This window comes from Macrotis lagotis, chromosome 3, assembly GCF_037893015.1.
Source record: "Macrotis lagotis isolate mMagLag1 chromosome 3, bilby.v1.9.chrom.fasta, whole genome shotgun sequence".
NCBI lineage: Eukaryota > Metazoa > Chordata > Mammalia > Peramelemorphia > Peramelidae > Macrotis > Macrotis lagotis.
In genome coordinates, this window is record NC_133660.1 from 268,454,377 (window position 1) to 268,577,954 (window position 123,578).

A 123,578-nucleotide genomic window follows, 5' to 3' on the forward strand; every position below is an offset into this window, starting at 1 on the left:
AAGCAGGGTTGAAATCAGTGATATTTCATTTTTGCTCATTTGTGCCTGGCGTCCTATCTGACTTTTCCTGAAAAACAGATCTTTTCACGGACTATTATGTACTATTAGGATAATGTTATAATGTCTATTTTTGGATTAAAAAGCAGAGTAAAAAAGAAATTCACCTACTTGGCTAGCTACATGCATAAAATTAAGGAAAGATTCATTATCATGACTTTCATTTGTTATGAGGAAATACTTTTATTGGAGGTATTATAGCAGTGAAAAAAGAAGAAAGAAAAGAGTGTCAATGAAATATGAAGCAAAATACACAGATGAGAGCAGAAAGAAAATTTGGGAGGGGGCAAAGACAAGCAAGGCAGTTTTATTTTAACCAGTTTAATATGTTTAAAAAGCTCACACAATGGAAGTTGTTTTTCGTTTATAATCTTGTCTGTTCTTTGTATATTAAATTAGTGTTAGTGAATATTTAAGTTTTTTTGATAAAGTGTTTTTTAAAATAAGAGATGAGATCTAAATTAGAAAACTACTACAAATATAGGTTGGATATTGAGTCTTCTTTAATGAATATTTAATTTTTTAGATCTGACCTTGATTAACATCAATAGGGTTTTTCCCCCTAATGGAACCTAAAGGAAGTGAAGCATTTCTTTTGCTATCTTTGGGACAAATTTCTTAACTTTACATTTCCTGTGACAGGGTGCTAGGTCATATTGCAGCATTCCATCTCCCTTTGGAAAATTTTGAAATTTTGTAGTTCTGGAACAATTTTAGGTCTTGGTAGATCAATAAATCAAAACCCATCATTCTCTTATTGAAGGCAAGATTTTCAGGTCCATTTGATGTAATCAATAAAAAATCAATTTAAAAAATGGGTGAAAGGGAGGAGGTGGATGTTTGGTGGCCTGATTAAGATGGCCAGAACCTAGAATTACTTCTGTACTTTTTTATGACAATAGAGTTCATATAACTATGAATGAAAAATTAATTTTATAAAAATAATTTACTTTTGCTCAAACTTCAGTACTCCAGGCTTTATATTGTCTTGCCTATTGCACATGTTTTTAATTCATAGCAACTACTGAAAATCTCTGGAGTATTTTTTTTCTGATATCCTCAATGTTCTTCTTCCTTTAAGAAACTGAAGTTGTCCTGTAGAGAGAGAGAGGAATCAATAACTACTTCTGCAGCTACCTATAGGTTTGAATATGTTTTGGAGAATTCATTAGATTATTTCACAACACTTTGCCAGTTCTTGGTATTATTTTTTCTTGCTTTTTTCTTAATAATATTTTATTTATTTTCCAATAATATATAAAGATAATTTTAAACTTTCATTTTTGTAAGATTTTGAGCTCCACATTTTTTCTCCCTTCCTTCCCTCCCCCTTCCCCAAGACAGTAAGCAATCTAATATATTATACATGTACATCATGTTAAACATATTTCCATATTAATCATGTTGTAAAAAACAATCAGAACAAAAGGGAAAAAAACACAAAAAAGTAAAGAAATAAAAAAAATTGAGAATAATGTGCTTTGATTTCATTTTTAGACTCCATAGTTCTCTCTGGATATGATTAGCATTTTTCATCCTGAGTCTTTTGGAATAGTCTTGGATCATTGTATTACTGAGAAAGCTAAGTGTATCATAACTGATCACACAGTGTTGCTGTTATTATGTACAGTGTTCTCCTGGTTCCTGCTTACTTCACTCATTATCAGTTCAATGTAAGTCTTTCCAGGTTGTTCTGAAATCCACGTGCACATCATTTCTTATAGATCAGTAATATTCCATTACATTCATGTATCACAACTTGTTCTGGCATTCTTCAATTGATGGATATTCTTTCAATTTCCAACCATCTGCCACCACAAAAGAGCTACTATTAATATTTTTGTATATATGGGTCCTTTTCCCTTTTTATGATTTCTTTGGGATATAGACCCAATAGTGGTATTGCTCAATCAAAGGGTATGCACAGTTTTATAGCCCTTTGGGCATAGTTCCGATTTGCTTCCCAGAATGGTTGCATCAGTTGATAACTCTATCAGCAATGCATTAGTGTTCCAATTTTTCCATATCTTCTCCACCATTTATCATTTTTCTTTTTAATCATATTAGCCCATCTGATAGGTATGAGTGAGTGTTTAAATTTCTACTTCTTTAATCAATAGTCATTTTTTTCATATAACTATAGATAGCTTTAGTTATCTGAAAACTACTTGTTATATCCTTTGACCATTCATCAAATGGGGAACTTATATGCTTATGGATTTGATTCAATTCCCTATATATTTTAGGATTTTATTAGAAATACTAACTGTTGGGGCAGCTAGGTGGCATAGTGGATAAAGCACTGGCCTTGGAGTCAGGAGTACCTGGGTTCAAATCCAGTCTCAGACGCTTAATAATTACCTACCTGTGTGGCCTTGGGCAAGCCACTCAACCCCATTTGCCTTGCAAAACAAAAAAACAAAAACAAAAAAACAAAAGAAATACTAACTGTAAAAATTGTTTACCAGTTTCTGCTTTCCTTGGTGGCATTGATTTTGTTTATGCAAAACTTTTTTAATTTAATCAAAATTATCCAGTTTGTGTTTTGTAATGTTCTCTATTTCTTGTTTGGTCATAAATTCTTCCCTTCTCCATAGATCCAGGTAAACTATTTCTTCCTCTCCTAATTGGCTTATGCTATCACCTTTTATGTCTAAATCGCATATTCATTTTGACCTTATCTTAGTATAGGGTTTGAGATGTGGGTCTATAATAGTATTATTACCATTCTGTTTTCCAGTTTCCTCAGCACTTTTTGTCAGAAAATGATTCTTATCTCAGAAGTTGGAGCCTTGGGTTTATCAAACAGTAGATTATACCAAAGTTTAATGTCTTTAATCCTATATTTCTGATCAAAATTGGTTTCTCAGTCTCCAACTAATAGTTACAAATCTGAATGTTGCCTCGCTGTGTAAAAATGTCAATCTGCCATTTCAAGGCCTGTCTCCTACATCTAAATGTTGACTTGGCCTGTGTCAATGCTACCTGCTCAGCTTTGGAATAACATCAATAAATTCCTTCACCTGGGTAAACAAATCACAGGATCAAAGACATCTTGGATGAAGAGAGCAATCCTATGGTTATTTGTAAATATTCCCTTTCTGGCCTAAGGATTCTGATTAATAGGCATTTAAAACAAATATTATGACATGAGAGGATTATAATGTAGAACTATGTCATCTATATCAAATCTCATTGGTTGTCTGACCCAGTTTTATGAATCTTTCTTTGTCCTTTCTATATAAAATGCCCCCCCCCCCAAATTTTGTATATAGCTTGGTCTCTGTAATGAGATTATCCCCCCCGCCCCAATGGGTTTGGTAAGATCCTAGAGAATAAAACTTCATGGATAAAACTAACTCTCTGTTATTTCATTTTTAGCCTAAGAAATTGTAGTTTAATAACAATAATGCTACCTTAGCAAACTCAGATCTAGGTTTGCTTTTGAGAGAATAAACTTTCCCTCCTGGCAAACGCACAAGAAAGGATCCCTAGAAAAACCAGGACAGATTTTGAGCCTGCAACAATAGAGCGGCTTGTCTGAAGGTGAACTTGTTACTTTTCAAGTCATTTGCTCTAATTTTGAACTGCTGCTTTTCTTTGATGGTGATGTTTGGCTGGAAATTTACCAGTTTGGGCATTTTCCCAGGTTGGTGAGAATTGCCTGGTTTTAAAGCAGTCAAGTGGGTTCTGAGGACTCATTTCTAGATCTAAGTGTGGCATTTCTTTGGTGAAGTGGCCTAGGGATTTAGATCTCTGACACTTTTGATTGGAGTACAATTTGTCTGACATATCTGTTATATGTCCAGTGTCTGTTAAATGTTTTTCTGTGATTGCCTTTGCCAATGTTGTGTTTTGAGGATCCTCTAGTGGGAGAACAATGTGGGTATTTCCTGGAGTTCGGGGGGCCTCTCTGGTCTGAAGTGTCTGACTCAGTTTATGTGTTTTTCAGTTATTTGTTTTAAATTGTGTATCCTATGTGGTACAGCTGGAATAGAACTCTCAGCCTGTGTTCTTATTGCTCAACTTTTCAATGTTCAATCTCCCTTTCAAATTGGATCTTTTCCTTTTTTTCAAAAACTTATGATTTGGTGATAGAGGATAGATTTTCCCATTAATCATATTGTTTTTGGAGGAGAAAAGGATTATATGTTTTCTCTTAAGTTCTGATCTGACTGACTTTCTCTCTCTCTCTCTCTCTCTCTCTCTCTCTCTCTCTCTCTCTCTCTCTCTCTCTCTCTCTCTCCTCTCCTCTCCCCCCACCCCAATTCTCTTTCTCAAAGCTGCTGGTGAACAGTGAGTGAAAAGTTGAAGTCCCTTTCTCCTTTGTGGCTGGGAGAACTGAGTTCCCTAACTCTCTCTCTCTGAAAATGAGAGTGGTGTTTTCTCCTTCTATGATTTTTTTCCCCTCTTTAGCTGTAAAATGGGGAGGGGGGAATTAGATTTCTCTGGTAGAATAAGACAAGACAGTCTTTTTTCCCCTAATAACTGGCCCATTCAACTCTTAAACCTTGCTGCATAGTCTTTCCCTCTTATCTCTCTTCTTATCTCATTCACCTTGAAAGTTTTCTTTTCAGCATTTCTTAATTCTTAATTTAAATCAAAAGGAGATAGGACAGGTTAACTGCTAATCTGAACTGAAAGTTTAAAAAATAGAGGAATATTTAGTATTAATTGGATATGTTAAATGTTACAATGATGGATTATATTATGTAAAATACTCTGTTGATTTGAAAGGTATATTGTGGACATTGAGAATTTAGATACATGGGGTGGCTATGTGGCACAGTGGATAGAACCCCAGAGTACCTGAGTTCAAATCTGGCCTCAGACACTTAATAATTACCTAGCCGTGTGGCCTTGGGCAAGCCACTTAACCCTATTGCCTTGAAAAATCTAAAAAAACCAAGAATTTAGATACAAATTATATGAAACTCAAATACATTTTTAAATCTGTGTTATAAGTTTCGAAATAAATGTATTATTCCTCTCATAAATTGATAACATAACTTGAAAATATTTTGTTACCAGATAGCGAGTAGTTTAAAGAGTTTTAAAAAAGGAGGATATCTGAGTTATAAGAAAGAAAAATTAAATGTGATAGATAAGTTTAAATATGTAATTACTGATTTGGCTAATTAAAATCTTAATATTAATACAAGGTAAGAGAAAATAAAATTGATCCTATAATTATTTTCTGACCCATCTGAATTTGCATGTTTTTAAAAAATGTGAAAATAATAATAACAATAACAATAATTTAAATTAGAGAGGTCTTTGTATGTATGTTGCTTCCCTGAGCAACTCTTTCCATTCTCTACTGACCTGCAGAAGTTAGAAAGGGTCACTGGGCTTTTCTTGAGGTTGGAAGTCTAGGCCAGAGCCCCTAAAATTTCATAACACAAGATGCCATTGTATAATTTTTGTTCTACTAAAAATTATCTCTCTAAATAGTTTTGGTTTGGTGAATTTTCATGAGATATTCAAGTATTGGTTTTGGAATAAAGAATGGAAGTTGAAAATCTTATTCTGATTGTTTTCCAGGCAGGGATTGCAGAAAGAAAAGTTTTTGTTTTGTTGTATATATATGTGTATGTGTCAGGAGTTAAGGATATATAAATCTAGGGTTGGTTTGACTTAGTCCAAAATTTAGTTTTGAAGGGAAAGGTAGTCAAACTATACAAATTAAGAAAAGTATTAAAACTATAGAATCACCTTTTTATTTATATCACCAAATATGGGTTGATTTTCTGTATATTATTAATATATAAATGAAATTTTTTAAAGTTGAAAAATGAATAATTTGGATTATAATATTGTGATGTTCATGAATGTTCTAATATTCAGAAATATTGATAAATAACTGGGATTTTTAAATTGTGTTGTTAACAGTGAATGAATCAAGCAAAACTAAATCTCATGTATGCTTAGTGTGACCAAAAATGCTTTTTGGGTTCTGACATGAATTTCATAAGATTGTTAAGTACAAAGAAAATCTTGTATTTATAAAATATAAGGGATTTTTATAAATATTAGGTCATAAATCTTTTGTGTGTGTGTGTGTGTTTAGATTTTTGCAAGGCAAAAGGGGTTAAGTGGCTTGCCCAAGACAAGGTAATTATTAAGTGTCTGAGGCCAGATTTGAACTCAGGTATTCCCGACTCCAGGGCCGGTGCTCTATCCACTACGCCACCTAGCCACCCCTGTGTGCCACCTAGCCGCCCCCATAAATCGTTATCAAGAATTTCTATAAGGAAGTCTGATAGGCATTTAACAATTTTAGCCAACTGATTTTGGAAATTTTTCCTTAATTGCCAATAAATGGATTAATCGTGTTATCTCACTCTTTAATGCCAATATATAAAAGAAATTTGACTTGGTTGTTTGTAAGAGTAATTTAATTAGTTATATTTTCCCCTGTCTTAAAGCAACAGAACCCCTTCCTTTTCTAAACTCAGTTGAGTTCAGGGAAGGTGGTCCTTAGAAGTTCAATGGTATTTGGGATTTATTTCATGTGAAGAGTTTTACAGATTTATTTTTACTGTAAAATTGAATAACTAGGAAATCCATTCCTTACCACTATTCCCAACCACTGTAATGTTTAATATTTAGTATTTTAGTATTTAGTAATTTAGTATTCATTGAATATTTTAAATGTTACAAATGATGGATTATATTATTTAAAATACTCTGTTGATTTGAAAGGTATATTGTGGACATTTAGAATTTTTAATATCAGAAATATGTTATTTTTATATCAGGAATATGTTATTTTTAAGAAAGAGAAACAATCTCAGAAGAGAAATGTTTTATGAATGTATTTATGTAGTAGGGTCTGCTAATTCATTACTATAATGGTGATGGTATTGCTTATAGCAATACTGAATCAATTAAACAGTGGGTTAATATTAAATCATTTAAAGTTATTATAATAAGTGGAAATAGAATGAATTTTGCTGTTTTGATCTAAACTTGTTGCCATTCTTTGGCATAAATAAGAGTTACATTAGTGTTTCAAAATTGTCAAATGTATATGATTAAATTCTTGAAGAATCTCCTTTTCTTTTGAAAATAAGAGTGTTTTGGGGATGGAGGTAAATATGCTTATAAAACAAAAATGTAAAATCCATTAAGATAAGTTTAATGTTAAGAAAACTTTTAGTTGCTTTATTTTAAAGGAATAAGATTTTAGCATGGAAACTTGATGTTTAGTGAAGGTTAGTAATTCTTGTATAATCTTATCTGGATTCTAATGTATCTTAGGTGTGTTACATCTGGAATTTAAGGTCACCTGTATAACTATATACAAACTATTTGAGAGTCATCTAAAGATGTTCTAATTGTTTCAAAGAATTCTGTAAGCAATGGTGTTGATTGTTTTTGTTGGACATATATAATAAATGAACATCTTAATAGAGGAATTTGTTCTATAGAATCTGTTTTTATATGTAAATTGGAATTATTGTAGTTAAACATCTCAAATATTTTGTTGTTTGTTTTGGAGTAAGAAAAACCCTATGCTACATGGATAAAGTAATTTGAGATTTTTATGTGATAACCTCTTGCTATTTCTAATGTGAGATTACAATTGGTATTTAATCCTTGTGAACTGAACTCACTTGATGGCCTAATTATTTGGAGTTTTGCTACTTAAGATCTTATGGAACTATTGAATTGGCATTATTCTGTGTCTGACTCCAAGTATGATCAGCAAAGGAGATGCTGTTGGCTAATGTTCTTTTGAAGCCATAAATCCCAATGTGGAGTTAAACACTACAGGTCACAGGCTCATTGAGATAAAAGTTGAAAGGGCAGCTTTTTATTGTGATCTCATGTTGGACTCTTTCTGACTCAGCTTCCCAAATACAACATTTGGAAAATGTCTTACCAGATAGATTTAAAGTCTGGCCCAAGACATTTGTCTATCCACATGACTTCTGTCTGGAAACTGACATTTAAAATTTACACACACACACACACATACACACACACACACACACACACACATGTATGTATGCATTCATGTATCTATATCATTATGGATATGGGTATAGATATGGATATAGATCTCTATATGTATATGTGCATATACATATACATACATACATATATACATACATATATATATATATATATATATGAATTTTCCTTTAATGTCCTAAATCATTATATTAAACTGCTAAATCAAGTCAGGTGATTAATATCAAAATCAGTTATAGAAATTTTAGGTCATTTGACCTACAGTTATTTGTATTCTAATAGCCAGATAGGCTTAGGCTAGTGCTGTAAAGCCTTGACATCTGTTGATTGTTTGTTCCATGAGAATTCCTTTTAATGCTAAGGGGACATGTAAGTAAAACAATAAGTAATTTTTGAGCTATTTTAAGGAAAGGAATGTGATTCAACTGAGTATATCAGTGGAAGGATAACATGATATATTTCAGAATATTTTGAGGAGAAAAATTCACTTTTTAGATAGGGATGTTTGAGTCATTATTTTAATGATAGCAAAAGGTTAAAATGGTTTTATTTATCAAACACTTACTGGACACCCTTTGTTCTGGAATAATTATCAAATGTATATGTTACAAACTCAAGTTACTCTAACAATTTTCAGGAAATTCGCCTTTGCAGGGAAATCTTCTTTGCTATGAAAGTTTATTTTGTTAAGTCAAATAGCTTCCTCCAAATGAGAAAATAATAAAAATAATAATACCAATCAATCTCTATTTTTAACTGAATTTTTGGTGAATGTCAACAAAGTAATTAGCAAATCAAATTATAAATCATGATGATCTAAGGGATTCCAGAATTTCATTTTCTATGCTAAGTTCTTTCATTAGAAAGGAAAATTTCTACAAGTAACCTGAATTGGGGAAAAAATCTCAGAAATAACATCCTAAGCCATAGAACTGCATCAGATGGCTCCAGAAGAAATAGACTTGAATTTCTACCTTTGCTGTTTTGTATTTTCTTTGAACATTTATTTGTTTTCCAATTATATACAATAGTAATATGTACCCATCATTTTTTGCAAGGCTCTGAATTCTACAGTTTTTCCCTCCTCCTCCCTTCCCTCCCCCCTCCACCCAAGACTGTCTCCTTACATTGTTTCCATGCCATTGTATTTTCTTTTAATCTGTTTGTTCTATATAATCAAAAGGGGATTGCCCACATTGGATCTATGTAATTTTTTGACATTGCAATTGTATTATGCACTTACATGTATGATTATGGATCATACGTAGCTGGCTAAAATCTCTTAACAAAACCTAGGTCCCAAATATATGTCATTCTCCCTTGAATATACCCATCATCTCCACAAATCTTTATTTGATTGATCTGCAGATGACACTAGAGGGTATCTTTTGATCAAAATGGGGGGAACTGCCAAAGTTCAATGTCTTTAATCCTATATTTCTGATCAAAATTGGTTTTTCAGCCTCTAATAGTTATAAATCTAATTGTTGTTTCTCTGTGTAAATGTCAATCTGCCATGTCAAGGCCTGTTTCCTACTTCTCAATATTGACTTGATCTATGTCAATATTACCTGCTCAGTTTTGGAACAGCATCAATAAATTCCTTCACCTGAGTCAACAAATCACGAGATAAGAGACATCTTGGATGACAAGAGAGCAATTTGGTTTTTTGTCAACATTTCCTCTCTAGCCTAAGTAGGATTCTTGTCAATAGGAATTTGAAGCAAATATTATAACTTATGAGATCATAATGTCATCCATATCAAATAGAATTATGTCATCTATATCAAATCTCATTGGTTGCCTGACTCAGTTTTATGAGTCCTTTTTGGATTTGTCTTTTTTTTGTGTGTAAAATGCCCCCCAATTTTTTTTTTATCAAGATTGGACTCTATAATGAAATCATCCACCCATGGGTTTGGTAAGATCCTAGAGAATAAAACTTCATAGAAGGGTGAAGGATTAAATTGAGATCTTCCCTTTCAGCCCTCATGATCCAAGGAGAAGGAACTTCCCAAGCACACTGAACAAGACATGGGGCAGGGAGTGCTGAGGAAATTCCTAATAAACACGTTTTGGGGCCCACACATGGGAACTTGGCCCCATAAGACACCTGGAGAAAGTGATTGTACTTAGGTTTTGAGAGTGTTTTGGCTAAAACTCGTGGATCATTGAGTTTAGTCTTGTAAATCCTTGGATCTGTGCCACTTTTGTGTGAGCACTATAAAGGTCTTGGGAAAGTGGACTTTGGAAGTCCATCCCTTTGGAGAGGATGCTCTGCTGAGGGGACTTTCCCAATCTAGATCCTGGAGGCTGTATTGTGACATCTCAGGACTTCCCCAGCCATATTTCCAGGTTTTTCAGAGCATCCTCAGTTGGGTAACTATTCTTTCTTTTATCTTTTATCTCTCCTTTTTCTATGCTGATGTATATAAATATATATATATATATATATATATATGTATGTATGTGTGTGTGTGTGTGTGTATAATCTTGGATTATAAATATATTGATCATTAAAATTCTGATTTAAAGACTTAAAAGAGAAAGAGTGTGTCATTGTTGGACATATTTGAATCGATTAAATTAAAAGTCTATAGAGCGCATAGCCCTTTCTGTTACAATGGATAAAACTAACTTTTTGTTATTCATTTTAAGTCTAAGAAATTATGGTTTAGCAATTACTATAATCATTCACTGCTGTTTCTTTTGTATCTATTGTACCTTTTGTATCTAGTTTGCTGATTCATCACCCTATTTCTTAGCTAGGACCAAATAGTTTTGATGATTCTGGGCATTTTTTTTTTCGTTTTTGACTACACTTTGCCTTTTGGTGCAATTGATCCTATTTCAATGTGGGTTTGAATTTGTCCTTGTGTAATGGGGGACTGGCCAATAAGCCTAGTTCTTATGAGTATGTATAGTCTATACAACTGATACAATCCCCATGTGAATTTTGTAGCTTAGCATAACTATTTTATAACTGTTATGGTCTTCTATCAATGTGCTGAATTACTGATTGGTAGCTAAACTAAAACTGAGATGCTTTCAAAAAGACATTATTTAGAATCAAGATGGTGGAATAAGTAGTAAATTGCTGCAAATTTCTCATATTTACCTCAAACAACCATAAAATTGAGCCTCAGGGCAAAACCTGGAACAACAGAATCAGCAAGGGGACGGAGTGAAATAATTTTTTAGCCCAGAAAACTTGGAAAGGTCTATCTCACTCTGGTGTGATGGAAGCAAGGGAGCACAGTCTAGGTCAGGAAGAACCCCAACAAGTCATTAGCAAGTGCCACTTCTGTCACCCAGGGGAGATCCTGAGCCCCACTATGTTGGGCAAACAAATGCCAACACCAGAACCCCCTTTGTGCCTTAGCATAGTCCGAGGAACCTTAGCTTGAGCAAAGTGTATGTAATCAATCTAGTTCCAAAGAACCAAGGGCTGGGAAAGTAAGTTCAGAGTCTCAACCCACTTAAATTAAGTGACTTATCCTCACTACCAGCCTCTGCACCATTTCTAACAGTCATCAGAGCTATGAGTATTATACACTTCCTTGGAATACTATATTCTTAAAAGCCACAGTTAGTCAGTAAACATCTATTAAGAACCTACTAGGTTTCTAGGATTGTGCTAAGGAGAATATAAATAAGGAAAGGAATTTTCAAAATGAGAGAACAAGGAACATTGTACATGGAACAATGGTGATTCAATTGACAGAGAATTAGCTGAAGGAAGCCAGTCCTTTCAGTTTCTTATGACAGGTCAGACCAGTGTCACAAAATGAAACTGTTGCTGGCTGAAAAGCTTCAGGGGTTCAAGTGATTGTGAATGAATTCCCTTAAAAGACCAACTCTTGATCCAGAAAAATTTAGGGACAAAAACATTTGTGGAAATTAAAATAACAAGGAAATCGAACAATTGCATGGGCTAGATTTCTTAGGACAATCATTAGTTCCTTATGAAAGTAGTAAAGCTAAAAAAAAATTGCAACCAGGCTGAAGATAACAGCTGCCAGCAGGGTAAATGGGCTGATTTAGCAGGTTTCTATAGAGTTAGTAATGGGAAAGGGGTAAGGGTGGAGTTAGGGCAATGCTAGGGAGGGAATAAGGAGAGGGTAACACTTTGAGTACACATGTCCTGTGTAGGCCATGGGATGGGAGTAGGTCCCTTAGCTCAAAGATTCAGTCCTTTTAGGCTAAGGAAGCAATTCATTGTTTTGTTGATAGGTGTTAATCTTATCAAAATCAGGAAGGGCTTTACCAAGTCCTTGCCATAAACTTCACTGAAGTTCATTGACTCAGCAAGGTTCTTCACTGAAATTCATTGACATTAAAATCATATCAAAATTATTATTTGCACCACATAATTTATATATATTATACAACATTTTAAATGCATGTTTATTGATTGATATCTGACTTTATGACAGACTTTAGCTACTAATCCATTTTTCTATCATCTTGCTCAAAGGAAGAATTTAATAAGTGTTTGTTGGATTGAATTTGAGAACTTAACATTTCTAGGAGGATGCTTCTTGTTGCTGTTTGTGCTTCATTTTTGAAGAAATCCATGACATCAGGGAAGTGACAACCATATGACAACCATATGAATTGGATTTGATTGAGGGGGGCTAGGCCTCACTTTATCCTCTGGAGCTATCTGTGTCTAGTGGACAGGTATGGATCAGGAAGACTAGAGATGGCTCTTGAATACGAGGAAATCAAGGTTAAGTGACTTGCTCAGGGTCACACAGCTTTAAAGTATCAAGTCTCTAAGGCTGGATTCAAACTCCTATCCTCTTGACACCAAAGTTAATGCTCTAATCACTGCACACTAGGAGGTTGCTTAAGAAAGAGTTGTAGCATATAGCCTATAATTGTAATATATTGTTAGTTGACTTATATAAGTTTATGGATTATTTGTATTAGGTGATGAGAAATGTGGTATACATACAAATCTTTAGCCATCAGAAGGCCAAAACTACCTTAAAAATTGCAAGTTTTTGTAGTGAATGGTGAGTGATGGGAGGAAGCAGCTTTCCCTCCTTAAATCATTGTCAACCTAAGGCTAAGGAAGGCTCTGTTGTCAGTTCTTCAGACTATAAATCTCCAACCTACAGACCTGGAAAGAACACTGCATCCCTAAAACAAACTAACCTGGAAAGATTTATTTTAACTCCCTCCCTAGGGTTGGGCTGGTTTTGAGGAGTTATGAGGACTGATGAAACTTGTTATGGATTTGATTTATTCATTTCCCTGGCAACTCTAAGTCATGAACTTATGAGAGAGAGAGGGAGGAGTTTTAAACTATAAAAGGGGAATATCTCAAGATATTTTGTCTCCTCTCCTCACCTGGACCCTATACCTCCAGAGACTGCTGATGGTGGTAAGGCTTCTCCTTTTCCCCCAACGTAATGAACACAGAAATAATCAGAGGATAAGATAAACTATCTTATTTAACAGAGCCTGTTGACATCCCCTTTCCAAGTCTAAATCATAAACTTGGACTTCAACTCTTCGGGGAAAAGCTTGATTTGATAAGAACATATAGAACACAAAGCTGAAATGTTGGAAAACATTGGAGTTTAGGCAAAGAGGATCAGGGGAGAGTAAAAGACTCCTGAGACTTTGGAGGAGTGATGGGATCAGAGCTTTACTTTTTTTTTTTTTTAGGTTTTTGCAAGGCAAATGGGGTTAAGTGGCTTGCTCACAGCTACACAGCTAGGTAATTATTAAGTGTCTGAGACCAGATTTGAACCCAGGTACTACTGACTCCAGGGCTGGTGCTTTATCCACTGCACCACCTAGCTGCCCCAGAGCTTTACTTTCAAAAGGCCAAAAGAACATGTTCCCTTTGAGTGTTTACTCATCAATGCAGTAGAGATAGCATGGTGAATGTGGTAAGGAAGATGAAAGGATCACCAATTATTTTAATTGGAGATACTACCTGAGAGTTCCATGAGAAGGAAACAAAATGATTTGGAAGGTTAAAAGAGGGGTTAGGGGATTCTAGAGGACTCTTTAGAGGAAGAAGCCAAGACTGGGCTTAGCCATTTCTAGGTGTTGGAAAGTGTATGTATTCAGGTACAGTGATAGATGGTTGGGTTGCTTTTGGAAAATGATAAGTGGTTTGACTGGAGTTGCTGGGGAGAAATAAGGCTTGAAAGAGTTGGAAAAGAGTTCAAATTCTGTCTCTGATGTTTACTATTTCTGTGATCTTGGTCTAGTCACAATAGGTCTCCTTTTGACTCAGTTTCCTTATCTGAAAATTGAGAAAATAGACTAGTCTCTGAGGTACCTTTAAGATCTAGGACTATGATTTTATTATGCTAGGATAATGATCTGAAATGCTGTCAGCAAAATAGGATTTGAGAGCTCAAGTATCCTTGAGGGAGGGAATGTTTCAGTTTTTGTACTTGTTTCTCTAGAAGGGAGGTATCAGTTGGAAAAGGACCGTGCCAACCATCCTGGTGACTGATGGCATGACCAGTCCAACCATGTTTATTAGAGTGAGGGGTATATTGTGCAAGGCATCCTTCTCACTTGCCTTTACCAAAATTATTTTAACCCATGGCCTGATTGATAGGAAACAGGACTATTGGCGATGGTCTGGCTGTTGTGTAAGTCTCTTGGCCTTGGATTGGTTTCTCTTCTCCCCCATCAGCAAAGCACACCATCAATGCTGTGCAAACACCAGTATGTGACATTTTATGATTAATAATTGGAGGACTCCCAAAGAGTAATGAATTTGGAGTTAGAGAACCTCCGAGTCTGTATGTTATGGTGACCCAAGAACTAGACCTCAAATCCCAACTCTATTTAATAAATGTCTGCTCTACTGCAGATATTTGAGTCCTTATTGTGACAAATGATCTCTTTTTAAAATAAGTTTTTATTGATATTTTAGATTTTTTTATATCATCATAATTTCCCCAGGATCTCTCTCCCTCTTTCCTTAGAGAACCATTCCATTTAACAAATCATATCTTGAAGAGGGACATGGACAGACAGATATAGAGACAGAGAACAGGAAAAAATCAGCATAACTGATCAATAGCTTGAATAAGTCCGAAACTATAATTTACAATGCCTGTGTTCCTCCCACTTCTGTTTTGTCCAGTGAGGAGGTGGTGATGTTTTACCACATGTCTTTTTTTTTAAGCCATGATTGTTCTTTATAATTTTGCAACATTTACTTTTGCCGGTGTGTGTAGATGTGGGTGTTTTTTCATTGACACAGTAATAGGTGTTATGTATGTTATTTTCTTGGCTCTACATACTTCGTTATAAATCAGTTCATGTCCATTCTTCTCTATTTATCAGAAAAGTGATATTCTTTATCATATTCATTATTTCTTATGGCACAGTAATACTTCATTATTCATCTACTCTAAATTGTTGAGCCATACTCTAATTGACAGATATCAGTTTGGTTTTCAATTCTTTTCTATCACAAATAAGCTGGTGTATCTGGAGACATCAATAGTCTCTTTGAAGTATAAGTTGAATATTAGAATCTTGAGGGCAAAACATGTGGACATTTTAGCAATTTTATTTGAATAATTCCAAATTGCTTTCCAAACTGGTTGGATGGATTCACAGCTCTACCAATAACATGCCACTATGACGTATCTTCCCCCAACTTCTGCAATTTTTATTCTTTCCATCTTTTATTATATCTATTGATGGGTAGAAGGTATTGCATTTCTCTTATTATTAGTCATTGGAGCATTCCTTCAGATGCTTGTTAAAAGTTTACAATTTTTTTTTAAAACTTTATCAGGGAATGGCTTCTGGAATCATATATTTCTAGGATACAGCTTAGAAAAAATTGTAATATAATTTGTTAGTTAATTTATATAAATGTAAGGATTATTGGTATGAATGATGAGTATTCTGTTTGTTATGATTTCCAGTTCTTTCTAATCCCTGACAAGAAAGACCTTGTTGTTGCTGTTCATCCTGCTTCTCAAAGAGGACCAATGACATCATCAATGATGTTTTGATTTGCAAATGAATTGAAGTGAAACTGAGCTGCACAAAGTCATCAGCCTGACTCCCTGAATTATCAAAGTAAAGATGGCCCCGAGTCAGGATTTTAACTGAGATTTGAAAGAAACCAGAGAAACCAGGAGGTAGAGTTGAGTAGGGAGAGCATTTCAGGTGCGGGAGGCAGCCAGCAAAAATGTTCAGAGTTAGGAGATGGAGTAATCTTGCTTAAGAGACAACAAAGGGTATAAAGTATAAGAAGCTGGAAAGGCAGAGTGTGAACAGGCTTTGAATGTCAAACACAATTCTCTAATCTTGGGGGATGATATGGAGTCATTGCAGTTTAGTTTGGGTGAGGGTTAAGAGAAGGTAATACTGGTCCTTTAGGAAGGTCACTGACAGCTCAATGGAGGATGGATGGGAATGAACAAGAGAGACCATACAACAATTCAGGAGTGAGGTGATTAGGGCCTGTCTATCCTAGGCTGGTGGCAAAGTCACAGGAGAAAAATTAAGAGCTATTGCAAAGGGGAAATCATCAGACTTTGCCAATAGATGCTTGAGAGAGAGGAGTGGAGGTTGACATGTAGTCTGAGAGCCTGGGGAACTGAGAGGATGGTGTTGATCTGGACAATGGGTAACAGGGAAGTCTAGAAGTGGTTGGGAAAGGGCTTGGGGGGAAGGATGAGTTGGGTTTTAGACATACTGAGTTTAAGATGTTTATAGGTCAACCCATTCAAGATGTCTAATAAGCAGCTGGAGATGGGAGATCAGCAGAGAGGTTAGGGCTGGATAAGTGAATTTAAAAATTTATCAGCATAGAATTGAATCAGTAGAAGCTGATGAAATTATCAAGTGAAATGGTACAGAGGGAGTCAGAGTGAAGAAAAATGAGCCAGAAGAACAAAAAACACAATAAAAACAACATCGAGGAGCAGTAAAAGTCAGGTCAAATACAAGAAATAGCAATGGTATGAATTATTCAAATGAAAGCATACAGTCTTCCTTTTTTGCTAACAAACAATAAAATGCAGAAAAGCAAAGCAGCCACATATCCTCAGTTGCAGTCACTTTTAAAGGAAGTTTTACTTAACCATTTGGGGATAATATTGTTGGAGAGGACTGTGACAATTTTTTAAAACTATGATGCTTTAGAGATATAATGGGAGAGGGGGGCAGAGACAAGATTGAGTAAAGAGGAAGCAGTACTGTCTATTTCTGCAACACAATTCCACAAAAATCTAGAAAAATGCACCAGACAGAATTTTGAGTGGAAAAGCCAAGAAAAAGTCGGGAGTCATTTTTCCACCCCTGAGCAGCTTAAGGAGTCAAAAAGATGTCTTCAGATACTGGGAATGAGATGGATAGGAGCATACAAAACAGGAAACAGGGACCGAAGGAAGGTGGAGACTGGGTCAGGAAGTATGAGAGCAGGAAGAGATTCCAGGTAGGTGTAGGAACCAGGGACACAGAATGGCTCTGTCACATACTACCTAGGTCCAGGTAGCAATTAGAGGGCGAAGAGAAGGGGTCATATGCCTGGGACCTAATTATATTCTGAGTTGAACTATGTTCTAGAAGCAAACCAAAGCTTTGATCCCAGAAGCTGAACAAGGACTGAGTTCTTAGATTCAGTTCTAAGGTAGAAGCTTGCAGTGGGATAAGCAGAGCAAGAGTCCCCCACTTAAGAAGTTCTGGCAGTTCAGTTTCTCTGAACCAGCAGAGCCTCCCAGCAGACTAACAGAGACTGTGCAGTCTACTGACCCTCCAAGCAGGGACAAGCCCATAGGTGGAAACTTGGATCAGCTACTTGAAGAGCTCAGACCAGGAGAAGATCACTTCACTGAAAGTTTGTGGGTTCTCAGACTGGCCGGTGAACACAAGAGGAGGGAAGCTATAAAAGGCAGAAGCTCATGATAGACATCACCTTCTCCAGAAGTTTACAGAACCCAGAACTAACAAAGTCCAAAGAGCAAGAGATTGGTCAGAAGCAAAACAAACTCTTAAAAAAAAAGGAGAGGAGGGAAAGGATTGAATCACCTCTGAGGTCACTTCCCCATCATAGGATCCCAAAATCATCATTTTAACAGTAGGAAAACTGAGGTCTGGGAAGAAGTGGTAATCCTGCCATGGCTTGAACATTTCTGACCCTATTTCCCGAAATGTGGAACATAGAAGTTGCATAGGAAAACTAGTATAGCTTTGGAGTTACACCTTGCTTTGTATTTCCAGAAGTGTCTTCTCATTAAATTGTCTCTAAGCTTTTCCCTCCCCATCCCAATCTCTATTTCTTATTCATCTGATTTCTGGCTTCAATTTCTTGTCATCAATCTCTGGGCTGCTTCCTTGACTTATCTTCATGGGGAATTTTTCTACTAGAGCTCAGAAACCTCATCACCCAAGAAGCTGGTTCTATCCCTGGGCTGCTGCTCACGCTGGAAGTCTTCTACCCTCTAGGCTTCTCCATCTGACTTGCTGGTCTCTCCCAGATCTCCATTTTTAAGAAACTCAAGTCACCTAGGTCTTTATTTCTCTTTGGGAAGTCCCTCCTGATTCTTTCTCTACTGTGCCCCCATTCAGAATATCTTCATTCTCACCTTAACCCTCCCTTTTCCCTTTATCTTCCCTCATTAGAATGTAAGCTACTTGAAGGCTCCTATATGCTTTCTTTGTACTTTGCACGTAGTAAGCAACTTAATAAATTCTTGTTGACTTGATTTGAGGAGGTACCTTCTCTCCACTGAGTATATCTCTGACCTTTGAATAGCACCTAGTTAGGTGTGATTAAAGTTGTTTAGGTATTTGATGGTATGGTGGATAGATAAAGTGTAAATAGATTAGATGCTGGCCTTGGAATTAGAAAGACTCATCTTCCCAAGTTCAAATCCCAGCTTCAGACACTTACTAGTTTTATGGCTCTGGGCAAGTTACTGAACCCCATTTTGCCTCAGTTTCCTCATCTATAAAATGAGCTAGAGAAGGAAATTGCAAACACTCCAGTATCTTTCCCAAGAAATCTCCAAATGGAGTTATGAAGTATCAGACAGAACTGAAAAAATATTGAATAAAGTGGTTAGGATAAATTAACCCCTTCTGCCATGCCCCAAATATTCTTTGAGTCAGTTACTCCAGTCTGCTTGCTATTGTTTTTACTTGGCATTCATCTCCAGTCACCAGGTGTTTGCACTGGTTGTCCCCTATGTCAAGAATATCTTCCCATTCCACACCTTTGTTTTCCTGGCTTCTTTCAAGACTCAGCTCAAATCCTACCTTCTGCCCAAAGTCAAATTCTTCTCTCTTCTCCCCTTTCCCCTTTATGCATTGCTTTCTATCTACTCTGAATAGATCTGGTCCGTATTGAGTTATTTTCATGCTTGTCTCCCCTATTAGGATATAAGTTCCTTGAGACCCAGGGGCTCATTTTTACTTTTCTTTAGTAGTTAAGTGATCTAGTGCTAGTCTTAGAGTTAGGAGGACTCGAGTTCAAATCCTATCTCAGACACTTACTAGCTGTGTGTAACCCAGTATAAATTGCTTGCCTTCTCTCAGCTTCAGTTGCTTCATAAAATGTGTCATAATGTTACCTATCTCATAGTACTATTGTGAAGAACTAATAAGAAAATTCATGTCAAGCAGTTTACAAACTTTGAAGCACTAGTATAAGCCTTAGCTGCTAATATTAGGTATTATTGCATCCCCAGTACTCAGAGATTGGCACTTAATAAATGATTGTTGACTGATTGATTAGCCAAAACCCCTGTAAAAAATTGATTGATACCTAAAAAATCCCAATTCATCCCTTATAAATGCCCTGTCCTTCCATTGGAACTCATCCTTTTAACAAAGAACTATAATTAATTATTTCCTTTTTTACCTGTAACCTTCACCATTAGGTCTCGGAAACCAAGAGGGGCCATTTGAATTCCAGTGTCTTTTTCTTTTACACTATTTTGGTCCTTTTAAAACTTATTCTCCTGTTTTTGCTTCCATTACTCTGCATCAGCTCATAAAAGTCTTCCAAGATTCCTCTGAATCCCTCTATGAAATGATACAAATAAGAAAACTACTCTGTGCTCTCAAGGAGCTTACAATCTAATGGGGGAAGACAATTCACAAAAGGAAGTGAAAAAGAGGTGGAAGAAAGAAAACCAAATCCTTGCCTGTTGTGGAGGCATAATGTCCAAGTCAAATAGAGCTGTGATAACAGGAGAGAATTATCTGGAAAGTTCAGAAAGTTTGGAAAGTTCTGAGACTAATGTAAAGTAAAACTTTGGGAGGAGGTAAGTGCTCTACCCTCCAGTCCTCTAATCAGAGTAGTTGCTTAATAATCCAATATCAGGAGAAATTTCTTAGAAATGTATTGTTGCTGTTTAGTTACTTTCAGTCCTGTCAAAATCTTCATGACCCAATATGGGGTTTTCTTGACAGAGATACTAGAATGGTTGACTATTTGCTTCTCCAGCTCATTTTACAAATGAGGAAACTGAGGCAGAGCTAAGTGATTTACTCAGTGACTCAGACAGTGATTTGAACTCAGATCTTCCTACTTCAGGACCCTTTCCACTTCACCATCTTGCTGCCCTTCTTACAAATTAGAAGCATCCAAAAATTGAAGTGGGATGCTAAAGGAGACTGTTATATCTCTTGAGATCTTTGAGCAGAGATTGGATGACCACTGGCCAGGTATGTTGTGCTGGGAATTCCTTTGGAGTAGAGGTTCATCTTGATGGCCCCTGAGGTCAAATAGTTCAATCCTACCAGATGGGGAAACTGAGACTCAGAGAGGTTAAAGGTCTTATAGAAAGTTACACAAACAAGATTTAAATTTATTTATTTAGGGCAAAGGGGGTATGTAACTTGCCCAAGGTCACACAGCTAGCAATTATTAAGTATCTGAGGCCAGATTTGAACTCAGGTTCTTCTGACTTCAGGGCCAGTGCTCTAAACACTGTGCTGCCCCCATACAAGCAAGATTGATGCTTGCTCTCAACTCTATCTTTTGCCAGTTCTCTACTGCAGCAAACCCAACATTTGAGTTAGTGGAATCAAAACAGTTGTGTCACTTTGTATATATCTGAAGAATTTATTATGAAGAATAATATTTAATAAGTTCCAGTTGATTGGTCATGCCTGTGGCATGCCTTGCCTTCTCTGCTATTCTGGCACTCCCAGAATATTTCAAGTCCTACTGTATATCATAGTGCAGCTTTCCAAACCAGAGGTCAGGTCCTATCCCTTTCCAGGACCAGACTTTTCCACTGAGAGGAAAGTCCCTCTAATGTTTGGGGATCATGATGTCCCAGTCCTGGGAGGGGAAGGTGCCTGTCTAACCGGAAGAGACCAAGACAGCAGTCTTCATTTCTGGAAAACAAACTGTGTAGACATGGGGCCAGCCACAGAGGGGTCCTTGACTTGGCCAGTAACAACAGAACAAAAATCCAGTCCCTGGAGGTCAGATAATCCTGAGGGTTTATTACTATCTTTCACAAGTCCCCATAGGGTATGTCACCTCCCACTATCAAAAGGCTGGTTCACATCAAAATTAGCTTTTATCAAGGGCTATTTACTGAGGGTAGCGAGAATAGCTTTTTTTAAAATAAAGATTTTATTTATTTTGAGTTTTATAATTTCCCCCCAATCTTGCTTCCCTCCCCCCCCACCCCCTACAGAAGGGAGTCTGTTAGTCTTTACATTGTTTTCATGGTACACATTGATCCAAATTGAATGTGATGAGAGAGAAATCATATCCTTAAGGAAGAAACATAAGGTATAAGAGACAGCAAGATCAGACAATAAGGTATCAGGTTTTTTCCTAAATTAAAGGTAATAGTCCTTGGTCTTTGTTCAAACTCCACAATTCTTTCCCTGGATACAGATGGTATTCTCCATCGAAGAGAGCCCCAAATTGTCCCTGATTGTTGCACTGATGGAATGAGCAAATCCATCAAGGTTGATCATCATCCCCATGTTGCTGTTAGGGTGTACAATGTTCTTCTGGTTCTGCTCATCTCATTCAGCATCAGTTTATGCAAATCCCGCTAGGCTTCCCTGAATTCCCATCCCTCCTGGTTTCTTATAGAACAATAGTGTTCCATCACATACATATACCACAGTTTACTAAACTGTTCCCCAATTTAAGGACATTTACTTGATTTCCAATTCTTTGCCACCACAAACAGGGCTGTTATGAATATTTTGTATAAGTGATGATTTTACCCTTTTTCATAATCTCTTCAGGGTATAGACCCAGTAATGGTATTGCTGGATCAAAGGGTATGCACATTTTTGTTGCCCTTTGGTTGTAGTTCCAAATAGCTCTCTAGAAAGGTTGGATGAGTTTACAGCTCCACCAACAATGTATTAGTGTCCCAGATTTCCACAACCCTTCCAGCAATTATCATTGTCTTTTCTGATCATATTGACCAGTCTGAGATATGTGAAATGGTACCTCAGAGAAGCTTTAATTTGGATTTCTCTAATAAGTAATCATTTAGAGCAATTTTTCAAATGACTATGGATTACTTTGATCTCCTCATCTGTAAATTGCCTTTGCATATCCTTTGACCATTTGTCAATTGGGGAATGGCTTGTTTAAAATTGACTTCTCTGTATATTTTAGAAATGAGTCCTTTGTCAGAAATACTAGTTGTAAAGATTGTTTCCCAGTTTACTATATTTCTTTTGATCTTGGTTACAGTGGTTTTGTCTGTGCAAAAGCTTTTTAATTTAATGTAATCAAAATCATCTAGCTTGTTTTTAGTGATGTTCTCCATCTCTTCCTTGGTCATAAACTGCTTCCCTTTCCATAGATCTGACAGGTAAACTACCCCTTGATCTTCTAATTTGCTTATAATATTGGGTTTTTTTTGTCTAAATACTGTATCTATTTTGATCTCATCTTGGTATAGGGTGTGAGGTGTTGATCTAATCTAAGTTTCTTCCATACTAACTTCTAATTTTCCCAGCAGTTTTTATCAACAAGAGAGTTTTCATCCCAATAGCTGGACTCTTTGGATTTATCAAACAGCAGATTACTATAATTGTTTCCTGCTATTGCACCTGGTCTACTCCACTGGTCCACCACTCTATTTCTTAGCCAATACCAGACAGTTTTTATGACTGCTGCTTTATAATATAAAGCACTTTTTTCTGATTGAACCCCTGGAAATTCTTGACTTTTTATTTCTCCATATGAATTTACTTACAACTTTTTCTAACTCATTAAAGTAATTTTTTTGGAATTTTGATTGGTAGGGCACTAAACAGGTAGTTTAGTTTTGGTAGAATTGTCATTTTTTATATTAGCTCAACCTATCCATGAGCAGTTGATGCTTGCCCTGTTATTTAAATCTGATTTTATTCGTGTGAGAAGTGTTTTGTAATTGTTTTCAAAAGTTTTGGCAAATAGACTCCCAGGTATTTAATATTGTCTGAGGTTACTTTGAATGGGATTTCTTTTTCTAGCTCTTGCTGCTTTATCTTGCTAGTCATATATTAGAAAAGTTGAGGCTTTATGTTATTTTATATCCTGCAACTTTGCTAAAGTTACTAATTGTTTCCAGGAGTTTTTTGGATGATTTCTTGCAATTCTCTAGGTAGACCATCATGTCAGCAAGAATAGGTCTTACAAAACAATTTTCCCAAATCAGATAGTACATCCTTCTCTCTTCAGATACATAGTCCATAAGGAGACTAAAACTGAGTCTGGTTGCTGAGAGGCATTCTGATGGATTTTCTTGCCTTTTAAAGAACATGAAGCTTACCAGGTTGTAATATGGTCACCTAGGATTAGGAAAGAACATAGACAAAAAAAGGTGATTGAGGAGACATGGTGGTGGTGGGACAAGTGGATGTCTGAGGATAAGGCAGCCACTGCCTCACTGCACACCTAGCAGGCCATGGCAGTTTTTGCTTCCTCAACAGTCAAGAAAGAAAAAACAAAAATGGGGCAGAGGGAAGGATATATTCATTATTTTGCATTCCAACTCAGTTCTAGATCTGTGCCTTCTGATTCATCAGTCCTTCTAGACAACCAAAAGACTCTTCTGTCACCAAACAATACCAACCCCCAAGTCACTTATTGATGAACATAGGTCACTAATGCTTCATGTATTGGCTTGGAATTAGGCAAAGGATATTGTGTTAGCCCCCAGGAAAGCCAAATCTACTGAAAGACCAAGGCTTACTTGGCCAGTCCTACCATTGTATGTATACATGGTGTCCATGTTTTCTTCCCATGTCAAATGTAAGCTCCTTGTGGTCAGGGACTGTGGATCTCCAGGGCCTATTAATAAGCACTTGTCTGATTGGTGGTCAAGATTATAGATGCCTATTTACTTGGAGCAGGGTCCCCGAATTCCATAGTTTGAGGGCAGGGTTCATTGTGCCCTTGAGATTGTTTTAAACATTGAGGACAAGGCACTTCCAAGAATTCTCCTTTTTCAGAAGCTCATGAATGAACAGGTCCTGTCTGATGCATCGAGAAAAATACTGGATCCTGACTCAGTAGCCTTAGTTTTGAACTTGCTTATATTCTTTACTGTGTGACATTGGGAACAATTGTTTCCCCTGCAGGTCCTCCTCCCCTTCCTAAAGGAGAATGATTGGATAAGTTATATATAGTATAAAAGTTAGGGATTGGAGTATGGAGGGACACTGGAGACAAGGAGACCAATGAAGAGGTCATGATCCTGGCATTCCTGGTACAGGATTAGTGTCTGAACTAGAGCAATGATAGCCAGGGGGAGGGGGAACCTCAAGAAGAACAATGTCCTAATCTACCCTCTACTATTCATTAGTTTTGTGACCAGAGGAAAGTTGCCTAATTTCTCTTAATCTCAATTCCCTTCTCTATCAAATGCAAATAATATTGGTACAGGATTGTTAGCAGACCCAAATGTGTGTAAAGTGTTTTGCAAATTTATAATCTCTCTACAAACATGCCAATTATTATTGCTAGAGTGCTGATAAGGAGAAGATAGTAGATCAAGGGTTCCCAACCTTTTGGGGTACTCCTGCCCTTTGGCTCCCCATTCAATATGAAATGAAATTTACCATGCCTGTGCAGATAAGAAAGAAAATAAAGAAAATTTTTGATTGAGTATATGAAAAATGTTATCACTTCATTGGTTAGAAAGAAATTTGAAATTTCTGGAATATTTCAAAAGGATAATATAATTATTTTCCTAATGTTCCTCATGATCCCTTTGACAAATTTATCGGAAACTTTGTTATAGAGGAAGACAAATCTATTTGCTGATAGATTGGATGGGATAAGATTCAGAGATTGCATATTGCTAAAATATGCTAAGTGTCTGGCCTCAGGTTGGGGAATGAGGGGACCAGGACAGGAAGTGTTATTTAGGTTACTCATCTGACCAAGCTCTCAGCTAGCCTCTGTCCTGCCTCCTTTCCCTTCTCCTTTCCCCTGTTGACCCTCAGACGGCAATTCTCCCAGCATCCTCTCTTGCTACTTCCTCCTATTCTGGGATATCTCACGGGGCCTTGGAAGGTCAATGTCCCATGGGTCACCTCCCATTCATCTGTAGCTATTGCAAGCAGAAAAAAAGGGAGGGAAGAGGAAGAAGTGCTTTTTTCCCCCCTCTAAAAATAAGTCCAGTTATCCTCCCAAGTGAATAGCATCAAACTATCCTAGCAAATGGAAGTTCAAGGGTGAGGCAAGACAAAGGTAGGCACAGCCCACAGGGATGGGAGGTTTCCTTTAAGACATGGCAAACTAGATGCTTTCTCCCTCAACTTCAGCAGGGAATTTCCTTAAGAGCCTGGGAATCAAAAGACAAGGAGAAAAATGGGATAGAATTTGATTTACCTAATTTCTATGCTAAGGGCAAATTTGGATAAATTCCCCCAGAGTAAGATGGACAAATTCTGCATGACTGAGTAGAAAACCACTGCATTCAGAGTAAAAAATAAAATAAAATAAAATAATAGCAATAAAAAATAACTAAAAACCCCAAAAGGACATTAAAAAAATTGGTTTGTAATCTCCTTTACATCAATCTTTCCCTAGATGGCTTAGACAAGTCATTGTCTTTTTTTGGACTATGGTTTCCTTTTATGGAAAAGAATGATGTTAGATTAGAGCCTTTCTGAATAGTTACCTTATTTTTATGATGTCATCATCCATGCACCCCCAAGGTTCAATCTGCATTCTCCATGTCCTTTCCTCATCTCTTCCAGAACGCCTTCCCCAATGAATCCAGCTTCCTGCCAATTCTCCCAGCTTTTGCAAATGTTGCTTTGAGGTCATAGATCATAGCATCAGAGGTCCCTAGGGCTGGATCCATTTTAGGATCATCTAGATTAGATGTATTTTGCAGAAGAGGAAAGTGAGACATGAAAAGGAGGAGAAATGATGTATTCCATTGGGTGAGTTTAGTTGTTCTATCTAAACTATAAACTCTCCATGGCAAGGACCAAAATTCCTCTTTTTTTTTGTTTCCTGAAGCCCAAACTCACCTGGCCCAGGACTTTCTGCCTCTAGTAGATGACCAATTCATGATTGTTGCCTCAAGTCATATTTTCCTTGCCTAACCTTTCCAGTCATGTTTCTCAGATAGATGACCCTGGGCTTTAGGTTGAGTTTCCAGTTGGTAATAGTGTTGAATCTTAGCCAACTGTGAGGACTTTAGGTTTTCCAGCTCAAGGCCAATGTTTATCAGCATTGGATGATAAACAAAAATCTAGGATCCGGTGATGTCCCTAGATACCCAGAATTCTTTCCTTAGTACTTTCATCAATGTGCAGTGCTCTAAAATTACCCATCACCTCCCTTCAGCACAACCCCCTTCCTTCAGTATCCTTTCTACAAAGATCATGAACCAGAGAAAATCAGAATTAAAAGGATCTTTAGAGCTTTGGAAAGTAGAAGAGCTAGAAGGAACTTAGAAACAGTGTTCAAAATGTCAAAGCTGGGGAGGATTTGAGAACAGAGAAGGTCAGAGATGGAAGGCCCTTAAGAACCTAAATGTCAGAGTTGGAAGGGACCTTAGAATAGAGTGAATGCAATATTAGGGGTGGGTGGGACTTAAGAACATAGAATGCCAGAATTTGAAAACATTTTAGAATATAGACTATTATAACTTGGAAAGGCCTTAGAACATAAAATATTAGAGGTGGGAGGGACTTAGAACATAGAAGACCAAAGTTAGAAAAAGTCTTAGAACATGAAATTTCAAAACTGGAAGAGGTCTTAGAACATAATGTTAGAACTTGGAGGGACCTTAGAACATGGAATGTCTAAGTTGAGATGTCAGAGCTGGGGAAGAACCTTAGAATACAGAAAGTCAGAGCTGAAATGTCCCTTAGAAGAGGGAATATCAGATCCAGAAGAGCCCTTAGAACATAGAAGTCAGAGCTGAAAGGAACCTTAGAACATAAAATGATGGAGCCTGAAAAGGCTTTAGCACATTATGTAGATTGGGGGGACCTTCAACCATGTGACATCAAAACTGGGAGTTTTGATGAACAAAGAAAATAGGATGTACAAGTTCAAAGAGGTCTCAAAGATTACTTAGACTTCCTGGTCCAGAGGAGGAGGGGAAGGATGGTCAGTGTAGTAGAAAGTGACCAGGCTTTGGAGCCCAAGCATCTTTAGTCAAATCTGCCACTGACCCCTGCTCCCATGTCTCTGGCATATCACTTTCCCCCCTCTGGACCTCAGTTTCCTTCCTTGTAACTAAAGGGTCTCTGGGGTCCCTTCTTGTCCTTTCCTTAGGAGCCTATGACTGATCTGTGGAAGTATCCTGACAGCATCAGAGGAGAATTTGCATTTTAGGAGAAGATGGGGGGGGCACAGGGAAGGTAGATCTGGAGTATAAAGGTCTGAATTTTCAGTTTGGGATTTTCTCCCTTGGGGATACCAGTGCCCTTTGGCTCACTCCTCCAGGTGACTACCAATGCCACCAGGACCCAACAAGGGATGTGGCATTTTCTCCTCTGCCTGGCTCTCTCCCAGCCCCTTCTCCTCACTTTTCCTCTCTTCTGACTTCTACTTCCCCTCCCCCTTCTCTTCCACACCCTTGGCTCACAATCAGAACCAGATGGTGGGAGTGGAGAATTTAGACCAAGCTCCTTGCTGGGAATATTCTATTTTGAGCTCTCTAGGCTCCTTTCCTGTCTGATAGCGATGCTGCTACTGGGAATCTTTCCTACTAGGAAGGACTCAACAACCCCAGGTTTCTTTGCTCTCCTTCCCCACCCCCCTGCCCCAACTGTTCCTTCCTCTTCCTAGTGTCATGGCTTATGGCCATGGAGACATGGTTGAAAGATCATCAGAGTCCTGGCTCACAGCCAGTGACCACTCTCCCACCTTCCCATACTCAGTTGGCATGACAGCTGGGTTAGAAGGGCAGGTGGTGCCCACTGGGAAACAAAATAAACAGCTCAGATATCAGGACTGACAATGAGAGAAAGAACATAGAATATAGGATGTCAGAACTAGAAGGAGGCTAGGATCATAGAACACAGAACATCAGAGTTGAAATGGACATGGAATCATAGAACATATGTTAGAATTGGAAGGAATCTGGGATCATAGAACATGGAATGTCAGATCAGAACATGGAAGAGAAATCATAGAAGGGTCACAGGAACATAGAACACAATGTTAGAACTGGAAAGGATTTGGGGTCATTGAACACAGAATATCAGAGCTGGGTGGGAAGGAACATAGAACATAGGACATCAGAATTGGAAGGGATCTGGGATCATAATGGATCACAGAATGTTAGAACTGGATAGGAATGGACATAGGAACAAAGAATATCAAAGTTGGAAGGGATCTGATTTCAGAGAACATAAAACATCAGAGTTGAAAAGCACCTGGTATCAGAATACAGAATACTATTTATAGTAGCAAAGAACTGGAAATTAAGTGGATGTCCTTTAATTGGGGAATGGCTTAGCAAACAGTGGTATATATATGTATGTCATGGAACACTACTGTTCTATTAGAAACCAGGAGGGATGGGAATTCAGGGAAGCCTAGCAGGATTTGCATGAACTGATGCTGAGCGAGATGAGCAGAACCAGAAACACCCTAACAGCAACATGGGGGTGATCAACCTTGAAGGACTTGCTCATTCCATCAGTGCAACAATCAGGGACAATTTTGGGCCATTTGCAATGGAGGATACCATCTGTATCCAGAGAAAGAATTGCAGAGTTTGAACAAAGACTAAAGACTATCACCTTCAATTTAGAAAAAAAAAAGTTATGTAATTTTGCTATCTCTTATACTTTATTTTTCTTCCTTAAGGATATGATTTCTCTCTCATCACATTCAGCTGAGATTAATGCATACCATGGAAACAATGTAAAACTAACAGAATGTGGGGGTGGGGAGAGGGAAGTTAGAATGGGGGGAAAATTGTAAAATTCAAAATAAATAAAATCTTTAAAAAAAAAAAAGAATACAGAACACTAGAGCTGGAAGGGATGTTAATTCAATAGAACAGACCCGGAAGAAACCTGAGAACATCAGTTCTCAGATGAATGGGCTGGTGATCAGACTGAGTCTGTTTTCCTGTGAAGGACAATATCCTTGCCCTCCCTAGGGGTGATGAAGAGTATAGGGTTGTAGATATAGGTGATCTGTAGATTTAAATGTAGCTGGAAGAGACCTCCAACTTCCCCTCCTCACCTAATTTTACAGATGAAGAAACTGAGACTGAGAGATGGTGAGTGATTTGTGCAGCCCCCCAGGTTCACAAACTTCATGTTTGAGGTGGAATTTGAATCCAAGTTCACCTGACTCCTATTTTCATGCTTCTCAAGTCTTTGCTTCTCAAGGACTATTTTTAAGAACCGGAATTATTTGTCCTTGAGAAGACTAAAGGGGATTTGCCATTTATTTTTAAGGGGCAGACTGTGGAAGAAGAATTAGATTGGTTGGTCACCACACCAGGAGTAATAGTTGGAAGTTTCAGGGAGTCAAAGTTAGTAGAAGCTTCTTCAGACTTAGAACCAGCCCAAAGTAGAATGGGCTGCTACCTCACGAGGGAGGAGCTCTCTCATTGGAGGGCTTCAACATGGGCTGGATAATCATTGAGGAGGTGGTGTAAAGAGGATCCTCCATCAGATTGAGTGGGGCTGGATGACCCTTAACTAGCTCCATTTCATCTCAGATTCTAGGATTTCCCAGGCTTCTCATTTTGTAAAGTTGGAGAGTCTCAGAGACTCTGGATTGCTTCTGAATAAAAGATATTTTAAGCCCCCCAGATACATTGACTACATATAAGAACACTAAGTTTCCTCATTAATAAGTGTTTGCAATTTCCACCAGACCCTTATTAGCAATACCTTCTGGGAGTCAGTGGAGAGACTGGACCACTGAAAGAACTTCATTTGAAATCCACTATTTCCTCTATTTCCAGCTCCCTTCAAAAGTCCCAAAGCAGACTTATTTTCTTCACAGATTCTTACTCTTCATTTACTTCTTTCCCTACCTTTTTCCTTCCTTCTGTGATCTTTCCTTTCTTCCCTCCTTTTTTCCTTCCCTCCCTCCCTCCCTCCCTCCCTCCCTCCCTTCCTTCCTTCCTTCCTTCCTTCCTTCCTTCCTTCCTTCCTTCCTTCCTTCCTTCCTTCCTTCCTTCCATCCTTCTTTTCATGGTTATAGGCAAAGGGCAAGTTGCTTCAGTCTCAGGCTCTTTGCCTAGCAGGTCCTTGACTGAGGTCAGCAGAAAGGCAGGGTTAGGGCTTTAGGATGATTAAGAAGGTTAGGTGGAAAGGGAAGTTGGTTCTTTTATGGTTCTTCTGATTTCAGTCAGAATAAAAATTCTAATGTAATAACTATAATAAAATGATAGCCAATATTTATGTAGCATTTAAGGTTCGCAAAAACACTTTAGATATATTATCTCATTTGGTCCTCACAAAAACCCTGTAAGCCATGTTTTATTATTATAATATCCGTTTTTATAGATGCAGAAACTATGGTTTACCGAGGTTAAGTGACTTGCCCAGGGTCACACAGCTAAATGTGAGAAGCAGGATTTGCATTCAGATTTGTCTGTTTCCAAGTCTAGCACTCAATGCACTGTGCCATTTAGCTTTCTGGCTGCCCAGTAGGGCAAAGAGAGCAGGAAGGCAGGGCTGGCCTGGGGGGCTGGGGGTTCTCAACCCAGCTGACGCTCCCAGGATGGCAGGATGCCCAGGGTAAAGCTCCCTGAAGCCATTCTGATGCCCAGTATTCTGGGGGTAAGCAAATGTGGGGAGGGCCAGGTCAAAGGAAACCTTCAAGGACATGGGAAACATCAAAGTCAATATGACAATTTTCTTTTGATCTTAAGAAGACAGGTGAGTGAGTGAGGGGGAGAGAGACAGAGACAGAGACAGAGAGGAGGGAGAGACAGAGACAGAAAGTTAGAGAGAGACAGACAGACAGACAGAGAGGAGGGAAAAAGACAGAGACAGTCAGACAGAGAGAGAGAGAGAGAGAGAGAGAGAGAGAGAGAGAGAGAGAGAGAGAGAGACAGAGAGACTGAGAGAGAGAGAGACAGAGAGAGGGATGGGGGAGGGCAGGAGAGACAGAGGCACACGCATTTTCTTTTTCCTTTCAGGTAAGAGTCAGGGAGGTGAAGTACATCTGTGGGAGGCCCTTTTCAGAGCAACTCTGCATGATGCAGAGCAAAATGCTCTCTTTAAGTGTTTTTTTTTTTTAAATAACGAACCTGGTTGAATGCAAAAGCCAGAACTCCTAGTTAATAACAACAGGCACCTTTTTCCTATAGGGTTTGAAGGTTTATACAGTTCTATGAGGTAAGGTAAGTGCAGGTTTTTGTCTTTCTTCTCATTTTACAGATGAGGAGTCTGAGGCTGGGAGAAATAACTTGCCTGGGTCATCACCAGATGTGTCATGGGCAGGATTTACACCCAAATCCTCTTATTCTAAAGCAGTGCCAGTGCCAATTGCAGTCCAATGGACTGGACCAGAAGTTAGGAAGACCCGAATTCAAATGACTTTATTTACTTATGAACAGGGTGACTCTATTGCCTTAGTTTCCTCAAGTGTAAGATGGGATAATAACAGCCTATATCCACAGGGTTGTTGCGAGGACCAAAAGAGATGAGTCAAACTCACAAAAGCACCAGACACTGTGCTGTTGAGCTTATATGAAACTCATAGATCTTTTTGCACAAAACTATTGTCTAGCTACATGACTCTATGTGTGTTGTTAATTTTTTGAGCCCAAGTATAAAATTTTATCTTTGAGTTAACCCATTGTTCAAGTTTCTTGAGATCTTTTGGGATTCAGACACTGCTGGGCTCCTTGTTCTCTTAGGTTTTTAGGGTTGGTTTTTTTTTTTTTTTTTTTTTTTTTTTTTTGCAAGGCAATGGGGTTAAGTGGCCTGCCCAAGGCCACACAGCTAGGTAATTATTAAATGTCTGAGACTGGATTTGAACCCAGGTCCTCCTGACTCCAGGGCTGATGCTTTCTCCACTGCGCCACCTAGCTGCCCCTCCTTGTTCTCTTTATAACATCAAAACTTTGTTATTATCGAAAAGAAAATGTTGACCAACATAAAACCAAGAAGCTGTCTGCCAAGAACCACGCTTCAGACTCACAAGGGTTGGTAGCAGCATAGATCTAGGTCTAGAAGGCACCTTGTCAGATTGATGACAGCTCCTTGGGTCCAGGTAGTTAACCAGAAATCTTGAGGGCAACTCTCTCATAAGGTTCATGAGAGGAGGAACACTAATTGTAGAGCTGCCTAAACTGGTTACATAGTACATGTCAGAGGTATAATTTGAACCCAGGTCTTTCTGACTTCAAATCCAGCACTCTCTCTACTAGGTCACACTACCTCCTGAAAGACCTATAGAGAAAATGGAAGGAAGCCCATCTATCCTTATACTAAAGATAGATTGTAGTGATGGAGTCTTCACATAGAATCTTTTTTTTTTCTTTAGGTTTTTTGCAAGGCAAATAGAGTTAAGTGGCTTGCCCAAGGCCACACAACTAGGTAATTATTAAGTGTGTGAGAACAGATTTGAACCCAGGTACTCCTGACTCCAAGGTCAGTGCTTTATCCACTATGCCACCTAGCCACCCCTTCACATAGAATCTTAATGTAGTCTTCTAAAAAGTACACAGCACTCCCTTCAAAGCCTGAGTTGGCCAATGAGTTCTTAATGCAGTCCCATTGATCTCTATTAGTGAGCATTCCCTTTTCCTCCTAATTAGAAACATTTCTTCCTGTATTTTGAAAATCCATTTCCGAGGTCTTCCCCTCCTTTGTGGGTTGGCTTCCATTTCCAAATATCGGGCATTGGTTTCTAAATCTTTTGAAATCTGTTCTCTCCAAATCCAAAGTGAAGGTCAGACCAAGCATGGTTTTCCTCTCTTCTTGCATTAGTCTTTCTCCAGTTGACTCTGTTTATCACCCATACTTTGGGTGTTTGTATAAGATGCCCGAGGCCAAGATATTAACTTCTATTATCCCTCATCTATTATTCTTCCTTGGGATTGTCGGATCTGACCCACTGGTTTTTTTGCCCTCTGTCTCACTTTAAAATTCAGAATTCTTGATCAGGTTAAAGCTCTGTAGGACAGTCTGCTAGATACTGGGGAGGGATATCAATGTGGAAGCCATGCCTTCTATCCCCAGGGCTCAGCCCAAGTCTTTTCCTGCTTAGCACCAGAAAGACAGGGACCGTATCTGAGCTGAGCTTTGACTGTGTCCCAGGAATGAGCACAGCTCCCCACCCCCCCAGCTGGTTTTTACAATAAACATTTGCTAAATAAATGGATGAGAGATCAAAGAGGTCATTGCTCTGATGATATCTGAGGAGGCAAGATCCCCTCTCCAAGGGAGAAGAGGACTGTGTTGACAGAACCTGCCAGAAGTGCAGCCCCCACAGGATAGGAATATTGCTAACCCCCATATGGATCCTCATTTAACTTCCTGGTGATTCTTTCAAGGCCCAAGGTCCTGAGGCTCTGCTGACCTGAGATTGGTTCATCTGCAAATGGCTTCAGTTCCTTTTGTGTTCCCTTTGTTGGTCTGAATATGCAACCCAAAACCCCGTAATCAGGGGACACTGGTACCAGGCTTTGTTCTTGACTGAGTTGAGGCATACCTCCTATGGGGTTTGAATTGGTTAGAGGAACTGTGTTCTAATCCAGTGTGACCTTGGACAATCTAGCACCCACTATTTGACAGGTTCCAGTCATTTTGCTTCCTTGGCAGTTGGTTTCCTCATCTACAAAATGAGAGGGTTGGAACTGAAGGTGCTTCCACTTCTAAAACTGGGCTCCTGTGACCTTAGAGATCATCTAATATAATCACTGGGCAGCTAGGTGGCGAAGAGAGCTGGACCTGAACTCAGGAAGACTCACCTTCGTGACTTCAATTCCAGCCTCAGGCACTTACTAGCTGTGTGACCCTGGGCAAGTCACTTCACTTCTGTTGACCTCAGTTTCCTCATCAATGGGTTGGAGAAGGAAATGGCCAACCCTTCCAGTATCCCCCACCAAGAAATAGTATCATGAAGAGTCACTGAACTTTGCTAGCCTCAGTTTCCTCATCTTTCAAATGAGCTGAAGAAGGAAATGACAAACCACTCCAGTATCTTTGCAAGAAAAATCCCAGATGGAAGTCACAAAAAGTGATACACAACTGAACAACAGGTTTTACAGGTGATAAAACTGAAGCCCAGAGAAAGAAAATTATTTTCCTTAAGGTGGTAGAGCCAATAGCTTGGTTGAGACTTAGACCTATGTCTTCTGACTACTCTTCCAATACCATACTGGACCAATATAGAGACAACCTAGGAAAAAGTATATGAGACCAGAGATTGGTGGTCACCATCACCTAATATAATGAAACCTCCTAGTTTGACAGTGGATAAATCTGAGACCTAGAGATCATGGCTGTAAGATCTTCGACCTGAACCTCTCTCCCCTTTGGGTGTTATTTCTAGAAGACTAAACTGCCTCTATTCACTTTTTTAAAGGTATTTTTGCAAGACAAATGGGGTTAAGTGGCTTGCCCAGGGCCACACAGCTAGGTAATTATTAAGTGTCTGAGATCAGATTTGAACCCAGGTACTCCTGACTCCAGGGCTGGTGCTTTAGCCACTGTGCCACCTAGCTGCCCCCTCTATTCACTTTCATGATTTACTTTTTTTTCTTTTTGCTAGTAAGTGACTTTCCCCAAGTCACACAGCTAGGCGATTATTAGGCTGGATTTGAACTCAGATCCTCCTGACTCCAGGGCCAGGTGCTCTATCCACTGTACCACCTAGCTTCCCCTCGTGGTTTACTTTTAACTGGGATAAGGAGATCCTTCTCTATATTTATGCTTTTGGATGGACCAAGGGAGTCATCTTCTTAAAACTCAAAGATCTTTTCAAGATTTCAGAAAGTAGCTTCTCTTGGACCTTTTTAAGTCTTTGGGATCCTCTCATTGATGCTTTGAGTTGGGTGTCTTATGAACAAAGTCACAGAATCAGTCAGGGGAGCTGGGTTTGAATTCCAACAGAGTCAATTTGCTCTACTTTGGTGATTTTAGCCAAGGTTCCTTCTCTCTCTGGACTTCAGCTTCTTTTTTTTTAATTATAAAGATTTTATCTATTTTGAGTTTTATAATTTTTCTCCTAATCTTACTTCCCTCCTCCTGGCCACCACAGAAGGCAATTTGCCAGTCTTTACATTGTTTCCATAGTATACATTGCTCCAAACTGAATGTGATGAGAGAGAAATCATATCTTTAAGGAAGAAACAAAGTATAAGAGATAGCAAGATTACATAATAAGATATCAATTTTTTTTTCTAAATTAAAGGTAATAGTCCTTGGTCTTTGTTCAAACTCCCCAGTTCTTTCTCTGAATACAAATGGCATTCTCCATCACAGAGAGCCCCAAATTGTCCCTGATTGTTGCACTGATGGAATGAGCAAGTCCATCAAGGTTGATCATCACCCCCATGTTGCTGTTAGGGTGTACAGTGTTTTTCTGGTTCTGCTCATCTCACTCAGCATCAGTTCATACAAGTCCCTCCAGGCTTCCCTGAATTCCCATCCCTCCTGGTTTCTAATAGAATAATAGTTTTCCATGACATACATAGACCACAGTTTGCTAAGCCATTCCCCACTTGAAGGGCATTTACTTGATTTCCAATTGTTTGCCACCACAAACAGGGCTGTTATGAATATTTTTGTACAAGTGATGTTTTCACCCTTTTTCATCATCTCTTCAGGGTATAGACCCAGTAGTGGTATTGCTGGGTCAAAGGGTATGCGTATTTTTGTTGCCTTTTGGGCATAGTTCCAGATTGCTCTCCAGAAAGGTTAGATGAGTTCACAGCTCCACCAACAATGTAATAGTGTCCCAGATTTCCCACAACCCTTCCAACAATGATCATTGTTCTTTCTGGTCATATTGGTGGGATTCACTTTCTTTATCAGTCTCTAAAGTCATTTTTAGGTCTAAATCCTAGAATCTGACCAGGGATACTCTCAGTTGTTGAAGGGAAAGTGCTTGGCCAAGTATGCTTTGCTGGGGAATAGACATGAAAGAATCGATGGGAAGATGAATACAATTGGCTCTGTGTGTGTGTCTGTGTGTGTGTTTGTATAAGGTAGAAGGAGGAAAGAAGTTGTCAGATAGATGAAGCAAACAACAACAGGAAACAAATACAGTGTGTTCTGTGTTGCTGTCTTAGCATGAGCCGTCTATTCATCCTGGAGAGATGTGATTCATAGTGCCAGCCAATGAGCCATCAATCGGTTGGGCTGCTTTGTTAGAAGGGAAATTCAAGGTGTGTGGGGGTGGAGGGAGGAGGGGACAGCAAGTCTCTCTTCCATTCCAGAATGTTTTATCACCTTGAGCATCTCATTGCTCCCCCCCCCCCCCTTACACATACACACGCTTTTCAGCCCAACGTCTCCAGCTCCTGTCCAGAGGGAGTGGATAGGTCAACAGCAGGGTGGCTTCCACTGTGGGAGGGAAAGGTGAGCAGAGATGGCTCTGTTCTCTGTTCTCCCAGTCTCTCACTTAGGTTCCTAGACAAGGACAGGGAAGGTTCTGTTGGGCCTCATTCTAAGTAGTGCTGGTCTATACCCAGTGTAGCTTGTTTTGGCATCTCAGCCATGACGAGGAATCAGGTTGAAGTAGTTGGAGTGTGGAACATGGAGACAGGAAGACTCGGGTTCAAGCTCTACCTTAGATACTTATCAGCTGGGTGACCCTGGACAAGTTCTTTCTCTACTCAGCTTCAGTTTTCTCATCTGCAAAATGAAGAAACTTGGGAAGGCTAGGTGGGGCAGTGGATAGAGCACCAACCCTGGAGTCAAGAGGGCTTGAGTTCAAATCCAGCCTTAGACAATAATTACCTAGCTGTGTGACCTTGGGTTAGTTATTTACCTCATTATCTTGCACCCCCCCATAACAAAACAAAATGAAGAAACTAGACTCGATGAAAATTCTTCCAGCTTTAAGTTCAGTCATGTCTCACCCTCTGTGACCCTATTTGAATTTTTTTTGGCAGACACTGCAGTGGTTTTCCCTATTTCCTTCTCCATCTCATTTGACAGATGAGGAAACTGAGGCCAATAGAATGAAGTGGCTTGAAAACAGTCAAATAGATGGAAAGTATCAGATCAGTTTTGAATTCAGGAAGGTAGTCTTCCTGACCCCAGGCCCAGCGTTCTATCCACTGTGCCGCTTGGGCCTTGCTCTCAGCCAACTATAAACTAATCCCCATCCAAGGTTGATGTAGTAGATTATTCTTAGAGTTAGGAAGACTAAGATTGAAGCTCTTACTAGCTTTGGGATCCCAGGCAAGAGCCTTGGCCTCCTTCCTACTCCCAGAGACCATCTCATCCCCCAGTCATGTACCAGATGAGGAATGAAGTTGACCTCAGCAGCTCCCTAAGACCATTTACCATGGTGTTGGAAGGATGAGATTGTTTGTGGCTTTGCTACTGGCCCAGGGTTGGGGGTTAGGGAAGGGGGCAGCTGGTGGGGCAGAGGATGTGATTATGAAAGCTTAGTCCTTGGAAGGCACAGATGGAGGAGACGTCCTGGCCTGCTCTCCAGAGACTCCCTGAAATCTGAGCCCTTCAGATAGCACTGCTCCTCCCATCGTGGGAGGGCTGAATTGGGGGCAGGAGGAAGCAATGGAGCTTGTGCTGACCTCCTTGGGCGGCTTCATGGGTTCCATGGCAAGAATTCTTGAGGACAGACTCAAGAGAGGCTGGAGGCTAGTAGGTCTAATGAATTAATTTTATAGATGAAGAAAATGAGGCACAGATTGGTGCCTAGGGTTACACTTTTTAAAAAAGAGTTCAGATATTTTTTAGATATGTATTATGTCGCATGTGTGTATATATATATATATATATATATGTGTGTGTGTGTGTGTATGTGTGTGTGTGTGTGTGTGTGTGTGTGTTTAGGTGGACATGGATATGTGTGTATGTTTCTAAAGTGAGTGGGTATTTTTTATAGGTGGAATGTCAACAATAGCTCTTCATCATTCTAACACTTTTCCCATTGATGGTATCCTTTGTAGAAATGCCAAAGGGAAAGGGAACAAAAAAATGAGATAGAGAAGGGACGTGTCCAGGCTCACTTTAAGTATCTGAGGCAGGATTGGAACTCAAGTCCCCCTGACTATAAGGCCAGTTGTCCATCCATGGTGTCCCCTGCTCATGGCTTGGCCAATAACAATGCCATATAGAGTCCTGCTTTTTCCCCTAACAACTTCCCAGTAGAGGTTCTCTCCCAGTGATGGATTTTGGAGCATCTTCCTTAAAACAGCAGCAACAACCACAAAACACAGGAATGCAGAATGTTTTATTTGTTCCATTTTTTTCTTTGTTGGGCTCCTGGTGTTGGAGAGAGGGAGGGGGAATGTTCTTCACTCCAGGGAAAATATCTGGGTTGAGCTAGAACAGCCTGTACCAACATATTAATGGAAGCAAGTCTAGGAAGAATGGAGGGAAGTAGCTTGATAGTTATAGTAATTTCAGTCTTTGAAAGGAGGCAAACATCAGAGTATGTTTTCCCTATTATTTATTGACTGTCTCTCCTCCTCCTACCTAGAAGCAGCTACTTGGTATGATGAGTAGAAGGCTGAACCCTAAGTCTCTGGTTCAGATACAAACAAACTGTATAACTCTGGGCAAGACATAACTGTGCCTCAGTTTCCTCATCTGTAAAATTAGCACAATAATAGACTCTATTTGCTAGGATTATTGTAGAAATAAAATGGTATAATATATGTAAAATGCTTCACAAACCTTCTGGTGCTACCTAAAGCTGTCTATGATTATCATCATCATCATCATCATCATCATCATCATCATCATCATTTTTTTGTTAGTTGTTTCAGTTGTATCTAACTCTTTTTGCCTCCAGTTGGGTTGTCTTGGTAAAGATACTAGAGTGGTTTGCCATTTCCTTCTCTAGCTCATTTGACAGATGAGGAAACTGAGGCCAATGGGGTGAAGTGGATTCTAGTTGGTGTCTAAGGCCAGATTTGAACTTGTAAGAATGAGTCTTCCTGACTCCAGGCTTGGCACTCTATGCGCTATGGCTCCACCATTACTTATGACTATGATCCACTGTCTGGGAGGCATTGTGAGCACCTGGTCCATCTTACTGACCCCAGGGTCGAGCCTAAGAATTATAAAAGAATGTTGAAACTGGGAGGAACCCAAGGAAAGTTCTATTTTGCCCCAGTGTGGTCATCACCATTTTTTAGGTTCCAGACAGGTGACTACAGGACTGAAGTCTTCATCCTGTATAGATTTCGAACCTGGGATGACCTTATCCCTGAAGAGTTAATTTCTTTGGTCTTATTCTGGAGTGATTGGAACCCAGGTGGAGTTCATCAGACCTGAGAGGAAGTTCCTTGGGGTCATTGGGCCACCATTGCTATTGGAAAAACTGTATGGCTCTGTTTTTGAGGGGGGAAAAAACAAAAGCCAGACCCAACAATCTTTCCCCTCTTGGACTTCTGTTTATAAGCAGCTCTGACATTTGAGATCTGAAAGCTGCTCCTTTGGACATTTTCCTAAGTAACACCTTAAGGATTAGGAAGGGATGGGCATTTCTGGCGTGGGGTTATGGGAAGATCAATGGGGCCACTTCTTACAACCCTGCTTGGGTTACTGGTCTGGGTTGTTATTACAAGGACCCCCACATGGCTTTATGATGAAAAGTTGCTTAAGAAATCCAGGAAGTTCCCATTAGGGAAAAAAAGCTATTCCTGAAACTCTTAGTGTCATAGATCATTAAAACAGGAAGGGATCTTAAAAAAAAAGAATGGTGAAGCTGGAAGGGACCTGGACTTACGCAACCTTGAATGTTAGCAGTGTACAACTTAGAACGTGGGTTGTCCAAACTGGGAGATCAGAGAATGTTAATACTGGAAGGCAATTGGGAACACAGAACATAAAAGGTTTTAGCTAAAAGGGAAATTAGAAAATGGAACATGGAATGTTAGAACTGTAAATGACTTTAGAACTTAGAACATGGACTATTAGAATTTAGAACATAGAATATTTGAGTTAGGAAGAAACTTAGGACATAGGCTGTGGAATATTAGAGCTGGAAAGAACCTTAGAACCCTGACTCAAAATCTATCTCAACCATTTACTATGTGTGACCTTGCCCAAGATAATTAACCTTGACAGCCTTTAGCTTCCATGTGTATAAAAGATGGTCTGGATGAGGCAGTGGCTCCTGAGAGATGTCCAGCTTCAGATCCATGATCCCATGACTCTTCAGAGGAGGGAAAGGAAAGCATCCTATTTGTGTCCTCTTCCTATTTGCCTTTCCTTTACATTCTTTTTTTTTAGGTTTTTGCAAGGCAAATGGGGTTAAGTGGCTTGCCCAAGGCCACACAGCTAGGTAATTATTAAGTGTCTGAGGCCGGATTTGAATCCAGGTACTCCTGACTCCAGGGCCGGTGCTTTATTCACTATGCTACCTAGCCACCCCTCCTTTACATTCTTAGGATCAGAGCAAGTTGGGGCCTGAAGCATCATCCTGGTCCAGTTCACAGCTCTGGTCACTGAGGCACAAGCCTTGAGTTTACAGCTGTGGTGACTGGACCTTGAGTGGTCATCTATAAAGGGGATCCTCTATAAGGATGATCTTTAAGGCCCTTCTCTACTCCAAACCCCTTAGTTCTAAGACTTCTTTTTTTTACTTTTTGCAAGGCAATGGGATTAAGTGACTTGCCCAAAGTCACATAGCTAGTTAAGTGTCTTAAGTGTCTGAGGTAGGATTTGAACTCAGGTTTTCCTGACACCAGGGTTGGTACTCTATCCACTAGACCACCTAGCTGCTCCAGGACTCCTTCATTTTACACACAGGGAAACTAATCCCCAGAATGGTCAGAGGATCATCCATCTGGAGCCAGAAAAAAATTCCTAACTAGTCTCATCCCCTCATTTTATAATTGAAGAAACTGAGAACTTATGTGTCCAAAGCCACAAAAGCAGTAAGAAGACAAGGAGGGATTTGAATCCAAAGTCAATTGATTCCAAATCTGGCACTTCTTCCCCTCAGCAATGTCCCAGCAGCTACAGAACGGGGCAGAGAACAAAAGGCTCCTATCTCCAGTGCTGTTTTTCCCACTTTAGCAACTGCTAGCCATAGAGACCGTTCCCCATCCCCCCCATTTCTATCCACCCCACCCCCCCATTCCATGAGCCTACCCCCCCACCTCCATGCCCACCCTCTGCCCTCCGCATCCCCCTCACCCTTTGCCCATTGTATTTGGCAGCTGCAGCTGGGGCCCAGACTGAGGGGCAGGCCATTTCATGTCATCTCCACAATAGTCCCCCAACTTCCCCCCATCACCTTGCCCTCAACAACCCCCAACCTGGTGCCACTGATTGTCCCATTCAACACCCCCTGCCTGGATTGGCTTCCCAGCAGTGAAACTTGTTTAACTGCCTAATTACGCTTCCTAACACACGTGCGAGAGGGCTTTCTCTGACTGTGGTGATTTCATAATTACAGTTGGCACCCAGCCCAGCTGATCTGAGGGGGAGAGGAACTGGGAGGACAAAAGGAGCCCATGGAGGAGAGGTGGGGGTGGACTTGTTCGGCTCTCAGGCCAAAGGGCTGTTCAGAAACGGCTGCCCGCCTGGGGTGAGGCGGCAAGGCCTAATTGTAGGGAGGGGGCTGGCATGACCCTCTACCCACGACAACCCATGGCTGTTCCCTTGTAGGTCAGAGGAAGATGGGGGTTGGGAGAAATCCTAGAATCATGGAAAGTCCCAGTGGAAAGGCACCTTGGAAGTCAATGAATCAACCGGATCATCAGTGGCTAGACACAGGAATTCATCCAGTCCAATTTTCTTGATTTTTAGATGAGGAAAGTTGATTTGACCAAGGTCATACAGATAGCAAGTAGCTTAACTGGAATTTGAACCCAGCTTCTCCCATTATGCTTTTCCCATTATATTATTCCACATCCCAAGGTGTTCATTTTACATATGGGGAAACTGAGGTAGAGAGGGGGGAGACAGAGAGAGAGAGAGAGAGAGAGAGAGAGAGAGAGAGAGAGAGACAGAGGAGAGACTTGGTCTGCAGTCACATAGCAAATAATTGGCAAAACCAGGACTCCTAATAAATTATAGGCTCATATTTACAGCTGGAAGGAACCTGAGAGGCCACCAAGTTCAGTTCTCTTAATTAGCAGATTAGGAGCCAAGGTTTAGAGAGGATGTGGATTTGTCCAAAGTCCCAAAGACAGCAAATAATAGGGATGGGATCTGAACCCTCTGGTTCCAATTTTTTTTCCCCCACAAAGTCATCTGGTTCTAAATTCTGTCCTTGTCCTCAACAATATGCTGTTCAGTTGTTTCAGTCATGTCTGACTTTTCATGACCCCATTTGGGGATTTCTTGGGAGAGATATTAGAGTAGTTTGCCATTTTCTTCTCCAGCTCATTTTACAGAAGAGGAAACTGAGGCGAACAGGGTTCAGTGACTTGCCCAGGGTCACCAGCTAGTAGGTGTCTGAGACTGGATTTGAACTTGGGTCTTCCTGACTCCAGATCCAGTGCTCTATCCACTGCTCCATCTATTATAATTATGATTGGCTATGTAAGACCAGGACTTGATCTCCATTTTGAGTACCTGTGGGCAGAGAGGCAGGGGGTGACAATATCCTCCATGCCAACCAAATACCTGGAGTGCCAGGTCAAGTGACTGGGCAGTCATTTTTCTTCCTGGGGCCGTTTAACTCAGAAAAGTCTTAGGTTGGATGTAAATGCTGATTGCTAAGCTAGAAAGTTGATTTGTGAAAGATTCACTTATTTGTGTGGCCCTGAGAGTAGAACTGGGAGCAATGAAGGGGAAGCTTCAAAGAGGAAAATTTCTTTTTCTTTTTTAGTTACTTAAGGCAATGGGATTAAGTGACTTGCCCAAGGTCACACAACTAGGCAATTATTAAGTGTCTGAGTCTGGATTTGAACTCAGGTCCTCCTCACTCCAGGCTGGTACTGTGTCCACTGTGCCACCTAACTGCCCCTTAAAGAGGAAAATTTCAACATGATATGAGGAGATACAAGGCTTCTCCATAGAATGGGCTCCCTCCAGAGCATTGGGTCCCTTGTGGCTGGACCTCTAAGCAGAGCCTAGGGAGGAGCATCTAGAGGCTGACCTGTTCAGTTCAGCCACTCATCCCAGCGCCTAGCAATTGATATTTCTGGGATCTGACATTGGACAAGAAGGAGGTCGTCTAGTTTGAACGCCCGCTTTAGAGATAGGGAAACTGAGACCTAGAGAGGGAGGATGAATCTCCTAGACTGTGGGGACCTAAACAGCAGTTTGGCAGACTAGGCCTCCCCTTCTGCCTCCTGGAATCCCTAACTCCCTTCAGGGACCAGCTGCAGACTTCTTTTCCCCAGCTATTAGTACTTGGGCCCTCCCCACCCCTGCCCCCAAATTACTTGGTATTTCCATTGGTTTGCAGTGGTTAAATGGATTTTGATCAAAACACCAGCCCTCTGTGGACCTCAGTTTCTCCTTCTGTCCAAGAAAGAAAAGGATTAGAATTGGGATTTCAAGGTCCCTGATGGTGCTCATGGTTGAATGTAGTAGGAGACTTCCATCCCCAAACCTGTTGGTCTCCTAGGGTGGACCACCCAGTTGTAAGAGGCAGGTCCTTCAGTGTTTATGAGCCAGACAATCAAAGGACACCCTCCTCCTCTCCTGCCCTGGCTCCTGGCCCTAGGAGGAAGGGTTCCTCCCACAGAGCCTTCGCTGCCCCTCTCCCACCCAGGCAGATCATGGAAGGAATCTGGTTGGAGCAGGAAGGACGGCCTACATTCCTAAGTGGAGGGACTAAGGAAAGCTGAAGCGCTGATGAACCAGCTGCCTCCAGATCTGGGGGCTTGGCCCATCTTTCCCTCCCCCTGGGCCTGCTGGCTTTCTAGGGTCTTGTCAGTGAACTCTAAAACGGGGAGGGAAGAATGATCTCTGTGGGTTCAGATCCTGAGCTCTGACTTTGGCTATGTGGGTTCTGACTTTGGGGGTTCAGATCTCTTTGTGGGGGTCAGATTCCGACTTTGTGGGTTCAGATACTGAGCTCTGGCTTTGACTGTGTTTCTTGAAGCCAGCCTCTCAGAGTCGATAGGACCTCATGGGTCCTCGGCTCATAGAGGTAAGACCACCTGCCCAAGTGTCCCTGAGTTATTAGGGAGCAGCAGAACCTTGATCTGAACCTCGGGGCAGTGAATAGAGAGCCCTGGACTCAGTGTGAGAGGCTGGGATATGAGAACCTGGGCTGGGCCTCAGTTTCCTCATTTGTAAAATGGAGAGGTTGAACTTGATGGTCTTGAAGGTCCCTTGCAGTGCTTACATAATGATCTTTTGCCATTGTTCTTTCATTGACTCCTACTGCCATGGTATACCACGATTTACCCTTTTATGGACATCAATAAACTAAGGGGGGGAAGGATTAGACAAGAAGCCTGTCATGCCATTTCCTTGTCTTTCAACCATTTCAGCTTCCCTTGATCTAGTTTAGCTTCCTCTGATCTAAAGCTGGTCCAGGGGTCATAGGCTTCATGCATCAGACCCCATAGTTACTTTCTTTTCTTTTCTTTCTTTTTTTTTCAAGGCAATGGGGTTAAAGTGACTTGGCCAAGGTCACACAGCTAGGTAATTTTCGAAAGGATAAATGGTAGGACAAGCACCCAGGGAGGTGAATGTTTAAGGACTTACTGGCAGGTGTCAACTCATAAAAAAACAACACACACGTGGAACACAATTTTAAGTTTAATCTGCATCATTCAGGTTTCCTCCCTTGTTTTCTTGAGTCTAGACGACCAGCAAAATAACAAATCACGTCCAGATTTGTAGCATTTGCCAATTTGCAAGATGTAAATATGCATGCTGAACATTTCACAATCAGTTTTCTCCAATTCCTGGACCTATAACATCCCTGGGTTCATCCCTGTTCTCCACTTTCCAAGGCCAAGCTGCTTCTGCTTTATTTTGGGGAAGGGTCTACAACGGAGTGGGTTGCATGGCTCAATAGATAGCCAGTGAACAGGAAGACCAGGGTTCAAATTTAGCTTCAGACTTGTACGAGTTTGTAGTGACTCTGGCCAAGTCACTTAACCTTTGCTGATTTTTTTTTCTCATCTATAAAATGAGGACGATGAACCTATTCCTCTTAGGGCTATTGTGAGGACATTTTTGGAATAATGATAAAAATTTTAGTTATTCTTTTTCTGAGAAATTCTTTTTTGTTTGTTTTTGTGGAGCAATGGGGTTATATGACTTGCCCAAGGTCATATCAAGTGTCTGAGGTCGGATTTGAACGTGGGTTCTCCTGACTCTGGGACTGATGTTTTGTCCCCTGAGCCATCTTAGCTGCCCTAAAGCTAGCTATTATTAACAAACTTTTATCAATTAATCATTAACAAATCCCTGGCAGGCACTGTGAAACAAAGATTAAAACAAAATAGTCCTGCCTTCAAGACACTTACATTCGGATGGAAGAAGACATATTCATGTTGCAGGGGATGAATTGGACCATGCTCCTTGAAGCTGAGTTTGCTCAGTGGCCCATTGAGAAGTGATCCAGAGCATCCTCCCTCCACCCCGAAATGCCAAGCAATTTGTTTTATGTTCTAAGGTCCCTTTTAATTTCCACTGTGGTATAGTGGCTAGTGCATTGAATCTGGAGTCAGGAAGACTTGGCTCAGATGCTTTTTATTTATGTGATGATGATGATGATGATGATGATAATAATAACAACAATAATAATTTATTGTTTTCCAGTCGTGTCTGACCCCCTGTGATCCTATCTGGGGTTTTCTTGGTAAAGATCCTAGGGTGCCACCTCCTTCTCCAGCTCATTTTACGGATGAGCAAAGTGAGGCAAAGAGGGTGAAGCGACTTGCCCAGGGTCACATAGCTAGCAAGTCGACCTGATTTATATCTCTGGAGGACAAAGTATGGCTGGTAACTTAGCACAACACCCCCCTCACTCAAAGCCATCACATGCTTGTCATGGCATCACTTCCCTGGTGCCAGGGTCTTCTTTGAATTGCAGGACGACCATTAGCTAGGAAATGTCAGAGACAGAATTTGAATTCAGAAGATTCACCTTCCTGACTTGGGGGCTACCTACCCCTCAAACACAGTAACTCGTGTCTATGTGATGATTCTCTGACATCATCTCATTGGTTCCTCGTTATAATCCTGTAAAGTAGGTGCTATTATTAGCTCGATTTTTGCCAATGAGAAAACTGAGTCTGAGAGAGGTTAACTTGCCCAGGGAGGATTGGCACCCAGGTCCTCCTGACCCCATGTCTAATATCTCTCCACTTTAACCTCCTAGCTAGCTGTCTCTCCATCTTCTCCCTCTCAGCCTCAGTTTCCTTAGCTATAAAATGAGGGCTTGGACTCAGTGGCCTCACGCTGCCAGCATCTTGGCTCCCGGGCTGCTTCCTCTTAATGGTATGATTCTGAACACAGAGAAGACCCAGGCAGCCCTGTAACATCGAGCCTGGCATCTAGGACGGAAGCCCTCCCTGGGCCAGATGGGGCAGGGGGCTTCTGCCCGGGGTGGGAGGGGAGTTCTCCAGTCCAGTAAGCCTGGGGAGAGAAGTGCTCCCCGTCTCCTTCTCCTCCATCTAAAACAGCTAGTTCCATCTTGGAAGCAGCTCCGCGATCGGGGCCAAGACTTGGGAGGAAAATTGCCCATACAAGGCCAGAGTCTGTCACTACCTGGCCGTCCCTCCCAGCTGGCAGAGGGAGGGGGCTGGCAAACTGGCCTCTGGGGAGCTCACATCTTGCCCGTATGTTCCTTAACTTCCAGAGCAGCTTTTGCTTTACTATCTGCAGAGACTGACTTGGCATCTCTGATCCTTGCCCCCACTGGATGCCATGCCACACCCCCCCGCCTTCCCTGAGATTGATGGCTCCCTGGAGGCTGAGTTTTTACTTGAAATGATTTGAGAGAGAAAAGGACCCTCTGGCTTTGGGCTGCTCTCTCAGGGCCAGACATTCCCCAGCCCGAAAGGCGAAGGCTTCCCAAGTCAGTTGGTTCCCAGTTGTCTGCAGCTCAAGGGACTAGGAAGATCCGAGAATTGAGAGCTTTGGGTGGGTAAAGGGGCCTTCAAAGCCACTCAGTCCATCTCCTGGGTCTTTCAGGTGCAGAAGCTGAGATCTGGGGAGGAAAGTACTTGTCCAAGGTCAACACAAGGAACAAGGGTGGGGTTACCATAGGAACTCAAGTTCTCAGGGGCCACTCCCTCAGAAAAGTATTCTCCTATTTAAATTAGAACACAAAAGAAGATTACATGTGAAAACTATCAACTTTTCTCCTATATCCATTGTTTTTTGTTGATTTTTATGGGGCAAGAGGGTTAAGAGACTTGCCCAAGGTCACACTGCTAGTATCAAATGTCTGAGGTCACATTTGAACTCAGATCCTTCTGACTCCAGGACTGTGCCACCAAGCTGCTCCTTACATTTTACTTTTTTTTTAATTTCATTTTTAGGTTTTTACAAGGCAAATGGGGTTAAGTGGCTTGCCCAAGGCCACACAGCTAGGTAATTATGAAGTGTCTGAGGCCAGATTTGAACCCAGGTACTCCTGACTCCAGGGCTGGTGCTTTGTCCACTGCGCCACCTAGCCGCCCCCTTATGATGTTTTACTTTTAAAAAAACCCAATAACAGCATACATGATGAAGTCAATCTGTTGATATTAAAATAGGGAAAATAAGAGATAGTAGTGAGGAGGAAGAGCATCACAGGAATGGTCAGTGGAAAGTCCAAGAGAGGGGGACTGTCCTCAAGGAGCTTCCATTTAAAAAGGGGAAATGTGTTCATAATTAGATATAGGCTGCTAGGTGGTGCAGTGGAGCAGCTACACATGTGAAAACTACATAGCTCATTTTATCCTCACAATGGGGGAGGCAGGTGCCATTATTATCTTCATTATACAGAAGAGGAAACTGAGGCAGACAGAAGTTAAATGACTTGCCCAGGGTCTCACACCTAGTAAGCTTCTGAGGTCACATTTGAACCCAGGTCTTCCTAACTTCAAGCCCAGGGTCCTGTTCATTGTGTCAACCAGTTGCCTAATCTAACCACTATGGAGACTTCAGGTTTGGGACTGGCAACAACCTATATAACTTTTGTCCAAGGGCCATCCCTGGAGGAGCCCATCACCACATTAGGCATGAGATGCTGAGTTGTTTTGACCATAATGAGTCATAAAGACCATCTTGAGAATTGGAGGGACCTCCAAGGTGACCTAATCCAACCTTCCCCACATTTTACAGAGACTCAGAGGGATGGAAGTGGCTTGTCCAGTGTCACACAAATATTGGTGGACACCAATCCAATCAGGCATCCTAGAATTATGGAAGAAGTAATGTCCAGTGCAGCTATGGGTCAAGGGAAGGATCAAGTTCATATTCTGCCTCTTTATTAAGAGTGAGACCAGGGCCAAATAGGACAATGGAAGAGGGTGTTAACTGGACTCACAGGATCTGAGTTCTAATCTCCATTCTGCTCTTGTTACCGAGATCTTGGCCAAAGTCCTTTTGCCTCTTTGGGACTAGTTTCCATAGAGCCGGGATAACACCTGCAGTCCCACAGCCTCAAAATGAGACAAAATATGAGTAGATCACTTTGCAAACTTTAGAGAATTACTGAAATTAGTTGACCAAGAAGCATGGCTTAAGTTCCTACTGCAGTATTATTAGCTGGTGATGAAGGGTGTTAAATTTATCCAGTCTTTTTGTTTAGAATTCAATTTTGCAAGAGGTTTGCTTCTGAAACCAAAGCTGGTGGGAACATTTTCCCCGAAATCCTAGGGAAGCTTTGATTTCAAGCAGGTGTCCCAGTTTCTATTAAGGGTGGGCTTTCTTTTTCTATTCTTTTTTTTTTTTTTGGTGGTTCATAAATACCCTTGAATCTTGACTTCAGCGGACTATTCTTTCATGATGCATCTGCTTCCTTCATTGACAGAAATAAAGATGCTGCTCTCCCCTCCTGCTCCCCCCTCCCCGCCTACACAGCTCTGGTCCCATTGCCTTCTGTAGATCAGCCTGGAAGAAAAGGCTCAATTATCCATCAGAGTGGGAGCCCATAGTTGGAGCAATTAGGGAGTGGAAGTCTTAATGAGGAGCAGGGAAATATCTTATTCTCTAAGAAAACACCTCAACCCCTTGCTCAACATCTGCCTGGCAAGCAGGGTGGTACAGACTCAGGAGGGGTTGGGCACTAATTATAATAGTGACAATAGCAACAATAATAGTCGATCTTCATTCTACCACAGTATGACATTTTCAAAGCATGTTCTTCACCATTTTCCTATGAGATAAGTAGTGTTTTCTTATTGCTGTTTTATAGATGACCTTGGGTGAGACCTTCATCTCCCCAGAGAAAACTAAGAGGTTGGAGAAATCTTTTCTAGCTCTAAATCTTATGACCTTATAAGGAAACTGAGGCTCAGAAAGGAGCACTCTAAGAAATCTTGCAAAATCTTTTATCTAGGAACAAAATCTTTGAAGGATCAACATCCTACCCTCACAAAATGTAGACCCCCCTCATAAAAACCCCTAGGTTTAAGTTATTCTTTGTGGATCAACTCTCACTCAAAACTGTAGTATATGAAGCAAAAAAAAAACAAAACAAAAGCAAAAGGGGGGAGGGGAGCTAGGTGGTACAGTGGATAGAGCACCAACCTTAGAGTCAGGAGGACCTGAGTTCAAATCCGACTTCAGACACTTAAAAATTACCTATGTGACTCGCTCAGGACCTCCTTTAACCCCATTGTCTTGCAAAAATCAAAACAAAACTATAGTATATGAGCCCCCAGTAGTGTGTTAATTTTTATCAAATTTGTTTAAAACAAAAGACATTTAATCAAACAATATACCAAATGGGAAGGTGGCTTAACCCTACCAGGTCTAAAATTGTATTATAAAGCATCAGTCACCAAAACTGCCTGGTATTAGATAAGAAATAGAGTGGTGGACCAGTGGAATAGACTAGGTACAACAGCAGGAAATGATTATAGTAATCTGCTGTTGGATAAACCCAAAGAGTCCAGCTATTGAGATAAAAACTCTCTCCTTGATAAAGATTGTTGGGAAAATTGGAAGTTAGTATAGAATAACTTAGATTAGACCAACACCTCACACCCTATACCAAGATAAGATCCAAATGGATACAGGATTTAGACATAAAAAAAATATTATAAGCAAACTAGAAGATCAAGGATCAGTTTTCCTCTCAGATCTTTGGAAAGAGAAGCAGTTTATGACCAAGGAAGATATGGAGAACATCATTAAAAACAAACTAGACAATTTTGATTACATTAAATTAAAAAGCTTTTGCACAGACAAAACCACTTAACCAAGATCAAAAGAAATGTTGTAAATTGGGAAACAATCTTTACAACTAATGATTCTGACAAAGGATTCATTTCTAAAATATTCAGAGAACTGAATCAAATTTTTAAAAAGACAAGCCATTCCCCAATTGGCAAATGGTCAAAGGATTTGCAAAGGCAATTTACAGATGAGGAAATCAAAGAGATCCATAGTCATATGAAAACTTGCTCTAAATCACTACTTATTAAAGCATCTCTGAGGTACCACCTCACACCTCTCAGACTGGCCAAAATAACCAGAAAGAACAATGATCAATGTTGGAAGGGATGTGGGAAATCTGGGACACTGAATGCATTGTTGGGGGAGCTGTGACCTCATCCAACCTTTCTGGAGAGCAATTTAGAATTATGCCCAAAGGGCAATAAAAATGTGCATATGCTTTGATCCAGCAATGCCAGGTCCTATACCCTGAAGAGATGATGAAAAAGGGTAAAAATTTCACATGTACAAACATATTCATAGCAGCCTTGTTTGTGGTGGCAAAGAATTGGAAATAGAGTGAATGTCCTTCATTTGGGGAATGGCTTAATAAACTGTGTATATGTATGTGATGGAACACTATTGTTCTATTAGAAACCAGGAGGGATGGGAATTCAGGGAAGCCTGGAAAGATTTGCATGAACTGATGCTGAGTGAGACGAGCAGAACCAGATAACACTGTACACCCTAACAGCAACATGGGGGTGATGATTAACCTTAATGGACTTGCTCATTCCATCAGTTCAACAGTCAGGCACAATTTTGGGGTATCTGTGATGGAGAATACCATCTGTATCCAGAGAAATAATTGTGGAGTTTGAAAAAGACTATTACCTTTAATATAAAATCATTTCTTACTATGTAATTTTGCTATCTCTTGTATTTTTTCTTTCTTTAGGATATAATTTCTCTCATTACATTCAACTTAGATCAATGTATATCATGGAAACAATGTAAAAACTAACACTGCCTTCTGTGGGGGGTGGGAAGAGGGAAGCAAAATTAGGGGAAAATTGTAAAATTCAAAAATAAAATCTTTTATTTAAAAAAAAAACATACTGGGGCGGCTAGGTGGCGTAGTGGATAAAGCACCGGCCTTGGAGTCAGGAGTACCTGGGTTCAAATCTGGTCTCAGACACTTAATAATTACCTAGCTGTGTGGCCTTGGGCAAGCCACTTAACCCCATTTGCCTTGCAAAAAAAAAAAAAACAAACCTTAAAAAAACCATACTAAATGTGGTGATAAGAAAAGATTCCCTCATAGCACACATGGGTGCCTAATTACTAGAGGGAGAGAAAACATACAAAGAAAACAATTGTGGAGAGAGATTATGTATAAGGTAGGTGACCAGAATTTATTAAGTGTTTATTATGTGATAGACACTGTACCGAGCATGAGAGAGATACAACTGCAAGCCGCAGGAAGGAAATCTCTGTCCTTCCGACCCCGATAGAGGAAGATGACATGTAAAACATGGAGAATTTAAAAGGTGAGGGCATGGGGTGGAATGAAGACACCTGTGTGAGGGGTAAGGTAGTAAGGCTAGAAGAATCAGAAGCTCAATCAAATACAGTATAAGTCCTAAAAGAACTCTAATAGAAGGGGACTGTCATGGCAGTGGATGCACAGTTAAGTCCATCGAGTCAGAAGGACAACTAGAAGGGGAATAAGGCACAAACAAGAGTCTTCTCTGGCATAGCCCTTGACAAGTGGTCATTCAGCCTTTGCTTAAAGACCTCCAGGGAGGCTCTCTGTGGGCAGAGCTATGAACATTAGTCTTGTCATGTGCTCTTGAAACTTTGAAAGGGGGTTGGGGTGATGCAAAAGTGTTTGAAAGATTCAGGAGAAAAAGCTGAAAATAAGGGAGAGAATGAAAATGTCAGAGCATCATGTGGACAGTCTCCAGGCCCCTCTTGGGTGGTAGCGTCAACACAGCCAAATTTCTATGTTTAGAAAGGTGATTTGGGGGTTGTGTACATCATGTGCCCAACCTCCCAGCAAGGTCTTGGCCAGAACAGTCTGGCTGGCCAAAGGTAAAGGCAAAGAACTAGACAGGGATCTCCTATTAGGAGAGATTTGCTATGGGGTCCACTGGAAAGGACAAGAGCTACCTCACAGGCTGCTGGGAGGAAATTGCTTTGAGAACTGTGACTTCCCTTAGAAACATGAACCCTGAGTATCCCTACTTGATTGGAGGTTCTGAAGGAATAAGAGATGGAGTTTGGAAAAGCACATCCAGAGCACTATGGCTCTTGTTTAGCATGATGGGAAGTACCTCACTGATCCTCAAAGAATACCTATTAATTGGTTAAGGTTCCAAGGCCTTTATGTGAGGTGAAGGATAATGTGAATTGGCAGGTAACCTCAAATTGTCAGAGCTGGGTGAATAGAAAACCTATAAGGGTGATCTGAATGGGAGATAGAATATAAAATAATGGAATGTTAGAACCTAGAATATCAGAGATTTTGATTAAGGAATATGAAAGCTTAAAACTGAGAAAGACTTTAGAACATAGAAAATGGTGTTCGAGCTGGAAAGGGCCTTAGAACATAGAAAGCAGGAAAAAATCAGAGAAATTTTAGAGATAATATAGCTCACTCATTTGAAGAATGAAGAAACTGAGGTCCAGAAAAAGAGGAAGTGACTTGCTCTCAAACAATGGTTAGTAGTAGAGCCAGAGGAGACAGGTTGTGTATCACAACCCTTCCTTTTTATTACATTGGCTTTGCTAATCTTTCAATATAAAATATTATATATATATAGTATATATTATATATTTTATATATATATATATGTATATATATAATAGGTTTAAATGTTCTCTATTATTATTAGTTTGGCTACCTGGGTTTATCCCCCAATTCGTCTGACCCTAAAAGTGCCTCTAAATAGGATGTCACTTTTTGAAAGTTTGGACAAGTTTTTGCAGGGCAGAATTGTTGCTGCTGGGTCTTGAGAAGTGGGAAAAATATAAAAACCAGACCCAAAAGAAAAACTTTATTTCATACATGTCAGTGTAGCAGAGGAGAAAGAAAACTCATCTTACACTTGGTTGATCTGAATTTGAGTCTAAATTCTGTCACTACATAGTGGTATGATCTTGGGTAAGTCATGATCCCTTTCTGAGGCCTATTTGCTTCCATTTATAAATCAAAGAGATGGGATTAAATGATCTTTAAGTTCCCTTCCAGATTATGCTTTCAATGAATTCATGATTCTATGACTATTTCCTATGTACCATCACTCATAGACCTAAACCTAGCCTCATCTCCAATGGGGAGACCCAAGCCAGACCCTAAGTTGAGGGAGATCTCAGGAGGCCTTTGAGGAACAGATCAACCTGGAAGAGGATTGGAAGAGAGCAGGTATCCAGGTCACCAGGACCCTGAACCAACTAGATTAATTTGCACATATTGTTATTCCAGTAGGTGGGTGGGGTTGGGCTCTCCTGGATATTTCTGGAGTGGAAAATGCCATGTTTGTACTTTGTTTATAGAGGCGGTGGCTGCTGTTTCATTAGTTTAGCTGGTTTGGTTGCCATGGCTGGCACGGGAGATAGCTTGATTTCCCACAATTTTGTCCCTAGAGGGATAGTGGCTGCCATGGAGAGCTAACTGACATCCCAGGGGAGTGAGCATTCTGACCATATTCACCAAATCAATGCATAAATACCAGCTGCATATATTTATACATTTATACATACATACACACACATATATATTTACACATACAAACACATATACAGCATCAAATAGCTAGTCAGTTTCTGAAGCAAAGATTTGAATCTAGGTCTTCCACCCGCAGAGTTCCAGCTTTTATTCCCCTTTTTCACCTAGCTGTCCATAATACTAAATAAATTAACCAATAAGCATTTGTTAAGTATCTTCTTTGTTCTAGGCCCTAAGCTAGACTCTGAAGATGCCAAGACAAAAATGAATGAGCCAATTGCTCTAGAGGAGTTTGTGCCCTCCAAATTTCAGGCTCTGGGGCAAAGATCCATGGTTCCACCCAAGTTATGACTCTGGATTCATTATTTTCAGCATAGGTGCTTCTTTCATGGACATAGATTGCAGCCTTACTTTAGCTTAGGTGAATGGATTCATGGTAAAGTTGGCAGATCTAAGAGCTGCTTTAGCCAAAAAATGTCATCACTTGATGGCTGACCTTTAGTGGGGCGTCTTTCTGACCAGACTGATTCTTCAGTTTCAGACACGCATGGTTCATTACAAAGTCTAGATTTGTGCCTGATTCAATCAATCGGCAAACATTTATTAAATATGCTAGACCCATCATACAAAGATGAAGGTGAAATTGTCCCATTTACATTCTACCTGGGAGAGAAAACATAGATAAAAAGGTGACTAGATGGATGGAGGGACGGACAGATAGGTTGAATAGATAGGCAGACAGTAGGTAAATGGATAGACAGAAAAAGAAAGGGATAGATAGAGGATTGAAAGATAAAGACAAATAGATAGAAAGATTAATAGGTAGGTGGGTGACAGATAGATAGACAGATAGCTGGATAGCTGGATAGATGGATGGATGGATGGATGGATGGGTGGGTGGGTGGATGGATGGATGGATGGATGGATGGTTGCATGGATGGATGGATGGATGGATGGATGGATGGATGGATGGATGGATGGATGGAAGGATGGATGGATGGATGGATGGATGGATGGATGGATGGATGGATGGATGGATGGATGGAAGGATGGATGGATGGATGGGTGGATGGATGGTTGCATGGATGGATGGATGGATGGATGGATGGATGGATGGATGGATGGATGGAAGGATGGATGGATGGATGGGTGGATGGATGGATGGAAGGATGGATGGATGGGTGGATGGATGGATGGATGGAAGGATGGATGGATGGATGGGTGGATGGATGGTTGCATGGATGGATGGATGGCTGCATGGATGGATGGATGGATGGATAGTTGAATGAAGGTTTGTGAATGTATGTCTTGATAAATAGATAAATAGATCAATAGGTAGAGAGGATAGAGACAAATGGATAGATACATAGATCCATAACTAGATGGATTGATAGAACAGATGCACATAATTTGAAATTTATCTGCCAAAGCTTCAGTTCAATTAAAAGACCATTCATTAAGTGCCTACTATTTACGAGGCCCTGTACTGCTCTGGGGCTAAAAAGACATAAGTGAAACAATTTCTACCCCTGGGGGTTATGTTCTGCTGAACCTGGGCTTTACTGATATAGTTTTAAAGGACCCAGACTACATTGTGCCTTCAGACTACAGTGGAAGAGAAGGTCAGTGGTTAATTGGGAGAACAAAATGGTGATATCCATTCAGAACATGCTCTAACCTCTGCCCTGGATAGTGTAATGCCCAGGCTGGGATTCTCTTAAAGAACCATTGGTCATTTGCCCGACTTGGGTTCCTCATTTGTCAAAATTAAAATAATAATACTTGAAATTAGGGTTTTTATGGGCTCCAAATAGATAATAGATGCTTTGAAAGGTTGTAAGTTCCATGCAAATATAAGTCAAGATTCATTATTACTCCATGGGAATTGCCCTTCCCACTCTAGGAGATGAATAAAGCAGGTGTTTTGTAAATTGTATAGAACTTTACAAATGTAACAGGCTATTATTATGTGCTGAATGTGAGCCAATAGCGTCTCATGAAAGCCAAAAAAGTTAATGTGATCTTGGGTTGAATTGAGAATTAGAATTTCCAGGGCTAAGGAGACGATGCTCTATCTGCTGTCCTTGTCATGTTACATCTGGAGAGTTGTATTATTTCTGTGGACCAGCAATAGACCAAGTTATACATTCTGTGGTACGTACCATGAATTTTATCAGTTGACATGTTGTATTCTACTAGGAAGTAAGTTCCATGAGGGCCGAGACTACTTCCCTGTATTTAGGGCTGTATTTCTATCCCAATATCCTAAACATAATTAGGTATAAATAATTATTGAATTCGATGGGATCATGGTTTCAGATCTGGAAGAGATCTTTGAGATCATGTGATTCAGCCCCTTCATATTGCAATTGAGGGAGTAGAACTAAAAAGTTCAATTGATGTGCCTAACTCATGGGTGCTCGGAGGTGGGATGCTTTGACTCTGTAACCAACGCTATGCACCATACTGGTCGATGACGGCAGACCCATCCTAACAATAAGCAATGCCTTGCTAGAGGGTGAAGCTACCGGGAGTCTTGAAACAAAGGCTGATGCCTACTAGTTGCATCATTAGTGTGTGTGTGTGTGTGTGTGTGTGTGTGTGTGTGTGTGTGTGATAATGACCGAGGTCCCTTCCCACTCAGGATATTCTGTGATTCCATGACGAGCAGCTTTATTCCAACTTTCTACTTTTTCTTCCCTTATCCTGTCTATTTATAGCCAATGAAAAGACTATGGAACTAGACACTTTTGGGCCCCAGGGCCAACCCAAGACCAAGGGAGGCTTGAAATCTGGAATGACCAGGTGCTTAAGACTGGGTAGTTATAATTCTGACACTGCGATGAAATCATGAACAGTTTGGGGTGGTGGAAAGAACATAGACTCCCAATCAGAGGACATTCTCTACTGGTTTTGCTTACCCTCATATGGGGCATTTGCATGTTTGCATGTGCATACACACATACATGCATGCCCATGTTTGTGTTTATGGGTGAGAGCATGCACATGTGCATGTGTGGGTATATGTATGTTATCTTGAATAAATTATTTGATTTCTTTTTTGCCTCAGTTCCTTCTATAGAATAACCTTAGTGTCAAACATCCCTATGAATATGATAACCTAGATGTGAATTTGGAGATAGCTTCTCACAAATTCCCTCTGAATCTTAATTTTTGGTGGGGGAACCAGAGGAACCCTGTAAATCTGAATATCTGCCTTGTGTTAGCCCTACCTGGGTGATACATGGGAGCATCAAAAGGGGTGCATTCAGTTTCCCTGAAAGCATTTAGACTAACAAGGATAACAGGTCTAACACAGAATAGGTTTTTATGAAATACAATAAGAATACAGAAAAAATGTCTATCTGTACCTAGAGATAGTAAAGAAAATTCTAGAGCTACCCTCCATTAAGACCCCATCCCTGTACCTCCCCACATCCCTTGGAGCATCACCTATGTGGCTTGTATTATACTGCCAGGGCAGGGGAGTATCCAAGCTTTTTCTTTCCCATGGGGCTTTCTGTTAGGCTCCCTTTGTCCACTCTGTTACTTACCCCTATTTGGAAAGAGACAGCCTGGGCCAACATGCTTCTGGGGCATTTGACGTAGGTGTCATCCTGCAGACTAGCCCGTGCTTGGCATGTCTTGGACTTTCTAACACTTCTCTGTTATTTTGACCTAGTTCTCACAGTCTTGCCATAAAGGGCTCCGTCAGGTGGCTTCCTAACTCCTGCCTCTCTGTTCATTCTCTCTCGGCTGTATTCACCTCTCCCTCCTCATTACTCAGGGGCTGTGATTCCACACCCAATTTGTATTTTCTACTGTGTCTTTTAGGGATCAGGGTAAAAAATCCACTAGCATCCTTGGAGCCCATTCTACCTATCTTTGTCCCTTATTATCCCCAGCAGCTAGAGTTAGAGCTCAAAAATTACAATAAGGATTAGAGAGACTTCAAGAAAGTCCTGGGGGCAGGTAGGTGGTGCAGTGGATAGAGCACCTGGAGTCAGAAGGACCTGAGTTCAAATTCGTCATCAGATACTTGATATTTGCTAGCTGTGTGACCTTGGGCAAGTCACTTAACCCCCACTAGTCATGAAAAAGGCCCTACAACATTAAAGGCAAAAGTGGAGGATGGAGGGAGACTCTGCTGGGGCAGTAGAGACTCCTGTTATAGTAAAATGAGGAAACTGGATTCATTGCCTCTGAGGTCCCTCCTAGGCTACAAGTAGACCCTCTCGCTTCTGTTTTTATTTTTTAAGATTTTTTTTCAAGGCAATGGGGCTAAGTGGTTTGCCCAAGGCCACACAGCTAGGTAATTATTAAGTGTCTGATGTCGAATTTGAACTCACGTCCTCCTGACTCCAGGGCTGGTGCTCTATCCACTGTGCCACCTAGCTGCCCCTTGCCTCTGTTTTTTTAAGGATAGTTCAGATCCATGAGGGGGCTGATTAATTTTTTTCAAAATCTAATCATTGTTGATTATTTTTTCCAATTACACATGGAGAGTTTTTCAACATTTTTTTTGTAAAATTTTCTCCACTCTTTCCTTCTCTCCTCCCTCCCCAAGAGGAAGCAGGCAACCTAATAGAGGTTATACCTATACATCATGTTAATTGTATTTCCATATTAGTCATGCTTTGAAAGAAGAATCAGAACAAAAGTGAAAAACCATGAAAAAGAAAAAAACCAAAAAACAAATTTAAAAAAGTGAAAATAGTTTGCTTTGATCCGCATTCAGACTCTGTAGTTCTTTCTCTGGATGTGGATGGCATTTTCCATCACAAATCATTTAGAATTGTCTTAGATCAGTGTATTACTGAGAGGAGCTAAATCTATCATAGTTAAGGCTGATTCATCTCTAAGGCAATTCAGCTGAATGAAAGTTATTGGGATAGGTCTCATTTCTCTCATAGCTGTCCCACCCTAGGACTAGGGGCCCAACTTTTTTAATCCCTTAGAAGAAAGGCTAGATTTGGATTTAAAATATTAGGTTCTCTAGAAAAGTGATCTCTTATCGTCCTTAATCATTATTATTGATACTGCTCTGTTTTCATCTCTACAGAGGGATGTCTTTGGTAACCACATTCTTGGCCAGAAACCCTCCTTTCCTTTCAATCCAACCTGTCTCCTCTCCTGGCATAGTCTTCTGTCACCTCCAGGACCCTCTCTTCTGACCTATTCTTGCTCTGAGATGTTTGGGAACAAATCCTTGCTCAAGGGTTTGTTGTTAGACTTCCTTTAATGGATATATGGTCCTGGTTTTGCTGCTCACTACCTTGGATTTGCCATTAAGGATCCAAAACTGGAAGACTTCAAAGGTTGTCCAGCCCAACACCCTTATTTTGGAGAGGAGAAAAACTCAGACTTAAGGTGATGATGTTATCCAAAGCAGAAGAGTTGCAATGGTGGAAGGAGAGGTGCTGAGGTCGCATATATCAAGTCCTTTCTCAGCCTATAGCAGACATCATTTAGTTGGCCATTGTTGTCATCTTCTTTGGGATTTGAGGAAAGGGGGCTGATTCTGCCCTGGGGTCCCCTGAAAACACAACACAGAATGATCCACATCCTTAGAAGGTCTACCCTTTTCCTGGGTGAGTCTAGACAATAAAAATTATTAACATTTATATGGCACCTTGATATTTGCATCTCATGGGAACCTCAGAAGGTTCTATAAATGGGAGGTGCCATGGGTGTTCTCATACCAGTTTTGCAGCTAGGGAACCTGAGTGAGGTCTGCCCATGGTCAAATCAAGAGTTAAACCCAACCAGCAAAGTATCCACAAAACTGCCATGATTTTTCTCTAAGGAGAAGGAAGATAGGGCCCCTCATCTAAACAGACCAATTATCCTTGCAGCAAACTCAAAACTAGTCTCTGACCTCTTTCATTGTTTAGAAGGTAGCGTGGGATTAGGTGGGCAGTTCACCTGACCATTCTGGGTCTCAGTTTCTTCAATGGTAAAGCGGAAATAATAATAACATAATAACATCTACCTCCCAGGGTTGTTATAAGGATTAAATGAGCTTATCCTTACAACAACCCTGGGAGGTAGGTGTTATATTGTGTATTTTGTATTGAAGACATTGGCAATACACAATATACATTGTTCTGTCATCTCATTCATGTCCAATGCTCCATGACCCCATTTGGAGTTTTCTTGGCAAAGAGAGTAGAGAGGTTTGCCATTCCCTTCTCTAGCTCATTTTACAGATAAGGAAACTGAGACAGAGGGGGTTAAGTGACTTAGCCCAGGTCACACAGCTGGCAAGCATCTGAGACCAGAAAATGAGTCTTCCTGACTTCACTTGGACACCTACCTGCCCCCGTGGCATATATAAATGCTAGCTATTATCATTCTAACTTGATTATTATCATCTTCTCGGCCTCAGTTTCCTCACCCATGAAACCAGTTAGCCTCTGGGAAATCTACGGCCACAGGCTCACTCCTGAATTCTCCTCTACTCCTCCCTTGTCATCACCAGGCTGATGAGGAATGACCAAGCCTCCTTCCCTTCCCTTCTTCCTTCCCCCTCCCCTTCAAGCTTCCCCCCACCCCCAGTCTCTGTGTTATGTTTTCATAGAGGACACCCACAGCTTGGAAACTGGCCTCTTTGAGGGGGTGATTTTTATCCCAAGTTTTTCTTGAGGACAAATCAGTATCACTCCCGTTGTTAAAGAAATGAGGCCGAGTCCCTATGGAAAATTCCTTTCCTGGGCCAAGAATGCTGAGGACGTGGACGTTTGGGGCTTTTTGGTTGTGGGTTTTTTGTGTGTTTTTTTTTTTTCCTGTTCTGATGGTTGAGACGGAGGTGGGGGGAAATAGAATAGAGAGAACATCAGGTCAGAACACAGTGAATGCTGGTCTTGGAGTCAAAGGTCTTGGGTTCAAATGCTGCCCCTTAGCGTTCTGGGAACTTGAGACATCCAAGGTTAAACGATGGTTTGTCCATTGACTAGCTGTGTCATTATTACTGTTTGGTGATTTTTTTTAGTCATATCTGATTCTCCGTGACTCTACTTGGGATTTTCTTGGCACATTTGCCATTTCCTTCTCCATCTCATTTTACAGGTGAGAAACCAAGGCAAGCAGGGTTAAATGACTTTTCTGGGGTCACATAGTTAGTAAGTGAGTGCCTGAGGTCACATTTGAACTCAGATCTTCCTGACTGTAGATCCAGCACTCTATCTACTGTGTCAGCTAAAATCTTATTTCAAATCCTGACTCTATTCCTCAACAGTATTATTGATAATAACTAGCATTTACATAATGTTTTAAGGTTTGCAAAGCATTTTACAAACATTTCCTCATTTTATCCTCACAATGACACTAAGAGGTAGGTGTTATCCCCATTTTACTGATGAGGAAACCGAAGCAAGTAGGGTTAAGTGACTTGCCTTGATAGCTAGTCGATGTCTGGGGCTGGATTTGAACTCAGGTCCTCCTGACTCCCAGATCAGTGCTGTGGAGGGATCTTTGAGATCATTTGGTTGGAGCAGTTGAGCCCTATGGAAGCTGAATGACTTGTCAAAGGTCCCAGAGAATAGGGAACAGGTTTCCCCACTCCAAATTCTCCAAGAACCTCAGTTCCCTCCTTTGTAAAATAAGGATCACAACACAATCCTGCCTACAATCACAGGTTGTAAGGCTTAGAGCAGAATAAGAGCTAATACTATTTAACCAGGAGATTTCAAAATTCAACAATGAATGACTCGGGAAATTGGCCGGCGCCCAATGTTCATTGCCAGCCTGAAGCGTAGTTGTGAAACTGGTAAAATTTGCCTTCAGCACCCCAGAATGAGATCTGGGTCTGCCCCATATAATCGAAGTGTCTGAACTTCTTTAGACTTCTGAAGTCTAATTCAACAAACATTTCATTAAGCGCAGAGAAGAGCTATAACTAGGGAACTAGGGCGGAGCAATGGGGCTGTGCTCCAGAGCACTAAATTTCAAAGGTACAAAATGTTAACACATTCACTTCTTCAGCAGCCAAGAGCCTTTATTATAGTAACTATTTCTTTGGCTATAATTACTCCTTGTATTTCTATATTATGAGTTTCAAGGCTGATTTGAAGTCCAATGTGCAGCATTCCACAGCTCCCCTGATTTCTAGTACTGGTATTGGTGCAGAGAACTCTGCTAAGTCCTGGAATGGGTGGGTGGGTGGGTGGGGAATACAAAATTTATATCCAATATTGACCCTGCCCTCAAAGAGTTCCAAGCGTAGTAGAGAAATAACACACAACCAAAGAAGGTGTATTTGAAATATTTGGGCAGCTAAGTGATCCTTCAGAGTGCATAGAGCTCTGGGCTCAGAGTCAAAAAGACTAAGCTTCCTGAGTTCAAATCCAGCCTTAGATGGTTACTGGCTGTGTGACCTTGGACAAGTCACTTCACCCTATTTGGCTCAGTTTCCTTCTATGTAAAAATGAGCTGGAGAAGGAAATGGCAAACCACTCTAGTATCTCTGCCCACAAAAAGTCACGACTGAAAACCAACTGAACAGTAGCATATCAAATAATGCATGAGACAGACGCTGCCATAGAGAATCAAGGAGCCCCGAATTCAGTTCGCAATTCCACCAACAATAAAAGTGTCCCAATTTTTCCACATCCCTTCAATTCCAGCTTTATTATATATCTAAAAAGAATACCAAATTGTACATAATGCAGTGATATGTGCTATCATTTTTATTAATACCATATTACAGAAATATTTATTTTATTAAATAATTAGTGGATATTAAATTAAACTATTAAATATAAAAATGAATATAAAATCAAATAAATAAGTTTAAAATTTTAAAAATGAACAAAAAGGAATCCTCTGACACATGCTGAAAGTATATGACCCTGGGCAAGTCACAATCTTTTTATGCCCCAGGAGTGTCTCTTAAAAGAATGATAAGTTGGGGCAGCAAGGTGACCCAGTGGAGTACCCTGGAGTCAGGAGTACCTGAGTTCAAATTTGGCCTCAGACACCTAATACATTTAGCTGTGTGACCTTGGGCAAGTCACTTAACCCCATTGCCTTAAATAAATAAAATTTTATGAAGCCAATAAGTTTCAGAGCAGATAATGATTCTCATGGTAGAGAAAGATTCCTCACGGGGTTTCCTATCCCATGAAATCAGATGTTTAATCTTTTTTTTTTTTTAGGGTTTTTTTTTTTTTTGCAAGGCAAATGGGGTTAAGTGGCTTGCCCAAGGCCACACAGTTAGGTAATTATTAAGTGTCTGAGGCCAAATTTGAACTCAGGGACTCCTGACTCCAGGGCCGGTGCTTTATCCACTGCACCACCTAGCGGCCCCTAATCTTTTTTTTTTTAAAGACGTGTTCTTGGGGCAGCTAGGTGACCCAGTGGGTAGAGCACCGGCCCTGGAGTCAGGAGTCCCTGAGTTCAAATTTGGCCTCAGACACTTAATGATCACCCAGTTGTGTGACCTTGGGCAAGTTGCTTAACCCCACTGCCTTGCAAAAAAAAAAAAAACTTAAAAAAATAAATTTATAAAAAAAGACATGATTGGAGCAACTAGGTGACACAGTGGATAGAACACTGGCCCTGGAGTCAGGAGGACCTGAATTCAAATCTGTCCTTAGATACTGGATACTTAACTAGCGGTGTGACCTTGGTCAAGTCACTTAACTCCACTGCCAAAAAACAAAATGAAAAAATAAATTTAAAAGGCCAGATGTACCAGAAAGTGCCCTTGGAGATCAGAGTGTTTCTGTTGGGGCAAGGAGAAGAGATATGATCAAAGGCTTCATTTTAGTAGAACTTTTTATAAGCAGGCATTTGGGAAGCTCCTACAATAGTATGAACAAAACACAGAGCTGGGAGAATGGAGAGTGCGTGGGGTCTTGTCTGGCTTGTTGACTTTGCACAGTCCTCCTTCACTTAAATCCAATTCACCCATAAATCATGGCCTCACCTTCCTGATGTCACAGTCCTCTTCAAGGACAATCCAATAACAAAAACAAGAGTGTATCATGTATGCGGAGAGTCCACTGATAAGGCAAAAGAAGTAGTTGAAAAATCGTGGGGAACAAGGGCATGGCACCCCTCATCAAGGCATCTGGACACTTCCATCTGTCCCTCAGGTCTCCTCAATCTTCCCTTTGTCAAAGTGACCATGAAGGTGAAAGCAGGGATGGTGGTGATGACTAGAGTGCGGAGAAGAGGGGAGAGAGCTGGGGGGGAGGGGAGAGGAAGACTATGACTAGTGTGGCCGGGGATGGGGAGGTGACACTGTGGCTTCCAAAACTGAGTCCAACCTCCTCAGCCTAGTATTCGAGGTCCCAAATGATTTAGCTTTAATGTGAACACTCGACTCCAACAAGCCAGTCTCCTTCCCTTCCTTCAACTCTACCTTGGTCATCTCATCCCCCTTCCCCCCCAAATCTCCATCCCCCTTCCAATAAGTGATCATGCAGCATGCTCTGCCTTGATGGGCTTCCCTCTTGCTCCAGCTCCAATTGTCCCCGTTCTTCAGGGCCCAGCTCAAGGCCTGCTTCATCTCTACGATGTCTCTAAGCCCCCACAGCTTCTCTCCTTGGGATTCTTACCCTGGATATAGTCTCTACCATTCATTTACCACTTAATCATAGCCGGCCCCTTATTGAAACTTAATGGATCCCTGTGCGGATCTGGTTTCCCAATGAGGTTATCCTTAAGAGGATGGATGGTGTGATGGTTTCTGGATTCCTTAAGAGTCCCCATCTGGGTGCTGAGTTGGCCTGTTGTAGTGGAAAGAGGGCTGATCTTGGGGTCAAAAGGCCTAGGTTCAAGTTCCAGTCTAGGACCGTGGGCTTCATGATGCAGAACCACAGATGTCTCATCTGTAAAATGGACAAACTAGCCCGGCTTTATTTACCTCTGGGGTGTGTGTGTCTGTGTGTATGTGTATGTGGGGGGGGGTTACAGAGACCATGATTGGTAGTATCTGGAGAAAGGCTGTCCTTACTGTGGATCACAAAACTATGTAGGGCCTAAGGGCTCTGGACGGGACATTCTCTGCTGGAAAGAGGGAATGTGACTCCCTGGAGCAGATGAAGTAGGAAAGCTGGGAGGCCAACAGAGAGGTCGTCCTCCTCCCCCCCAAGCCAGACTCAGAAGCAGCTCAGAAAGCTGGCAAATACTGTTGCTTATTCATATTTTAAGAGGTATTGGATGTTGGCAGCACGCTAAGTGCTGGAAGGACGAGGCGTCGCCAGCAAGTTAAACACAGGCTAGGCAGAAATGGAGACAGAACTGGGGCGGGGGGAGAAAGGAAGGGGGCGAGAGGAGGGGGACTGGAAGAATGAGGGGGAAGGAGAGTAAACATTGGGAGAATGGGTGAGACAGGGAATGGGGAGAGGGACAGGGACAGAGAGAAAGAGAGAGAGAGAGAGGGGGGGAGGAGAGAGAGAGAGAGAGAGAGAGAGAGAGAGAGAGAGAGAGAGAGAGAGAGAAGAAGAAGAAGAAGAAGAAGAAGAAGAAGAAGAAGGAGGAGGAAGAGGAGGAGGAGGAGGAGGAGGAGGAGGAGAGAATAGATGGAGGAGAGAGGGGAAAGAGAGTAGAGGAAGAGAGATGTTGCAGAGAAACTTGAGACTGTCAACTGCTTTTGTTTTAGCAGATAAGTTGAGGATTTTTCATTTAAAAATTAGAGTTGGAGACCGAATTATTTTTGTTTGGTTTTTGGTTTTTGCAAGGCAATGGTGTTAATTGACTTGCTCAAGGTCACACAGCCAGGTAATTATTAAGTGTCTGAGGTCTGATTTGAATTCAGGTACTCCTGACACCAGGGCCAGTGCATTATCCACTGGGTCATCTAGCTGCCATCCCTGACCAGATTCTTTCTAAAAGGACAATTATTAGACCAATGAATGCTCCATTCCAGGGGTGCTTGACTCCCCCAGAGGTCTGAGAGGTCCTCCCTCCACCCCCAAGTTGTTAGCACAATCCAGCTTCCTAGATTGGACTTGGAGTAAGGGAATACTTGGGTTCAAGTCCTACCTTGGAGACTGTCTAACTAAATGATCCATAGCAAATCACTTAAGCCCTCTGAGTTTCAGATCTCTCATCAGTAAAACTGGAATAAATAATTGAGGACCATTGTCATGAGGTTCAGAGGAGATGATTCTTATAAAATGCTTTGCAACCTTTAAAGTCTTGGGTCACAGACCAGGCTTTATAGACTTGACCTATAGGAAAGGAACCCTCCACTCAAAGTCAACAACAGATTTTTGGTTAAAAAAAAACTTTTAAATATTGATTTTGTACTTTATGTATAAATTTCAATTTCTTTCAAAATCCATCCTTCACAAAGTACTGTTTAAGCCCAGGACACCTCCTAGGATGAGATAGGGGGTACACAAAAAAGGAGATGTGGCAGAGTCTATGTGCTGTTGTTGATGATGATGTTTGTCCTTTGTACTTGAAGAAGTCAAAATCATGTGTTTGTCATAGCATCACCTCCCTGATGATTTGTGTGAGGAGGGGGCTGTGCTGAGTCCTCAGACTCACTTTTTCCTCCAAAGTCATCTGGGTCCAGTGGCCAGATATGAATCAGGATACCTGGAGATGAGCCTGGATGTATGGAAATCAGGGTTAAGTGACTTGCCCAAGGTCACACAATTAATAAGAGTCAAGTGTCTGAGGCTGGATTTGAACTTCCATCCTCCAGACTTCAGGGCTGGTGCACTATCCAGTACCACTATATGAGTTGGAAGAAAAGAAAAGCCCTCAGGAGATGAGTGGGTAATGCAGAAGAGCATCATTTGGGCTGAAATAGGCAAGTGGGCTTTTGGGAACTTTGGTTCTGGCATGGAAGGATGGAGAAAATTGGAACATCTCATGAATGGTCCCAAGACTGTCCTCCCACAGAAAGCATCTACTCAAGAGCCTTCAGAGTAGCCTACATTGACTATGAAGGTTGAGGAGGGGTATGATGGGGGAAGGGAATAAGCATTTATTATGTGCCCTTTTTTTTACTATTTTTTTTTACAAATATCTAATTTGATCCTCACAACCACCCTGCAAGGTAGGTGCTGCTATCATTATCCATTTTACAATTGAGGAAACTAAGGCAAAGAACCTAAGTGATTTGATGAGGGTCACACAGCTCACAAATATATGAGACCAGATTTGAACTCAGGACTTCCCAACTTCAGATCCAGAACCCTATCTACTGGACCCCCACCTGATTGTCTGATATAGAAAGAGTACCATATTTGGAGTCAGAGACATGGGTTTGAATTACCTGTGGGTGCTCTTGGGTTAGTCATTTCCCACTCTGGGCCTCAGTATTCTCTGCAATCACATGAAGGTCAGACTGATTCCTCCTGTCTCTTACACCTCTAAATCTGATGATGCTACCAGTAGAAAGAGCATTGATCACACTCTGGTCACATCACATCATGCAAACTGACCTCCTGTTCTGGGGCAGTCATTCCTATTTTTTTTTTAAATCTGCTCATTGGACCCAAGTATATAGGCTGTCTTCCCCAGTCGAATATAAATACTTAGAGGGAATATTTGCTTACTTATTTACATATTCTCAGCAATCAACACAGCATGTGATACCAAGAAAGGGCTTAAGAAATGCCATCCCATTATTTATCTCCTATATAAAAAGCCTGGAATTCTAGATTTCTAAATTCTAGTCAGAACCCTAGAATTTCAGAGTTGGAGGGAAGGCCATCTAGTCCAACCCATCCCTGTCCAAGAATCTCTACTTGCATATTCTATCTGAGGAAATGATTGCCCAGCTTTGGCTTGGAAGGCTCAAGGAGGAACCCACTACGCCCAAGGCCACCCAGGAAGCCCTAATGGCTAGGAAGTAAGGGCTGACAACAAGGCCAGCCTTAGGCCCTATGATTTCCACCCGCTACTCTCGTTCTGCTTCCTAGGGCCTAACAGAACAAAGCTAACCTCAACCCTCTGAATACTTGAAGACAACCAATAGCTCCACCCTCCTCCTCTGGGCTAACCGCCATCAGTTCCTTCAAATGAATTTCACATGGCTTGAACTGAAAATTCCTAGACTTCTTGTCTGTCTTCTTGCTCCTCTCCAGTTTATCAATGTCATTTCTAAGATGTGATGCCCCCCAATGGAACGCCATTCTAGGGACCACTGAGGATCTGCTGGGCAACAGCTACCATCCCCCCCACTCCCCCAAAATGGCAGGTCAGAGCTGAGGTTAGTTAAGTGAATATAAGAACTAGAAAATAGCTCAGACTATGACTTATGAAATAGTTGTTCTATCCATTTCCATGACTCTTTGTGGGTTACTGAAAATTTTATGAAAATTATCTCATTAAGACCTTTATAGCCACCTTAGGTATTTTTAAGATAGGGAAACTATAGAGATTATATCATTGACTCTAGATCAAGGTCCCACAACTAATAAATGAGTAGCAGCTTTGGATTTGAACCCAGGTCTTTTGATTCCATCAATGTAATGCTCTGTCCTAGGTCTTGGACCAACCCATTAACACTTCTCATCTCTTAAAGTATGGAAGGTTTGTTAAATGTTTTGCCCACAGTAACATTGGGAGTAGGGCAATGCAAATTTGATTAGCCCATTTCATGAATTTTAAAACTGAGGAACTAATAGTTAAGTGATTGACTTGAGGAAAGAAGGAAGGAAATAAATATTCACTAAAATGTGAAAGAAGTATTCATAGTACTTAGGTGTTAGGTATTAGGCTAAGCACTTTGTCAGTAATATCATCTATAATCCCCACAATAACCCTGGGAGGTAAGTGCTACCTTCATTTTACCAGTGAGGAAACTGAGGTCAAGTGAATGACCCAGGGTCAGCTAATCAATGTCTGAGGTGGATTTGAACTCAGGTCTTCTTGACTCCAGGTTCAGTATTTCTTGGTCTTGGTTCCCTTCTCCATGAAATGAGAAGGTTGACTTTGATAGGCTTGAAAGTCCCTTCCATCCATACATCTAGGGTCCTCAGGCTGGGAATTTGGTTGAGCTTACTCCAGGCCCCATATTGCTCTCCCTGAGCCACCTCATTCTGAGGGATCTGTGCTCCTCCATGGCTGGGTGGCTGAGTCCTTCCTAGACTTTGGGGTGCCAATCTGTTGGCAGTCTGTGGCAGCATTTGGGGAGTGTGTATCTGATAGATGCTTTTAAAGGCAGAAGCAGCCAAGAGCTGCCTGGAGATCTGGTGCATTTCCCAGGCCCTCTCCTACCTAGCAACACCAACACCTCCACACTTGCTGCACCCAAAGCAGTCCCACAGATGGGGTTTTGAGAAAAGTCCTCTTCACCACCGCAGCCAACTCCTTTCCTCTTTCCTTACCCCATAGGACTCTGTACATAGGAAAGTGAAGGGAGAAAAGAAGATAAAACATGAGACTTGTCCATCCTTGTACGGTTCCTCAGAAGTCAGGGATGATCCGAGTTTGTGAGATTCTACCTTCTAATAGGTGGTTCAATGGAAAGAGCCCTGGGCCTGGAGTCAGGAAGCTGAGTTCAAATCCAGCCTCAGCACTTATTAGCTGTATGACCCTGAGCAAGTCATTTCACCCTGTTTGCCTCAGTTTTTTCCTCCAGCAAATGGGATGGAGAAGGAAATGGCAAACCACTCCTTTGTTAAGAAAACCCCAAATGAGGTCAGGAAGAGTGAATATGACTGAACAGCTTCCCAAACTGGATTCAGCTGGTTGGCCCAAAGGCTGTTTCCATTCTGCAGAAGGACCAATGAAGAAGGTCAGGCAGGTGATTTACAATCATATTTAGCTTATCTGGGAAGAGGATCGGGATTTGGAGAAAGCAGCCTCAGTTCCCTCCATGTAACATGAAAAGGTTGTACTGAAGGTCCCTTCTGGCTCTAAAGTCTCTCTCCTAGTTCTGAAATTCTGCATTTCAAGGACACTCCTATGTTCTAAGGACCCTCCCAGCTCTGACTTTGTATGTTCTAAGGTCCCTGCCAGCTCTGAGAGTCTGTGTTCTAAGAATCCTCTAGACTCTGACATTCTATATTGTAAGAACCCCTACCATCTCCGACATCCCTGCCAGCTCTGACCTTTTGTGTTCTAATGTCTCTCTTCTAATTCTGAAATTCTGTGTTCTCAAGTCCCTCTAGCTCTGACTTCTTATGTTGTAACTCCCTCCCCGTTCTGACATTCTTTGTTCCAAGGTCCCTCCCATTTCTGACATTCCCTATGCTAAGGTCCCCTCCAAGCTGTGACAGTCTATGTTCCAATCTTTCTTTCATTTCTAATGCTCAATACTCTCTAATCCGAAAGTCCTTGCCAGTTATGGCATTCTGTGTCCTCTGCTCTGCAGTATGTCCAGTCCTCACTTCCGTGCTCTTCTTTTGTCCTGGATTGGCTTGGCCTGGGCTCCAGCCCTGGTGTAGGGCTGGTACTCTGTAGGAAGATAGGGGAGGAGCACCCCCTGTTGACAAATTCTTATTATAACTGCTGTTACCAGAAGGGCTGACCCAGCTCAAGAGAACGCTGGAAGATGGTCCATAACTTGAAAACCCTCCTTCCTGGGACTGGCACCACTGTCCTGAGATTTCTGGACCTGGGTCTTCAGGAGACCTCTCTGAGAGATTCCTCTCTAAGAAAGCTTGGGTAGACTCAGTTTAGAAGACAGAAAATAATGTATCCATTAGAGTTTCTTAAAGCCCACTATATACAGCATCTCCTTTGCATACAACCCTGGCCTTGCAGTCAGGAGGATAGGGGTTCAAATCCAGCCTCAGACAACTGGCACTGAATAGCTGTGTGACCTTGGGCAAGTCACTTAACCCTGACTTCCTGGCATCCAGGGTCATCTCCAGTCATCCTGATTCATATCTGGCCACTGGATCCAGATGGTTCTGGAGAAGAGAGTGAGGCTGGGTTCTTAGCACAGCATCCCCCCTCACTCAAATCCAATTCATGTGCTTGTCGTCATGGCATCATCTCCCTGATGCTGTGTTCTTCTTTGAGAACTAACAGGTATTTTTATGCCTATTTTACAGATAAGGAAACTGAACCACCCAAGTGCCTATCTTGGGGATTATTCTCAACACCTCTCTCTCTCTCTCATTGACCTATTTAAGCTATCAATTGCCAATGAATTGACGCTTCCTTCTCTAAAGCACCTCCCATGCATGTTCTCTTCTCTCTCTCCCCTACACCCTAGTTTATGTTTGAATTATTTGAATTATATTGAATAATTTCATTCCTGAATTACTGATATTATCTTCTACCTGATCCCACTTACCTTTGAGGAGGGCTCTCTCCCCACTACAATCCATCCTACTCAGCTGCCAAAGGAACTTTTCCAAAGGCAAGCTCTGCCTGCCCATGTTACTTTCTTGTTTAATATACTCCCTATTAACTCTGAGACAGATATAAGGTCCTTTCTTTGTCATGTATAGCATCTCACATTGGGGTCTCCAATCTTACATTCCACTCCCCTTTTGGAGTTCTCTGGTTTGGCTATACTGGTTTCTTTGCTTTCCTTTGCACAGCACACTTTATATTCATTTCTCTGCCTTGGCACTGGCCAGTCCCCGTGACTGGAACCATGACCCTTCCAACAGCCAACCCCTGGCATCTTGGCTTTTTTTCAAGGCTAAACTCAAACATTGTCTCCTCCAGGAGGCCTCTCCTGGTTTCTTCCTCTATTGCCAGTGATTGTCATCCCCTCCAAAGATATCTATATCTATTTTGTAGCTATATTATTTGTTCTTTTTTGATATATATTATCTCTTTCATTAGAATGGAAGCTACTTGAAGGCAGAGACTGGTTTAGCTTTTTCTTTATATTCGCATTGTTAGTCCAGGGTTTGGCCCATAGCATCTGCCTAATAAATGCTTGGTGCTGAATTGAATTTCAGAGACATGTGGAGATTTGTCTCTCCCATTAATATTGGGGTGGCATCAGAGGGATGATTTGAACTCAGATCTTCCTTGAATTCAAGTTGAGTAGGGACTACTTGAAGCTTTTTCTGATGGAGTCTTGGAGCTAGAGATGTTTACCTCCTCTTCATGTTCCCAGGTGTCTGCCCTCCCTTTCTGGCTTTGATTCCAAGGATTTTTGACATTTAGGATTTGGTTTGCATAGACCCCTCCTTCTCAAAGATAAGGCATATATTTTATTTACTCTTATCTCTTCCAGCAAAGTATCTTGCACCTAGTAGGCATTTAATTAATATTTACTCAAATTTCTATAGGACTTTGCAAATTTTGTTTCTCATACCAGCTTTGTAAGATGTGGAGTGCAATGATTATTATCCCGAATGTACATGTGAGTGAACTGAGGCACATTATGTGCCTATAGTCACATATCTGGAAATAGCAAAGAGAATCTGGAAGTCCTGATTTGGAGAGCAACCTTCTTTCCACTATTCCACGAGTCTCAGTAATTGTTCTTGAATTGTATTGGTTTTGTTTTTATTTTTTTTAGAAATATTTTGTTTGTCTTGAATTTTACAATTTTCCCCCAATCTTGCTTTTCTCCAGCCCCGCCCCCCCCAAGATGGCATTCTGTTAGTCTTTACATTGTTTCTATGATATATGTTGATCTAAGTTGAATGTGATGAGAGAGAAATTATATCCTAAGGAAGAAACATAAAGTATAAGAGATGGCAAGATCAGACAATAAGATATCAGTTTTTTTTCCCCTAAATTAAAGGTAATAGTCCTTGGTCTTTGTTAAACTTCACAATTCTTTCTCTGGATACAGATTACATTCTCCATAACAGATACCCCCAAATTGTGCCTGACTGTTGAACTGATGGAATGAGCAAGTCCATCAAGGTTGATCATCGCCCCCATGTAGCTGTTAGGGTGTACAATGTTCTTTTGGTTCTGCTCATCTCATTCAGCATCAATTCATGCAAATCCTTCCAGGCTTCCCTGAATTCCCATCCCTCCTGGTATCTAATAGAACAATAGTGTTCCATGACATACATATACCACAGTTTGTTAAGCTATTCCCCAATTGAAGGACATTCACTTAATTTTCAATTCTTTGCTACCACAAACAAGGCTCCTATGAATATTTTTATACAAGTGATGTTTTTACCCTTTTTCATAATCTCTTCCAGGTATAGACCCAGTGGTGGCATTGCTAGATCAAGGGTATACACATTTGTGTTGCCTTTTGGGCATAATTCCAAATTGCTCTCCAGAAAGGTTGGAACTCCACCAACAATGCATTAGTGTCCCAGATCTCCCACATCCCATCCAACATTGATCATTGTCCTTTCTGGTCATATTGGCCAGTCTGAGAGGTGTGAGGTGGTACCTCAGAGATGCTTTAAATTGCATTTCTCTAATAAGTAGTGATTTAGAACAAGTTTTCATATGACTATGGATCTCTTTAATTTCCTCATCTGTAAATTGCCTTTGCATATCCTTTGACCATTTGCCAATTGTGGAATGGCTTGTCTTTTTAAAAAATTTGATTCAGTTCTCTATATATTTTAGAAATGAGTCCTTTGTCAGAAATACTAATTGTAAAAATTATTTCCCAATTTATTACATTTCTTTTGGTCTTGGTTACAGTTATTTTGTCTGTGCAAAAGCTTTTTAATTTAATTTAACATAATCAAAATTGTCTAGTTTGTTTTTAATGATGTTCTCCATCTCTTCCTTGGTCATGAGCTGCTTACCTTTCCATAGATCTGAGAGGAAAACTACTCCTTGATCTTCTAGTTTGCTTATAATATTGGTTTTTTTAATGTCTAAATCCTGTATCCATTTTGATCTTATCTTGGTATAGGGTATAAGGTGTTGGACTAATGTAAGTTTCTTCCATACTAACTTCCAATTTTCCCAGCAGTTTTTATCGAAGAGAGTTTTTATCTCAATAGCTGGACTCTTTGGGTTTATCCAACAGCAGATTACTATAATCATTTTCTATTTTTGCACCTAGTCTATTCCACTGATCCACTACTTTATTTCTTAGCCAATACCAGACAGTTTTGATGACTGATGCTTTACAATATAACTTTAGATCTGGTAGGGCTAAGCCCCCTTGTTTTGTACTTTATTTCATTAAATCCTTGGAGATTCTCAACTTTTTTTTCTCCATATGAATTTACTTACAATTTATTTCTAACTCATTAAAGTAATTTATTGGAATTTTGATTGCTAGGGCACTAAATAAGTAGTTTAATTTTAGTAGAATTGTCATTTTTATTATATTATCTTGGCCTATCTATGAGCAGTTGATATTTGCCCAGTTATTTAAATCTGATTTTATTTGCATGAGAAGTGTTTTATAAGTATAAGAAGTGTTTTCAAAAAGTTTCTGGGGGTGGCTAGCTGGTACAATGGATGAAGCACTGGACCTGGAGTCAGGAGTACCTGGGTTCAAATCCGGTCTCAGACACTTAATAATTACCTAGCTGTGTGGCCTTGGGCAAGCCACTTAACCCCATTTCCTTGCAAAAACATAAAAAAAATAGTTTCTGAGTCTGCCTTGGCAGGTAGACTCCCAGGTATTTTATGTTGTCTGAAGTTACTTTGAATGGGATTTCTCTTTCTAGCTCTTTCTGCTGCATCTTCCTAGTCATATATAGAAATGTTGAGGATTTATGAGAGTTTACTTTATGTCCTGTGACTCTGCTGAAGTTGCTAATTATTTCTAGTAGTTTTTAGATGATTTTTTGGGATTTTCTAGTAATAATTAAATTAATTTTGTAGTAATAATTTACCATCATGTCATCTGAAAAGAGTGAGAGTTTTGTCTCTTCCTTCCCAGTTCTAATTCCTTCAATTTCTTTTTCTTCTCTTATTGTTGAAGCTAACTTTTCTGACACAATATTTAATAGTAGTGGTGATAATGGGCATCCTTGCTTCACACCCGAACTTATTGGGAATGCCTCAAGCCTATCCCCATTGCATATGATGCTTGTTGATGATTTCAGATAGATACTGCTTATTATTCTAAAGAACAATCCATTTTTCCTACTCTCTAGTGTTTTTAGTAGGAATGGGTATTATATTTTGTCAAAAGCTTTTGCAGCATCTATTGATATAATCATATGATTTTTGATAGGTTTGTTATTGATATAATTAAATATACTGACAGTTTTCTTAATATTGAATCAACATTGCATTCCTGGGATAAATCCTACTTGGTCATAATGTATATTTTCCTAGTGATAACTTGTTGAAATCATTTTGCTAAGATTTTATTTAAGATTTTTGCATCTATATTCATCAGGGAGATAGGTCTATATTTTTTTCTCTGTTTTAATGCTTCCTGGTATCAGCACCGTATTGGTGTCATAGAAAGAGTTAGGCAGAGTTCTATCTTCACCTATTTTTCCAAAGAGTTTATGTAGAATTGGAACCAGTTATTCCTTAAATGTTTGATAGAATTCACTTGTGAATCCATCTGGCCCTGGAGATTTTTTTCTTGGGGAGTTCAATAATGTCTTGTTGAATTTCTTTTTCTGAGAAAGGGCTATTTACGTATTTAATTTCCTCTTCATTCAACCTGGGCAACATATATTTTTGTAAATATTCATCCATTTCACTTAGATTGTCAGATTTATTGGCATACAGTTGGGCAAAATAATTCTGAATTATTACTTTAATTTCCTCCTTATTGGCGGTGAATTCACCTTTTTCATTTATGATACTAGCAATTTGGTATTCTCTTTCTTTTTTTAAATCAAATTGACCAGAGTTTTATCAGTTTTATTGTTTTTTTTTAATAAAACCAGCTCCTGGTTTTATTTATTAGTTCAATAGTTTTCTTGCTTTCGATTTTACTAATTTCTCCTTTAATTTTTAGAATTTCCAATTTGGTATTTAATTGGGGGTTTTTAATTTGTTCTTTCTTTAATTTTTTAGTTGCATATTTCGTTCATTGATTTCCTCTTTCTCTAATTTATTCATATAAGCATTTAAAGATACAATATATCTCCTGACAACCACTCTGAGTGTATCCCATAGGTTTTGGTATGTTGTAGCATTATTGTTATTATCTAGGATAAAATAATTAATTCTTTCTATAATTTGTTGTTTGATCCACTCATTCTTTAAAATGAGGTTATTTAATTTCCAATTAGTTTTGGGTATATATCTCTCTTGCCCAATATTGCATGTGATTTTTTATTGCATTATGATCTGAGAAAGATGTATTCACTATTTCTACTCTTCTGCAATTGACTATTGGGTTTTTTGCCCTACTACATGTTCAAGTTTTGTGTCAGTGCCATGTACTGCAGAAAAGAAATTATATTCCTTTCTATCCCCATTCAATTTCCACCATAAGTATATAATATCTAGGTTTTCTAACAATCTATTTACCTCCTTAACTTCCTTCTTGTTTATTTTATGGTTAGATTTATCTAAATCTGAAAGTGGGAGGTTGAGGTTTCCCACTGGTAGAGTTTTGCAGTCTATGTCTTCCTGTATCTCCTTCAACTTCTCCTCTAAGAATCTTGATGCTATACCATTGGGTGCATGCATATTTAGCATTGAAATTATTTTATTGTCTATGGAACCTTTTTAGGATGATGTAGTTTCCTTCCTTATCCTGTTTAACACTATCTATTTTTGCAGCTGCTTTGTCTGAGATAAGGATTGCTACCCCTGCTTTTTTCACTTCAGCTGAAGCAAAATATATTTTGCTCCAACCTTTTACCTTTACTCTATATGTATCTCTCTGCTTCAAATGAGTTTCTTATAAGCAGCATATTGTAGGATTCTGGGTTTTAATCCACCCTGCTATTTGCTTACATTTTAAGGGAGAGTTCATCCCATTTACATTCTAAGTTATAATTACTAACTCTTTATTGCCCTTCATGCTATCTTCCTTCTGTATTTTTCTCCTTTTTGCACTTTATCCATATTCCCCAGTATTTTGTTTCCGAATACTACCACCTTCAGTGTGTTTGCCCTCCTCTTATATCCAACCCCCTCCCCTTTCCCCCCTTTCCCTTTGTCCCCTCCTTCCCTTCCTTCTTTTGGTTACCCCTTTCTTCCCCCTTGCCTTTTAATACTTTAAAGGTAAGATAAGTTTCTTAAATTAACTGGGTGTATGTATGTTAATTTTTTAAGAAAGATTTTTATTATATTGAGTTTTACAATTTTCTCTCTATTCTTGCGCCCCCCCCCCCCCAGAAGGCAGTCTGTTAGTCTTACATTGTTTCCATGGTTATGTATGTTAATTTTAAGCCAATTTGATGAGAGTAAGATTCAGGTGGTTCTTACCTCCTCCCTTCTTCCCCTCTATTGCAATAAGTCCTTTGTACCTCTTAATGTAATGAGATTTACCCCATTCAGTTGCCTCCATCCTCCCATCTCTTTACTGTCCTCCTTTTTAGGGTGGTATTGTTTTTAAATCATTCTATTTAAGTCACAGAAAAGTCATGAGTGTCCATCACTTTTGGCTATTCTCTCTGCTGGAATTACAATTATTGAGAGTTATAGTTTTTCTCCCAGGTGGGGATATAGCCAGTTTCATCTTATTGGATAGCAGTTTCACGAATAAGTCATGAATGTCCATCACTTCTGGCTAAATATATCTCCCTAATAGATTTACAATTCTTGAGAGTTATTAAAATATTTCCCCTAGGTGGGGATATAGCCAGTTTCATCTTATTGGATAGCAGTTTTTTCTTTACACCCTCCCCCATTTGTTTTTACCTTTTCATTTGTCTCTTGCATCTCCTGTTTGAAGTCCAAATTTTCTATTAAGCTCTTGTCTTTTCATCAGGAAAAGTTGGAAGTCTCCTGTTTCATTAAATGTCCATCTTTTCCCCTGGAAGAGAAGACTCAGTTTTGCTGGATAATGGATTCTTGACTGCATTCCAAGCTCCCTTGCTCTTTGGAATATGTCATTCCAGGCCCTTCGATCCCCTAATGTTGATGCAGCCAGGACCTGTGTAATCCTTACTGTGGTTCCTTGGTGTTTAAATTGTTTCTTTTTGGCTGCTTGCAGGATTTTCTCTTTTATCTGACAGTTCAGGAATTTGGCTTCGATACTCCTTGGCATTTTCATTTTGGGATCCTTTTCTGAAGGGGATTGATGTATTCTTTCAATAAATATTTTGCCCTCTGGTCTCATGATGTCAGGGCAGTTTTCCATCTCTAAATCCTGTAATATTGAGTCCAGGCTCTTTTTACCCTTCAATGTTTTCAGGAAGCCCAATAATTCTTAGGTCATCCCTTTTTGATTTATTCTTGAGGTCAGTGGTTGTTTTGCTGATGAGGTATTTTACATTTTCTACTATTTTTTTGACTTTTTGGTTTTGTTTCACAGTCTCTTGCTATCTCATTAAGTCATTAGTTTCCACTTTTCTATTTTTTAGAGAAGAATTTTCTTCATTTAATTGCAACCCCTTTTCCAATTGGTCAATTCTATTTTTGAAAGAGTTTTCAATTTGACCAATTGAGGCTTTGAGAGAATTATTTTCTTTTTCTCATTTGTGCAATTGTATTTTGCAAGGATTTCTTTTCTTTTTGTAAGGTATTAATCTTCTCTTGGGTTTCTTTCCCCAAATTCTCTGATTGATTTTTAAACTCCTTCCCGATTTCTTCAAGGAAGTCTTTCTGTGCTGGAGACCAGATCATATTCTCCTCAGAGGTTCTAGATCTCTCTGAGTTAGGGTATTTGACTTTGAGGTAGCTTTCAACTGACACGCCCTTTTGGAAGGCCTTTCTTCATTTTCCTGAGATCTTGTGTTGGGGAGGGACTGGTTCACAGAGGTTTGGTGTTGGGATCCCTAGAGGTTTTGTTTACTTGGTTTAATAACCCCAAGTGAGCCAGCCAGTCAGGGGTGCTAGAGGCTTTACTCACTGTGTGTAATAACTCCACTAGGCCAGTAGGGGGTGCAAGAGGCTGGAGCTCACCCTCCAACCCTTCCACTCTCAGACCACGGCTCCCACGGCCAGCATCTCTGTGGCTTATCAGACTGGTCCTGCTCTCAGGCTCTCACCTCTCTCCTGCAGCTCTCTGCTCTCTGTCCTCGGCTCCTCCAGGACCCCTGCAGACAAACCTTGAGGTAAGGGTTCTTCTCCTGGCTTCTCATTCTGGGTTTTCTGGATGGAATTTCTATCAAGAGGTTGTTTCATGTTATATGTGAGGGAAGATGGGGAGACCTCAGCACAATGCCGGTCTATCTCTGCTGCCTTGGCCAGAAGTCCAACTCAGCATTGGTTTTCTTTAAACCAGACTCTGCTTAGTCATGGAGCAGCTTTGTAAGAAAATGAGATTAGGGGTTGGGGTGGTGAGTGGGGGGGCTGTTTCTACCATTCAGCAGAACCTACCTTTGGGCTTAGGGCCATAACTCATGATGGAGGACATCTGGCAGACTGGGAAGACTTCCTCTGAAAGCGAGATGTGACCTTTCTCCCTTCTGTTGTGACCTATGCATTTTCGCTACACATTCTTTAGGGGACAGGTGAAGGTGTTGTTGGGGATTTGTTGGGCAAAGGTAGAATGACCTGCCTTTGGCCTGAATTCAGATTCCCACTTGGTCACAGATCACTTCTTCTTTAGGAGCTTGTCTATAGAGCATGGATGGAATCATCTATGGGGGCCAGTCCTTGGAAAAAGTGCCTTGTTTCAGGCCATGGGACCCTTTGGAAGCTTGGTGTAGGAATAGGAGCTATTTTTTTTTTGCAAGGCAATGGTTTTAAGTGACTTGCCCAAGGCCACACAGCTAGGTCATTATTAAGTGTCTGAGGTCAGATTTGAACTCAGGTCCTCCTGACTCCAGGGCTGGTGCTCTATCCACTGCTCCACCTAGCTGCCCCAATAGGGACTATTTCTGATCATGTGACTAAAGGGCCAGTAATATGACCAAGCTTCCAATTGAGTGTGTAAAAGAAAAATTAATTCTTGGGTGGCAAAGGCTATTGAACTGGAACTAGTTGTGTATACAAAAGATACCCAACCCATTATCACTCTCTTTTCCTTTAGGAATCAGTATTACTACTTAAAGTTGAGGATCCTGGGATGGGGAGGTTTGGTAGGTCTGCCTCCTACCTGACCATGGGGGCTGGGAGTTCAAATGGCTAGCCCTGTCTGAGTTTAATCTTTCCTAATCCTTGGTGAATGAGGGTTCCCCTAAGGTGGAAGCATCCAGATGATTTGGAGATGCATGAGTCCCATTGGTGATTATAACTTGATGATAATATAGCACTTACAAATGTGCCAGTACTTTGCTAAGCATATATAGCAATAGCAACCTCTAAGAGCCTTGGCCAAAGGCAATGAAGCTAATTGAAGATGAATGTAAAAAAATCATCCCTTGGGACTAGGGATCTCCCTGACCCCCCCCCCCCAGTTGTCTCCCCTGCCCCTTCTCTTTTATTTTCTTTTTATATATATATTGTCATCCCCATTAGATTGTGAACTTAAGGACAACAACTGTCTTTTGATTCTATTTGTATCCTCGATGCTTAGCACAATGTCTGGCTTATAGCAGATACTTAATTAATGTTTATTATCTAGTGGACAGGTGCTCACAGTCACCTGTTTCCTCTCAACAAACTCTTAAAAAAAGAGGCTAGGTAGCACAGTGGATAGAGCACTGGCCCTGAAGTCAGGAGGACCTGAGTTCGAATCCAGCCTCAGACATTTAATAATAATTACCTAGCTGTTTGACCTTGGGCACATCACTCTTAATATCATTGCCTCAAATACATAAAATTAAAAAAAAAAACCCACAAGCTCTTAGTATTCCTATTTAATATAAGCCACAAAAACAATTGAGCTTCAGAAAGAATGGGCTGCCCCTTTTGTATCCCCATTCAATTCTAGTTCAACAGCCTGAAATAATTTTTTTTTTTTGGTCTTTGCAAGGAAGTGGGGTTAAGTGAGTAGCCCAAGGTCACACAGCTGGAAAATTATTATTAATTATCTGAGGCTGGATTCGAACTCAGGTCCTCTTGAGTTCAGGGCCAGTGCTCTATCCACTGTGCCACCTAGCTGCCCCTTGACAGCTGGCTGCCATCTTGCCAACTCCCAGCCATCAGATCTGCCAGGGCTTAGTTATCATATAATACCAGCCTCTCAGTCACCATGGTTGGGAAATCTGTTCCCTATTCCGGTGGTCTCTTGGGAAGGGAAGGGAAAAGAAGAAAGCAATCAAATAATATGTGCTAGACACTGTGCTAAGCTATTCTCAAATAATATCTCATTTGATGTCACAACCACTCTGGGAGATAGGTACTATTATCAGCCCCATTTTACAATTAGCAACACTGAGGTAGATAGCTATTATGCTGACTTGCCCAGGGTCATATAGTTAGCAAATATATAATAAGGTCAGGTTTTCACTCAGGTCCAGCACTCCATCCAATGAGTCACCTTGATGCCCACCTAGGCCTGGAATTAGATAAGGAATATCTGGAGATGTAGCAAGGACAGTCCTCTACACGGCTTTCTCCCCATGCTGGTTGTAAAAGGGGAGAGGAGTAGGATAATCATTAAAATTCCTCCCTGTTTCAAATCTTTAAAAAATACTCTAAATCAATCATCTAGTATTAATTAAGCAAAGATTTTGTGGCAGCAGCTAGAGAAACAAAAATGAAAATGATCCTTGTAAACTTCTCTCCCCCTCATCCCACATTCCTCAGCCCACCTATCTTTCCATCTATGCCATAGGTCACAGAGCTAGAAGGGTCCAAAGAGGTCATCCTCATCTAACCCCTCATGTTATAGATAAGACCTCTGGGACTCTTAAGGTGTTAAGTGATTTGCCCAAGGTCACACAGTCAATTAGTAGCAAAACCAGCTGCCTCCTTCCATGATAGCCTTGGGGGACAGTAAACTATCTATTCCCATGCCTGAATTTTTAAAGGATAGTTAATTGATCATTACCCTACCATAGGAGAATGGGAGATCTGTCCAACCCTGTTGATTCATTCTCTCTCTCTCTCTTTCTCTCTCTCTCTTTCTCTCTCATTTTGGCAAGGCAGTCAGAGTTATTTGCCCAATTTCTCATAACTAGTAAGTTTAAGTATCGGAGGCAGTATTTTAACTCAGGTCCTTCTACCTGAGGACCGGTTCTCTATTCACTGAGACACCTAGCTGCCCCAATCTCTTTCAAAGGTGGGAATTACTTGTTCTTCATTGGCTGATTTGAGCATGTTTGTTGGACCCATACAAATAAAGGGGGTGCCCTGGGATTAAGGACTGTCAAACTGACGTTAGGATAATTCCTTAAGCAGGAAAGGCAGGGCCCCCTTCACATTGCTTATATCAGCAAATACTAGAGTCCTGAATGAATGTACAGTGGGAAAAGCTGGCTTCATCTTCTCTAGTAGGCCCCCTTGGATTGGCCTTGAGTTCTACCCTTACTGTGTTCTCACCTTGTTCCTCTCTGGCAGTGGGAGGGACTAGGGATTCAGGGCCAGGCTTGGGCATTCTGTGTTATATTATGTGTTAGGGATAAAGGAGGTATTCAGATGTTGGGGAAATGCCATTTACTCTATGGGCATATATAGAAATCAACAAATGGACTTTGTGAGGTAGTTATTCTTGGCTTCGGGAGACAGATGAAGGATAACAGTTATCAGAATAAGCCTGGATGGCATTTTAGAAAGAGATCTGACCTCAGAGCCAAAGGGAAGAATCCAGAGAATTACCATGCAGCATTAATCTAGACCTTTCCCCTCTCTAAGTCTCAGTCTCCTCATCTGTAAAATGGGGCATAGCCTGGAAAAGCTGGAGGGTCTTCTCCTTGACCATAATTCTACCTGAGCTCTGTGGTTCTAGCAAGTCTTTGGACTCATCTGAGTTTCATTTGATTGTTTGATAAAGGTCTGAGGAGACTCATAGGACTTGGAGTTGGAATGGACTTTTCAAGATCATCTAATGTCACCTTTTTATTTTGTGGGTGAGGATACTGAACCTCAGAGAAAAGAAACAACTGACCCAAGGTCACTCAGGTCATAGACTGAAGAGCTGGAATTTGAACCCAGGTCTTCTGACTCCAAATTCATCATGCTTTTCATTGTATTGTGCTTCACTATATGGGCATTAACCCCCTTCTTAGGCTTCATTTCACCTTTGAAACCAAGGAGAGAGAAGGCATCCCAGGATATGGAGAGAAATAGAAGGAACCTGAGAGGGCCACACTGGTCCACATACTGCTCCATCTACTGCCTCTTCACTTTTACAAAGGCTGCTCCCCCTTGCTAGGAATACTCTCTCTTTCCACCTCCATATCTTGGAATCACCAGCTCAGTTCAAGTTTCCTTCCTTCACAGGGTCTTCTTCCTAATGCTACCATCCTTCTGCACTCCCCATCACATGGCATCTTGGTATCTTCTCTCCCTCTCCCTCTCTCTTTCTCCCTCTCTCTTTCTCCCTCTCCTCTCATCCTCTCTAATTCATTGTAGTCATCAGGTGATAGAAAAAAGGCAGGGCAAGGAAATCTAGGATTAAGAACTGTTTAATAGCAGAGAAATGCTCCAGGTGGAGGGAACTGGGGAAGGCAGGTCTGAATGGATGATGGGACAATGCTGTTAGCTTCAGTGCTGGGTTTGCTCTTCACATACCTAGGAGCTGGGGGTGGGAGTCTTGGCCATTTTATACTAGGCATCTGGGTAAGAGTCTCTTAGCCATGGACAAAACTTACATTAAAATGAGGGAAGTGGGAAGAGAGAAAGAGAGAGTGGGAAGAGAAGGGGGAGGGCAGTTGGAATACAACCCCTTATCTTTCAAATGAGGAAATACATTCCCAGAGAGATTAAGTACTTGCCCGGGGTCACAAAGGCAGCACTGGAAGACACCAGTCTTCTAAATCATCTCTCAAGATGAAGGGGAATGAAGCTCTCACAGCATCATTTTGTGCTCATCATGCTCTGACTTAGAGTGAGGCAGCTCTGGGTTCAAATGTCTCATCTGATACATACCAATTAAATCACCAGGAGCAATTTACTTTTTTTTTAGATGGATGTTATTTTATTTCACTTTCTTCCAATTACATGCAAAGATGGCTTTCAACATTCATCTTTTTTTGTAAGGTTTTGAGTTCCACATTTTTCTCTCTCCCTCCCCTCTCCCCTTCCCAAGACAATGAGTAATCTGATATAAGTTTTATATGTGTAATCATGTTTCACATATTTGCATACTATCATGTTGTGAAAGAAGAATCAGAATTAAAGGGGAAAAGAACAGGGAAAGAAAAAAACATAAAACAAGTTTTAAAGAGTGAAAATAATATGCCTGGTCTGAATTCAAAGGCCATAGGTTTTTCTCTGCATGTGAATGGCATTTTTCATCACAAGTCTTTTAGAATTGCCCTTGCTCAGGGCAGCTAGGTGACACAGTGGAAAGAGCACCTGCCCTGGAGTCAGGAGTACCTGAGTTCAAATCCTACCTCAGACACCTAATAATTACCTAGTTGTGTGGTTTTGGGCAAGCCACAAAACTTACATTAAAATGAGGGAAGTGGGGAGAGAGAGAGAGAGAGAGAGAGAGAGAGAGAGAGAGAGAGAGAGAGAGAGAGAGAGAGAGAAGAGAAGGGGGGAGGCAGTTGGAATAGAACCCCTTATCTTTCAAATGAGGAAATCCATTCCCAGAGAGATTAAGTACTTGCCCGGGGTCACACAGGCAGCACTGGAAGATACCAGTCTTCTAAATCATCTCTCAAGATGCCTTACAAAATGCTAAAAAAAAAAAATTGTCCTTTCTCATTCGACTGCTGAGAGGAGCTAAATCCCCTCATAGTCCATCATGTCACAATGCTGTCAATGTGCATGCTGTTTTCCTGATTTTTCTCACTTCACTCAGATTATACAAGTTAATGCAAGTCTTTCCAGACTGGCCATTCATGATTTCCTACAAAACAATAGTACTCCATCACATTCATAAATTGTTCAGTCATTCCCCAATTGATAGGCATCCTTTCTGTGTTCACTTTTTTTTGCCACTACAAAAAGAGCTGCTATAAATATTTTTGTACATGTGGGACTTTCCCCTTTTTTTATAATCTCTGAGAAAGAGACCCAATAGCGGTATCTGTTCAAAAGTGAGGATGAGTTTTACTACCCTTTGGGCATAGTTCCAACAATTCACTTTCTAAAGAGCCTCAGTTTCCTTGTTTGTAAAGTTGAGGAGGTTGGACTTGGTGACTTCTTAGTTTTCCTTCCAGCTCTAAGTCTATGGTCCCATGGGCTATCTTCATTCTCTTCTAAGTCTCTTTGTCTTCCGGTAGTCTACACTATAACATGAGATGTCAATTAAGAAAGAGGAGGTAGAAGTGAAACGGGGAAAGCTGAGAAATGACAGATCACAAGAGACTGGGGACTTCTAAAAGCAAGTCTCTTAGGACCTATGTTCTATCAAATTCCAGAAATAAAAGCTTTTTAAAACTATTCCACTGAACTCCCTCTGGTTTCAGAGAAAAACACATTTAGCATGTTAATTTTGTAGTTACTCATTTCCATAAGGCCTTTTAATAGGATTACACAAAGAACCACAGAATGTCAGAGCTAAAAGGCAATTTTAGACACCATCTAGTCCAATATTTTCCTTTTTCCTGTTTTGTAGATGAGGAAATTCACACCCAGTGTTCTGTCAAAAACTGGGGAGGGGAAGCTGCAATTTGTGGGTCAAGTACGCAAAAAGTGTTTACTACTTCCGGATATGTATTAAAAATGGAGGGGGAGGAAGAAAGGAAAAACCAAACCAAACCAAAAAGAAACAACCTTGCCCAGGAGGAATTCACTTTGTCATGGAGGAGATCGCATGCAAATAATATGTATGTTGTTGGCAGCTAGCTGGCTCAGTGGATAGAATCAGGGGGAGCTGACTTCAAATTCAGCCTCAGATTTATTAATTGTGTGATCCTGGGCAAGTCCCTTAACTCTGTCTCAGTTTCAGTAGGGGGGGGATAGCCCGTACTCCACAATGATGGGAGATGGACTCTCATGATTGAGGATCATGTCAATGTAGCTGGATCTTAGAGTGCTTAGAGAGATTTAAGTTTGAGAAGCCTCAGAGGGTAGGTAGAGTCACACCTTGAAGAACTTTTATCACCAAACAGAGGATTTTATATTTGATCTTGCAAGTAATAGAGAACCACTGAAGATTATAGACTAAAGGAGTGACATGGTCAGAGCTTTAGGAAAATCACCTGGGCAGTCACTTGACCTCAGAGGGCTAAAGCTTCCTCAACTGTAAAATGAAGACTTCTATGGCAGTTCTAAGTAAATGATCCTGTAAATTCCATCCTCTCTTCCTCATTTTAATTTAGAAAAGGAAACTGGGTCCAGAAAAGGTAACTCAGGGAGTAGTAAAAAAGGCTATTCTATTGATCCAACAAAGGTTTTCTTTGGAAGCTTTGGCCTTCAGGGAGGGAGTTGCTAGATGAGATTCAGTGGAAAAATAGGCACAGGGATCAGCCAGATCAAAGGAATGGTATTGGGAAAAGGCCAGTTTGTATAGATTCTAAAGAGTGTGAAAGGAAGTCGTGGGAATGAGGCTGGAAAGATGGTTAGGACTGGGTTGTAAAGGGCTTTAGATAAATACCAGAGGAGAAAGATGAAAGGTTATTCCAATGACTTAGGGGGCCTGTTGTCCTAGACTGCAGAAGAGAACAGTTCCTCACTTAAACATACTTTAGATTACAGCTCTGGTCCCTGGGCAGAACTCTGATCCTGACCTCCCCCCGCTCTCTGCTCGTTGGACCAGTATCTCCTCTAGTGGCAGTCTCCTCCCTGCAACCTGCCAGTAGAGGTTAGCATCATAAAAATCTTGAATGAAGTCACTGCTTAGTAAATGTTTTTGAATTGAGTTGACTCAACCTGGGAGAGGCAATTGCCTCTAAAAGAGTTAAAATTAGGATTTTTTTTTTCACTTATAGGAGCAGGGAAGATTGCTACAGAGAACAGTTGGAAGAGGGTATCATCTTTGTTGCAGAGAACCATTCCCCTCATGTGTCATTGTTCAGGGATTGAGGGAAATTAAGTAACTTGTCCAGGAACATAAAGGTAACAAGTGGCAAAGCAGGGATTCAGAATAAAATGAAATTGTGTATATAAAGTACCTCAAAACCAAGAAGATCTGGATTCAAGTCCTACCTTTAATTCATAGAATCTGAATGATCTTGGACAGATAATTAAGCTTCAGTGCTTGAGGAAACTCAGACTAAATTGCAGAGGAGGTGCCAACCAGAAATTATGAAGGGACTTTCCTTCCCTGGAAGTTCCTTATACCAATAAAATCACAGATTCCAGTTCCTGTTCCTTTACCTATTATTGGACCAGGCCTCTAGTCTCACGGATGAAGATGATGATGATGAAGAAGACTATGTTTGTTCTTTGTTCTTTTGACGGGGGGACATAAAGGTTTATTTTAGTATTGTGATGGTTAGCAGAAGCTGGGGGGGGGGGGAGAATAAAGGCAGCTAGGGCCACTGCTCCTCTAAAGGGACTAGTAGTCCCAGCATCAGCAATATCAGCCTCCATGGAAAGATGAGATAAGTCTAAGAGGTTCCTGAGGGAATCATATTCTCCAAGAGTGGGCTGGCCTTCCAAGGAGAGATGATCCTGGTCTTTGTTCTTGAAGAAGACTATGACATCAGGGAGATGATGCCATGACAGGCAAGTGAATTGGATTTGAGTGATGGGGAGGGAGGCTCTATTAAGTCACCAGCCTCACTTTCTCCACCAGAATCATCTGGGTCCAGTGGCCAGATATGAATCAGGATGACTAGAGATGCTTCTGATTTGAGACAATTAGGGCTAAGTGACTTGTCCAAGGTCACACAGCTAATAAGTATTAAATGTCTGAGGCTGGGTTTGAACTCAGGTTCTTCTGACCCCAGGGCTGATGTTCTATCCATTACAGCAATTAGCTGCCTCATGGAGCTGACAATTTGGTAGGGACATGACACTACTATGAACATCATTAAAGGAGATGAGTCCATTAAAGGGATGCCCTTAAAGGACTGAAGTCTTGAATAGAATAGAGAGGATCTTTATCAAATGATACAATATTAGGTAAAGCATTTTACTTATAGTTTACTTATAGGTTTCATAAAAATGTTTACTGCCTTCCTTCCTTTGATTTGGCTTTTAAAAATGGGGAAAAAAGAACTCAACATGTGAAAAGAGAGGAAAGAAGGGGAAACTGACTGAACAAAGACTTGGAAGTAGGAGAATATAGGAAACAAAGCAATACCATCAATACTATGCATGACACTCTTTTCTGATAACTGAACCTCTCTGAAATTAGCCAGGCTGAATCAAAATTAGCCCTTCCTGGGGGAGATTCCCAGAAGTCTTTCCAAGTCCAGTAGAGCACATACCATGGGGTGCTTTGGAAATTACCTTAGCTGTGGTGTAATTTCTTTCCTGGGATCTTCATTGAGCTGTGAATCTATAGTCAGTCTATCCTTAACTCTCAATTTAAACACTGCCATCAACTGGCCATCAGTGGGAAGATGAGAAATCTAAACCCTCTGAACCCTTCGAAATCTGTAAAGTCCTTTTCTGGCCAAAGTTGGGAGGGATCAGAAAATAGGGGGAAGAAGAAAAGCTAGTCAGGATCAAAACTAAGATCCCCCTTTCCCTTGACCGGAGCTTGGATGGTTCCTCATTGGGAGTTTTCCTGGAAAGTCACACTTGCTCCAATGTCTGGAATTCCCCAATTCCAGACAGATTTCCCAGAGAATAGCTTAGAAAAAGACACTTTAAATGATGAAGACTTTCCATACTGTTCCCCAAGAATGAACACCACTGTTAGTCTATAAACCCAGATTTAGGAAAGTAAAACTACAATTCTGCTTAGGATTCTGATCAACCAGTACTAAAAAGCACAGCAATAAAGGAGTAGATAACTTAACAGGTCACAGAAGAGCAAGGACTATCTGGCTAATGACCAGACTAATTTCCAACATTCTTGGGGAAACTATTACACATGGAGCCAGATAATATTGCCATTTCTCACTGAAAGAATGTACCCCTTGCATGTAATTATATCTATTCATTGATAATACATATTAATTGCTGAATGTTCCAGTTTTATTATTTTTTTCTCTTTGATCCATTTATTTTTGAACATCATGAATATATTATATACCTTATAAATTAGGCCTAATTGCTGTTAGTTATGGACATATAATCTGGTTATTTTGCATACCTATTGCTATGTTGGCTATATTGTTATATAGGGCACTGCTTTGTGGAGGGAGGGCCACCAAGAGAAGGCTGTCTTGGTATCAGAACTTGAAAGCAAAGTTTTCCTTCTTTACAATGGGAATTTAAATCTTCTAGAAAGGGAAGGAATTTAATAACTTGATCTGATTATGAATGTACCACTCAGAGTTGTACATAGTTTGGGATTATTAACTTTGCTAAAGACACTGTCTGAGATTTCAAGGAGGCAGCAAATATCAGAATCAGGGAGGGGGAAATAGAGAATGTAAAGGTGGAATTGATTGACAGCTCTCTGAATCCCATACAAAACCTGAATTATTAAATTCTGAGTTAGGCAGGAGAGATCAAGTGAAGGTAGATATGAGCTGTGGCACAGGAGACAGTTATCAAGAAAGACCATTACTTCTATAGGTATCCTGACCTGAGGGAAGTCCCAAGAAAAAGCTGATTTTTCCTCTACCTTCCCTTTCAGGTTCCTGTCTATTGATGTGTACTATAATAATAATCTATTGTTTCATTACCCAAACATTTCTAGTGAAATGAATTTTACCTCGATTGCAAAATAGGAACTGGAATCTGTGATTTTATTAGTATAGGGAACTTCCAGGTATTCTGATTCCCTAACTAGAGATAAATAAATTTAGGTAGAGAACTTAATGTCTGCCTAAACATTAAGAATTTTCCCAAGTGGAGCTCAAAGCGATTGTAATTGAACTAATAACTCCCTTTAACTCCCTAAAGCTAAAGACAAGGGAATCATGCAGATCTTAAGACATTATATTGCCCTTGGGTTTAAAATAGGCTAATTATTTTAGCAAGTATGGCACTGTTAGTATCATTCTGGGCAGCTAGGTGGTGCAATGGATAGAGCACTGGCCTTGGAATCAGGAGGAGGAGGAGAGTTTTGAGTCTGGCCTCAGACATGTACCACTTACTAACATGTGACCTTGGGCGAATCACTTAACCCCGATTGCCTTGCATCCAAGGCTGTCTCCAGTTGTCCTGATTCCTATCTGGCCACTGGACCCATAGGCTCTGGGAGGAGAAAGTGAGGCTGGGGACTTAGCACAGCTCCCCCTCACTCAAATGCAGTTCACTGCTTGTCATGACATCACCTCCCTGATATTGTGGTCTTCTTTGAAAATGAAGGACAAACATTGTTATGATTATTATTATCTATGTAAGTCACTTGAACTCTGGATACCTTTTGATACCTTCAAAATAAATGCATTGGATTAGGTGATCTCTCAATTTTCTTCCATCTGTAAATCCATGTTCCAAATATCTATCATCTATCTTCTATCTGTCTATCTATCTATCTATCTATCTATCTAGATATCTATCTATCTATCTATCTATCTAGATATCTATCTATCTATCTATCTATCTGTCTGTCTATGTGTGTGGGGGGATTATTACATCTATCTATCACTCAACATTTAGTCTTATACTTTCTCCTAGATATATAATGTAGCCTGGTGGATAAAGATCTAGGAAATTAGAGTAGGAAAATTGAGGTTCAAGTCCAACAGTGCCTAGTGACGGTGTAGGCAGCCACTGGGCAAATGACTTATCCTCCCACCAACCCTCCCGGGTCTCTGGAGATCTGTATTGGCCGAAGGATTCTCTCGCTGGGAGTCCCTTACATGGATGATAGCATCATCATCATTCGAAGCACATTCCACTTGCATACCTGGCTGTAATGCTGTTTGACAGAGCTGATCACTCCGCTGGGGAGGAAATCATAAAGCATATACAATATGCTTCAAGGTTGACCGATCTGGGCCTCAGTTTCCCCAACTGTAAAACAAGGGCCTGGCCCGGGAAGAGCTTGGAACGGCCTGGGATGAAGCGTCTGTTCCCGGCCACTCTCGCCGGGTGCTTTGGCTGGGAGTCGAGATTCGAACTTGGCTTTGGGGAGCCTGGCTAGGGCTGCGCGGCCGACCTCCGCCTTCCTCCCCGTGTGTGTATGGGGGGGGGGGTGCTGTCGGGCTGCGCCGGGAGCTGTCCAGCCTGGGCTCGGCTGACCTGGCCGGTGCGCCCTCCCGCGATGACTGGGGCGCAGGGGCTTGGGATGCTTGAATGGAGATGAATGAATGAGTGAAGGATGGAGGGGGCGGGGTCAGAGGGCCAGTGTAATGCTCGGACCTGGGCTGAGGAGGGGGCTGGGCTGAGGGACCTGGGGGGGGCAGGGGGCGGGCACAGCCGCTTCTCCCGGCTTAGCCCGGCTGCACCCGCTTGCAGAGGAGTATTTGACCGACACGGGCCAAAGTTAGCTGCACGCATGTGCCGTCAACCCGGATGTGAACTGGCGGCCAGCCCTGCTCCCCAGCCCCCTCCTCCAGCCCCCACGCCCACCCCTCCACCCACCACCACCTTTCCTCCCGGGCTGGACCTCACGTGCAGTCCTGGACCACCGAGGACGCATCCAGACCAAGCCCCGAGCCGAGCCGAGCCGAGCCGAGCAAAGGACTTCTGCTTCGCGGGGATCCCGGGAGCCGAGGCAGATAGGGAGGCTTAGGGTCCAGGGGCCTCCCCTTTCACCCCATCTTCTCTTTGGGTCCTCCCCCGGTCAGGACCTACCAGGCCACCTCCCCCACCGACCAGGAAAGGGGCCTGAGGCCAAACCCAGGCCTTTTGGTGACAGTGTTACAAATCAACCCTTTTTTACCTGACTCCAGAAAGCTGGGGTTTGTATAAGACTTCTTACAACTGAATGATAGAAGCCTCCTTCTTCCTGAGGAAACTGAGGCCCTGGGAGCTGAAACCATCGATGCAGGGTCATTGCTAGCCAGTTAGCCTTTCTCAGCGGTGCTAGATTGTAAGGAGATCCTCGAACCTTCAACTGTGGAGATCACGGGATAATCTAGCCTAGTCTAGGCTTCTTTTGAGGTGGGGAAACTGAGAACCAGAGAGGTTGCCTAAATGTACCTTAAAGTTAAAGAGATCAGCCCAGAGGACAGGGAACTGTGGCAGAACAGGGATCTGAACGGAGGTCCCCTGATTCCTCTTTTTCCAGTGCATGGGGGTTGCTTCTCTGACCTTTTTTCTTTAGCTTGATTCTAACCATTTTTTTCTCCCTCTTTTCCCACTGAGTCCCATAGAATTCCCCCCAGTGGCACCATATCAGACTTTAAAGAAATTGCCTCATTTCCCCACTTCTGATACTTCCATTCTCTGTCTCCCTCCATTTTCCTTTTCCCAATCCCGGACCCTCTTTTTGCTCCGATGACTGGGGAGGGCAAGAGGATTGCCTCTGCCCGGGCTGGACACATGGATTTCAGGGGCAGGAAATATGAGAGGGGAAGCAACTGGTCAGACCCTGAGGTGATGGAGCTGCTCCAGCTGTGGGCTGACAAGTCAGTCCAGTTGGAACTGGAGAGCTGCCTTCGGAACCAGCATGTCTTTAACCGGATCGCCGAGGTGCTCCGGGACAAGGGGATCCACCGCACCGGGGACCAGTGCCGGGAGAAGATCAAGAAGATGAAACTGGAATACCGCAAGATTAAGGACAGCAATAAAGGCTCTAGGGGAGGCCGCACCTGGAAGTTCTATGACGTGATGGACAGGGTTCTTACCAGTAGGCCTTCTGTCACCTACAGCCCCATGATGGGGAATGTGGTCACTCAACCTGCGTTGCCCGGAGCCTTTGTGGAAAGTTACAATCATCAGCACTTCACCTCTCCAAGCCTCCCCTTTGGTGATTCCCAACAACCACCAGAGCTGATGGAGGTCAAGTGTGAGCAGATGGATCCTGATAGACAAGATCTGACACCTGAACCTCCCATGACCTACCAGGCCACCTCCCCCACCGACCAGCAAGCAGAGCACAACTTTCTGGAGAGGGCACAGAATGACTCCCCCCTCTCCAGGGTAGAGATTCCCATCGAAGCCAGTGTCTCACCTTCAGGTAGGGAGTTGACAGGAGGGGGGGAGGGGATGCTTGGAATTTTCTTCTGGAAAAGGAGAGAGGTGACTGTTTATTATCCCTGAACTTAGAAGTGGAAAGGTCAATCCTTTCTGTCCCATCTGTCAGTCATATGGCCATTCTGACTGGGTTCTTTGTAGACCAATAGGAGCGAGAGAGGAAAGGCTATCCTTTAAGCACGCATTACAGGGTGGTAACTTCTAGAGCTGGAAGGACCCTAGAGATCAACTAAGGCACCCTCATCATTTTTCCCATGAAGAAACAGACTCAGCAAAGGGCACGGCTCAGTCTTAGCGAATGGAAGTACCCAGATTGAATGAAAGAATCTAAGCTCCTTGAGGGCAGGGACTGTTTCAATTTTTTGAATGCATAGCATCTAGTATCCATGTAATAGATACTTATTGACTGATTAAACCTAGATTAATTCTAGACCCAATTCTAAATCTAGACCCAATTCCACTGGTCTAAATTGCAATGCAAGTGAATTTAGTCACTAAGGAGACCCGAATTCATTGTTGGAGGAAATCTGGTCTTAAAAATGACTCAATGAGCCCAAGAAGACTGTTACTGTTGTGCCCCCCCCCAAAACATGCTGTCATCCATGACTCATTTTCCTTCTCGATCATTGCCTTTCTTCCTGACTCCTGCTGCATCCCTACTGCCCACTATTCTTCCAAATGTTATGATACCACCACTTTGTGTCTATGGAATGCACTATGCTTAGGATGTGAATATATATACATCTGCTGTATATCTGGTTTTATATATATGTATAGCATCCCAGGTGATGTTTGCAATGACCCTGTGAGGCAAAGATTATGACCTGCATTGAGCAGATAAGGAAATGGAGGTAAATGAAAAGTAAAGTGATTTGTACAATAAAGTCCCATAATGAACCAGTTGGCTAAGCTGGGACTGAGTTCTAGGTCATCTTTTCACTGTGCTCTCTTGCCTGCTCTCCAAATCTTTGTCCCCCCATATACCCCACCTGCCCCTCATTCTGATCTCACCACCAAAGGTGAGAAAGGATTTGGAGATTAGGACACTGGAGTCCCTTTGGGATCTGATTGGATCAGTCATGGAGGAGAAGCTTGGTTCTCACACATCTATCTGTATTTATACCTGCTAATCAGATTCCCTATGGACATGGATCCTAGATATAGAGCTGGAAGAAATCTTAGAGATCATGTAGACCAACTCTCTCATTTTATAAATGGGGAAATTGAGTCAGAGAGTGATGTGATTTGTTCAAGGTCATAATGGGTAAAGAGGAGATAAAGATGAAACAGTCATAAGCTGAACTTTAAAAAGCATCCAAATTCAATTGTAGAATCAGCATGGGTCATGATGGATGGGATTTGGAGTCTAAAAGATCTGAGTTCAAATTCTGACTCAGACACTAGCTGTAGGACCTGGGGCAAGTTGCTTAACCTTGTGTCTGATTCCTCATTTGTAAAATGAAGGAGTTGGAACTAGTGGTTCCAAAGGTCTCTTTTGGCTCTAAATATTTCCTCTCACCTGTCTGAAACATAGTGGGAAATTTCATAACAAATGCTTGCTTATTGGTTTTTAAGTACTCACTGCATGGTAGATATGGGGGATAAGCTGTAAAGACAAAAGTAAAAGTGGTTCTTGCCCTCAAGAAGCTTATACCCTGCTGGAATGAGATACAATCCACAGAGAAGTGAATTCAAGTATATACAGAGTAATGTTTTGGGGAGAAAGAAGGGAAGGGAGGAAAAAGGCTTTGTACAGGACCTGGTGATGGAAGTGAGGAAGCAGTGTCTTCCAAGAATTCAGGTTGGCTTGCACAAATACATGGAGGGGAGTGGGGTTAGGGAGAAGACTGCTAGTTAGCCAATCCTGGTGAATCAGCATTGTGGCCAAGATCACACACTGTATGGGAGAGTCAAGACTCAAACCCATGTCTTTTGACTTCTGTTCACTAAGCCAGGTTAATTCAAATTTTCCTTTGGAAATTTTGATCCAAGATGATAGAAGATCACAAGATTCTGAGTTAAAAGTTACCTCAGAGGCCATTTGTTCTGAGCTCCTCTTTATACAGATTGAGCAACTGAGGAAAATTTACTTTTCCAAGAATAGGAGAGGTATATCTCTCAATGAGTGAGTTGGGTGCAACATTAAGGCAAGTTTAGGATTCAGGGTAATGGAAAGTCAGGGTCATTGATTCACCCAAGTCAGTTGAATTAGAGATAAAGGAAGGAAGCCCTTATCACTGCTATGTTTTGGAATTATCTTGGAAATTTGGACAATGAGGCTCATTATGAAATTACTTTACCTACCACAATTCATTATGAAAAAGGAAACTATTATAAACAGAGACAACCTATCTGATTCCAATCTCACTTCTGATGCTCTACCTTTGTTAATTTTGAGCATCACACTTCTCAGACTCAGTTTCTTCATCTGTAAAATGAAGATGGTAATATCTGTAGTAGCCTTTACAGGATTCCTGGAGTCATAGCTCTAGAGCTGAAAGTGGCCTCAAAAACTATCAAGTCAAATACTTTATTTTACAACTGAGAAAACTGACATTTGAAGTTGAAAGCTTTGTCCCAGATCAAATTGGCAGTGATCATGAGTGATGGGTTCTCTGTCTTGCCAAGGTGTCTATCATTGGTTTATGCAGTAATATGGGTGGCATCTCTACTTGAACTTGTCCCAAATGTCTCTCCCTGAGACTTATTTTATTTTCAGTCCCAAATTCTTTCCATTCTCTCCTCCCCTATGTCCCACACCCTTTGAAAAAGCAAGAAAAAATAACAAATAAGTGAAATCATGTACAACAAATTTCCACATTAGCCATCTTATAAAAAAATAAGAAAGAGAAAAATGCTTCAGTCTGCCTTCTGAGCCTATCACCACTCTATCTGCAGGTAGATAGCAAGTTTCATCATGAGTCTTTGGATCTGTGATGGGTCGTTTGTCCTGATCTTTCAAAGTCTTTCACAGTTGATTATCTCTTCAAAATTGTTATTATTGTATAAAATTTTCTCCTGGTTGTTCTCCCTTCACTTTGCATCATATCATATAAGTCTTCGCAGGCTTCCTTGGAATCACCTCCTTCATCATTCCATATAGCACAATAGTATTCCATCCCATTCACTTACCATAACTTCTTTAGCTATTTCCCAATTGATGGGCATCCCCTTAATTTTCAATTCTTTGTCACAAGAAAAAGAGTTGCTCTAATTATTTTTTGGTACTTCTGGGTCCTTTTTGACTTTATTTGCTCTCTCTGGGACAGAGTTCTAGTAGGGTTATTGCTATTTCAGAAGATGTACGTAGTTTAATAGTTGCAAATTACTTTCCTGAATGGTTGGTTTTATTTATAGCTGCACCAACAATGCATTTATGAACCTATTCTCTCTATTCTTTCTAGCATTTGTCATTTCTTTTTTTATATCATTTTAGCCAATCTGATGAGCGTGAGGTGGTATCTAAGAACTGTTTTAATGTGTATTACTGTAATTATTAGCGTGGCACAGTAGACAGAGTACCAGTCTGGAGTCAGGAAGACATGAGTTCAAGTGTGGCCTCAGCCACTTGGGACAAGTCATTTAAGCACAATTTGTTTTAATCCACTAGAGAAGGAAATGGTAAATAAAAAAAACCCTTGAATGTCAATGTTAAAATTTTGTAGAATATACATATTATCTCATTTTATCCTCATATTAACCCTAATAAATAGTTGATATTATTACATTTTAGATTGTTGTTACTGTTTAATTGTTTGCTATGATGTCTTATTCTTTGTGACCCCATTTGATGTGTTGGGTTTTTTGGCAAAGATCCTAGAGTACCATTTCTTTCTCAAGTCATTTGACATGGGAGGAAAAAGAGGTAAATAAGCTTAAGTGACTTGCCCAAGGACACAAAGCAAGTAAGTGTTTGAGGCTGGGTTTGAACTCAGGACTTCTTGATAACTAATCACCATTTTATAGATTTAGAAATTGAATCTCAGAGACATAAAGGGAACTATTAGGTCTATATGTGTAGCATAGGAAGGAACCTCAGATTCATTTAGTTCAGCCCTGATTTTATAGGCACAGGGAGGTTAAGGGATTTACCCAAGGCCACATAGCTTGATAGTATCAAAGCTAAAGATTTGAACCAGGTGTTCTGATTCCAACTTCTGTGCTGTGTTCAACTTCTGTGTTGTGTCCAAACGGGTATTTTTCTGGGAGTTTTGCCCAGTCTGGAGTGAGCCTCTCATTCTTTAACCTTGAGATTTCAAAGACCCTCCAGTGAGCAAATGGCCTTGAGATAGTGGGTGTGGGGAGAGCTCCCACTCTGATGTCAGACTAATGACTCCCTCTCATCCCTGCAGGTTTAAGTGAACCTAATCTAGCCTCCTCCTCCTCCCAGTTGCTAAGTGAGGGGCCCCAGTCTGATTATCCCACTGTAAACCAACTCAAGCGTAAGTGGAAGGATTTGAGGGTTCGAGACCCTGTGGATGAGCTGTTGCTGAAGGTGCTGACATCTCAACAGGCCATGGAAGAGAGATTCCTGCATCTGGAGGAGCAGCGGGTCCAGCTAGAACAGCGACGTTTAGAGTTGGAGCGGGAGCATGAGATCAGAATGTTTGGTATCTTTGCCCAGATGCTTGGCATCCTCAAACAAGGAAGTGGGGCCTCCACTGGCCCAGCAACCACAATGTCATGTCAGGGCTTTGACTTGGCCCCTGGGAATCCCAGGCAAGCCAGAATATCCCAAGGACTAGAGCAGATGTTCCCTGTCTTCTCTGGGTTGAGTAATAATCCTGGAATCAAACATTTTCAGGGAAGTCCCTACCTCTCCACCAGAGGGAATGACATCAAATTCAAACATACTATCACCGAGGAATTCAGCGCAGCCTTTTTAGTAGACCAGTATGATGAGGACAAAAATCCCAATGTGAGTATGGTTGTTTTGGAAGCCAGAAGGTGAAGCTGATTTTGAGGAATCTGGCTTGGAGGAATCTGGCAGAGAACAGTGGAAAAAGCCCTGGTTTAGAGTAATGGATCCTAGGTTCAAGTTCTGCCACTGATAATTATGACCCATCAAATCACTTAAACATTTTGGCCTCTTCTCCCAAGGCCATGGGGGGATGACCCAAATGTGTATCACCAATAGATTTCTGGTTCAGTGTCCAAGGCAGTTTCTGGAAACTCAACTGAGCAACCTGCTTTTCTCTTGTGTATAGGAGTCTCTCAAGTCAATCAGCCACCATTTAAGAGATCGGAGGGCTTTGTCCTTTGCCTTAGCCTTCCATTGGGAGCAATTTGTTCTTCTTACTTTTATAGGCATCCTCACCCCAATACAAAAGAAGGCATACTTGCCTATAAAGAAAAAGACTCACATACCTTTTCAGAACCAATGATGACCCCATTTTTCTCCCTCCCTTCCCTAGGGCATCATTAACTTTGGGATCAGTGAGAATAAACTCTGCTTTGATCTGTTGTCCAAACGGGTAAGTATTGCCCTGGGTATCCTCTTCTTTCTGTTTAGGTAAGCTTTAAAGACCCCAAGTAAACTGAAGACAGAAGTAAAGAAGGTAGTCTTCCATTTAGCAGAGCTTAGAGACAGAAGGCTATTTGACCACTGCCACTAGACAATCAAGAAGGAAAGTGATAATGTGGTAGAGAGGATAGAGAACTAACTTCAATGTCAAAAGGATCTGAGTTCAAATCCTGCCTGTGATCCTGGAAAAGCCCCTTAAACTCTCATTGTCCAGGTTACTCTCTCTAAGACTTTAATTTATAGAAAAATTGATAATCTGCCTCAATAGAGGCAGTTTTCCTAGTTGTGGTTTCCCTACACCCAAGGTCTGGCCTCTATTTTCCTGCTCCCAAATAAAAGGAAGACAGGGCAAAAATATGAGGGTCTGGAAGACAACAATTATTGCCAGTAGCTCTGACATGGGTCCCATTTCTCTCCAAACTCTATCCCCTGTCCCAACAATATCAGTACCTGTGACTTACTTAGGAAGCCAGAACTTAGCCCAGGTTTTTGGACTGGTTTTCCTAAATCATCTCTTATGTTTTAGAACAGACCGTAGCTGCTTTGTCACAGAGCATTATGGCTCTTGGGAATCTAACTACTTTCGTAACTTTGTGTTTCTATATTTGTGTTACCCTGTCTTAGGGGTATTCTCAAAGTATTGTGGGAAGCAAGAGATCCCAAGATACACCAAAGCATTGAATAATAATGGCTGTGTTACAAAGTCAGCGACAGTTGTGTCCTTGACACCTTCTTTGGAGTCTTTCTCTAATTTCTTGGATAGGCTTAGTTCAGAGCTTGCAACACCATGGAAATAAGAAAAAGTGGGACTATCCAAGGTAGAATGTCTGGGAAGGATCAACAACCAATTCTTTGTTTTTTATCTCTTAGTGAGAATTAAGGGGTAGGAACCGCAATAGTTAACATGGCAGATGGCTACTGAGGAACCTATGGTATTCATTTATAATATTAGCCTTTGCTTGTGACCTATATCACGCATCTGTGTGACACCTGTGTGGACTGTGTATATTGGAAGGCATTCTTAGGGCTGTCTTCCTTTTTGCCAACAGCTGAATCAGAATGATATGCATCATATTGAACCTCCGTTACTGCAGTATTCAGACTGGAGGGGACACCTGTTGTAAGTAACTTGGGGTCCTACCCTACTAGAATTCAAGGTGAGATGAAGGGGTTTGGGGAAGGGGAAACCAGTAAGATTTAGTAGATTGAGCCCTGACTTAGAATCTGAAGACCCAGGATCAAGTTCTGAGCTTCTTGCTTCCTACCAGTGTGACCTGGGACAAGTCATCTCTCATCTCTGGACCTATGAAAAGAAAATTAGAGCAAGATGGAGTTGAGGAAAGCAACCATGGTGGAGTCAATAAATAAATGATCTGAGAATTGGGAAGACATTGAGATCAAGTGTAACTTGTGAAACATGACAAGTCATTTATTATTACCCAAAGCAACCTACCAAAACAGTAAATTAGTTGTTTTGAGTCTGATTTAACAGAGGGATTTCCCTCAGTGTCTCCCCTACCAGCTAACTACAGGTAAGGTTAAAAAAAAGCCCCTAAATAAGAAAAGAACTCCAGTTTCAAAATCGGGGTTTTTAACTTAATCATAGAAAAGAACTATTTCATTTTTGAAGGGTCCTCATATGGAAGAGCGACTGGTGTTGATTTTCTCCTTAACTACTAAGGAGTAGTTAAGGAGAGGTACATTTCAATAGTACCTAGGAAAAAAGCTTCCTACTAGGTAGAGTCAGGAATGTGCTGGTAAATATTTAACAATTGGACTCTCCAGGGGGAATAACGACCTCAAAAACAGCTTACACACACACACACACACACACACACACACTTTTCAGTTTAATATGCATTATTAACATTTTTTTCATTACTTTCTTAATTCTAGACAACTGACAAAACAATAAATCAAACTTTGATTTGTGGTGGCCTCCCTGGTTCTGGGTAGGAAGGAACCTCTAGACAAAAATTGAGATATTCCCTTGGCCCTGGGCTTTGCCCAGCAATGTAGAAAAGATCTTATGTTCAGTCCAGAATGAGGACAATTTTGGGGAAGAAACCTTATACCTTAGGAGAAACTGTGGGTTCCCTGGTCAGTAGCTCTGCATGTGTGTGTCTTTGTTACAGCCTCCGTGAAGAAGTGGCCCGGTTCCTGACCTACTACTGCAAGGCTACCATTCCACTCAAACCAGAAAATGTGAGTCACCAGTCCCATGTCCTATGGTCCCCATGCTAGTCTCAAAATAAAGTGCTTGTATTTTTCTCAGTTGAAAGAAAGGAAGAAAAAAGGGAAAGAAAAAGAGAGGAGGAAGGGAAAAAAGAAAAAGAGCAAAAGGAAAAGAAAAAAGAGAGAAAGAAAAAGAAGGATGGATGAAAGGAAGAAAGAAAAAGCAAAAGAAAAGGAAGGGAGGAAAGAAGAAAATACAAAAGAAAGGAAGAAGAAAGAAAGAAAAAGAAGGAAGAAAAAAGAAAGGCAGAAAGAGCAAAAGAAAGAAGAGAGGAAAGGAAAATAAAGGAAGAAAAGAGAGTAAAAGGAAAGAAAGGAAAATGGGAAAGAAGGAAGAGGAAAAGAGTAAAAGAGCAAATGGCAGGAAGAAAGGAAGAGAAAGATAAAAAGAAAGGAAGGGCAAGAGAAAGAAAAGGAAAGAAGGGAGAGAGGGAAATGAGGAAGAAAGAGAAAGAAAGAAAGAAAGAAAGAAAGAAAGAAAAAGAAAGAAAGAAAAAGAAAGAAAGAAAGAAAGAAAAAAGAAAGAAAGAAAGAAAGAAAATCTGGGTGTTGTTTTCCATTCAATAATCAAGCATTTATTAAGTTTTAACTATGTACCAGACACAGTGTTAAGTATTGGGAATTCATACAAAAAGCAAGAACAGTCCCTGTCTTCAAGTAGCTGACAGTCTAATAGGAGAGATAAACAAACACATAGATCAAATTTAAGAGTAAGGATATGGGGTAGAGAGCCTGTAAGCTTTTCTCTCTGAAAGCTTGTCTTGCCTCTATCCTAGTCCTAGCCACTTTCATAATACCTATGTGGCTTTGGTCTTATCATTTAACCTCTCTAGATTTCAATTCCTCCTCTTTAAAATAAGACGGTTCAATGAAATGACCTCTAAGGTCCCTCCCAACTCTAAATATTTGATCTTATATCCTACAATTCTGTTCTGCTTTCCTGTCACTTCCCAGAAGCTCTCCTACCCATCTCTGGACTACTGGGGCTGCCAAGGAAGGACAGGTCCATGTTCCTTGGGTTGAAGCTTTGGTGTGAATTGAGGCTGATAGGGAATTCTGGGCTTTTTAGAAGTGGGCATGGGCAGTGGAGGTGAGGAAGAGGAGAGCTGTAATTCTGCTTCCTCCACTGTGGTTAAATAGGAACCAGGGCTTCTTTTGACTTGCCTTTCTCCCTTTCTGGGGTGGTAGTCAGGGCTGCTTGCTCAGCTTAGGTGGTTGGCAAGTTATTGGTCTGGATGCTGGATACATCTCTGCACCTGGTGTGTTGTCCTCAGGTGACCCTGTTCAACGGCTGCAGCTCTGTCTTCTCAGCACTGGCCACGATTCTGTGTGACCCTGGGGGTAAGTGGGCACTGTCCAAACACTCCATGGCTTTTTTTACTACAATAGTCTTATTATAAAAGTAAACATAACCCCATTCCCCCACAATAAAAGAAAACCTCAAGAAAAATATAGTGAGGTAAAAAAGAGTATGCTTCAGTTTGTATTCAGATACCATCAACTCTATCTTTGGGATGGCTAGCATTCTTTCTCATAAGTTCATTAAGAAATTGCTTCAACATTCCCCCCCCCCCCCACAGTTGCTATTGCTAGCTGTATTTCCTTCAATCCTATTTCTCCTCCCCACTTCCATTTATTCTATTCTCTCTCTCCTTTCATCCTGACCCTCCTCAAAAGTGTATTGTATTTGACTAATCTCTCCCACAATCTTCTCTCTCTTAGATAACCTACATCCCTCTCTGCTCCCCCCTGTCCCTTTCATCTCCTATTTTCCTCAATGTTAAGATAGATTTCTATCCTCAATTGAGTGTTTATGTAATTTCCTCTTCTGGGTCACTTCCTTCTCTGAGCTACTCACTCCCCCTCACTTTCCCTCTCTTCCACTCTACTGCAAAAGTTTTTTCTTGCCTCTTTGATGTAAAATAACTTAGCCCATTCTACCTCTCCTTTCCTTTTCTCCCAATACATTTTTTCTCCTCTACCAACTCCATCTTTATAATATACTATACTTTCAGCCCCCCATGCTTTGTCTATATTTGCTCCTTCTAACTGCCCTAATAAATGAGAAACTTCATATGAGTTATCAGTATCATTTTCCCATGCTAGAGTCCAAAGCAGTTCAACATCATTAATCCCTCATAATTATTCCTTCCTGTCCATCCTCTCTATGCTTCACTGAGTCCTGTACTTGAAGATCAAAATTTCTGTTTAGCTCTGGTCATTTCATCAGGAAAGTTTAAAAGTCTACTCTTTCATTGAATGTCTGAATTTTCCTCTGAAAAAGTATATTCAGTTTTCCTGGGAAGTTGATTTTTGGTTGTGATCAAAGCTCTTTTGTCTTTGGTAACGTCATATTCCAAGCCCTGTGAACTCTTAATGTAGAAGCTGCTAAATCTTGTGTTATCCTGACTGTAGCTTCACTATATTTGAATCATTTCTTTCTGGCTGCTTGTAATATTGTCTCCTTTTCATGGAAGTGCTGAAATTTGGCTATAATATTCCTGGCAGTTATCATTTGGGGATCTCTTCCAGGAGGTGATCATTGGATTCTTTCCTTTTCTATTTTACCCTCTGCTTCAGAATATCAGGGCATTTTCCTGGAGAATTTCTTGAAAAATGAAATCTAGGGTCTTTTTATTTAGTTATGACTTTCAAGTAATCCAATAATTTTTAAATTATCTCTTCTGGATCTGTTTTCTAGGTCAGTGTTTCCATGAAGATATTTCATATTTTCTTCTAGTTTTTCATTCTTTTGGTATCATTTTATTGTTTCTTGATTTCTCACAAAGTCATCAGCTTCCCTTAGCTCTATTCTACATTTGAAGGAATTATTTTTTTCAGAGAGCTTTTGTATCCCTTTTCCATCTGACCAATTCTACTTTTTTAGGGCATTCTCCTTGTTGGCCTTTTAGACTGCTTTTTCCATTTGACCTGAACTGGTTTTATTTTTTTTATTTTAGGTTTTTTCAAGGCAAATGGGTTAAGTGACTTGCCCAAGGCCACACAGCTAGGTAATTATTAAGTGTCTGAGGCAGGATTTGAACTCAAGTACTCCTGACTCCAGGGCTGGTGTTCTATCCACTGTGCCACCTAGCTGCCCCACTCTGAACTGGTTTTTAAGATGTTATTTTCTTCAGTATTTTTTTGTATCTCCTTCACCAAGCTGTTGGTTTTCATGATTTCCCATATCACTCCCTTTTCTCTTCCCAGTTATTCCTCTGCCTCCCTTACTTAATTTTCAAAAATATTTTTGAGCTCTTCCATGCTTGAGACCAATTCATATTTTTCTTGGAGACTTCGAATGTAGCAACTTTGACTTTGTTATCTACTGAGTTTGTATTTTGATTATCCACAGGAGAATTGTCTACAGTTGGGTTTTTTCTTCTGTTGTTTGCTCATTTTCCCAGCCCATGACTTGATTTTTCACTCTTTGTTAAGTTGGGACTCTGCTGCTAGGGTGGAGGATACTCTGTCCCGAGCTAACCCCCACCCCCCCATACTGCAATTACTCCAAGGTCTTATAAGAGGCTCTGACTGCTTTCTTGGCCTGTGCTCTGATCTATGGATGATCATAAGCACTCCCCTCTGCCCTAGAATTGTGAGGAGGGTCCCTGCTCCACTGCAGGCAGTATGATATATTGTACTTCTACTCTTTTTTTCTGAGACTAGGGCCCAGACTGCAACCTGAATCTGAGTATGGGCAAAGCAACAGAGTCCTTCCTTAGGGAGATCAAAGAGACCTCTGCAATCTCCCCAGCCCCACCCTTACCTTCTGTGGGCTGAGCACTCTGGAAGCAGCAGCCAGGTGGATCCCTGCCAGGTGATTCCCCAGGTCTGCAATGGAATAGGATTCCTTCTCACCCTGGTGTTGTAGAGTTTTCCTACAGACCTTTTAAGTTGTTCTTGGCAGTCCCTGAGCTGAGAAGTTTGGAAACTGCCACTGCTGCCAGGGACCCAGATGCCCCACATGTTCCTGGATGGGTGGAGGTATGCAAGCCCTCCGTATTTGAGAGCCATCATGGTGCAGTAAGGTGGTCTCTGGATTTGAAAGGAGAGAACCTGGTTTGAATCTTCTAATTAACAGTTTACTAGCAGGATGATTGTAGTAAATACCATACCTTTCCAAAATGATTTCCTCATTTGTTAAATAGGAATAAATAATTCCTGCATTTCCTGCCTTTTAGAATTATTGTGAGGCTCAATTGAGACAATTTCTATAAAACCCTGTGTAAGTCTGAAAGGGCTATAATAATTTTAGCAAGTATTTTTGTATTCATGGAGAGCACATTATAGATTTGAAGCAACAGTCATTAGAAATTGAGTCTGGTAAACGAGGTGAGTGATCAACTTGGAAATTATTGTTTATAGTTCAGTAATAAGATATGAATATAAAGCAATAGTGAGGGTACATTATTAAGCTAATAGTGAACCCATAATGAAGAAAAGTTTTAAAATAAAGTTTGCCTTAGAAGAGTAGAAATTGCCTCTGTATTTATCTACCAGACCAAGAACTCAAGAGTGAACATATTGGAGGAGTAAAATAGCATAAGATACATTCACAAATTAATAGGACACAAAATCCAAGAAAGGAGCTAGCAATAAAATCCATGGTCTTACTAATGTACCTCTACTAATCTACCAGGTCTATTACTTTGTCCTCATACCCTATCACTAGACTGTATACAATATGAGGAGCAATATGGCTTGGGAATTATATTTATTTTTTTAAGGCTTTTTTTTTGCAAGGCAAACGGGGTTAAGTGGCTTGCCCAAGGCCACACAGCTAGGTAATTATTAAGTGTCTGAGACCAGATTTGAACCCAGGTACTCCTGACTCCAAGGCCAGTGCTTTATGCACTATACCACCTAGCCGCCCCAGGGAATTATATTTAAAAGAGAAAGGGCAGGTAATAGGGAGAAGCAAGAGTGGCATTGCTGCTGCTGATTGATAATGTTTGTTTTTCATTCTTGAAGAAGACCATGATATCAGGGAGGTGATGATATGACATGCAAGTAAATTGAATTTAAGGGAGTGGGGTGTTGTACAATGTCACTAGCCTCACTTTCTCCTCTGGAGACATCTTGGTCCAGTGGTCAGATATGAATGAGGATGACTGGAGGTGGTTTTGGATGCAGTGGGACCTTTTCCAGCTAAGCCTTTCTGAGGTTACATATTGACTGAGGCAAACCCATAAGGAAAGAGAGTAGGAGGAGAGACCAAAATGACCACTTCCTCCAAAAAAAAATTAAAGCTGGGGAGGTAAGTTCCTCTGAGTTTCTTGGTGATGACCAAGAAGATCCTCTTTTGTATAATGTTAAAAAAATATCAGACTGGAAGGAGAAGAGCCTCAGAGTTTTTGACAAAAAAAAATGTGATTTACATTTATTCTGAACCAGTCAGGCTCAAACACAAGTCAACTTAGTCTGAGACCCACTGTTGGCCAATCAAGGAGATATGTCAAAAAACTCAGGAACCAGAACAAGTAAGCATGGTAGAAAACTTTTGGGTAAAAAATCAACCAAGACATGGTCAGAAGCAATATTGTCAATGGAGTATACTATAGACCACTTGGACAGAAAGAGGAATTATATGATGAGTTTGGAAAACATATTACAAGCCTAGCACACAAACATGATATAGTAGTAATGAGGGATTTCAGTTATCTGGACAGCTTCTGTACTTCTCATTGCCCAAATCTAATCTAGAAATACTTTCTTGGATGGTCTTAGTGATCATTTCATCTTTCAAAATGTATAAAGCCTTGCATTAAGGACAAAGAGAACTGTCTTCTGTGCCTGAGAAATTGATTGGTAAAACAGAAATGATAGGACCTTAAAGAGAAAATGACCATTCCAATTTAAGATTTGGACAGAGGCATGGATTCTTAACTTTGGGTTCATGAACTTGTTTTAGCAATATTTTGATAACTTTATTTCTTTTTAATTTTTTATTTTTCCAATTACATGTTATGAAAGTTTTTCAGCATTCATCCACTTGTAAATTTATAAGTTATACATTTTTCTACCACCCTTCCTTCCCACCCCCTTCTCCTCAGTGGCAAACAATCTAGTAAAAGTTGTACATATACATTTGTGTCTAACATGTTTACATATTAGTCATTTTGTGTATGAGGAATTAGGACTAAGAGAAAAGAAAGAAAACCATGAGATAGGAGCAAAAGCATAGGAGAAGTTTTTAAAAAAGTGAACATGGTAGCCAATCTGGTTCTGTGGGGCTTTTTTATTGTGTTTGTTCACTTTTTGTTTTTGGATGAGGATGGCATTGTCCATAACAGGTCTCCCAGGGTTGTCCTGGATTCTGAACTGTTGAGAGGAGTTGCATCCACCATAGCTGATCAACTCACAATGTTGTTGTTTTTGTTTTTTTAATTTTAGAAAGGTTTTATTTATTTTGAATTTGTTGTTAATGTGTGTAATAACTATTTTTCAATATATGTTAACTTCATAATCCTATATAGTTTACATATTTAAAAACATGATTCCTAGGAGTTCATAGATTTCACTAGACTGCCCGAGGGAGTCCATGACATAAGCAGACCAAGAACCCTGTTCTTGACATAGTTTGCCAGATTTTAGCAAAGAATTTGACAAAGCCTTTTACACTATGCTTGTGGACAAGATGACGTAACATGGGTTGGATCATAATGTAGTTAGAGATGGTAAAAATGATTTGACCCATTTATATGAACTTTAAAGGGGATCTCCAGTGGAATGCCCCATAGATCTAGGCCTGAAGTACCCTAGTGCTCATTTTAATCAATGACTTTGATAAAGGGATGCATAGAATTTTTATCAAATTGCAAATGAATAAGGCCTAAGATAGATAACACATTTTGTGACAAAATCCAGATCCAAAAGAAATTCTTCACAAGGTAGAATATTAGACTGACTTCAATGTGTTCTTTGCACTGCTCTTTTATAAATATTATCTTATTTAAACTTCACAACAACCCTGCAAGGTAATTACCCTATTATTATCATCCCAGTTTTAAGTTGAGGAAACTAAGGCAGACAGAGATTAAGTGACTTGCCCAGGGTCACCTAGCTAGACCAATGTTGAACTCAGATCTTCCTGAATCAAATCCAATACTCTATTCACCGCATCTTGTAGCTTACCCTGGTAGTAAAATGAAATAGAGATCATTGTAAGTGGTGTGCTCAAAAAAATCAACCATAGAAGTATAAGGTGGAGGAGGCATGACTAGCCAGGACTATATCTGAAAAAAAATCTGGAGATTTTTGTGGGTTGTAAGCATAGAATATGAATCAATAATATAGTATGGCAGGTTAAATAAGCAAACAAAAATTAAAATGTAGTCTTGGATTATGTTAAGCAAAGCACAGCATCCAGGTCTAGGAAAATAATGTTCACATTGTGCTTAGCCCCAGGCATACCATACTGAGAGCATGGTGTTCCATTCTGGAGATTCTGTTTTAAGAGGGACCTTTCCAGAGGGGAGTGAGTAGAGTGTAGAAGACCTCAGGGTCATTTCATTGAAGGAAATGGAGGGTGGTTAGCTTGGACTAGTAATGACATCTGAAGGACATGGTACCTGCCTTCAGAGAGGCCACTACTAGGTGGATCTGGAGTCAGGAAGACTTGAGACATGCCCTAACTGTGTGACCCGGGACAAATTATTTAACTTTTTACTGCTTCAGTTCACAAGTACCTCCTCCCTTACTTAGATCCCAGGGATCTTGTATCCTGCATTCTTCAGTTTACACTAGTAGTAAAATGCAGTCGAGATCACTGTAAAGTCTTATGCTTGGATCAGTGAGATCATATTTGGAAAGCCCTTTATTTCCCTTAATTAAAGTTAATAAATAAATGCCAAAATAAAGAATAAAAGATAAATTATGATGACAATGATGATGATGTATTAAAAGAGCCTTCTTGTGGAATAGAGATTAAGTTTGTTCTTGATGGCCTCAGATGGAAAAACTAGGATTAGTGGGTGCAAGTAGAAGAGAAACAAATTTAGGATCACTGTAAAAAAATAGCAGTTAAAACTATCTAAAAGTGTAACAGCCACACCTTTGGAAAGGGTGGGTTTCCCTTCTCTTGAGGCTTTCAAGCTAATGATGGATGATGATGATTTGGGTAAGTTTTAGAAGGAGAGTTCAGTTATTGCTTGAACTAGACAGCCTCTGTGATACTCCATAGTACACTTGGATAAAGCTTTTTATATTTGTTCCTCGATCTGGGTGGAAAGGGTGCTCTGAGTGACAGGTTGGAAGCTGATGATGTCTTTTTTTCCCTTATTTCAGAGGCCCTTATGATCCCTACTCCCTTTTATGGTGGAATCAGCACACATATCTACCGCTATGGGAATGTCCAGTTGGTCTTTGTTCACCTGGACAGCAAGGTCAGAGCTGGGTCCACCTCTCACTGTCCATCCCTCTGGTGCTGAACTTTCCCAAGGATGATTGGGCTTATGGACACCTTGGATCAGGAGATTACTCCAGTTGGGAGTTAAGGATCTGTTTCTTGAGTTGAAGATTTCAGGGAAGGGGAAATCAAAGTTCTGAGAAGACAATTCAGGCTGGTAAACCTCAGCCAGGTTTTGGGTTTCTTCCAGATCACAGAAACCAACACCCGCCCCTTCCAACTTACTGTGGAAAAACTGGAGATGGCTTGGCAGGCAGCCAGGTCTGAGGTAAGAAGGGAACTGTAACCATAGGGTAGCTTCTTCTGATAGAGGAAGAGAGCCAAATACTCATTAATTTATTCAACATACTTTTATTAAACACCTCCTGGATGAAATGCAATGTATTAGGCATTAGGGAGATAGAAAATTTAAGAAAGATAACAACTCTGTCATCATGGAGTTTCATACAAACTTTGAGAATTTGAGTATTCTAGGTTTCTGCATTTACTCAGTAAATGTTTGTGGAGTTGAATTAAATTCAGTTTAATTTAATTGAACAGTAGACATTGTAATAAATTGCATTACCAGTCTCCTGTCTCTGCTCATCTGGAAAGAGCAGGATCATAGGTAACTCTCTCTATAAGGTAAATTATATTCTCTTCACCTTCCTATTGTCAAGATGGAGATTTGCTTCTTTTGAGAACAGCCACTGGATACTCACACTTAACCATCCCTTTCTTCCCACGCTACTGCAAAAGCATAATAGATATGTATCTTTTGACCATCACTCTCCATCTGCCATGATGGCCAAGTTAAGTGCCCAAGTTAGACTTTAAATGATTGAGTTAAGGAGCAAGGGACTGGGGGTGGGTTGGCCTAAGGGTCCCTACTACTTCTCTGATGCTCAACTTGGTTTTAGGGGGTGAAAGTCAAAGGTCTCATTCTCATCAATCCCCAAAATCCATTGGGTGACATCTACTCCCAAGGAGAGCTGCTGGAATATCTGGAGTTTGCCAAAAGGTACAATCATCTCCCTCCCTCTGTCCCACTGTCTTTATATCCAAGAAGTCAATCTAGGTTTAAAGACTGGGAACAGTTTTTACATTATGATTATATTTCATGATATACCTCATATTAATTTAGTGATCTATGCTTTCCCAAGTGCTTTCATAACCTTTGAATCATTGGATCCTAAATACAATCTTATGAAGTATAAAATTTACATAATATTCCCATTTTTCAGAAGAGGATAATGGAGCTGAACTGGTTTCCCCCAAGGTTATAGAGCAGATTAGATGCAGAGCTGGGATCAGGGCTGTGTTCATTCCTGTTACTACATCTGGTCACCATGGGAGGTGCCTGGAGTTATATTCCCAAACCTTGAGAAAGGCTTGTGATCTTCTGAGGATATGCCAAGGGGTCTAGCCCATAGCATCCTTTCCTGAGGGATCCAGATACTGAACAAGCAGGATAGAGTGAATGGAAGACTGAACCTAGAGTCAAGGGGATGGATTCAAATCTTACCTTTGACACTGTCTATTGTATAAAGCAGTGAGGTAGTTCAGAGAGTAGAGGACTGAGCCAGAAGTCAGGAGGATCTGAATTCAAATGCAGCCTCAGTTACTTCCTAATCATGTGACCTTGGGCACATCACTTAACCTCTGTTTGCCTCAGTTTCCTCACCTGCAAACAGTTTTTTTTTGGTTTTTGCAAAGCAATGGGGTTAAATGACTTGCCCAAGGTCACATAGCTAGGTAATTATCAAGTGTCTGAAGCCAAATTTGCACTCAGGTCCTCCTGACTCCAGGGCCAGTGCTCTATCCATTGTGCCACCTAGGTGCCCCTGATCTGCAAACATTTTACAGGTGAGGAACTGTGTGCCTGAGGTCTTCATCTGTAAAATGAGTTGGAGAAGGGAACAGTAAACCACTACATTATCTCTGCCAAGAAAACCCCAGGTGGGGTCACGGAGTCACACACTACTGAAAAATAACAACCAAAAAAGGATCCAATGATAGTACCCCGCTCCTAAGATTGTTGTGATGACCAAATGTGATCTTATTTGTAAAGTAGTTTAGTACAGAGCCTAGCAATATTAATTCTATCTAAATATTAGTTATTATTAAGTGACTCTGAGAAGTTATTCAGATTCTCCCAATGAATGGGTCACATAACCTTCTCAGTGTTGTGGTGAGGATGGAATTAGAAAGAATTTATAAAGCCCTTTGTAAACCTATATTTCTTTTACCTCTGGTAACCAAGGGGAGGAGGGATGGGGGCTGCTCTCATTGTCCACACTCTATGGATTTTTCTAATGAGTTGGGGAGAATGGGATCCAGATGAGGAACCCAAGGAAGCAGAAAAAGCAGCAGGCTGCATGGATCATGGAAAGAGCTTTGGATCTAGGTTGGAATCCCAATTCCTTAGTCTTTTATTTGGATGACTTTGGGGCAAGCTATTAGGTCTCCTGGAGCTTTGGACCAGGATAGTGCCACATTTTAGTGGTCCTTTTGGTTATTCTGGGGCTACTTGAATAATTTATATAACTGTGGAAATCCCTGGGAGGAGCAGACCCTTTGAACTCAGAAGTTGGTGCTGAGCTCCCTGGAACGGTCTTCCCTCCCCATCCCTAGACATGAACTTCATGTCATCCTGGATGAGCTCTACATGCTGTCGGTATTTGATGAGTCGGTCCCATTCCACAGTGTGCTGAGCATGAACAGGTGAGCTGGGAACCATTGCTGGTGGGGGAGGGAGTGGAAATGGGGAGAGGGAGGGAGTGGGGAGTATTTCTTCTTCATCAGATCATTTTTTCTTCTTCCTCTTAGTGGCCCACTTTCACTCTGAACCTGGATAACTTGATATTCATCCCAAAACAGTGATGTCAAAGTTGAATAGAAATGGAGATCCCATACTCAAGGATCCCTCTAGATCACATCTTGATTTTTAAAAAAGCCATAAACATATTTTTATTAATACATAAACCATTAAAATCAATTGGATATTTTTTTATTTTATAACATGCTATTTTCCGTCTTATTCATATATCTTACTTGACTTGGTCTGTACTTGGGAATGTTGTGGGTCCCATGTAGTGTGTTTGAGACATCTGTCTCCAAATATTAACTGAAATCAAACAGTGAGAATGGGAGAATGGTTAAGTTGAGCAAGACAGTAGCTGCTACCCACAGCTCAAATGAGGACACCAGCTCTTTCCTACTCTAAGCTTGCTTTCAGATATGTTAAAAGGAGAGAGAGAGAGAGAGAGAGAGAGAGAGAGAGAGAGAGAGAGAGAGAGAGAGAGAGAGAGAGAGACAGAGAGACAGAGAGACTGAGACAGAGACAGAGACAGCCAGAATGCTGATCCTGTAATTGGCCCTTATTGTCTGGCTTAAGTGGTTATTATATAGACAGCAAATAAAGCAAGAGAACCTGATGCCACTGCTTCACAGCAGAACAGGGAGGCATCAGGAGCTCTGTGGACTTTTCTGCATGTCTGTGTCTGTCTTCCCCTGAATTATCTGTCCCCTGTTTGGGAATGTTTGTGTGACAGACTGTATTTCAGGTTACCTGAGGTCTTCAATATGAAACCCCAAAGGCTGGGAGATGAATACACTTGGCTAGACATTCCTAGAATATGGCCAATTGTGCCAATGTTTTTATTGAACTTGTTCCCTTCAGGGAAGGCATCAGTGTCAGACATCAGAGAACACTTACAGCCAGGGTTTAGGGGACTCTGGTAGTCTAGACTTCTTTCTACTTCAGAAAAAAGAACATGTCCCTTGACTATGCTCACTGAAAATTAAGCTGAATCCTCTCAAGTCTTGATGTCATTCCAAAACTGCTGCCAACTCTCCTATAAGCCTGCCTCCTTTTGTCCTCTCTACAGGCTGCCAGACCCCCAAAGGACCCATGTCATGTGGGGGACCAGCAAGGTGAGCATCATGGATTTGGTTTTATAATTCCTAGGGAGGAGGAGAGAAAGCTGGGAGAATAGAGGGGGTGGTGACATTGGATGTGCCTTCTCTCTAGGACTTTGGAATATCCGGAATCCGCTTTGGTGCACTTTACACAGAAAACAGGGATGTATCCAGTGCTCTGGCCAGTCTCTGTTATTTCCATGGCATCTGTGGCATCATCCAATACCAGATAGCTCAGCTGTTGCGGGACCATGGTGACTATTTGAATCCAGTGGTGGTGGGAGGTTGGAGGTGGAGTAAAAGAGGCATGTGCTCCATTATAATTGAGTGATGGATTCAATAACATGCTAGAAGATATCATCATTTCTGGTATAGAAGGATTCTCGAATGCTTTCCACCTCTGTCTTCTAAGTACTCCCTCCTTTCTGGGGTTTTGTGCTTTGGACTTCTCTTCCTTCTCCTACTCTGCTTGCTTCTCCTTCTATCTCTTTGATCACTCCTCAGTTTGTTTGCTGGAACCTCATCCATGTCCCACTCCTTAACTGTGAATCCTTTTTATTTTCTTTCTCTATATCCTATCTCTTGGCTCATTATGGCTCTTGGCTCCTATGGGACAACTATATGAGTCAGTTTCTCATTTGAGCTCCAGGTCTGCCTCACTTTGGACATCTCCCCTAGGGTTCCCTTAAGCATCTACAAACTCAGTATGGGGCAGCTAGGTGACACAGTGGATAGAGCACTGACCTTGGAGTCAGGAAGGCAAGAGTTCAAATCTGGCCTCAGACACTTGACTCTTACTAACTGTGTGACTCTGGGCAAGTCACTTAACCCTGATTGCCTCACACGCAGGACCATCTTCAGACATCCTAATTTACATCTGGCACTGGACCCAGATGACTCTGGAGGAAAAAGTGAAACTGGTGACTTAGAATAGCTCCCCCCCCCATTCAAATCCAATTCATGTGCTTGTCATGGCATCACCTGTTTGATGTCATGGTCTTCTTAGAGAATGAAGAACAAGCATTATGTCAGAAATAGAATGGCTATCTCTCCCCATTCCTCCCTGAGAGTCACTCTTTCTTCAAAAATTTCTATTTCTTTTGAGCCATCTTTCCTTCTAATCATCTAGTTTTTCAACTTTGGAGTCACCCTACTCCCTTCTTCATCTCCCCACATCCAGTTATTAACAAGTCACATCAATTCTGCCTCCACAACATCTCTTGGGGTCACCATCTTCTTTCTGGTTAAAATTTGAGAGTGACACTTAGGTTGTGAGCCTGGGTGACTGACTATGGGGAGCCTGGGAGAATGGAACCCTCTACTATAAGGGAATTTGAGAAGAGAGGAAAATTTGGGAAAAGAGCATAATGAGTTCAGTTTTGAACATATTGAATTTAAGGACATCAGTTCAAGACATCTGATAGGCAGTTGAAGATGCAAGACTGGGGGTCAACATAAAAGAACTTTATTAATGTATCAGAGAATCATTAGCATGCTCATTACAATCAAAGTCATGGGAGTTGATGAAATCACCAGTGAGATAACTTAGAGGAAGAAGAGAATTAGGGAAAGAGCTTTGAGAGATAGCCATGGGTAGAAGGTAAGACCAGGATGAAGATTCCACAAAGGAGAGTGAGAAGGAATAGTCAGATAAGTAGGACTCACAAGAATCATGAAAAGCTAAAGAGAAGAGGAGAAGCCATGTTAACAGTGTCAAAGAGTGCAGAGAGGATAAGAAGGAAGAAGACTGAAGAAAGGCCATTAGATTGGGCAGTGACAAGAATATTAATGATGTTGGAGAGATCTAGCTCTGAACCTAACTACCAATATGACCTGGACTCAATTCTTTCCTCTCTTTTGGCCTCCATTTCTTCAACAGAGGATTGCCCTACTAGATACTTGACAAGTTTCTTTTTAGCCACACTGTTCTGTTACTCTTTCTTATCATCCTTTCCAGGTTGTAAGCTCTTTGAGGTCAGTGTGGTCTAATTGCAAGATTTTTTAAATTCTTGCTTTAAAATGAGTGAAACTCTTGGATTGAATTTCCTCACCTATAAAATGAGGCTAATATACTGATTACTTTACAAGATTGCTTTATTAATCTTGGAGTGCTATAGAAAAATCTCTTCCCCGTCACCTAGCATTGTGTTTTGCACAAATTGGCATTTAATGTTTATTTAAACAACCACCATGTTGGTTTATAGGGAGCCAATGTAAGAAAGGGTGGAATGGGGGAGGTCCATCTTTGGACCATTGAAGCAATAAGAAGCTACAGAAGTCCCTCTTTTTTCCTTGAATAGATTGGATCAATCAAGTTTACCTGCCGACTAACCGCTCCCGGATCAAGGCTGCCCACACCTACATCACAGATGAGCTGAAAACCCTGGGCATTCCCTTCCTCAATCGCAATTCTGGCTTATACATCTGGATAGACCTTAGGAGGGTGAGTAAGAGAAAGAGGGAGGCTCAGTGTGGGAATGAATGAATGGGGATGCTCTTGGGAATGGATGAATGGGTCAGGCTTATTTGAGACCTGACTGGGTTGAGGAGAGCTCTGTTCATTCTGATTCTCCCTCACCCATCCATGCTCATGATTTCCCCCCAGTACCTCCTCACAGGCACTTTTGAGGAAGAGATATTGCTGTGTCGCCGTTTCCTGGATAACAAACTGCTGGTGGCCTGTGGTAAAGATTTCCAGTGTTTTGAGCCTGGTTGGTTCCGTCTCGTCTTCACAGAGAAGATCCACCGGCTACAATTGGGTGAGTAAGGCTAAATCTTGTCCACAGTTATCTCCAAACTTGGGCACTGTAGGGTGATCAGGAACACAAAGTACTGAATCCCATAGCAGAGCTGGAAGGGTCCTTAGCGATCACTTCATCCATACATATGAGGAAACTGAAGCCAAGTTAGATAAAGTGACTCTTCAAGATCACACAGATCACAGAATTACTGGAAGCAATCTTAGAAGAGACCTCATCCATTCCCTTAATTTACAGTTAAGGAAACTGAAGCCCAGGGAGGGACTCCAGATATGGGGACTTGGAGATGTAATTTTCTGGAAAGGAAGCAATAAACAGGCCAGTTTGTTTGCAATGTAGAGTGCATAAGTGGATTGGTAGAATAATGTTTGGTAAAACCTCAAGTCTTTTCTAAATACTCCTCCCTATCAGTTGTGTTCTCTGATCTCTGCTCTCCTCCTCTCTTCAGTCAGAACCACTTTTCTTCATTCCAGTTGATAACCAATGTCTCTAATCATCCTTACTTCCTATCTTTATTATGACTTCTTAAACATGACTATGTTAAAACCCAAGGGGCCATTCACAGATCTATAAAGTATAGTGCCTGCCCTCAAGGAGCTTAAAATTTATTTGAGGAGACAGGACACAATACACATGAAATGGTGGTTATTTAAATGCCATGGGTGTTGTGCTGGGAAAGGGTCTCTAGGTTTAAGTGCTCATGGAGGAAGTGGAATGTAGAACCAAATAATGGAAGGGTTTCTTTAAGCAGAGACCATCAGAGTTGGGATGCGTCTTAAAGAATCAATGAATCAGGGTGGCTAGGTGGTGCAGTGGATAGCGCACCAGCCCTGGAGTCAGGAGTACCTGAGTTCAAATCCGGCCTCAGACACTTAATAATTACCTGTGTGGCTTTGGGCAAGCCACTTAACCCCATTTGCCTTGCAAAAACTAAAAAAAAAAAAAAAAAGAATCAATGAATCAATAAACACCAAGATCCTTTTCTATTCAAAGGATTGTGATGTGATTATAAGTACGTAGACTGAAATAATCTATAATTCTCAAGAAGTTTGCAGTCTAAGTGAGGGATGTGAGGGGTTTGCCAGAGATAGACAGTACTTCAAAATGTGGAACATAGAATGTTCTCTTGGGAAGGTACCTTAGAACATAGAAAGCAGAATATCACACCTAGAAGTGGTTTGAGGACATAGATTATTTGAGCTAAAAAGAGACTTTAAAATAGAAGAGTATCAGAGCTTAAAATACTCAGCATAGAATCTTTTGTTCTTATTTATTTTTCTAATTATATGTGAAGATAATTTTCATCATTCATTTTTGTAAAGTTTTCTCCCTCCCACCTTTCTCTTGTCCTTCCCTGGCATAGTAAGTAATCTGATATAGATTATATCAGTAAAATCATGTTTCATGTATTTCCATATCAGTCACACTGTGAAAGAAGAATCAGAACAAAAAGGGAAAAACCATGAGGAGGAAAAAGCATAAACCAAATTTTAAAAGTTGGAAATAGTCTGCTTTGATTTGCATTCAGAATCCATAAGTTCTTTCTCTAGATGTGGATGGTATTTTCCATTGCTGATGTTTTAGAATTGTCTTTGATTATTGTATTACTGAGAAAAGCTCCATCTATCATAGCTGATCATTGCACAATTCAACCTAGAATCTTAGAGTTGGAAGGGACTTTAGAACACAGAACTCAGTATAGAATGTCAGATCTGGGAAGAACCTTAGAACACAGAATGTCAGGACTTAGAAAAAGAGAATAGGAAAGCTGGGAGGGACCTTAGAAGATGGGATGCCAGAACTTAGAATACAGAATGTGAGAGTTGAGAGAGCTCTTGGAACACAGAATTTCAAAACTGGGGGAGACCTTAGAACATGGGATGTCAAGAGCTTGGAAGGACCTTAGAACATACATAATCAGATCTGAGAGGGACCTTAGAACATAGGATGTCAGAGCTGGGAGGGACCTTAGAACACAATGTCAAAACTGGGACAGACCTTAGAACATGGGATGACAGAGCTGAAGGACTTTAGACTGCAGAATGTAAGAAATGGAAAAAAAAAATCTTAGAACTTAGAACATGTGATGTTAATGTTAGAAAAGCGATCATCTAATTTGGTCTAGTCATTTTCCAGATTAGCAAACCAACCCTGAGAAGTCTGGATAAAGGGTATAAAATGGATGTAATGGAATAATGCTATGCTGTAAGAAATGAGTCAGGAGACCTGGTTTCCAATCCTTTATCATCCATGTGACATTGGACAAATCATTTAATGTCTTTTGACCTCAGTTTCCTTCTCCATAAAATGAGGGCCCTGAACTAGATGATCTCAGAGCTGCCCCATTTTTTAACAGTTTGTGATGTCTGAGAGTATCTTGCACTCTCCAGAGCTGTTCATTAACCCCCCCAATCCCTCCCCCATCCTGTCCCCATGTTCTCCTTCCAGGAATGCAGAGGTTCCGGGAAGTGCTAGAGCAACAGGCTCAGGAGCTGCACGGGAAGATATCTGTACCCAGACAGCTTGTGGAGCAGGAAGTCCAGGCAGACAGCACTGAAGAGACAGGGTTTGTCCCTGGGCAACAGGGGCCAATGAATGACTCGAAGATAAGGGACTTAATTGGGTTGCTTCAGCAACAGATGGGTTCATCTGCCTGGCTGCAGAAGAGTTCCCTGGAATAGCCCAGGGCTATTGGATATGTTTAGCAAGCCAGCCAACAAAGTAGGGGACCACATAGGAGTGAAGGATGTTTTTGCCTGAACTGTCTCAGGAGCTTTCTGAAGAATACATCCTTCTACCCTGATCTCCCTCTCTTCTGGCATCAGAGATGAGCCACTTCTATTTGTTCAGGAATTAACTTGGTGTGTTGATTTGGAGGCATCACTCTCTTCTCTATGGATCTTCCAAGAAGGTTGGGATTCTTGGAAGTAGGGTGAGGGGCCAGGCTTCCTTCTTATGTAACTTTGGAGATTGTTGTTTTTCTATCTGATGTCTAATTAAATTCTGTTTTCCTCTAAAAATGTCTAGCTTTTTATCATTTACCTTGATTTTCCCCACTGACCCGAGTGTCTTCATTTGTTAAAGTATAGGATTGGATTTGACCTTTAAAGGTTCTTCTAAGTTCTTGCTAATCTAACAGAACCCAGCAAGAAGAAGATGGAAAGCAAAATTGTGCTTAATATAATGATATAAAATACAAAATATTTGGGAGTCCAAGACCTACCCAGGAACTAGAGGAATACAACCACAAACTGTTCTTTACAGGAATAAAAGATAAATCTAAATAACTGGAAATGTATTAATTGCTCATTGGTTGAGTCAATCTAATAAAAAAAAGGACAATAGCTACCTCAAATAACTTCCTTTTTCAATCCCAAACCAATCAAACTACATAGGATTATTTTGTCAAGATGGAATAAAATATAACAAAGTTCATCTGGAGGAACAAAAGGTTCCTCACAGAGATAATGAAAAAGTAAGTGAGAAGGCAGGGGGCCTAGCAGTGCCAGATCTCAAACTATATAGCAAATCCATAATCCTCAAAATGCTTTGATACTGGAAAAAAAAAAGAGATCAATCAGTGGGACCCATTAGTCACACAGCATCCCTTTCACTTTTAAAAGAAGTTTTCATTGTGGTCTTTTGTTTTTACATCACAATAATTTCTAGACATATCTTACCCTAACCCTCTCAGAAAGACTTCTTTTGTAGCTGCCTCCCCCCCCCAAATCAAAGAAAACAAAGCAAAAGCAACTAAGCCACTAAGATATATAGTATTATGCACCTATAAGTCCCCATTTCCTCCAAAGAATGGATTTTTTTTCCCATTTGTAAGATTCTAAAATTACTTCCTCCATATTGATCAGTCATGTAGAATTTCTTTTCTTGGCAAAACCTACTGGAATAGTTTGCCATTTCCTTCTACAGATCTTTTTACAGATAAGGAAATGGAGGCAGAGAGCATTAAGTGCCTTGCCCAGGTTTTATATACTTTATCTCAAAATAGTTTTATCAATGCTATAAAAAAGTACTCCACCCCTTTGAATGTGATGATTTATTCATACTCATATAATACTATATTTTATGACCATTGAATATAGTCAAGACACTCCTTGGGGGAAAAGAATGATCTCTGTCCCTGAGCTATGGATAGATACTTCCATGGGGTCTGAGTCAATCCAAAAGAGAATAAGAGCAAAGAACCATAAATGTCAAGGAAGCCCACACTAGGCAGTGGTGTCTGGGACCTTGTACTAGGAGACCAAAATTTAGAGTTGATGTTGACCACACTTTTAAGTATGGCAGTAGCATAGGAACAACTGTTAGCAAGAAGAATTAGTTACAACAAGAAGTGGCTAGGTGGCATGTTGACTTCCCCATCTTCCCCTTTCTCCTTCAGTAGCAACCTGGGCTGTCTGGTACATAAAAAATACAAAAGAAATACTTGTTGACTATTCAATTCTGGGCTCTGAAGTTCCTATCCCTAATTAAGAATTTACTAAAGGCCTTCTATGTGTTGGGAGCAGCTTAGGTGGCTCAGTAGATAGAGCACTGAGCCCTGAGTAAAGAAGATTTCTCTTCCTGAGTTCAAATCCAACCTCAGACACTTCCTCACTATGTGACTTTGACAAGTCACGTAACCTTGTCTTCCTCAGTTTTCTTATCTATAAAATGATTTGGAGAAGGAAGACATAACTGAACAACAATAGCAACAACCCAACAACAGGCAGCAGAAGAAATAACTGGAAATCATTATATAATTTTCAATTACATAAAAATTTAATAAAAACCCCTGTATAACAAAACAATGTAATTAAAAAAATAAAAGCAGATTTAGAAAGATATATGACAGGTTAAAAAAAACTTGGCACCTAATATATGTTGAAGAAAAATATTCAAATGCAAAGTCTATTTTCCCATGCAAAAATGACTCAAGGATATGAACAGATCACTTACTTTTTATTTTTTATTTTATTTTATTTTACTTGTTAGGTTTTTGCAAGTCAATGGGGTTAAGTGGCTTGTCCAAGGTCACACAGCTAGGTAATTATTAAGTGTCTGAGGTTGAATTTGAACTCAGGTCCTCCAGGGCTGGTGCTCTATCCACTGGGCCACCTAGCTGTTCCCCAGACCATTTACTTTTTAAAAAATAGTATTTTATTTTTTTATCATTTACAGGTAAAGACAATATTAAACATGAGTTTAAAAGAATTGAGTTACCAATTTTCTCTCTTTCCCCTCCTCCCCTCTCTTTAAGATAGTCAGCAATTTACTATAGGTTATATATGTGCATTCATGAAAAATGTATTTCCATATTAGACATCTTGTGATAGAAGAAAAAACGATGAATAAAGTGAAAATAGTGTGCTTTCATCTGCATTAAGACTACATTCTTTTTTGGAACAAACTACAGAAACACAAGACTATTAAAAATCACTTGCAAAAATGCTCAAGCTGACTTCAAACATTTAATTGAAAAGAGATAGAAGTTACTTTTGCAGAGGAACAAAATTAAGGATGTGGAATATAATTACTCGATAAATTTTATTAGGTGAATCCAAGGAATTTCATATATTTTCAGGTGAATTTTTATTGAATATTCAATAATAAAGCATTTTTATTTGACAAGCTAAAGAAAATTTTTACAAAATGAACTCCCCCAAATATCACAAAGATAGGGTTAGGGTGCTTTTCTCTGTGTTGAGAATTTCACAGTGAAGAAATGGAAAAGAATACTTATGCATAATATAACAATTCATACTTGAACACAAAAAGACCATATCATGTGATTAAATTAAAATACAAATTAAATATAAATATAAAATATTTGACTTCAAATAAATATTAAATATAAATATTAAATTAAAATATAAAATTGCTTTTTTGGGAGAGTCTTTGGGGTGTGTGCATTCTTTATCATCACATCTATGGAGTGGAACACTGAATATTATATGGGAGTTTTTGATGTGTTTATTAATTTAATGGAACATGTTTCTCTCTTTTTTATTTTTAGCTCGAAGGGATGACTTGACAGTGAATGAAGGGCTATATAGGGAAGTGAAAGTGATATAAAAACAAAATAATAAAAATTTAAATTAAAAAGTTTGAAAAAAGATGTTCAACTTCTTTATAATCAAAGAAACAAAATAAACCAACTTTGAAATCTGACTTCACCTACTCAGTTGGGAAAAATAATTAAAATCAATGCTGGCAGGGTTTGGAGAGAGACAGGTATAATTATTGCTGATAGAACTTCAAATCCGAGGATTCCTTAGGAGAGTATTCTGGCAGAGCACGGTCCGTACCTGTGATCCCAATATAAATAGGAGGCTGAGACTGTGGGTTATGTCAATGGGGCGTCTCCACTAAGCTGGATGACAATATAGTGACTCCTTGAGAAACTGGGGGGATAGTGCAAACAGGTGGCCTAATGAAGGAACAAACAGTCCCAGATCAGAAGCAGAGCAGGTCAAAATTTCCTAGTAATCAACAGTGGTATACAGCTATGAGTAGTCCCTTCATTTCCAGTCTTATTGAGATGTGGTGACAAAGTCTTTACAAATAAAAACAAGGCAGAAATCTGACTGCTCTTAAAAATTTTCAAAAATTATTCCATCCTTTCATCCAATAATTCCATTGTTGGGTACACATATCCTTTAGGAGTAAGTAAAATGGAAACAAAGAGCTAGTTGTTCAAATATATTAATAGCAGCATTATTTGTAATTGCAAAATGCTAGAAACCACCCAAATATCCAAGAATAAAAGATTTAAATAAATCATGGTACATTAACATGTTGGGTCAAGGATAGAGACTGAACCTGAACACTTGATTTAAGAGACTTGCACTGGGGGGTCGCTAGGTGGCACAGTGGATAGAGCACCAGCTTTGGAGTCAGGAGTACCTGGGTTCAAATCCGGTCTCAGACCCTTAATAATTACCTAGCTGTGTGGCCTTGGGCAAGCCCACTTAACCCCATTTGCCTTGCAAAAAAAATCCTAAAAAAAAATTAAAAAATTAAAAAAAAGTAAAAGAGACTTGCACTGGTTCCCAAATTCACTCTGGTCTAGAAGGAGGCTTTGTATTCTGGCATACCAATACTCCCTCCCTAGAATGCTGTGAGACAGGTAAGGTCTACCCTTTTAAC

At 40.6% G+C, this 123,578-nt stretch overlaps 1 protein-coding gene across 3 annotated transcripts; it reads left to right on the forward strand.

The window, feature by feature from the left end:
* The first annotated feature begins 12,483 nt into the window (after positions 1-12,483).
* Positions 12,484-119,433, forward strand: LOC141518471 (1-aminocyclopropane-1-carboxylate synthase-like protein 1). Of its 3 annotated transcripts, none has more exons than XM_074230502.1 (15): positions 12,484-13,429; positions 97,957-98,522; positions 99,019-99,078; positions 100,178-100,248; positions 101,264-101,333; positions 102,638-102,704; positions 109,653-109,750; positions 109,964-110,041; positions 110,673-110,773; positions 112,387-112,476; positions 113,643-113,688; positions 113,786-113,927; positions 115,974-116,116; positions 116,279-116,432; positions 118,881-119,433. In XM_074230502.1, the coding sequence occupies exons 2-15, from the start codon at positions 98,121-98,123 to the stop codon at positions 119,111-119,113; spliced, it is 1,755 nt and encodes a 584-aa protein (XP_074086603.1). In that variant the 5' UTR covers positions 12,484-13,429; positions 97,957-98,120; the 3' UTR covers positions 119,114-119,433. The 3 variants fall into 3 exon arrangements, with proteins under 3 accessions (XP_074086603.1, XP_074086605.1, XP_074086604.1); XM_074230504.1 differs by lacking the exon at positions 12,484-13,429 and adding an exon at positions 79,110-79,563; XM_074230503.1 differs by lacking the exon at positions 12,484-13,429 and adding an exon at positions 85,140-87,508.
* The last annotated feature ends 4,145 nt before the right edge of the window (positions 119,434-123,578 follow it).

What these genes read in the sequence shown, in the direction of transcription:
- LOC141518471 (XM_074230502.1), top strand. Translation starts at nt 98,121, where the DNA reads ATGGAAGAGAGATTCCTGCATCTGGAGGAGCAGCGGGTCCAGCTAGAA. An exon ending in TATCTGGAGTTTGCCAAAAG is followed by an intron (nt 110,774 to 112,386) that starts GTACAATCATCT and finishes CCCCATCCCTAG; the next exon opens with ACATGAACTTCATGTCATCC. An exon ending in TCTGGATAGACCTTAGGAGG is followed by an intron (nt 116,117 to 116,278) that starts GTGAGTAAGAGA and finishes ATTTCCCCCCAG; the next exon opens with TACCTCCTCACAGGCACTTT.